General features: G+C 43.6%; 3 protein-coding genes across 19 annotated transcripts in view; 1 reads left to right on the forward strand and 2 right to left on the reverse strand.

The window, feature by feature from the left end:
* The window catches only part of SLC30A6 (solute carrier family 30 member 6), a 50,034-nt gene extending 35,809 nt beyond the window's left edge, over positions 1-14,225 (reverse strand). For 3 of the 8 annotated variants that reach the window (XM_051843027.2, XM_051843028.2, XM_051843026.2), the window contains exons 1-4: positions 14,127-14,225; positions 5,450-5,536; positions 2,452-2,536; positions 703-745 (exon numbers count right to left, since the gene is read on the reverse strand). In XM_051843027.2, the coding sequence (XP_051698987.1) occupies positions 703-745; positions 2,452-2,536; positions 5,450-5,536; positions 14,127-14,204 (293 nt within the window). In that variant the 5' untranslated portion in view covers positions 14,205-14,225. Of the gene's footprint in view, positions 1-702; positions 748-2,451; positions 2,537-5,449; positions 5,537-14,126 lie in introns of those variants that run through there. The other 5 variants (XM_051843032.2, XM_070069275.1, XM_070069274.1 and 2 more) reach the window with 5 other exon arrangements.
* A 3,740-nt stretch (positions 14,226-17,965) lies between these two features.
* SPAST (spastin) lies at positions 17,966-86,575 on the reverse strand. 4 transcript variants are annotated; one of them, XM_070069269.1, is made up of 17 exons: positions 86,148-86,575; positions 70,274-70,357; positions 65,795-65,878; positions 60,343-60,438; positions 55,666-55,853; positions 54,676-54,809; positions 54,329-54,422; positions 44,188-44,262; positions 43,376-43,447; positions 35,475-35,550; positions 35,167-35,258; positions 34,947-35,026; positions 32,474-32,516; positions 30,479-30,558; positions 26,496-26,566; positions 23,220-23,260; positions 17,966-20,872 (listed from the first exon to the last, which is right to left on the reverse strand). In XM_070069269.1, the coding sequence occupies exons 1-17, from the start codon at positions 86,560-86,562 to the stop codon at positions 20,750-20,752; spliced, it is 1,848 nt and encodes a 615-aa protein (XP_069925370.1). In that variant the 5' UTR covers positions 86,563-86,575; the 3' UTR covers positions 17,966-20,749. The 4 variants fall into 4 exon arrangements, with proteins under 4 accessions (XP_069925370.1, XP_069925369.1, XP_069925372.1 ...); XM_070069268.1 differs by having other exon boundaries at positions 70,274-70,360; XM_070069271.1 differs by lacking the exon at positions 60,343-60,438.
* Positions 86,258-120,977, forward strand: DPY30 (dpy-30 histone methyltransferase complex regulatory subunit). Of its 7 annotated transcripts, none has more exons than XM_070069279.1 (6): positions 86,985-87,095; positions 99,166-99,245; positions 107,258-107,328; positions 107,421-107,468; positions 117,248-117,390; positions 120,639-120,977. In XM_070069279.1, the coding sequence occupies exons 3-6, from the start codon at positions 107,293-107,295 to the stop codon at positions 120,709-120,711; spliced, it is 300 nt and encodes a 99-aa protein (XP_069925380.1). In that variant the 5' UTR covers positions 86,985-87,095; positions 99,166-99,245; positions 107,258-107,292; the 3' UTR covers positions 120,712-120,977. The 7 variants fall into 7 exon arrangements, with proteins under 7 accessions (XP_069925381.1, XP_069925379.1, XP_069925380.1 ...); XM_070069281.1 differs by having other exon boundaries at positions 86,988-87,095; positions 99,193-99,245; XM_070069280.1 differs by lacking the exons at positions 86,985-87,095; positions 99,166-99,245 and adding an exon at positions 86,258-86,397.
* The last annotated feature ends 919 nt before the right edge of the window (positions 120,978-121,896 follow it).

The raw sequence follows: 121,896 nt of genomic DNA on the forward strand, positions 1-121,896 counted from the left end.
AACTACTGTGAACTTAGAATAAGCTCATTTAGTTTGCTAAATTAGGGACAATTGACATGTTATGATTTCAAGTGTTTCTAAGAACATGGTTTATCTTTCCATTTTGTCAGGTCTTTTCTAGCCCTTCAGAATTACCTTGAAGTTTTCTTTATACAGAATGTATACATATCTTTTTATGCCTTGTTATTATTCTTTTTTATTTCTGTTTAATTATATATTTTCTTCCATATGTCTCTTGTTTATATGTCCTATATTGACAGTTTGCTTAAGCAAAGAAAACTTGTGGCCAGCGCTCTGGTGTAGCAGGAAAGGCCACTGCCTGCAATGCCAGCATCCTATATGGGCATTGGATCGAGTCCTGGCTGCTCCACTTCCGATCCACCTCTCTGCTATAGCCTGGGAAAGCAGTAGAAGACGGCCCAAGTCCTTAGGCCCCTGAACCCGCATAGGAGACCCGGAAGAAGCTCCTGGCTCCTGGCTTCAGATTGGCCCAGCTCTGACTGTTGTGGCCATCTGGGTAGTGAACCAGCAGATGGAAAACCTCTCTCTCTCATTCTCTGTGTCTCTGCCTCTCTGTAACTCTGCCTTTCAAATAAATAAATAAATCTTTAAAAAAAAAAAAAAAAAAAAACTTCTCCATAAATTCAATGCAATCAATTCCTTATTGGTTCTAAAACATCACAGAGTCTTTCTAAAACTTACCTAAAAAGATCAAAAATGGTCAGGTAGGTATAGGCAGTTAAAGCTGCAAAACAACAAAAAGACGGATTAAAATGGCACTAAGGGGGCACGCAGTTGGCCCAGCAGTTATAACATTGGCTAGGATGCCCACATCCCATGTCAGTGCACCTGGATCTGAATGCCAGCTCTGCTTCTGGAGCAGAACTGTGAGGCAGCAGTGCTGGCTCACATTAACTGGGTTCTTGCCAACCATGTGGGTGGCCTAGGCTTTTGGCCTGATCCAGCCCCAGTTGTTGCAGGCATTTGGTGAGTGAACCAGCAGTTGGGAATGCCTTTGTCTATCTGTTTCTCTCTCTAACTCTAAAGAAAAAAATGTTATGGAAATTTTTCTTAAGAAAATATAACCAGTCTATAAAACTGTTCATAACAAGAGCATCCATTAACCAAAAAAAAAATGTTTTGAGTCATGGCCAATCTCATATAGGCAACTCCTAATAAATTTTGTTTATTAAACAGCCAAGGCTGTTAGCATAAAACCTTCCTTTAGAACTGGATTTCTCTATCTTCAGAAATGAAGCAATAAATACACAAAAGGCCTGTGGCTATTTTTCTATCTGCTTTCAGTACTACTTTAAGTGCATTATTTCAATAGCAAGAAGAAACTAATGAAGCATAAAATCATAGAAGGTCAAGATCACACACACAAAAAATTCCCTTTTTAAGTAAAAGCAAGCAAACCTCAAAATCTTATATAAACTATATAAATTAAAGGTTGTCAAAAGATTTATTTATTTGAAAGGCAGAGTAACAGAGAAGAAAAGTGAGAGAGAAAGAGAGACAGAAAGAAAGAGAGAGAGAGAGAGAGAGAGAGAGAGAGAGAGAACGCTTTCATCTGCAGGCTCACTCCCTAAAAGGCTGCAGTGGCTGGCGTTGGGCCAGGTTGAAGCCAGGAACCCATAACCCCATCCTGGTTTCCCACGTGGGTGGCTGCGGACATGTACTTAGGCCATCATCTGCTGTTTTCTCAAGTATATGAACAGGGAGCTGGGGCTGGATGGGATATGGCTCATCCAGAACTTAAACCAGCTTGAACCAGCACATCATATGGAATGCTAGCATCACAGGCAGCAGCCTAACCCATTGTGCCACAACACTTATTCCTACATTCAAGTTTTAATCCATCTTGTTAAAAAGAAATCTCGGGGCTAGAACTGTAGCAAAGCTTAAGCCTCTGCCTGCAGTGCTGGCATCCCAAATGGGCGCCAGTTCAAGACCCAGCTGCTCCACTTCCGATCCAGCTCTCTGCTAATGCCCCTGGGAAAGCAGAAGAAGATGGGCCAAGTATTTGGGACCCTGCACCCACATGGGAGACCCTGATGAAGCTCCCAACTGTTGTGGCCATTGGGAAGTGAACCAACAGACAGAAGATTTCTCTTTCTCTCCCTCTTTCTCTCTCTTTCCCTCTCTGTATCTCTGCATTTCAAATAAATAAGTAAACCTTAAAAAAAAAAAAAAGGGAAAAGAAAAAGAAAAACAAGTCTATTTCACAATAGATTCAAAAGTTTGCTTTCTTTAATAACATCTTATTTAAAATGATAATGTAGTAACAGATCAACAGACTTTATGGGGCATATTCTCATTTAAATCACTAGAGTTATATATATTATATATTTTAGAATAATAGCCTATGTAAAGAAGATGTATCTTTATTTAAAATCAGAATGAGTGAAATTAATAAACAACTCCATGAAAATGAAAATGGAAACATACCTATACTATTAGTGGAACTGCACCACATAAGCAGGAAGCCAGTACATATCAAGTTTATCGCACCAAAGAGCAGGATCTTCCAGGACTGCAAAAAACAAAGTCACTCTTATTTGTACAGTACATCTCAAGTTAGTGTAATTTATACTCTGATACGCAAAGGACTAAACACAACTTCCTCCAAAAAGTCTCTGTCACATTTTCTATAGCTCTATCCAGCAAGTTACTACTTTAATACACAAATCTAAAACAGTAATTTCAGAAGGACTCAAGAGAAAATCAATTCTTACATAGAACTTCTCAAATAGTAAAGAAAAAAATGCATCTGTACATACATCATTTTCTTTATAAATATGCATACAGAGGGCCGGCGCCGCGGCTCACTAGGCTAATCCTCCGCCTAGCGGCGCCGGCACACCGGGTTCTAGTCCCGGTTGGGGCGCCGGATTCTGTCCCGGTTGCCCCTCTTCCAGGCCAGCTCTCTGCTATGGCCAGGGAGTGCAGTGGAGGATGGCCCAAGTGCTTGGGCCCTGCACCCCATGGGAGACCAGGAAAAGCACCTGGCTCCTGGCTCCTGCCATCGGATCAGCACGGTGCGCCGGCCACAGCGCGCCGGCCGCAGCGGCCATTGGAGGGTGAACCAACGGCAAAGGAAGACCTTTCTCTCTGTCTCTCTCTCTCACTGTCCACTCTGTCTGTCTGTCAAAAAAAAAAAAAAAAAATGCATACAGAGACAAGAATAAAGCAAAGAGGATAAAATATAAGCAACTGGTGAATCTGATAAGACATGATGGTGTTACACTAATCATGCTACTTTCTATTTATCAAATAAGGCATACAAGATAGAACTGCAGAGGAGGGGACAATCCCAGTTTAGAAGTTCTGAGAAATGGAAAGACCTGAGATAAGCCTTGACAGCTAAGATGTAGCCAGAGGGAGGAGGAAGAGCACTCCAAAACCAATGGAAGAAGAAATCAAAAAGTGCTTTTTAATTTTGTTCTGCCCTACTTCCTAAAAGAAAGAAAACCTATGCTTCTTTAGAGGGGAAAGAAATTAGCAAAAAGACAGTTAGTTGGAAGCAAGTTTTTAAAAAATATTTATTAATTTATTTGAAAGGCAGCATGAGAGAGACAGAGGCAGAGAGACAGATCATCATGACAGCCCTTCTGCAGGTTATCCTCTGTTTTGAGTCCCGCTTTACCATATTAAGTTTTGTAAATGGACTTGAGGCTACTTTTCTAGAAAGTTGTAGGCTATTAGCTAAGTGCACTCTTCACTTCTTTCAAGCTAACAATTTCCATGTCCGTTCAATCATCTTATACTTCTTTTCTTTTTCCTTTTTAAACCTCTATCTTCCATCTGAGTTCAAAGACCATTCTGTCTTATACCTAATTACCTATAAAGCTATACCGGTTTAATTTTGCATCACACCAGGTTAAGCTGCTGCTTGGGACACCTACATTCCATTTCAGAGAGCCTGTTTGAGTTTATTCTACTCTGCTTCCAAGTCAGATTCCCACTAATGTACCTGGGAAGACACTGGATGACGTCCCAAGTAGTTGGGTCCCTGTCCCTCTTGTGGGAGACTTGGATAGAGCTCTGGGCTACTGGCTTTAGCCAGGCCCACCCTGGCTGTTGCAGGATTTGGGGAGGGAATCAAGAATGGAAGATTTCTCTTTCTCTCTGCCTCTCCTGTCACTCTATCATTCAAATAAATAAAGCTTTTAAAAAATAAATAAAAAGGAGACCCAGAACGAATTAACTTCTGAAAATGGAACATATAATTATGACACAAGAGTTTTGCACAGTGGCAGTATCGCAACCAGTGAGCTATATCAGAGGTGCGATTAATGCTAATAATTACCTGGCTTCAGCTCCTGAAGCCAGCTTCTTGCTAAGGTAGAACCAGGGAGGCAGCCAGTGATGGCTCAAGTAATCGGGTTCCTGCCACCCATATGGGAGACCTGGACTGAGTTCCTGGTACTCAGCTTCAGACTGGCCCAGTCTCAGCCACTGCAGGAATCTGGGGAGCATTCACGCGTTCTATATCTGTCTGTCTCTCTACATTTCCTTGTTTCTATGTCTATCACATAAAATTTGTATGAAAAAAGACTAATTTATTTATTTTAAAGGTAAAATAACAGAGACAGAAGGACAGAGAGATCCACTGGTTTACTTCCCAAATGGCTAAAATGGCCAGGCCTGGACCAAGCTGAAGTTAGCAGACAAGAGCTTCTTCTGGTCTCCCATGTGGGTGGTAAAGGCCTAAGCACTTGAGCCATCTCTGGAGCCCCAGCATGCACACCAATACGGAGCTGGATTGGAAGTGGAGCAGCTGGGACTCAAACTAGCACTCATGGGAAGCTGGTGTGGCAGGCCACAACTTAATCAGCTGCATCACAGCCCCAAGAACATTATTTTCAAAAAAATTGCAAAACATGGTGCCAGCGTTGTGGCATAGCGGGTAAAAGCCACTATGCCACCAGGTCCCATATGGGCAACAGTTCAAGTCCCAGCTGCTCCACTTCCAATCCAGCTCCCTGCTAATGGCCTGGGAAAGTAGTGGAGGAAGGCTTGGGCCCTTGCCATCCATGTGGGAGACCCAGAGGAAGCTCTTGGCTTCGGCCTGGCCCAGTCTAAGCTGTTGCAGCCACCTGCGGAGTGACCCAGCAATAGAAGATTTCTGTCTCTCCCTCTCTCTCTGTAACTCTTCCAAATAAATAAATCTTTAAAAAAGTTACAAAAAAAGTTTCCTTAAAACACTTCAGAATCTGAAAAAAAACTTTAACTGAAGCCTTGCTTCCTCCCACCAAAGCAAATCAAAAGCACAACAAACAACAGCAATTTTACACTTAAAAAATACTGGTCTAACATGGAAAAAATTCAAACTGTAGTAGGATTGAGAGTGATTTCGATTTGCCTTAAAAATTATTATTTTCTTTTCTTACTATTACTGGATTTTTTTGTGCAATAGTTAAAATTAGAGTTAAGGAATACTTACCCTTCGGTCGGCTGCTACAAGTCTAAATTCGTGTAATAACTTGCCAAAAAAAGATCTTTGTGGTTTTCGAAAGAGATGAATTGTCCCCTTTAAAATAAAATACATACAAGTCAGCATTCAAGTGACTACTGTTCTGCAGAGGTCCTGGGATGTGATACAGTAGTAACAACAACTAGCACAGACTGAGCAGTCAACAAGTGCCAAGCACTTACAGTACACTCTTGCATGTATGTACTGATTTACAACAGCCCTATGAGGAAGAAACAATGCTTTCTAAAGTTGTCCAAAGTCATACTGAAAGTAAACAGCTAAGAAGGAATTCAAGTGAAGGCCCACACTCTATTATAAATGGATAAGGCAAGGTGAAACAAAACGGTATGCCAAGGAGCTCTACTAAGAAAAAGTAATACTACGGTTATGGTTAAAGCCACACACACAAAAGTTCTGGCAACTATTATTACAGTCAAACTCCTGTGGTTCTCTCTGGGGCTTTCAAAGTGTCTGACACCCTCACTAGTGTCTGTGCCCCTGCTGGCGCACAGTATGGGACGAGCATGGAATGGGCTTAGCTGAATTACAGTGAGAAAGGAAATCAAGTGGCAACTACATGGGACTCCCCACCAATGTGTAGCAAAGCAAGTGGGGAGCCTTAGCAAAATCGAGAGCTCAAGCTCAAATGAGAAACTATACTACTTATAATAAAGGCAGTATCCAGGGGCCAACCCTGTGGGGTAGAAGGTTAAGCTGCCTCCTGCAGTGCCAGCATACCATATGGGCACCAGTCCCAGTCCTGGCTGCTCCACTTCGGATCTAGCTCCTCCATTTCCAATCCACCTCCCTGCTAATGTGCCTGGGAAGGCAGTAGAAGACAGTCCAAGTCCCTGGGCCTCTGCCACCCATGTGGGAGACTGGGAACCTCGGCTTGGTCCAGCACTAGCCATAGTGGCCATCTGGGGAGTAGACCAGAGGATGGAAGATGTCTCTCTCTCCTCTCTGTATCTCTGCCTTTCAAATGAATACATAAATCTTGTTAAAACAAACAAAAAATAAAGGCAGTATCTAGTATCAGTGGGAGAAAATATGAGCTAGTCAATAAATAATCCAGTAAGTGTAATGTTGCATCCTTCCTATATTCCTTACTTTATTATTTGAAAAATAAAAAAACTATAAAGTACTTCTAAAAAGTAAATATGTATAATTTAAAAATACTGGAGCTGGAGAGAACTTTCTTAATAAGTATAAAAACAAGAAGCTATAAAGAGAAAAAATTATCTAACTATATACTACATATTTCTGTATGGGATTATAATACCCTAGAGGAAAAAGAAAAAGAAAAACCCTAGGGAAGAAAAATTGTGGAAAAACCTGTAATTCATGATGAACAACGTGCCAATTTCTCTATCCATAGTGCTTCTACAAACTAAAAGACAAATGACTCAATTAAGAGCTGTATATTGAGGGGCCAGCGTTGTGGCACAGCATGTTAAGCCGCTGCCTGCAGTACTGCATCCCATACTGGCACATTTTCAAGTCCCAGCTGCTCAACTTCGGATCCAGCTCCTTGCTGATGGCCTGGGAAAGCAGCAGAGGATGGCGCAAGTACTTGGGCCCCTGCACCCATGTGAGAGACCCATTAGAAGCTCTTGGCTCCTGGCTTCAACTTGCCCCAGCCCTGGCCATTGCAGCCATTTGGGGAATGAACCAGCAGATGGAAGAAATTTTTTTCTCTCGCTGTCTCTTCCTCTCTTTAACTCTTTCAAATAAATAAAAAATAATTTTTTAAAAAGGCATTAGAAGCATAATTTTTATATCCAAATAAAGACCAGTGTATGTGTTAACCCTAAGGTTCTTTTTTTGTTTGTTTGTTTAAAGATTTATTTATTTGAGGTCAGCGCCGTGGCTCAATAGGCTAATCCTCTGCCTTGCGGAGCCGGCACACCAGGTTCTAGTCCTGGTTGGGGTGCCGGATTCTGTTCTAGTTGCCCCTCTTCCAGGCCAGCTCTCTGCTATGGCCCGGGAGTGCAGTGGAGGATGGCCCAAGTGCTTGGGCCCTGCACCCGCATGGGAGACCAGGAGAAGCACCTGGCTCCTGGCTTCGGATCAGCGTGATGCGCTGGCTGCGGTGGCCATTGGGGGGTGAACCAACGGCAAAAGGAAGACCTTTCTCTCTGTCTCTCTCTCTCACTGTCCACTCTGCCTGCCAAAAAAAAAAAAAAAAAAAAAAAAGATTTATTTATTTGAAAGTCAGAGTTACTCAGAGAGAGGAGAAGCAGAGGGAGAAAAGTCTTCCATCCGCTGGTTCACTCCGCAGATGGCTGCAACAGCCAGAGCTGCCCTGATCTGAAGCCAGGAGCCAGAAGCTTCTTCCGGGTCTCCCACACAGGTGCAGAGGCCCAGTGACTTGTACCATCTTCTACTGCTTTCCCAGGCCATAGCAGAGAGCTAGATCAAAAGTGGAGCAGCTGGGTCTGGAACTGGCACCCATATGGGATGCCGGCACTTCAGGGCAGGGCGTCAATCACAGCGCCAGCCCAAACCCTAAGGTTCTGCTAAGTTAGTCCAGTTTAAAAGAAACAATTCTGGGGCTAGTGCTGTGGTGCGGTAGGTAAAGCCGCCGCCTGCAGTGCCAGCATCCCATATGGGCGCCAGTTTGAGTCCCAGCTGCTCTACTTCCAATCCAGCTCTCTGCTATGGCCTGGGAAGGTAGCAGAAGATGGCCCAGGTTCTTGGGCCCCTGCACCTATGTGGGAGACCGGGAGGAAGCTCCTGGCTTCAGATGGGCACAGCTCTAGCCATTGGACCAACTGGGGAGTGAGTCAGCAGATGAAAGACCTCTCTCTCACTCTGCCTCTCCTCTCTCTGTGTAACTCTTTCAAATAAATAAATAAATCTTTAAAAGATAAAAAAAAAATACTATTTTCATTTGAGATGTTGTTAGTGTTAATAGAAATATTCCTTCCTTAAAGAATTGTGGGGGCCGGCGCCGCGGCTCACTAGGCTAATCCTCCGCCTAGCGGCGCCGGCACACCAGGTTCTAGTCCCGGTCGGGGCGCCGGATTCTGTTCCGGTTGCCCCTCTTCCAGGCCAGCCCTCTGCTGTGGCCAGGGAGTGCAGTGGAGGATGGCCCAGGTGCTTGGGCCCTGCACCCCATGGGAGACCAGGAAAAGCACCTGGCTCCTGGCTCCTGCCATTGGATCGGTGCGGTGCGCCGGCCGCAGCGCGCCGGCCGCGGCGGCCATTGGAGGGTGAACCAACGGCAAAGGAAGACCTTTCTCTCTGTCTCTCACTCTCACTGTCCACTCTGCCTGTCAAAAAAAAAAAAAAAAAAAAAAAAAAAAGAACTGTGGGAGGGGGGATTTTTCTTGGTCCCAAAGATAGATTGTGCTTAGTACTGCTGTTGTCCCTGACTACCAGCCAACAAGAGAATTAGCAAGGTTCTTACGCCATTTTGATATTGAAAATAAAACAAAAATCCTAATGGTCATAACAGTTTCCAATATTGTTATTTGCTCTCCCTACCAGGATAAACTCCAAATTTTACAACCTGAAATTTTTATCTTTGAACTACTTAGCCTGTTCCTTCCAATCTTACCTCACTTCAGAGAGAAACCTTGAACTCCAGCCAAACTGGACTACCCCTTGACTCATGATCACACCTCTCTTGAGTGCAAAGGCCAGAACTGTCTCATCCAAGCTCTACTAGCCCTGTAACAGCCTCTTTCCTTATATAAGTGAGAGAAATGAATATTAGGTTAATGTCATTAGAATAGGGCTAAAAAGTTTCATGCTTCACCCCCTACATTAAGCCTTCCAAGATCATTTTCATTTGTGGTACTGATAATGTAGTTGACCATAGGATTGCCTTTATCTTGTTATCTTGACTTGTATGTTTTTTTTTTTTAATTAACTTTTTTTTAAAAGATTTATTTATTTATTTGAAAGTCAGAGTTACACAGAGAGAGGAGAGGTAGAGAGAGAAAGAGAGATGTCTTCCATCCGATGGTTCATTCCCCAATGGCTGCAGCTGCGCCAATCTGAAGCCAGGAGCCAGGAGCTTCCTCTGGGTCTTCCACACAGGCGCAGGGGCCCAAGCACTTGGGCCATCATCTACTGCTTTCCCAGGCCATAGCAGAGAGCTGGATTGGAAGAGGAGCAGTCGGGACTAGAACTGGTGCCCATATGGGATGCTGGCACTTCATGCCAGGGCGTTAACCCAATGCACCACAGCCCTGGCCTCTAAATTAACTTCATAATTGATAAGGACAAATTGCCTACATGTTCTAAGAAAGCATGGTTATACACATAGCATGTCCTTAATACATAACACAAGAATGGCTCAAGAAACCATTTTCCTACTAACCTTTAACAACAACAACAAAAAAGTTAAAGGGCCAGAGCTATGGCCTTGTGGGCTAAGCCTCTGCCTGTGGCACCAGCATCCCATATGGGCACTGGTTCATGTCCTGGCTGCTCCTCTTCCAATCCAGTTCTCTGCTTATGGCCTGGGAAAGCAATGGAAGATAGCCCTGCACCCATGTGGGAGACCCAGAAGAAGCACCTAGCTCTAGCCGCTGCAGACATTTGGGGACTGTACCAGAGGATGGAAGACCTCTCTCTCTCTCTCTCTCTCTCTCTCTGTAACTCTACCTCTCAAAAAAACAAATAAAAATATTTTAAAAAAAGTTAAATGCTATTTTCACTATATTATTTTTTAAAGATTTAAGATTTATTTATTGTATTGAAAAGTCAGTTACACAGAGAAGGAGAGAAAGAAAGAAGTCTTTTTTTCTTAGAGATTTATTTATTTATTTGAAAGTCAGAGTTACACAAAGAGCGAAAGAGAGGCGGGGGCTTTCATCTGCTGGCTCACTCCCCAACTGGCCACAATGGCTGGAGCTGTGCCAATCTGAAGCCAGGCGCTTCTTCCAGGTCTCCCATGAGGTGCAGGGGCCCAAGGACTTGGGACATCTTCTACTGCCTTCCCAGGCCTTAGCAGAGAGCAGGATTGGAAGTGGAGCAGCTGGGACTTGAACCAACACTCATATAGAATGCCAGCACTGCAGGCAGCGGCTTTACCCACTACGCCACAGTGGCTTCTCCCTATATTATTAATACTAATTTTTCAAGCACAAAAATGTAGTGCCATAGCTTATTTAGTGTTTTAGAAAATAGATATTTATTGAAAAATTCCCCTAGACTAGCCGCTACAGAACACTAGGAATACTAGTCAAATATGCAGGTCCTGCTCCCAAGGAGCTTACAGCCTAGGAAGTGAGAACACAACTAAACACACAACTTCAAAGTCCTGTGGCAGGGGCTACATGTTAATCACAGAGACACATGGTATCCAAATGTAACTATCAAATTAAAGCTGTGAGTTAACGAAGTTGTATAAACTGAAAAATCTCTGAATTTTAATAATTTCTTATCCCTCCACCTTCAGATCCCTTCACAAGCATTTTAGGCCAAGGTAGGTTTTCATGATATGTAAGCACTTTGTGATGCTTTATGTGACAAAACTGTGGCTTATCTATTTTATTTTTTTTAAGATTTATTTATTTATTTTACAGGCAGAGTTAGGGGGAAGAGAGGTCTTCCATCCACTGGTATACTCCTCAAATAGCTGCAATGGCCAGGGCTGGGCTGATCCGCAGCCAGGAGCTAGGAACTTTCTCCAGGTCTCCAGGTGGGTACAGGGGCCTAAGCACTTGGACCATCTTCTACTGCTTTCCCAGGCCATTAGGATGGAGCTGGACTGGAAGAGGAGCAGCCAGGACTTGAACCAGTACCCATATGGGATGCCTGTGCTACAGGATGCTTAATCTGCTATATACCACAGCATTGGCCCCAGTTGCTTACCTATTAAAAAAAAAAAAAAAAAAAAGGCCGGCGCCACGGCTCACTAGGCTAATCCTCTGCCTAGCGGCGCCAGCACACCGGGTTCTAGTCCCGGTCAGGGCGCCGGATTCTGTCCCGGTTGCCCCTCTTCCAAGCCAGCCCTCTGCTGTGGCCAGGGAGTGCAGTGGAGGATGGCCCAGGTGCTTGGGCCCTGCACCTCATGGGAGACCAGGAAAAGCACCTGGATCCTGGCTCCTGCCATCGGATCAGCGTGGTGCGCAGGCCGCAGCGCGCCGGCCGCGGCGGCCATTGGAGGGTGAACCAACGGCAAAGGAAGACCTTTCTCTCTGTCTCTCTCTCTCACTGTCCACTCTGCCTGTCAAAAAAAAAAAAAAAAGCATCAAGTGAGGCTGACATTGTAGCACAACAGATTAAGCCAGGGCTTACAATTCCAGTGCCCCACACTGGAGTGTGGGTTTGAGTCTCAGCTGCCCTACTTCTGATCCAGCACCCTGACAATGTGCCTGGGAAAACAGGCAGAAGTAGCCCAAGTACTTGGGCCCCTGCCACTCATATGGGAGTCCCAATTGGAGTTCCTGGCTCCAGGCTTTGGTCTGGCCAACCCCAGGCCATTTCGGGAGTGAACCATCAGATGCGGACACTCTCTCTTTGTGTGTCACTCTGCCTTTCAAAAAAGTTAACTGAAAGAAGAAAAAAGCATCATCAATGTATAAAAGAGAAGCACCTAACAAGGTATTTGGACCTTGGGGTTAGGCCTATGAAAAAGAATTAGGGAGGGGCCAGCACTGTGGCTTAGCAGGTAAAGCAGCCACCTGAATACCAGCATCCCATATGGGCCCCAGTTTGTGTCCTGGCTGCTCCACTTCCGAAATAGCTCTCTGTTATGGCCTGGGAAAGCAGTAGATGATGGCCCAGGTACTTGGGTCCCTGCTCCCACATGGGAGACCCAGAAGAAGCTCCTGGCTCCTGGCTTCAGATCGGCCAGCTCCAGCCTTTGTGGCCAAATGGGAGTGAACCAGCGGATTAGAAGACCTCTCTCTCTCTCTCTGCCTCTTCTTCTTTCAAGTAGATAAATAAATCTGAAAAGAAAAAGGGGCAAGGGGCAAGGGGCAAGGGGCAAGGGGCAAGGGGCAAGGGGCAAGGAAAGGAAAATAATTAAGGACCTGTAAATTATACTGATAAAGATGGGGGTAGGGGATAGACAGCAACTCAAAAGGATGGAAGACCATTTAAAAATTAGGTTCAAAGGCCATACAGTAAGATCAGCAAGCCATTGAGTGTGTGAGTGTGTGTGCGTGTGCATGTGGCAGGGGGGGTAGAGGGGGGAGGGGGTGGTTATGTAAAAAATAGGCTGTAAAGGCCAGAAGCTTCACTATGGATGGTTCAATATTCTATGTTGACTAGCATTTGTCTACAGAAAAAAAAAAAATTAAGCAAGGTAATGACATGGGCAAATTGTAGAAATTAACTCCAGCCATACAACAGTGAGGGTGTTAAATAAGAGCACAGCTGGAGGTTACACAGCCATAGCCAAAAAAAAAAAAAAAAAACCAGAAAAACAAGGTAAACTTTCACCCACTTTATGTGCATGAATTTACAGACTTTCTGTGTGCAAAAGAACTACAGAAAACTGCAAAAAAAAAAAAAAAAATGAGGTACACTGATAAGAAACTTTCTCGACTGTTTCCACTAGACCAAGAAACTGAATGACAACAGCTTAGGCACAGAAATGTAGTCCCTTTCTCATTTGTAGGCTTTTATGAAAAGCACCATGAGAGGCCGGTGCTGTGCCCAAATGGATAAAGCCACTTCCTGCAGTGCCAGCATCCCATATAGGTGCCGGTTCTAGTCCCAGTGATCCACTTCTGATCCAACTCCCTGCTAATGTGCCTGAGAAAGCAGCAAAAGATGGACCAAGTACCTGGGCCCCTGCACCCATGTGGGAGACCCACATGAAGCTCCTGGCTCCTGGTTTTGGATCAGCCAAGCTCCAACCTTTGTGGCCTTTTGGGGAGTGAACCAGCAGGTGGAAGATCTCTCTCTAACTCTCCCTCTCTATATATGCATATGCGCCTTTCAAATAAATAAATCTTCTAAAAATAAGGTGCACCACTGATTTTTCAGACACATTCAAAAAGGCAATCGCCGCTCTGACGGCTGAAATCACAATCAATTGCTTGTCTTGAGATGAAACCCAGAGATCTACGTATTCGATTTCTAAGGCCATAAAATGGGTTAATCCCTCTAAACGAATTCTAGGGGCAATTCCACGTCTCAGTGACCACAGCCTAAGCAGGGATCTTCCCCTCGTTCCTGCAAATAGCGGTAGGACGCTCGACAACACCCGATTTTCTGCAGCCACTGCTTAAGGAACTTGCCACTCAATAAAGCCAAGTTGCAGAGGGAGCCGTCCGCCTTAAAACGATACTCCAGCCTATATTCCGGCGGCGCTGTCACAGCTCTAGCCATCACGGCTGTCCCGCTGTTGTGCTGGTGAACATGTTTTCAGACCGCAGTCGCTGACGCCAGCCGACTTTTATTTCTACATCAAGGAAATTTCGCCCGGGGGAAGCCCTAAACGCGCCCGCAGCTGAAGGCCGGGAGCCCGAGCGGCAAAGGGACAGGGTGAGGGACCGGGGGGAATCGGGCTCTGGGGGGGACCTTTGGGGAGACAGACAGCCGCTCCTCCTGGGGAGCCCCGACCGCCACGACGCCGACCTCCGTGCTGGGCAGCTCAGGGACTGTCAGGCCACTTCAGGATGAGACACGTTACGTAGAACCCCCGAGGATAGAAACCCTAAACCCTCACGCAACTCACCATGATAAGGAGCCGCACAGCTCCCGCCGGAAGACGCTCTGGAGGTTCGTTTTTCCCAGTGCGGAAGGGGTGGGGCATCAGGGACCGATTGGCTGCGGGAGACTCCGGGGCGGAAGTGCGTGTCCCGACTCCAGGCCACGCCCCCTTCCCGGCTACCTCTGCGTTCTATAGAGGCGAGGCGGCGGCTAGAGCGACTAGAAGGTGTTTTGTAGCCAGGAGAGGCCTTTGTGTTAACTGAAGCGCTTTTACCTGTATTGTGTGATTTAGCCTTATGAATTAGATAATAGTCCCGTTTCCCAAGTGAGGAAGCGAAAAGATTAAGAAATTTGCCTGGGTTCATCTTGTTGACCGTAGTTGAATTTGAAGGCTGACCAATTACGGAGTACTGTGACCTACTTCCTAAAATCCTAAATTGCTCATTAAAGTTAATTTTATTATAGAAGTAATGTCGGAACCAGCTATGTGGCCTAGCAGGTTAAGCCCTGCATCCCTTCAGAGCACCAGTTCCAGTCCGGGCAGCTCCACTTCCCAGCCTACTGCGCCTGGGAAAGCAGTGGAAGACGGCCCAAGTGCTGGGACTCCCACACCCACGTGGGAGGCCGAGGTGGAGTTCCAGGTTCCTGGTTGTGCCCTAATCCAGCTCGAGACTTAAAAAACTGCAATGACTGGGCTGGGCCAGGCCAAGGCCACGATCCAGGAGCTTCTTCGGGTCTCCCACATGGGTGCAGGGGCCCAAGCATGTTCCACGTTCCACTGCTTTCCTGGGAACATTAGCAGGGAGCTGCATTGAAAATGGAGCAGCCAGGACTCAAACTGGCGCCCACATGGGATGCTGGCACTACAGGCCGTGGCTTTAACCCACTGCACCACAGTGCCACTCCCTGAAGAAAAAATTGATTTTTAAAAATGAGAGGCCGGCGCCGTGGCTCAATAGGCTAATCCTCTACCTTGCGGCGCCGGCACACCGGGTTCTAGTCCCGGTCAGGGCGCCAGATTCTGTCCTGGTTGCCCCTCTTCCAGGCCAGCTCTCTGCTATGGCCAGGGAGTGCAGTGGAGGATGGCCCAGGTGCTTGGGCCCTGCACCCCATGGGAGACCAGGAAAAGCACCTGGCTCCTGGCTCCTGCCATCGGATCAGCGCGGTGCGCCGGCTGCAGCGGCGGCCATTGGAGGGTGAACCAACGGCAAAGGAAGACCTTTCTCTCTCTGTCTCTCTCTGTCTCTCTCTCACTGTCCACTCTGCCTGTCAAAAAAAAAAAAAAAAGAAAAAAATGAGACGACTAAACACCAAGTAGTCCATAGGAAGCTTTAATTCATTTAATGAGCCTTCAAAATAAAATTCTGATTTAAAGCCAGTCCCTCTCAAAGATTTTGCAAATCTGCATTTTTCTCTTTCTATTCAACTGTTCCTGTTGTAAAAGAGATCTTTTCTTCAGAGTTTTCTTAAGTAAAGCAAAAATCACAGTGTAAACTTACTAGAGGAGGCCCATGCTGTGGTGCAGCGGGCTATAGCCCTGGCCTGCAGCGCCAGCGGGAGTCCTGCCTGCTCCACTTCTGATCCAGCTCTCTGCTATGGCCTGGGAGAGCAGTGGAGGATGGCCCAAGTCCTTGGCCCCTGCACCTATGTGGGAGACCCGGAGGAAGCTCCTGGCTCCTGGCTTCAGATCAGTTCTGGCGATTGCAGTCATCTGGGGAGTGAACCAGCAGATGGAAGACCTCTCTCTCAGGCTCTACTTCACTCTGTAACTATTTCAAATAAAATAAATCTTAAAAAAAAAAAAAAACTCACCAGAGCAGAAGTCAGATTTATAGACATTAAATAAAATCTCAGCTCTAGAGCCCCAGCTTCGGCTCCTAACTCCAGCTTCCCGCTGGTGCAGACCCTGGGAGGCAGCCAGGGATGGCTCAGGTGACTGGGCTCCTGCTACCCACATGGGAGGCCTCGATTCAGTTTCTGGTTCTGGTCTTCAGTCCTGCCCAGTCTGGGCATGGAGAGTGAATGATTGGAATCCTCTTCCTCCTTTCTCTGGCTTCTCATAAAAAAAAAAAAAAAAAAAAAAAAAAAAAAAAAGTTCACAAGATGCATCTGCAGGATGCAACCACCCCAATATAGCTTCCTGCCTGTGTTCTAAATTCAGTTCAAACATGAGTTATCCTGAGTCCAGCGCTGCCTGACGTTGAGGCCTGGGCCGGGTCTGGACTCATCCCGCACCCTGGCTCTTCCATTCTTCTATTCCACCCATGGAAAGAGCACCTTCTTCCCAGTTGTGAGGGAGAGCTGAGCACACAGCAAATGGCACCTTCAGGGAGGGCTGTGAGAAAGAACAGTAAAGGTTTCATGCTAGATATGCTCTGGAAAGCTGTCCCAAGGATGTCAGGAACTTCCAGCACACATGAGGGGTCTGCTGGCTGGGATGCTGCTCGGTCTCAAGCGGTCAGGGGACAGGCTGCCGGGGAAGCAGGTGCTGCACCTGGCCTGGGAGCAGCCCCTGCCCAGGATGCTGTGGGACCCAGAGCACCCCTCCCCGGTGGGGAGACACTTTGAAACCAAACATCTCATTCTGCATCAAACATTTTCCCAGGTTTATTTATTTGAAAGGCAGAATGGGAGCGAAGGCAAGGGTGACATAAAATCTTCCACCTGCTAGTTCATTTGTTGGCTCCCAGGCCCATTAGCAGGAAGCCAGATAGAAAGGAGGTGGGACTTAACCCCAAGCAAGGCTTGACCGACTGTACAAGGACCACCATTCAGCACACTTATAATTTCTGCATGTATGCATTTATATTTCTACAAGTTCATGATTTATTGTCTAACTGTTCCAAATTTGTCCAGAGGTAGCCCCTTCAACCTGGTTTGTGTCACTTCAAATCATCATTCTTTTATTTTTTGACAGGCAGAGTGGACAGTGAGAGAGACAGAGAGAAAGGTCTTCCCTTTTACATTGGTTCACTCCCCAGTGGCCGCTGCGGCTGGCACGCTGCAGCCGCCGCACCACACTGATCTGTAGCCAGGAGCCAGGTGTTTCTCCTGGTCTCTCTTGAGGGTGCAGGGCCCAAGAACTTGGGCCATCCTCCACTGCACTCCCGGGCCACAGCAGAGAGCTGGACTGGAAGAGGAGCAACTGGGACTAGAACCCAGGGTGCCGGCGTGGCAGGCAGAGGATTAGCCTAGTGAGCCACGGCACCCACCAAATCATCATTCTTTTAAACCGTTTTCTTGATGCTGTGAAGGTTTGATTTCAAGCTTTGTTACACTGACTTTTCCATTTTGTCATTAGTTTAAGAATGTCAGTGCTAACACATGGTCCTTTCTGGATTTCAATGAGAAACACAAAGTATTTACTCAACTCCTCTTAGTGGAACTTGAATTTCAAACTCTGTATCCACAAGCAGCTACTTTTTTTTGGCTGGGTTCCCTTAAATATCACATTGTACATGTTGAATTTCTGAATCCACCAAGGCTCTTAATGTAGATTTTGGGCTGTCTGCTCTCTGAAGCCGCCTCAAGATTTCCAGCTGTTCTAGAAGCCCAATGACTGCTCAGCCTAGCAACACTGTCCCATTCTACTGCAATTCCTGAGTGAACTATACAAATTGGAAATTTCCCTAAGGCTGCAGTCAGTTAATATGAATCTCTTAATTCTCACACAGGATTTTGCACAGTTCCGGCCTGGTTTGGGTTGCTCTCCAGTCTTCTAATCATTGCTCTTTACATTTTCTCCAAGAGCTTCTACCTGTTGTTGTCTACAAGTCAGTCAGATACAAGATACTCCCTTCATTATTAAACTGCAACCCCTGAAATATCAAGTTTTAAATTTAAAAAAAAAAACTAAAGGCGAAATAAAGTTGAGCATTTATTCCCAATCCATTAGGAAAAATGTGGCTACACATACCCTTTAATTCATTTCTTCTGAGGAAAAGTACAAAAGACTAGACTAAAATAAGACAGGCATTTAAAGGAAAATCCTTTGACTAGGAGTCCAAAAACAAACTGTAAATGCTTCGTTTTTCAAAAAGAATTAGTTTTGTACAAAATATGAACAATTTTACACTATAAACAAGGACTTCTGTATACACACTTAAATTAGAATTCTGGTATCTGCTTGACCTCCAATTTGTCTCCAGCACAAAGTATCCTTGCAGGCCATGACCTAAGAACCTGAAAAGGCAGACATCTTAGAATAAGTTTTAACCTTAACACAACTGGGAAGATGACATTGATTCTTTCCTGTGGCTCAATGTCTTGCACATCAGTAAGTTTTAATTTAGTTTACAAAACTCTGCCATATTAACATGAAGAACACATTAATGCTTAATGTTTAAGAATTATGTTTTAGGAGATAATACAACAGAGTGCAATACAAAATCTAAAAGGTCACAATCTAAATCTAATATTAATCCAGAAAACCTCAGCAACTCTACCTTTACTGAAAAAGGCAAACTTACCCCTTACCTCCTACTATATTATTACTCTATTTTCATGGCCTTTTTATGGAAAAAAACAAAAACAAAAACAAAAACACCCACAACTTAAAATTAAACTTGGTCATACTAACTCAGAGCAAACAGTCTTCCAGCACTAGTCTTTACTTCATCAGTAAAGAAACTTCTAAACATAGATGGATATTTTTACAATAATATAATTTGACTCAATGTTTGTGACAATATTAACTCTTCACATCTTGCAACATTTAACACCTAATGTTTTCTAAAAACTTTCCAAATAGAACACTCAATTTTCAAGGAGATTGTATTTTAAAAGTTGAGCTGGAAACAGTCTTTTCACATGATTAGCCTGTTTTCTAAACATTAAGAATGTTAATTCCTCTATAAATGAAATTTTTAAACTTTACTAAAAATGTGATTTTATATTTTCCCAATTCTTCTCATCATGTGTACTTCATCAACATCTTTCATTTATCAGTATTTTATAAGTGATGCTTTAATGTTTGTGATATTAAAAAAAAGATACAACAAACCCTAATATATGCATAGCTATGGCTTAGGTTTTTTTTTTTTTTTATCTCAGCTCTTTTTTTTTATTATGCAGGACATTCTATGATTAGAAGAGACATGTTGTAAGTTATGGGTACAAAGAATACATGATCTTAAGAAATCATACATTTATATTTCAATGAATCTTTAACAAGAACAAGATTAACTTAAAAAGAATGTATAATGTCTTCATTTTAGAATTCTTCTATAGTAGGTCCAGTTTCTAATTTTAATATATTTTCTTAAAACCACTGACATCTTTTGCAAAGTCTGCTACTACTATAAAATTATTCTTTTTACCCATGACATTTTACATAGCATCATTTAAGCACCAAAGAAAAGTTCTGTAAACAAGCTTTTAACCAGTAAACTAAGGGCAAATATCCATTTGCCTTTATTATAATATTTAAAAGGCCATGATATGAGTTTCTACTTTCTACAATGACATCTTTATAATAAAAACCAGGCATATTTATACAAACAAGAAACAATATTGTACATTTCTGGGGAACAAAAGGAAGATCAACAGATTAGAATTTTTTAGTAATAAAGTGAGCACAAGAAACTTATAAAATGTATGCAATGTATAAAAATTCAGTATTTTTTTTAAAGTTTCATTGAAGGGACTCATTTTTAAGAATAAAAGATGGTAGTTTCACTGGCTTATAATTATCCTGTAAACAGTAAGAAGGTAATAAGCAATAAATTAGAAATGTCCTAGCTCCCAGAATTTCCCTTTGCTTGCACTAGAACCACTTTTACAGCAGTTAAAATTGGCCCTCTTAAATATCTGAGTAATTCTAGCAGAAAATAAATTCCATTAGAAATAAGTTAACAGTCTACAATAGATTTCTGACAAGTATATTAGAAAAAAAATACTGCAGGTCACATGAGGACTGATCTACATGTTATATGACAGAGTAACTCAAGCTTTTAAACCATCTGCATTTTGCCAGATTTGCTTTGATGCTATTATATTGCTTTCTAACTGGTAGCAAGGGAATAGAAAAATAAAAAGTGAAAAGATCGCAACAATTGTTTAAGGTCTGTAAATTTATGAAGAAAAAAACCTTCAAAATAACTTTTTCCTATTACTACTACTTAGGAAAAAGTTTCATTTGGCACACTGTAATTGTAAAAGAAAACAAACCAATTTAAGAGTGGTTGGCAGTCCAATCACCCATAGTTAAGACAAACAGCAGGAAAGCAAAATAAGAAAAACTACAATTTTAAGGGAAAAAAAAAGATGACAAACAAAGGCTCTTATGTCTTCTACCATTCACGGTCTCTGGAATACTTTCATCTGCAACACATATACAAATTATTATTTACATTATGATTATATTGGAAAAGACGACCAGAATCAGTCTTTGTTGTGCTCTAACTTAGTGTCCACTGGAATAATCAGGACCATCAAGGCAAGAAGGCCTTAAAACAACAAAATACTCCATTTGCATTTTGAATTTTATTTAAACTTGTGTTCTGGCTCATCTTCAAGTTTGGTGTACAAATCATTTTTAAGACTCAAGTCCTGTAAACTTAGGTCAAGCTTCAATAGCTGACAACTGTTCAATGCAGATCCTTTCTTGCTTGCTTGCTGTATGTTCTGCAGGCTTACAAAGGTGTTTCCTTAAACGGTGGTGTCTCCAAAGTCCTTGTTCCAACGAATGTATGCTTCTAAAGTTTGAGGGCTCACGCTGCGTTTGATCTTTTTCAAGGATTCAGTGAAGTCTGATAATCGAATATTTCTCATCTAGATTTTAAAAATGACATACAAATGATGAACAGTTGGTAGCTAAGAATGGATTAAAGTAACAATGTTGCTATTTATTATTGTTACAATAAACATGCATAAACAAATTCTTAGAAAATCAAGTCAATCATCTTAATACATTTTCTATATTCCAGAAGAAATATTAAGCTTGCTAGATTATATGCCTTACAAAAATCTTAATACAAGGCAAGGGGCTGGCATTGTGGCGTAACAGGTTGAGCTGTCATCTGTGATGCCAGCATCTCACTTGGGCACTGGTTCAAGTCCTTGCTGTTTTGCTTCTGATTCAGCTCCCTGCTAATGTGCTTGAGAAAGCAACAGAAGATGGCCCATGTGCTTGGGCCCCTGCACCCATATGGGAAACCTTGATAAAGCTTCTGGCTCCTGGTTTCAGCCTCGCCTAGCCGCAGCTGTTGCAGCCATTTGGACAGTGAACCAGAGGATGGAAGATCAATCTCTGTAATTCTTTCAAATAAATAAACCAATTAAATCTTTTTAAAAAATTATGAATCAGAGAAAATGGACTTGAGGCTTATACTTTAAATGTGGATTTTTAAGGTAACAGTAGCTAATCACCAAAGTGTGTATTTGGAATTCTCTTCCTAAGCTTTACTCATACCAAACACACCCTGAGATAACTAGAGTATTTAACTTGGGAAGAAACATGCAAGAAGTTTATGGGTTTTTCAATAATATAGCTGATTAACCACAATACACAAAATGCCTAATTAGATCATTTCAAGTTTTCTCAGAAACTTTAAGAAAAAAAGACTTCCAAATTGTACTTAAATATATTTATTCTCTGTGTGAAAATTACCAACCCCTGTAGAAAATTGGGCCATTGGGCTAGCAACTGTGGCTCAATAGGTAAAGCTGCCACTCCAACACTGGCATCCCATATGAGCATCAGTTCAAGTCCCTGTTCTTCCATTTGCCATCCAGCTCTCTGCTATGGCCCGGGAAAGCAGCAGAAGACGGCCCAAGTCCTTGGGCCACTGCAGCCATGTGAGAGGATCTAATTGTTCCTTTCAAATATATCTTTTTTTTTTTTTTTTTTTTTTTTTTTTTTTTTTTTTTTTTTTTTTTTTTTTAAGATTTGAGTCAATTAGAGACAGAGAGACGGAGAGACAGGGAAAGATCTTCCATCTGTTGGTTCACTACCCATATGGCCACAATGGCCAGCACTGGGCGAGGTGGTAGCCAGGAGCTCTCCTGGGTCTCCCATATGTGCACCAGGAGCCCAAGCACTTCAGCCATCTTCCACTGCTTTTCTCAGGCCAACAGCAGGGAAGTAGATGGGAAGTGAGCAACCAAGACATGAATCAACACTCATATTACTCGCCACCCCCAGTAAAATAAATCTTTAAAAGAAAAGGGAAGGGGGTCGGTGCTGTGGTGTAGTGGGTAAAGCAGGCACCTGCAGTGCCGGCATCCCATATGGGCACCAGTTCAAGTCCCGGCTGCTCCACTTCCAATCCAGCTCTCCGCTATGGCCTGGGAAAGCAGTAGAAGATGGCCCAAGTCCTTGGGCCCCTGCACCCACGTGGGAGACCCAGAAGAAGCTCCTGGCTCCTGGCTTTGGACTGGTGCAGCTCTGGCCATTGCAGCCATCTGTGGAGTGAGCCAGCAGATGGAAGACCCCACCCCCACCCTGGCCTCTGCATCTCTGTAGCTGCCTTTTTTTTTTTTTTTTTTTTTTTTGACAGGCAGAGCGGACAGTGAGAGAAAGAGAAAGAGAGAAAGGTCTTCCTTTTGCCGTTGGTTCACCCTCCAATGGCCGCCATGGCTGGCGCGCTGCGGCCGGCGCACCGCACTGATCTGAAGGCAGGAGCCAGGTGCTTCTCCTGGTCTCCCATGGGGTGCAGGGCCCAGCACTTGGGCCATCCTCCACTGCCTTCCCGGGCCACAGCAGAGAGCTGGCCTGGAAGAGGGGCAACTGGGAAAGAATCCGGCGCCCCAACTGGTGTGCCGGCGCCGCTAGGTGGAGGATTAGCCTATTGAGCCGCAGCGCCAGCCAACTGCCTTTCAAATAAATAAATAAATCTTATTTTTTTAAAAAAAGTTTATTTTCACAATGTATAAAACCCTCAAATGTTTAATGATTTTTAGTTTTTACGTGATTGGATAAGAAAATTAATGAATATGCATATTTTTCTCCTCTACGGAAGAATATAAGAGAATAATTTCATAGGCCATCCTATTCTGAAATGAAGCCGTCAATCTTTTCTAGGGTCTAATTAAATACATCAAAAGAAATCCAAGTGAAAAATTGCAGGTATTATAATACAGAACATCATGTAATGGACACAACTGATTCGTGGCATACCTCACTTGCAGACATGTTCTTTACCTGTTCCGGTTTCAGTTCTGTAAAATAGAAAAAGGCAGGCACTTAAAAAAAAGAGAAGATTCTGAAGTTTAAATTGCTGCAGGGTAAAATCTAGTAAATGATCAAAAAGAATCCATTCATTGTAAGTCATTACATTAAAAGAGACACATTAACACTGAGGGTACAAAAAATTTATTAGTGCTTACAACAGAATAATATTCCTTCTGAGGAATAACTGAAAGGGATTCAATTTCCTGCACTGTTGCACAAAAGAACAGACTTCACTAATTTTCAAGTGACCTTTGGGGCCAACATTGTGGCATAGCAGGTAAAACCGTCGCTTCCAGGGCCGGAATCCCATGTGGGCGCTGGTTTGAGTCCCAGTTACTCAACTCCCAACAGAACTCTCTGCTGTGTCCCGGGAAGGCAGTGGAGGATGGCCCAAGTCCTTGGTCCCCTGCACCCACATGGGAGACCCGGAAGAAGCTCCTGGTTCCTGGCTCCTGTGGCCCACTGGGGAGTGAACCAGCAGAAGGAAGACCTCTCTCTCTCTGCCTCTCCTTCTCTATGTAACTGACTTTCAAATAAATAAATAAATCTTAAAAAAAAAAAAGTGACCTTAAAAGGATGTAACTTGTTCTTAACTTGTTCTTTACAAAAGGCATTACTTTGACATTTTTATCCCAAAACTTTTGTCTGCTTCAGATAACAGCTACAAAAAAAAGAAAGATTCATACATTAGCTATTCTTTTTTTTAAAGATTCATTTTATTTATTTGAAAGGCAGAGAGAGGTGGAGATAAAGAGGTCTTCTATCTGCTGGTTCATTTCCCAAGTGGCTGCAACAGGACTTGAACCAGCACCCATACGCCACTGGGGCTTTAACCCACTGTGCCTCAGCGCCAGCCCCTAGCTATTCTTTTTGAGTCTGCAAACTAAATAGCATTTCATGCAATTGGCTGCAAGAGTTTGTTTAACCAGAGTTTCAAAATACATTCTCAAGGTTACATGGTTTATTTTCCAAAGCAGCAGTTCTAAATCAGTAGTTTCACTGTGGGAAATATGTACCAGTATTAAAGAAAGCAAAAAGTTTTGGTATGATATAGGCTTTTAACACAAATTATGGCAGAAATGACATCTTTCTCATTTAATTGCATTCCATTGTACTCTGAGTGAGAGAAAAAGGGTAGAGACCTAACTAGTGCTTCTGAAACTACATGTTCTATTTTATCATCACAGTCAATATTGCTGAGTGCATATCTGACCGCATCACCTATCCACTGTCCCTGCTGGCTATGGACAGGTAGATGACAACGTCTACTCTAAACTGATATCAGAGGCTGGTGCTGTGGCGCAGCAGGTTAACGCCCTGGCCTTCAGTGCCGGCATCCCATATGGGCACCAGTTCGATACCCGGCTGTTCCCCTTCCGATCCAGCTCTCTGCTATGGCCTGGGAAAGCAGTAGAAGATGGCCCAAGTGCTTGGTCCCCTGCACCTGTGTGGGAGACCCAGAAGAAGCTCTTGGCTCCTGGCTTTGGACCGGTGCAGCTCCAGCTGTTGCGGCCAACTGGGGAGTGAACCAGTGGATGGAAGACCTCTCTCTTTCTCTCTCTCCTCTGTGTAACTCTGACTTTCAAATAAATAAATCTTAAAAAAAAAAAAAGCAAACTTCAGAAGAGAAGGCATAAGATGCTAATATTTATAAAAAAAAGTGGTATCACAGTGCGTTTAACAGAATCAATCAGTTGTGATATTACACATTCAACAAATTAATTTGAATCAAAACAGAGCAATGAATATTTTGCTGCAAATCGTCAAACATAGTAAGAAAAATAAAAACTTTTTATTTAAGTTCCTTTAGATACATTAATATTTTTAAATATTAGAACATTGAAAGAAAAAGAGCCAGAAAACAGGTAAAGTCCACTTCCCCTTTTAAAAAAGATTTATTTATTCAAAAAAGCAGAGTTATAGAGGGAGAGACTGACAGATTTTCCATATGCTGATTCACTTCTGGAATAGGTGCTATAAAAGCCACATCTGTGCCAGGCCAGAGCTACCAACCAGGAACTCCATCCTGGTCTTCCACATAGGTAGTAAGAATCCAAGTACCTGAGTCATCTTCCATTACCTTCCCAAGGCACTTCAGCAGGAAACTGGTTGAGAAGCCGAGTAGCCAGGACTTCAATGGGCACTCCAATTAGGATGCCAGCATCCCAAGCGGTGGCTTAACCTGCTGCACCACTTTGCCCCCTTTACAAGTATTACTCTTCTCTGCTTGCTAAGACTAAACTGCTGCTTGGATGACAACATCCCATATTGGAGTGCCTGAATTTGAGCATCAGCTTGGCTTTGAATTCCAGCTTCCTGCTAATGTTCATCCCTGGAGGAAGCAGGTGATGGCTCAAGTACCTGGATGCCCGCCACCCACATGAGATGTAGGTTGAGGACCAGGCTCCTGGTTTCAGCCTGGTCAAGAGCAAGCTGTTTTAGACATTTGAGGAATAAATCAGCGGGTAGAAGATATATCTTTGTCTGTCTCTCTGCTTTTCAGAAAAAAAATTTAAAGAAAAAAGTTTTTTCCCCTCAAATTTCTGCTGCTCACCAACTATGAAGAAGTACAACTTGTCATCTAGAACAGGAGTCATCAAGCTTCTCTGGCTCATAGATTATTTGTTAGGTCTGTGAGCTAACAATGGTTTTATATATATTTTTAAAAGATTTTATTTATTTGAACGATAGAGTTAGAGAGAGAGGTAGAAACAGAGAGGTCTTCCATCCACTGGTTCACTCCCCAAACAGCCGCAATGGCTGGAGGTGAGCTGATCCAAAGCCAGGAACCAGGAGCTTCCTCCAGAACTCCCATGTGGGTGCAGGGGCACAAGCACTTAGGCCATCCTCTGCTGCTTTCCTAGGCGCATTAGCAGGAATCTGGATCAGAAGCGGAGTAGCTGGGACTTGAACCGGTCCCCAGATGGGATGCCAGTGTTGCAGGCCGGGGCTTTACCACAGCGCTAGCCCCAGTTTTATATTTTTAAACGGTCGTTTAAAAAAAAGGTGACTATGCAACAAAGATCATATGTGGTCCACAAAGCCCAAGATATTTTCTTATTGATCCTTAATTTAGAAACTACTTGTAGGAAGCTTTCCATTGATAAATCTATATTGCTTTCATACTCAAAATAAAAAAAAAAAGATCCTTTTGTGGAAATTTCTCAAACTTCTGAAGTGGTATAATAAATAGTTCCAAATATTCAAGTTCTGTACACCTACCTCGGATAGGACCTAGTGCTGCATCTTTTGCCAAAGCTGTCAGATCACTTCCTGAGTATCCATCAGTCATTCTGAGAAGAAGAAATACCACATTATTTTAAAAATTGTTTAACAGACTCACAGACACAACAGAGAGCTAATATCTGCTGGTTCATTCCCAAAATGTCCATAATTATCAGAGCTGAGACAGGCTAGGAGCTAGGAATCCAATCTAGGTCTCTCAAGTGGGTAGCAGGACCCAACTACTTGAGCATTACCTGTTGCCTTTTTTGGCGCACTTGAGTAGGAAGCTGGAATTGGAAGCAGAGCTGGGACTCAAACTCAGGTTCTCTGACATGGGAGGTGGTGTCCCAGATGGTTTCCTAACCGCCAGGACAAACATCCAGCCCCGCACATTATTTGCATCTTGGCTAAGTTAAAATCTCATGTAAGTAGGATGGTGAAAACTAGTTTGCCTTTGCCATTAGCAAGCTAACAGGGTTTATGTTTGATTGTCAGGGCACAGAATGGTCCCTTTACTAAAACCAAAACAGTCTACTGCTAGTTCCTTATAATGCCTCCGATTTTCATCATTAGAACCATTGCTTTAGATGAGGCATGCCATCTCCAGGAGGGCCCATTCAATTATGTCCCCTGGAAAGCTAACATCTACAAGCCCCTGGAAGTCAACTGACATTTAACTGCAATTACTCTTCTATAATTAGTCTTCTGCCTGACAAAGAGCACTCTCTTGATGGAATAAGAGGAAATTTATGTAATTTAAGAGGAGGGCACACAGAATCAAAGAAAGGGGTGGGTATAAAATATTGGCCCAAAGATGCACACCTGAATAGTATTCTGCACTGAAAAGTCCTGGGCAGCCAAGAGATTATCAAAGGGAACTGAGATTAGTAAAAGGGGATGAGGAATTTGGCATCATACTTAAGATGCTCCTTGGGATACCATGCATCCCACAGTGAAGTGTCAGATTTTAGTCCTGGTCCTGCTCCCAATTCCAGCTTCCTGCTAACGTGCACTCTGGGAGGCAGCAGGTGATAGCTCAAGTATTTGGGTCCTTACCACCCACAAGAGAGACAGACCCAGATTCACTTCCGAGCTTCCGGCTTTGTGCTGCCTTAGCCCTGGCTATGTGGGCATTTGTGGAGCCAATTGGCAGATGGCAGATCTCTCTTACTGTCTCTGTCTTTCAAAATAAATAAATAAATAAATAAAAAGAATAGGGAAATGAGGAAAGCAAAGAGGAAGAGGGAACTAAGAGGTGAACGGGAAAAGGGGAAAAAGCATTTACTTATTATACAGTATGTTAAACAATAAAGATCAAACATTATTGGCAGAATTCTTCATGGGCAAGACAAGGAACAGCCCCTACTTTGACAGGTGTTTAACTCATTCTTCATAGCAATCTGGGAAATTAGTTTTTTTTTGTTTTGTTTTGACAGGCAGAGTGGACAGTGAGATACAGAGAGAGAAAATCTTCCTTTTTTTCCGCTGGTTCACCCCCAGTGGCCGCTGCGGCCGGCGCACCGCGCTGATCCGAAGCCAGGAGCCAGGTGCTTCTCCTGGTCTCCCATGTGGGTGCAGGGCCCAAGCACTTGGGCCATCCTCCACTGCACTCCCGGGCCACAGCAGAGAGCTGGCCTGGAAGAGGGGCAACTGGGACAGAATCCAGTGCCCGGACTGGGACTAGAACCCAGGGTGCCGGCACCGCAGGCGGAGAATTAGCCTATTGAGCCGCAGCGCCGGCCGAAATTAGGTTTCTTAATAAAATTACTTGGTATTCACATATTTGTTCACTACTATACATTATTCTATGTTGTTTTGGAGTGACTAAAATTCAGGATTGCATCTCCCATACTCTGGTTATACTTATGCAGTCTGTTCATAAAATATTTTTAAGATAGAAAAGAGTAAAGAATTCTGAATAATTAAAAAGAATAAAATTCATGTGAAAATATCTATGTTAGTATGGCAAATATCAGATGCATTAAACTGAAAAATTAGTAATATCACTTTCAGATTTAATGAATTTTAAAAATGATATGATACCATCATCAGATATTTAGGTCATGTTTTCTACAGGACATAGAAATGAAAATTTAGATACCATATGTATATTAAGAGGTAAGAAATAAAGTAAAGAAGGTTGGCGTCGCAGCTCAATAGGCTAATCCTCCGCCTTGTGGCGCCAGCACACTCAATAGGCTAATCCTCCGCCTTGGGGCGCTGGATTCTGTCCCGGTTGCCCCTCTTCCAGGCCAGCTCTCTGCTCTGGCCCAGGAGTGCAGTGGAGGATGGCCCAAGTACTTGGGCCCTGCACCCCATGGGAGACCAGGAGAAGCACCTGGCTCCTGGCTTCAGATCAGCGTGGTGCGTTGGCTGCAGCGCGCCAGCCACAGCGGCCATTGGAGGGTAAACTAATGGTAAAGGAAGACCTTTGTCTCTCTCTCACTGTCCACTCTGTCAAAAAAAATTTAAAAAAGAAATAAAGGAGGCAGAGAATGAGACAGGAAGTTTTCTCTTTTTTTAACGAAATTATTTATGAGGGGTGGCATTGTGGCATAGTGGCTAAAGGTGCCATCTGGGATGGCAGCATCCTACATGGGCACTAGCTTGTGTCTTGGCTGCTCTCCTTTGATCCAACTCCCTGTTAGTGGCTTGGGAAAAGCAGCACAAGATGGCCCCAGTGTTTGGGCCCCTGTATCCACATGGGAGACACAGATGAAGCTCCTGACTCTGGCTTTGGCCTGGCTCAGCCCTGGCCATTGTGTCTACTTTGAGAGTGAACCAATCAATGGTTGGACGTTGTCTCTCTCCTTCTCCCCTTCTATCTAACTTGAACTTTCTAATAAATAAATCTTTGGGGGCGGAGCAGGGGGAAGAAATTATGCTTACTTTTCTTTACTTGAAAGGCATACATACACACACACAAACATATACACAGGGGTGTGAAGAAAGATCTTCCACCCACTGGTTCACTCTCCAGATCCCAATGCAACAGGTGGAGCTAGATCAGGCCAAAGCCAGGAGCCTGGAACTCAATTCAGTCTCCAACATGTTTAGCAGGATTCCAGGGTTGCAAAGTTGGACTCAGAAACAGAGCCAGGACTCGAACCCAGGCACTCTGATACAGGATGTGGGCATCCCAGGCAGCATCTTAACTGCTGTACCAAATGTCTATTCCAACACAAGAAGTTTTTTTTTTTAAGGATTAAATTTTTTATTTGAAAATCAGAGAGAGAGAGAGAGAGGGAAAGATACAACGAGAGAGGTCTTCCATCAGCTGGTTCACTCCCCAAATGGCTGCAATGGCCAGAGCTGGGCCAGGCTGAAGCCAGGAGCCAGGAGTTTTTTCTGGGTCTCCCATTTGCGTGCAGGGGCCCAAGCCTCAGGCCATCTTCACTGCATTCCCAGGCCATCAGCAGATGGATAGAAAGTAAGACAGCTGGGACTTGAATCAGTGCCCATATGGGATGCCAGCGCCACTGGCTGCAGCTTTACTTACTATGCCACAGCACCGGCCCCAAAAGAAGTTTTCTGATAAATGAATTCTTTATTACGTATGTCAGTTTACTCTAACATAGAACAAAGAACTCACTGTAAAAATTAAAATAAATAAAAGCTGAAAGATAGGCTGGCGCTGCAGCTCACTTGGCTAATCCTCCGCCTGTGGCGCCGGCACCCCGGGTTCTCGTCCCGGTTGGGGCGCCAAATTCTGTCCCGGTTGCTCCTCTTCCAGTCCAGCTCCCTGCTGTGGCCCAGGAGTGCAGTGGAGGATGGTCCAGGTCCTTGGGCCCTGCACCCGCATGAGAGACCAGGATAAGCACCTGGCTCCTGGCTACGGATCAGCGTGGTGCGCCGGCCGCAGCTGCCATTTTGGGGGATGAACCAATGGAAAAGGAAGACCTTTCTCTCTGTCTCTCTCTCCTCTAACTCTGTCAAAAAAAAAAAAAAAGCTGAAAGATAATCCAAATCAGATCACTCACCTTGCCAGCTGTGCTAGTTCTTTTTGGCTCAATGGGCTTCCTTGCTTACATAATAGGTTTTTAAGTAAAAGTTGTCTTGTCTGAAAAAAATATTAAATAATCATGAGTCCTACATAATTTATTATCAGAATTAATCTTAATAAGTTAATCATCAGCTTAATAAAATATGCAGATATCAGATTCAAATCCTGATTGTCACCTTGAAGCCTCATTCATGTCTATTGGGAGAGTTACTGAGGGAATTAAGGAAGGTAATCCAAACAAACCACTGAGGCAGTAGCTGCTGAAAGTATCAAGGATACTAAGGATCTAGAGAACCACCTGCAGCCTCTGAGGGTGTGCATGAGCAGCAAGTTGGAATTGAGAACAGAGCTGAGACTTAGCACGCTGACATGGGATGTAGGCTTCCCAAGCAGGTATCTAACACTGCACCAAGGTCCACCCCCATAATGTGGTTTCACAACATTCCTCTCACCCCAAAAGTTCATTCATGTTGGTTCGCAATTGATTCCCATTCTCATCCTGCACACTAGCAGTCTGTTTTAAGTCTTTCCAAATTTGTCTTTTCTGGATATTTCATGTAAGTGGAATCATATGATATGTAATTGTGTCTGGCTTCTTTCACTTAGCATGTTTTTAAGTTTCAAGCATATTGCGCTAAATAGCATCTATAGCTCCTTCCTTTCATTGCTGAACAATATCTGTTAAGTGGTACACAGGCTGAGTTTCCCTTAGTGCTTGGGACCAGAAGAGTTTTGGAGTTTGAAACACATACATACCTGAGATGTCTTGGGAATGGGATTGAACACTAAACACGAAATTCATTTATGCTTCATACATACCCTATACGCACAGCCAAATGTAATTTTATACATATTTAAATAATCTTGTGCATGAAACAAAGTCTCATCATGTGAACCTCTCACTTGTGGCTCAAAGTATTTATTAACACTTGAATTTCATACTAAGAATTCTCTATCAAATTTGTTTATCCATTCACCAACTAATGAACATTTTAGTTTCTTTGCAGTGTTTGGCTATTATTAATATTGCTGCTAAAAATACTAGTACATGTCTGCATGTAGACACTTGTCTTCATTTCTCTTATGTCAATTCATAGGAGTAGAAATGCTGGATCTTACATTAAGTTTCTATTTATCTTTATAGGAAAACACCAAAGTCTTCCAATGTGGCTGTCCTATGGATTGGGAGACTCAATGATGAGAAGATGGTAATTCACATTTTTGCTTAAAAAAATTTAAGTATAGGTGCCAGTACTGTGTGACATAGCAGGTTAAGCTCCCACCTGCAATGATGGCATCCTGTGTGGGCATTGGTTTGTGTCCCAGCTGCTTCATTTCCAATCCAGCTCCCGGCTAATATGCCTGAGAAAGTAGTAGAGGATGGTCCAAGTGCTTGGGCCCCTGCACCCACGTGGTAGACCTAGTGGAAGCTCCTGGCAGCTGCTGGGCGCAGCCTCAGCCTCTGTAGCCATTTGGGGAATGAACCGGCAGATAGAAGATTTTCAAATTCTGCATTTCAAATAACTTAAATAAATAAATTTATTTAAAAGTCAAAGAGTTATAGAGAGAGGACCACACACACACACACAGAGAAAAGGGAGGCAGGGAGAAGAGAGAGAGAGAGAGAGAGAGAGGAGAGAGGAGAGAGGAGAGAGAGAGAGAGAGAGAGAAAGAGTTCTTCCATCTGCTGGTTCACTCCTCAAATGGCCGCAACAATCTAGGCTGAGCCCGGCTGAAGCCAGGACTCAGGAGCGTCTTCTCGTTCTCCCAAAAGGGGACAGGGGCCCAAACACTTAGTCCATCTTCCACTGCTCTCCCAGGTGCGTCAGCAGGGAGCTGGATCTGACATGGAGCAGCCGGGTCTAGAAGCAGTGCCCATACGGGATACCAGTGTCACACACGGCAGCTTTACCAGTTACTCCACATGCAAGACCCAGATAAATAAATCTTCTAAAAAAATTTAGATACATACCTCCTCATTTGGTAAAGACACATATACACGCTTGATGAAACGCCTAAAAAAAGGATTAAAACAATTTTAGAAAAATAAGTTTTAATTTAAAGGTAACTCAGATCAAGCAGCAAATGATAGGAAAAGGGCTTTAAGTATAATATAGGGTACCTGAATGTATTTTACTAGGTATCAATGTAAAAAGATGGTTTTAATTATCCTTTTAAAATTCTCTAGCTTGGGCTGGCGCCGCGGCTTACTAGGCTAATCCTCCGCCTTGCGGCGCCGGCACACCGGGTTCTAGTCCCGGTCGGGGCGCCGGATTCTGCCCCAGTTGCCCCTCTTCCAGGCCAGCTCTCTGCTGTGGCCAGGGAGTGCAGTGGAGGATGGCCCAAGTCCTTGGGCCCTGCACCCCATGGGAGACCAGGAGAAGTACTTGGCTCCTACCATCGGCAGCGCGGTGCGCCGGCCCCAGCACGCTGGCCGGGGCGGCCATTGGAGGGTGAGCCAATGGCAAAGGAAGACTTTTCTCTCTGTCTCTCTCTCACTGTCCACTCTGCCTGTCAAAAATAAAAATTTAAAAAAAAATAAAAATAAAAAAAAATTCTCTAGCTAATGTTTAAAACTCCTTAATTCAATGCTATTGGAATTAAACTAATCATTTATATACATGTATGCTTTTAATAGCAGTAGTGCTTACAAGCAAAAAAATAAAGTGAAATAAAGAGATTTCTACAGAACAACTAAAATTAAAAAGGCTAACAGAAATATGAACTTTACCATCAACAATCTAAGAAGCATTTGTAGAACTAAAATACATGAGGTGCTGCCATAGATGGCAAAACGTATACTAACAAAGGCAGATATACACAGGATCTGCACAGCAGAGATGGACATGGCTCTCAGAATTCGGTTTTCCAAGGGAAACAGATACAGCAGATTACAATGCAAAATTAAACCAACTGCCCACGTTCAAACAGATAATGCCTAGCTAGGACCTTCAGACTATGTGAACCCTACTTGGAAAGGCAAGGCTGGCTGAACAAACAATCTCAAACACACTTTATCTCTGTAAGAAGGCATTTAAGTCTGGCTGGATGACAAGCTGTCTAGTTGTGATGACCACTAATTTTTAGCTAATGAAAAATAAAATCAACCCTATCTCTTATTTACATACACATTTACTTCATTACCAGGTAAGTGCTGCACTATGAGTTAGACTACCTGTTAGCCCAGGACATACAAAGAGATAACTCAACATATTTTCTCAATCTCTTATTTTCTTACCCTTTCCCCTAGGATATCCTTCTAAAACTAGATTTACCAGAAATAAGCTCTTAAAACACACACACACACACACACACACAGAACTGTACTCATTAAAAAGAAAAAGCCAAAATGAGGAAGAACAAAACCCACAAAAAACAGAAGAATATGAACAAGAAGACTTTGCATACAGATTAAAATAATGACCAAGTATATTTCCATGAAATAATTTCCATGAAATAAAATTAAGAAAATATCTTTTTATGAAACAAGATATCAATGAGGCATGAGCTTAAGTAAATGACATACAAAGATTCAGAGAAATAAGAGAAGATGATAAATAATATAGCACAGGTCAGGAAAGCAATGAAAAGAGAACTACAGAAAAAAAGACTACAAAAGTAGAAATATTACAAAAGTGGTAAAACGGAGAGCAGATACTAACCCATTAAGAAAGAAAAGTAACAGACTTGGGAAGACAGGATATAACATAACAAAAAAGTTTAAGAACTTAATAGTAATAGTATTATGGAAGCCAAAAAGATGAAATACAATCATAATTTATGTGCAAAAGGAAAAAAACCAGGCAAATAAACTAAAAAAAAAAAATAGCATTCAAAATAAATTTTCCCAAAGAAATTCTAAACTATCAATTTAAGAAGCATTAAGTCCCAGGGAAAAGAAACAAAAATCAATCAATAGATTTTTCAAATAACTGGATTTCTATGACTAAAAATTATATCTAGCAAAAAGAAAAAAATATGTTAATCTACAGATGTGAAGCAAAATAAGCCTGGATTCAGAATTTTATACTTTTGATGCCCAATCCTAGGAACAATGGAGCAAAGTTACATTCGTTAGGAAAGAAAATCAACAGCGAAAATTTTATGCTGAGTCCAATTGTTTTTCCAGCACCAAGGGAATAAATTTGCTGAAACATATCCAACAGTTCTCATGAACCCTGCTTTGACCAGCTTCTCATGAAGCCAAATAAAAGATGCTAAGAAGCAATTTTGGAAATTAAAGATAATTTAAATTAACCCAGCATCAGAGAGTAATTTATCTAAAACCATAAGGTGAAGACCAAATTTTCCTTATGTCATGGTGGATCTGGTCTAACCAGAGGCCAGAAATAAAATAGGAAAGAAAGTAACATAAATGTGTGGCATGAACATGTGAGTAAATATGTCCTTAACAGATGTGTGAGCTTCCACATCCATCTCCCTACCTGAGAACAGCCTCATCAAGCTCTTGTGGCCTGTTAGTTGCACCCATCACAAGCACTCTGTCATCTCCAGCAGACTGTACCTACAAGCCAAAAAAGTTTTTCTCAGTACTTTTAGATAAAGAAAAATATAATAAGTTTCTTATATTTCTATTTTGGGTCACTCAGTAGGAAAATACACATGCAATAACACTATTACATTGAAAATATCATCGACACTTACACCATCAAATTCTATTAGAAATTCAGTTTTTAGACGTCTACTAGCATCGTGCTCGCCTTCTCTTCTTTCACACAAAAGGCTATCAACTTCATCTACAGCAAAGACAAGGACAGACTTTAATTAAAGGTCAAGCCATGTCATCACCTCAGCTTAATTTAGCTTATTAATATTTAAATATTGGGTCCTACAGAATTCTTAGTTTTTAGTCATACCTTCTTTAAACCTTTTATTTCTGAATAATCATTCCTATCATTTCCATACAGGGAAATTTCACAAATATTCAACAAAGTTGGCAACCAAGGTCTCACCTATAAAAATTATGGAAGGTTGAAGTTCTCGAGCCACAGCAAAAAGAGCTCTCACCAATTTCTCTCCTTCTCCCACCTAAAGGAAGGCATCATATACTGTTATACACATAAAATACACATAATAAAATATACACATAAAATCTAACAAAATCCAAGTCTTTTAAATTTCATAATTGAAAATCTAGAACCTAGGAATTTATCTTCTTTGCAGCAAGGAAAGATTTGTTTTGAGAAATTGGGGAGAGGGGAAGGGTGTTAATAAACTGTCCCTTATTTTAGAAAACACGCTTTTCCCTTAAGCATGGGTTAAGCAGATTTTTTTCAACTTAGTATTTTATTGGTGTTATTATTTTTTAAGATTTTATTTACTTATTTTGAGAGGTAGAGTTACATACAGAGAGGGAGAGACAGAGAAAAAGGTCTTCCATCTGCTGGTTCATTCCCCAAATGGCGCAATGGCCCGAGCTGAGCCGATCTGAAGCCTGGAGGCAGAAGCCTCTTTCAGTTCTCCCATGTGGGTGCAGGGACCATCTTCCACTGCTTTCCCAGGCAATTAAGTAGAGATGGATCAGAGGAGGAGTAGCTGGGACTAGAACCAATGCCACAAGTGGAGGTTTAGTCTACTATGCCACAGCACTGGCCCCATTATTTTATTATGTTTTAAGGACATTGATAAGCAGTTTAAAAATTGAAGTATATTTCTGTTTTCCTTTATCCTGCATTCCTAACATTTAAGAGTGGGATTTCTTAGGTGAAACTAGTGAACAAAGGGAAGGCTAGGGCAAAGAAATGCTACACATACTCCTTAAACTCTAGAATGCAGGGTATGTTTATAGAAGCAGATAAATTGGATTGTTTGCTCCTAAACCAAAACTGCTCTACTAAGAACATCCTAAAAACTCACTTTCACAATACTGCTGTGACAAAATATTTCAAAGTAACAACTTGCAAAATCTCACAGGGGAAACAAAATGTGATGAGGAAAAAGTATTACTTCATAGTTACTTAACTACTTTATAAAATCGAGAAAAGATTCCGCATTGTGGCACAGTGGGTTAAACCACCACCTGTAAAGCTGGCAATTGATCTGAGTGCCTGTTCCAGTCCCAGCTGCTCCACTTCTGATCTACATCCCTGCTATTGCACCTGGGAAAGCAGGGAAGATAGCACAAGTACTTGGGCTCCTGTCACCCATGTGGGAGACCCAGACGGCGTTCTAAGTTTGTGGCTTCGGCCTTCCCCATTCCTTGGCCATTGCAGCCATTTGGAGAGTGAGCTGGCAGATGGAAGATCTCGAGCTCTCTCTCTGTAACTCTTTCAAATAAACCTTTAAAAATAATAAAAGATTCAACCTTTCTCTCTTCCTTTCTCTCACTGTCCACTCTGCCTCTCAAAAATAATAATAATAAGATTCAACTTAGCAGACAGAATACAAAAGAATATTATTTTATCAGTGTCTGTTATTACTAATTTTTCAGTTTAGTACTGACATGTTGAAGACCAAACCTCACAAAAATTTTGTAGACTGTGGAAAACATTTATGTGAATATCAGTTAAAAATTAATCATAAACAAAATAATACTTTAAAAACATATGAACTAGGCCGGCGCCGCGGCTCACTAGGCTAATCCTCCGCCTTGCGGCGCCAGCACACCGGGTTCTAGTCCTGGTCAGGGCGCCAGTTTCTGTCCCGGTTGCCCCTCTTCCAGGCCAGCCCTCTGCTGTGGCCAGGGAGTGCAGTGGAGGATGGCCCAGGTGCTTGGGCCTCTGCACCCGCATGAGACACCTGGAGGAAGCTCTTGGTTTCAGATTGGCTCAGCTCTGATCATTGTGGCCATTCGGGGATTGAATCAACAGGTGGAAGACTTCTCTGTTTCTGCCTCTCTGTAACTCTGTCTTTCAAATAATAAATAGATAAATGTTTTTTAAAAATCAAAAAAATATGAACTAAGTATGCTTGTAAAGATTTAACTACAACTGTGTGTAATCATTTGGATAAAAATCATACATATAATGCTGATGACAGAAGCCAAACACACACAAAACACTCTCTGATTACATTGACATTGCATCTACTCAAAGGCAAATTAGTTTTGCCTCTGATGTTAGTAGTGTAGTGGTTGGCAGAGAGAAGAGTAAATGCAGAGAGAGAGGAGGGGACAGCATTGTGGCGTAGTGGGTAAAGCTGCCGCCTGCAGTGCCAGCATCCTATATGGGCGCAGGTTTGAGACCCGGCTGCTCCACTTCTGATCCATCTTTCTGCTATTGCCTAGGAAAGCAGCGGAAGATGGCCCAAGTCCTTGGGTCCCTGCACCTGTGTGGGAGGAAGCTCCTGGCTTCAGATCAGCGCAGCTCTGGCCGGGTGGCCAATTGGGGAGTGAACCAACGAAAAGAAGACCTCTGTGTCGCTCCCTCCCTCTCACTGTCTGTAACTCTACCTCTCAAATAAAATAAATATCTTAAAAAAAAAAAAAGAGCATCTTATATGATATTAAACAATGCCTTCTTTTATGTCTTCAAAAACAAGATCATATCTGAGGTAAAATATTCATTCTTATCACATTGTAAGCATACTGACAAACTGGAATGAAACCACAGGAAGAGAACTCAGGTAATACCTAATCTAAAAGAAAAAAAAAGTAGATACAACATTAAGTTACTATATATGTGGAAGGATATATAAGATTTCTGCACACTGGTATATAAAAATTTTAAAATATTGCATTTTAAATTTTTTTTTTTTTTTTGACAGGCAGAGTGGACAGTGAGAGAGAGAGAGACAGAGAGAAAGGTCTTCCTTTGCCGTTGGTTCACCCTCCAATGGCCGCCGCGGCCGGCGCGCTGCGGCCGGCGCACCGCACTGATCCGATGGCAGGAGCCAGGAGCCAGGTCCTTTTCCTGGTCTCCCATGGGGTGCAGGGCCCAAGCACCTGGGCCATCCTCCACTGCACTCCCTGGCCACAGCAGAGAGCTGGCCTGGAAGAGGGGCAACCGGGACAGAATCCGGCGCCCCGACCGGGACTAGAACCCGGTGTGCCGGCGCCACTAGGCGGAGGATTAGCCTAGTGAGCCGCGGCGCCGGCCTTGCATTTTAAATTTTAAAAATATTTTTGAAATATAAACTTGCCTCAAGATATGTAAGAGGCATCACAGGACTGGGAGCTAAAATCATGGACTTAACATGGTTTCAAAAACAATAAATATGAGAGAAAATACTTCTGAAAACAAGTATGGATAAAAATGAATGGCTCTCTGATTATGGCCTGAGAAGGCAGTGGAAGATGGCCCAAGTGCTTGGGCCCCTGCACCCGTGTGGAAGACCCAGAGGAAGCTCCTGGCTCCTGGCTTTGGATCGGTGCAGCTCCGGCCATTGTGGCCACTTGGGGAGTGAACCAGTGTATGCAAGACCTCTCTCTCTGCCTCTCTGTTAACTTTGCCTTTCAAATAAGTAAATAATCTTTAAAAAAAAAAAAAACAAAAAACGAATGGCTATAGGGTGACAAGTAGGGTAGTTACGACACGAGTGGGACCTCCGCATCCCATATTGGAGTGCCTGGGTTTGAGACCTGGCTCCACTCCCAATTCCAGCTTTCTGCTAATGTGCAACAAAGCAGATGGCAGGTTATGGCTCAGCTACTTGTGTCCCTGCCACTCATGTAGAGATTCAGTTCCACTTTATCTCCTGCAGGCACTTGGGGAGCAAACCTCAAGATGGAAGATACCTGTCTGTATCTCTGTGCCTTTCAAATAAACAAAATACATTTTTAAAGTTTTTAAAAGAATGGTTGCTATAAAATATTGAATAAGGGCTCAAGTTCTTAAATCAGAATCCACTGGAGCTCAAATCCTAGTTTCCTCCTTCATGATTATGAGGTCCTGAGTCCATTACTGAATTTTTCTTCACTCCCTTCCCTTAATTGAGAAAACAGGTTACACAGCATATGCACCTCACATGATTATTTACTTATCCCACAAATACTTACTTAGTGCCTACTAACTGCCAGGTACTGCTCCAGGTACTCTGGACACAAGCAGTATCAAAGGCATGCAAATAGCTCCTGTCCTCATGGTGACTGCCTTCCAATGGAGGTGACATTGATACGGGATATAACTGAAATAACTTTATCATATCAATAACTATGATAACTACAGTATCACAAATGAGAGAAAAATGATTCTAGGAGAATTTTAAAGGGGTTAAGTTTCAAGGTCAGGGAAGGTTTGATTTGTATATTTAATTTTATTTGATATATAGCACTATGACCTTATTGTAGCTGAAATCCATTTTTTTTTTAATGATTAGTCATTTCCACAAAGACAATGATAGTGCTGTGGAAGACCAAATGGATGGGGGAGAACTGATAAATTTATTTACAATTCCCTATGTTGTAAACATTTAATCTACATACTATTACTAACTTGTAATGAGATTTATGTAGACAAGAACATGATGCCCTGTATTTATATTTGTATTCAGCAATAGCATATTAAAACAGATCAGATGTTCTTTTTGACAGGCAGAGTTAGACAGTGAGAGACAGAGAGAAAGGTCTTCCTTTCTGTTGGTTCACCCCACAAATGGCCGCTGAGGCCGGCACGCTGCGCCGACCTGAAGCCAGGAGCAACCAGGACAGAATCTGGCGCCCCAACCAGGACTAGATCCTGGGGTGCTGGTGCCGCAGGCGGAGGATCAGCCAAGTGAGCCATGGCACCGGCCTCAGGGAAGGTTTTAACATTTCCCCTGACCTCATTCATTCACCTGAAAAACGAATTCAAATAACCAGAAAAAAGTAGTGTTCCTGATAAAGTCCCAAGGAAGCAAAAAGTCTAATCATATTTGAAGAATTGCCCAGAGGTGAGAGGGGTTCTTAGCAAACAGATTTGAGAAACTATAGCTCCAATGGAAGTGTTATTTCTATGATATAGACAGTGGCTATTTTAGCACAATGACACAAAATACTCAAACGATTGCTGAAGTGTCGTTTGCCTCTTAAAAAAAATTAATTTGAAGGCCAGCACTGCGGCTCACTTGGCTAATCCTCCGCCTGTGGCACCAGCAACCCGGGTTCTAGTCCCGGTTGGGGCGCGGGATTATGTCCCGGTTGCTCTTCTTCCAGTCCAGCTCTCTGCTGTGGGCCGGGAAGGCAGTGGAGGATGGCCCAAGTCCTTGTGCCCCTGCACCCGCAAGGCAGACCAGGAGGAAGCACCTGGCTCCTGGCTTCGGATTGGTGCAGCACGCCGGCCGTAGCAGCCATCTGGGGGGTGAACCAATGGAAAGGAAGACCTTTCTCTCTCTCTCTCTCTCTCTCTCACTGCCTAACTCTGCCTGTCAAAAAAAAAAAAAAAAAAAAGTTAATTTGAAAGGCAGAGTTAGAGAGGGAGGGGGAAAAAAAAGGCAAGAGAGAGAAATAGAGATCCATCTTCCATCTCCAAATGACAGCAATGGCCAGGGCTGGCCCAGGCTGAAGCCAAAAGCCTGGAACTCCATCTGGGTGGCAAGACTGAAGTAGGGTGCCATCTTGCTGCTTTCTCAGGCACATTAGCAGGAAGCTGAATCAGAAGTGGAGCAGCAGAGACTCAAACCAGTGCTCATACGGGATGTGGGTATTGCAGGCAGCTGTGTAACCTGCTGTGCCACAATGCCTACCCAAGTCTGCCTTTCTTTAACTCACTGCCTATTAAACAACCTTGTATGTTTCTCCTATACATCAAATCACAGGGATAGTTCTGACCTGTCCCTAAGACGTAGATCTGCTCTTGGTGTGCTGTTAACAATTAAGTTTCTTTCTAAGCAAAGCTGAATACTGTGGCAAATTCACAGCACTAAAGCTACCCTCTGAGCCCCTTATGGAGAGAAACTGTCCCTAAACCATGTGATGACCAACTGTGTATCTCAGTGTACTCAAAGTCAAGTCAAGGAAATACATTCTTCCATCAGAGATTCACATTTCACTTTTTAAACAGATCTTTCAAAACATCTTCAACCATGAAGGTTTTGATAAGGGGCAAAGAAAGACTAAGACCATTGGGCAGCTACAGAAAAGTGAAAGAAAGGGAGAAAAAGACAAATTTGTGCAACACTATCTATTTTGCAGTTTTGCAGTATAGTTAATTCTATTCACACACTGGTTCTACACACCAAACTTCTCTCCTTAAGCCCAAGTGGCTCATAAGGTCAACGGAAAGTGAGCAGAGAAAGAAAATTAAATCGTAGTACAAAATAATTTAGAGAAAATGGGATGGAGAGAAGGTGGAGGGGGTTGATGCTTGGTGCAGCTGATGCTGCTGAGGATGCCCACACACTGCAGAGCCTCGGCTGGAGTCCAAGCTCTACTCCTGATTCCAGTTTCCTACTAATGTGCACCCTGGGAGGCAGCAGAGGACGACTCAAGCAACAGGTCCCTGCTACACTCATGGAAGACCTAGACTGAGTGACCTGCTCTCAGATTCAGCCTGGCTGAGCTCAACTCATCCAAGAATTTGGAGAGTGAACCAGCAGACAGAGGAGTTCCGTTTCCCTGTCTCTCAAACAAAGAAAAGAGGGAAGATCTGTCATATTTTATTTTAGAATCAGAAATCTAGTTCAAGCCCTACTTTTTAATATCTAGTGGTGCCCCTGAGATATCCACTTTACCTAAAGCTGAAATGGAAAGTGCTTGCATTTCTTGTGGGCTAAATGTGTTTCTGGTGTATGTGACCTGATGTAGAAACACATTCTTTGCAGATGATCAATTTACACTGATGTAACTCAGGTGGGTCCTAAGCCAATGTAACAGTGACCTTATAAAACGGGAAAATGTAAAGGCAAAGACAGGTATGCATACAGGAAGAATGCCACGTGGAGATAAAGGATCAGAGTGATATATCTGCATACCTAAGGACTGCCAAAGATTGCCAGAAAACCACCAGAAGCTACAAGAGAGGCCTGAATACATTCTCCTTCACAGACCTCAGAAAGAACTAACCCTGTCAACACTTTGATCCTGGCCAAGACATTTCTATCATTTAGACCAGCCAGTTTATGATACTGTATTGTTAAACAGCCCTATCAAACCAATACAGCATATGACACCACAATTCTAACTTTATCTATTTTTAAATTTATTTAAGTAGCACAGAGACAGACACACAGATGGAGAGACAGAGAGCTCACATTCACGGCTTTACTCCCCAAATGCCTTCAATTGGTGGGGCTGGACTGGGACAAAGCTGGGATCCAAAACAGATCTCCCAAGCAGAAGGCAGGAACATAATTACTTGAGCTACCACAATCTCCTAGGGTCCACATTAGCAGGAAACTGCAATCAAGGGATCAAACTGGAGATCAAATCCAGGCACTCTAATAAAGTACACATCTGGTATGGTAGGCATCTTACCTGCTAGGTCAAATGTCTACTCCAACATCTCTAACTTAAATGAGCCCAACAAATACATATGATTTCTTCCTTTGGAGACTGACTCGTGGGCCGGCACAATGGCGCAGTAGGCTAAGCCACTGCGTGTGGCCCTGGCATCCCATGTGGGTATGGCTGCACATATGTGTACCAGCTGCCCATCTTCTGACCCAGCTCTCTGCTATGGCCTGGGAAAGCAGCAGAAGATGATCTAAGTGCTTGGGTCCCTGCACCCGCCTCGAAGATCCAGAAGAAGCTCCTGGCTCCTGGTTGTGGATCTGCCTGGCTCCAGCTATTTGGAAGACCTTTCTCTGTCTCTCCTTCCCTCTGTAGCTCTACCTCTCAAATAAATAGAAAAATATTTTAAAAAACTGAATTTGCATCATATGTAAATAAAAGATAAGACTCACAGAAAAATATTTTTGTGAAATATTACCATTTATACTTAACATAGTGACAATGAAGTAGTATTTTAAAGCTTGACAATACTAAAAAAAGAATACTCACGTATTTTGAAGTTAAACTTGCAGCACTTATATTAAAGAAGGTTGCATTTGATTCTGCAGCTACCGCTTTAGCCTTTAAAAATTGTAATAGTAAATATGTTAGTTCAGTATCTTAAAAAACATAGCAACATTTCTAAGTGCAAGAAGAGATTCTCTAAAAATCTAAATGATTTAAAATTCCCAGCAAAGTGGCCATCAACACATTTCCTTCTCAGCAATGAGGAAGGGTTTTCGAAGAACTGGACTTCTTTCCACCCTCTTCTGAGAGACGGAAGAGAGGGAGAGAGGAAGAAAGGGGGAGAGGAGGAGGGGAGAGAGAAGGCTACTATCATCTTAGTTTGGAAAGATGGTTAGGAGAAGATAATCAGCTGTTTGTTTTTTCCCATCTAGAAGAGCTATGCAAAGGAAAGAGGCAGCCCTGATCCTGGTTTAAAAAAAAAAAAAAGTGGGGTAAAAGGATACCAAAACAAAAATCTGTGCAACACTGATTATTTAAACACAACCAGTAAAGCCATAAATAATAAAGGGTCAGAAAGCTATTCCAGTATAGTAAGGTAAGACTTCTAAGGTAACAATTTTAATATCTTACTTATGAAACTAATGAACATATACACTTAATTCAATCAACCAAAAAACATATTACTGAGGCTGACATGCATGGTTTCCCATGTATTCTTGCATTAAGAACTTAAGCATATCACAGAAAAAAAGCAAGCCATAAATGGACTCAGGAATAATATAAAATTTATATTATTTATTTCATATTATTCCTAATGTCTCAACAGAATATTCAAATTTGAAAAGAATTCTCACCAGCATTGTCTTCCCATTTCCAGGAGGACCAAACAGTAACAATCCTCTGGCAGGAGCTCTGAGCCCTGTGAACAACTTTAAAATACACACTTCAGTTCACAACCATGATTCTGGAGACCATTTTTCCTAAACATTTGAAGTATTGTCACATATGAAACACTGATTTTCAACAGCATCCTCCCAAACAGAGGTGCTCATGGCCTTAAAGGGAACACAGAAATAATAAGGTGGTATAATAATTAAGAACAGAAGAAAACAGGATGAAATTTCATCAAATCCTCAGTGACCAAAATGAAAGCAGAGAGGTTAAACAATACAGTCAACACTGGCCAGTTTGAAGACAGGTAATTTTCTCTTCATCAGAAATCCCATCAAAATAATACTTAGAAGTATGTAAATCTTGGAAATAAAAACAGGAAAGGAGGTAACATGGGAGATTTCTGAGTGAAAAAAAAAAACTTTGTGTAAAAAGAAACAATAAAATGTGGTAGATTACTTAGCAGAGTGGAGTGAACAGCTGAGTGCCTGCTTGTGAAAGGATTACCCAGACACAATAAGGAAGCTAATGGTAAAGAACACCCTGCAAGGAGCAGGCATCACAAAAACCACACCAACAGATCAACTCCTGTTCCTACTCTCCATCAAGAGCAGTCAGGCAGATACCAACCACAACCAAAGGAGTTTTATCCTCTAGACAAGTGGAACCACAGTCTAAGACTCAGGGACAGCAGGCACGGCAGGAGTCAAAGGTAGCACCAGGCTGAAAACACGCATCAGTGAAGCTCTATGTATACTCAGCTCTCTACCACACTGCCAGAGTGCCAAGCATGTTAGTATTTGGGGGAAAAAATTATGTCTGCATTGATTAAGGACAGGTGTTTTTAATCATTATTACCCAAAAAATACAGTATGGAAACTATTTACAAAACATTTAAATGGTATTATAAATACAATAGAGTTGATTTAAAGTATTGAAGATGTGTATAGGTTATATGAAAATATTATACCATTTTATTGAAGCTATGTAAACATTTGAGGACTTTGGTATCTGCAAGGGTTCTAGAACAATCTATAGACACTAGAGATAATTGTACTTTTAGGATGAAATGGCTAATGTTCAACTTCTTAGTACTTTTTTTTGAGTGGTTTTAGGTTTACAAAAAAATTTACAATGTACACAGTTGCCATATAACAACTCCTACCTCCTCAATTGTCCCTATTACTAACATGTTCTATCAGTGTGGTGCGTTTGTCTCAACTAATAAACCAATATTCACACATTATTATTTAAAGATTTATTTATTTGAAAGGCAGACTGAGAAAGAGAGAGATGGAGATTTCCCATCTGCAGGGTCACTCTCCAAATGGCTGCAACAGTTGGACCTGGGTCAGAATGGGAGTCAGGAGCCAGGAATCAAGCACTGTACCCTGGTCTCGCACATGGCTGGCAGGGGCCCAAGTACTCGGGCCATCATCTATTCCTTTCCCAGATGCATTAGCAGGAAGCTGGAATGGACATGGGGTAGCTGGCACTATGATGTGGGATGCAGACACACCAAGCAGCAGCTTAACCCAAAGTACCGTAACATTTACCTCTTACATTATTAGTAACTAACATCCGTAGTTTACATATTATGATTCACTAACGCATGGGTTTTGACAAATGTACAACATGTATCCACCACTACAGTATTGTACAGAGTAGTTTCACTGTTTTAAAAGGAAACCCATACTGGTGTCCAGCTAATGTGTCTGGGAAAGTAGCAGAAGATGGTTCAAAGTGCTTAGGCTCCTGCCACCAACATGGAAGACCCAGATAATATTCCATGCTTCTGGCTTCAGCCTTTTTCAGACATGGCTGCTGTGGTCATTTGGGGAGTGAAGCAGCAGATGGAAGGTCTGGAGTTCCAGGCTCCTGGCCACCTGGGGAGTGAACAAGCAGATCGAGGATTTCTAACTCTACCTTTCAGATAAATAAAACAATCTTTTTTTTTTTTTTAGGGTCCCTGTGTTCTACCTATTCATTCTTCCCCCATCCCTCCTCATGAATTTCTAGCAGTCACTGATCTGTGAGTGTACACTGCTTTCACAGTTCTGTCTTCTCCAGAAAGTCATCTGTTGGAATCACAACAGTATGTAACCATTTCAGATCAGCTTCTTTCATTGTACAATATACATTTCTTTATTTCTTTTCATGACTTGATAGCTCTTTTTATTGCTAAATAACATTCCACTATATGAATCTATCAGTCTATTTATCCATTCACCGAATATTTGACATTTTGCTTGATTCCAACTTTTGGGAATTCTGAATAAAGCTGCTAGAAACACATGTAGGTTTTCATATGTATCTAAGTTTTAACTTAGGATCACATGTTAACAGTATATTTATAGTTCTGTAAGAAATTCCCAGTTTCCCAAAGTGGTTTTTCCATTTTGCATTTCCATTAGCAATGAATAAGAGTTCATGTTACTCTACATCCTTGCCAGAATTTAGTGTTGTCTTTTGGATTTTAGTTATTTTAATAAGATGCATTGGTATGTTATTTTTAATGTGCAATTTACCTAACAATGTATAATGTTCAAGGGCAGGCACTGTGGCGAAGCTGACTGAGAAACCTCTTGGGACAGCCACAATTCCCTATCAGCGTGCCAGTTTGAGTCCTGGCTACTGTGCTTCCAACCCAACTCCCTGCTAATGCTCCTGGGAAACAACAGATGACGGCTCAAGTGCCTGCACTCCTGCCACCCACATGGGAGACCTGGATGGGAGGTCCTAGCCGCTGGTTTCAGAATGACCCAGCTGTGGTTTTTGCGGCCATTTGGGGAATGAGCCAGCAGATGGAAGATCTCTGTCTCTCCCTCTAACTTTCAAAAATAAATGAATTAAAAAAAACAAAACAAAACAAAAAAACTTACGTGGAAGATATTAAGGGAATGAAGATAAACTGCAGACTTGGAGATAATCTTTGCAAAACACATTATCTGATGAAGATCTGGTAGCCAGGGTATAAAAAGAACTTAACCTACTAAGCTACAATGCCAGCCTCTTATTGAAGATTATAATTTTAACAAAGTTCAAATTATCAATTTTTTTCTTTCAAGGATCATGTTTTGGTGCTGTATCTGAGTCACTGCAAAACTAAAGATCACCTAGCTTTTTGACCATGCTATCTCTAGGTTTCAATTTACATGATATACTTAGCTTTATGATCCATTTTAACCAACTTTTGAGTGAAATATGAAGCCTCTGTTGAGATCTGAATTTTGCAGATGAACATCCAGTTGTTGCAGCATCATTTGCTGAAGTCTATTCTTTCTCCATTGAATTGCCTTGCTCCTTGGTCAAAGATCAATTGCCTTTATTTATCTAAGTCTGTATTCTGCTTTGTTACACTGATTTATTCCCTTATCAATGACATTAGTGTTGATTTTCTTTTTCTTTTAAAGATTTATTTATTTACCTGAAAGTCAGAATTATACAGAGAGAAGGAAAGGCAGAGAGAGTTCTTCTACCCGTTGGTTCACTTGCCAGATGGCCACAATGGGCGGAGCTCTGCCAATCTGAAGCCAGGAACCAGGAGCTTCTTCGGGTCTCTAACACCGGTGCAGCGGCCCAAGGACTTGGGCCATCCTCCACTGCTTTCCCAGACCATAAGCAGACAGTTGGATCAGAAGTGGAGCAGCCGGGACTCAAACCAGCACCCATATGAGATGCCAGCACTGCAGGCGGTGGCATTATCTACTACGCCACAGCTACACTACAGCGGTGGCTTTACCCACTACACCACAGCACAGGCCCCTAGTGTTGCTTTATAAGTCTTAAATCAGGTAGTCGCAGTCCTCTACCCTTGCTCTCCTTCAGTACTGTGTCAGCTATTCTGGGTATTTTCCCTTTCCATATAAAACTCAGAATTACTTTATCCATATACACATATTAACAGTTTTGCTTGAGGCTGAGTGAATCTATCAACTTGGGAAGATACTTGACAATACTTAGTCTCCCTATCCATTTATGTGATATGTCTCTCATTTCATGTAGATCTTCGATTTCCTGTATCAGTGTGGTAGTTTTCTTTACAAAGATCTTACACCACAGATCTTGTTTGATCCACCTAAGTATCTCATTTCATTAATGTAAATGATACTGTGTTTTGATTTCAAATTCCAACTGTTCCTTGCTATCACACAAGAAAGCATTTGTTTAGTTTTGTATCCTACAATGCTACTATAGTCATTTAATAATTTTAGTAGTTTCTTCAATATTTTCTGTATAATCACATTATCCAAAAATAAAGATACTCAACTATTTTTGACTTACAAAACAATTTTATATGGCTAACCCTAGCAGAAAATGAAGTCTCCTTCTATCAGTCTTCCAGAACACCAACAGTCAAGCTTATACTCTAAAAAAGAGGCCAAGTCTTTTTAGACAATCTGAATAACTTTCCCAAGTTGATAGGGTGTAGTGGGGTAGGGTGGGCTATAGCTACAGACACTAGGAGAAACCCAAGTGAATAGCAGGCTTATTGCCTGAAGCCCCTGTAATTAACACCCTCCATCAAAAAGCTCCATTTGCCCATACAATTGAGCAGCCCCCCCCAACTCTTTTTCTGTTCCATTCTAGTATGAATGGAGAACCCAATATTTGAGAGAAGCTTCCGAAATGAAAGTTTCAAGCAAAAAAAGAAAACAAGGAGCCAGCACTGTGGAGCAGTGAGTTAAACCGACACCCGGGATGCCAGAACTCTGTTTAAGAGCACTGGTTCTAGTACCAGCAGCTTCACTTCTGATACAGTTCTCCGTTAACGTGCCTGGGAAAGTAACAGAAGGTGGTCTACATCCTTTAGCTCCTGCACTCTGGTGGGAGACCCAGATGGGGTTCCAGGCTTCTGGTCTTGGCCTGGCCTAGCCTCAGCCATTGCAGCCATTTGGGAAGTAAACCATCTTAAAGAACTCTGCCTGCTACCTGCCACCTCCCTTTCTCTCTCTGCGCTGTCCCATCTGACACTCTTTCAAAGAAAAACAATAAATCTCAAAAAGAAAAAAGAGAAATATAGAATAAACAGAAACAATGTAGTAATCAAAACTAAGCAAAAGCCTCAATTAATATTCTTTACAGACATAAGAGATGATACTGGGTCTCTGAAACAAGAACAGGAAGCTACAGAAAGGATAAACCACAGGACAACAAAGTGCTTCTAGAAGCTAAAATTATCTGAAATTTCAGGGAAACAGTTTGGAAGATAAATTTTACAAAACCTCCTAGCAAGTAAAAGAAAGTACAAAGAAATGAAGATTAAAAAGAATTTAAAACCAGAAAACAAATATAAGAGGGTTCAACAATCATCCAAATGGGGTGGGCATTGGGGCACAGGGACTCCCACATCTCAGACTGGAGTGCCACTTTCAGTCCTGGCTATTCTGCTTCTGATCCAGCTCCCTCCTAATGTGCCTGGGAAGCAACAACAATGGATCAAGTACCTGAGTTCATCATAACCAGTGGGAGACTCAGATAAAGCTATGGGCTCCCACCTTCGGCAAGGCCCAGCCCAGGTTGTTGGGGTCACTCAGGGCAGTTAACCAGTGATGGAAGCATTCTCTGTCACTGTGCCATTCAAACACATTTTTTAAAAAAATAAACAAATTGGGGGCCGGTGCCGTGACTCACTTGGTTAATCCTCCACCTGTGGTGCTGGCATCCCATATGGGTGCCGGGTTCTAGTCTCAGTTGCTCCTCTTCCAGTGCAGCTCTCTGCTGTGGCCTGGGAGGGCAGTGGAGGATGGCCCAAGTGCAAGGGCCCCTGCACCCACATGGGAGACCAGAAGGAAGCACCTGGCTCCTGGCTTCGGATCGGCACAGCGCTGGCCGTGGCAGCCATTTGGGGAGTGAGCCAACGGAGGGAAGACCTTTCTCTCTCTCTCACTGTCTATAACTCTACCTCTCAAATAAATTAAAAAACAGACAAATCTTAAAGCATCAAAATGAATTATGTAAAAAAATTTTTAAGGCAGATTTGTTTGGCTGTAGTAATTAAAATGCCTCTTGTGACCCCTGAATCCCATACTGGAATGCCTGGGTTTGAGTTCCAGCTCTGCTTCTGATTCCGCTTCCTTCTAATGTCACCCTAGGATGCAGCAGGTGGTGGCTCAAGTGTTCAATCCTTACCACTCACATGGGAAACCTGAATTAAATTCCTGGCACTGAATTGCTCTGGTATGGCCCAGCTGTAATTGTTTTAGGCATTTGGGGAGTGAATTGGCAGTAAGTTCACTTTCTCTCTCTCTTTCAAATAAATGAATACACACACACTTGTGTGTTTGAAAAATACAACAAATAAAGGGAAAACAAAGAATTCTCAGAACTAAAGGGTGAATATTTAGAAAGTTACACACTGAAGGAAAAAAAAAACAAAACACATCAAGCAAATCATTGTAAAAATGTCAGAATGGAGAAGATAAATATCCAAGAAGGTTTGAGAAATAAAAAATAAGTTCAATGCTATTCTGATTCTTGATCTTTCATATCCAATACAAAGCAATACTAGAAGCTTGGGCCCCTGCACCCACATGGGGGACCCGGAAGTTCCTGGCTTTGTGTCAGCTCAACTCTCGCTGTTATGGTCATTTGGAGAGTGAACCAGCAGAATGGAAGACCTCTCTCTCTCTCTGGCTCTACCTCTATAACTCTTTTAAATAAATAAAATAATTCTTTTAAAAAAAATCTTAAATGTTAAAGTGATCATATAGGCAGGATTAAGTGTTAAAGGGATCACATATATAAGACCAAGTGTCTGGTAATAATAATAGATAGAAATAAAAAGGAGAGAATGTGGCTGGCGCCGCGGCTCACTAGGCTAATCCTCCACCTTGCGGCGCCGGCACACCAGGTTCTAGTCCCAGTCGGGGCGCTGGATTCTGTCCCAGTTGCCCGTCTTCCAGGCCAGCTCTCTGCTGTGGCCTGGGAAGGCAGTGGAGGATGGCCCAAGTGCTTGGGCCCTGCACCCCATGGGAGACCAGGATAAGTACCTGGCTCCTGGCTCCTGCCATCGGATCAGCGCGGTGTGCCGGCTGCAGCGCACCGCCCGTGGCGGCCATTGGAGGGTGAACTAACGGCAAAAGGAAGACCTTTCTGTCTCTATCTCTCTCACTGTCCACTCTGCCTGTCAAAAAAAATAAAAAATAAAAAATAAGCAGAGAATGGGACTGGGAATGGGAGATGGAAGAGGAGGTGGGGTGGGAGTAGGAGTGGGAAGAATTAATATATTCCTAAAGTTGTACTTATGAAATTTGTACTCTTTAAAGAAAATGTTTCTTTGGGAAAAAATGGTAAAATGCAATGTAATATAAAATAATAAGATAATGGATTTATTATAAAAAAATACACTGAAGTGGTATTTAGTCTGGTATAAGATGTCCACGTCCCACATCAGACTGCCTGGATTCAACTCCTGGCTCCATCCCCAATTCCAGATTCTTGCTGACATAGACTCTGGTAGACAGTAGTAATGGCTCAACTAGGTTCCTGCAACCCAAGTGTGGAAGACCTGGATGGAATCCCCAGCTCCTGGCTTCAGTGTGGCTCACCAGACTTGTTTCCAGCATTTGGAGAGTGAACCAGCACATGGGAGCTCTAGTTCATTTGCCTCTTAAACCAATTACTATACCATCATACAGTTTTCCTATAAATGACAAAAATGGATTGGGAATGAGGAACTTTTTTTCTGAAAGGTATTGTCAGTTTCTGAAGTTGGCCATGTCTAAGAGGTTTTTATTTGTCCATAAATTCTTAAGAAGAGGAGTTAGAGTCAATGCAAAGAAAAAAAGAGAGGCACACTTCTGTCCAACACTGTTATTTCCAACAGGTGCTATCAAAATAGAAAAATATGAAGTCTCTGCAGGCAACAAATTGTCATTCAGAGTTTTTAAGTACAGTCCAGAGGACCATGTGGTGGAAGCACTGTAGAAGAAAGTCAGTCAGTGATGGACAGTTGAACTACAGAATCCATATTTAGTGAGTACTGTTTTGGATCTCTGTGAGTGCTGTAGTTACAGGCCTAAGAGCAATTCTAAGAGCAAGGCATTCCCTTGTTAATCAGGAACCCCTCTTAGATTTCCAAATTTCCCCCTTATCCAAGAGAGTGGGTCTGAGTATTGAATAGGCATGCTTACCAGTTTATTATGAAGGATATTACAGAAGATACAGGTGAACAGATGCATAGGGCAACTCATGTTCTATGCCCTCTCTCTATATAAATTACCTTCTAGAAACCTCAGCTATATAGCAGCCCTAACAACTCTTTTTTTTTTTTGGACAGGCAGAGTGGATAGTGAGAGAGAGAGAGAGAGAGAGAGAAAGGTCTTCCTTTTGCCGTCGGTTCACCCTCCAATGGCCGCCACGGCTGGCGCGCTGCGGCCGGTGCACCGTGCTGATCAGAAGGCAGGAGCCAGGTGCTTCTCCTGGTCTCCCATGGGGTGCAGGGCCCAAGCACTTGGGCCATCCTCCACTGCCTTCCCAGGCCACAGCAGAGAGCTGGCCTGGAAGAGGGGCAACCGGGACAGAATCCGGCGCCCCGACCAGGACTAGAACCCGGTGTCCCGGCACCGCTAGGTGGAGGATTAGCCTATTGAGCTGCGGTGCCAGCTCCTAACAACTCTTGATATTATTTTTCTTTTCTATAATATCTTGTTGGCATCAATCATTAATGTTTTTGTCTCTTTAAAAACATTAAATCTGGGGCTGGTGCTGTAGCATAATGGCCTGCAGCATCAGCATCCCACATGGGCACCAGTTGGAGTCCCGGCTGTTCCACTTATAATCCCTGCTAATGAGGCTGCGAAAGCAGCAGAGGGTAGCCCAAGTGCTTGGGCCCCTACATCCATCCGAGAGACCCGGAAGAAGCTCCTGGTTATCAGCTTTGGATTAGCCTAGCTCTGGCCATGGCAGTCATTTGAAGAGTGAGCCAGCGAATGGAATATCTAACTCTGCCTTTCAAATAAATATTTTTTAAAAAATTAAATCTGTGCTGGTATTTGGCACAACAATTAAGCTACTGCCTCCAACATTGAGATCCCATATGAGTACCAGATAAAGTCTCAGTCCACTTTGTGATCCAGCTCCCTGATAATGCACCTACGAAGTAGAGGATGATGGGATAAGGGCTTGGGCCCCTGAACCCACATGAGAGACACAGAAGGAGTTCCAGGCTCCTTACTTCAGCTCAGCCAAGTCCTGGGCTATTATGGCTATGAGGAGTACACTAGCCAACGGAAGACCTCTCTCTCTCTCTTTCTTTTGCTGTAACTCTGCCTTTAAAATAAATCAATCTTGGGGGCCGGCACTGTGGCATACTGGACTAAGCCACTGCCCACAGTGCTGGCATCCCACATGGGCACTGGTTTGAATCCTGGCTGCTTCTCTTTTGATCCAACTCTCTGCAATGGCCTAGGAAAGCAGAAAAAGATGGCCCAAGTCCTTGAGGCCCTGCACTCCTGTGGAGACCTAGGGGAAGCTCTTGGCTCCTGGCTTCAGATCAGTCCAACTCCAGCTGTTGCAGCCATTTGGGGAGTGAAAAAGCAGATGGAAGGCCTCTCTATCTCTCCTTGTTTGTCTGTAACTCTGCCTCTCAAATAAATGTTTTTAAAATAAATACATAAATCTTTAAAAAAAGATCACTTTGAAAAAAATTTAAATTTTTTAAAAATTAAAACTACTGTTACCATATATAAATTATTCTACTATAGCCCAAACATTTCTTTACTACTACTGTAAATTCAGTAATAGAAGACATATGGGGGGTTGGCGCTGTGGTTCAGTAGGTTAACCCTCCGCCTACGGTGCCAGTTCTAGTCCCAGCTGCTGCACTTCCAATCCTGCTCTCTGCTGTGGCCTGGGAAAGCAGCAGCAGATGGCCCAAGTGCTTGGGCCCCTGCACCCACATGAGAGACCCAGAAGAAGCTCCTGACTCCTAGCTTCTGATCAACTCAGCTCCGGTCATTGCAGCCAACTGAGGAGTGAACCAGCGCGTGGAAGACCTTTCTCTCCCTCTCACTGTATGTAACTCTACCTCTCAAATAAGTAAAATCTTAAAAAAAAAAAAAAAAAAAGACATATAGGAAAGTGCTAATATAAAGTCCTTACCTCAGGCCTCAAGGAAGGAAGAATGACGATTTCCTGCAAGGCTTGTTTTGCCAACTCTTGACCAGCTATATCATCAAATTTAACAGCCGTTCCACTAAAAACAGAACTTTAGTTAGTTCCACAATAGAAATACAGTGATTATAATATGAAATCTAAGTTCTGTGACATGTAGTTATTTTTAGGTATTGTGTAGTTATTGTTAAATCAGTAAAGCAATCCTTTTCTAAATTTATAATGAGAACTCCTAAGAATATAAATCAAGGTATTTATTATCTATGATAATCTTTTTAAAATGAAATTTAAAAATAAGAATTGTAAAATAAAACACTTTATATGGCAACACTTACTTGTCCACAATTTCATTCATTATAAGGTTTGCGAGATTGCTGTCTACATTTCTGAAATTCTTCAAGTCTTTCTTTTTTCGAGCAGCAGTTGTAGGGGTAGAAGGTTTATTTGTTCTATTTGTTTTTGAAGGACCCTTAAAGTATACAAAATTTTAATGTGACAAAAACCTACATATTTTTTAAAAAACTGATATACTTTTAATGCAATAAACATTTACATAGAAGGAAATAATTTTAAAAATGAATTTAAAATAAAATATACACCATTAAATGAAACAGACTGGGAAAGCAAACAACATAATCCCTAATTAAGGTTCTAAAGAAATTAAGTAAGATTTGCTTCATAATAGCAAGTTGCCTTTGTGGATTAAAAAAAAATCTGTATATTTAACTTAGTGGAAATTGTGGGGAGCAACCCGGACTAGACTGAGCTACTGGAATTAAGACTTATTCTATGCATCTGCTCTCCCACAATATGGCGCTGGGAGAGGAGGAAACAGCTTCTACACAGCTGCCTCCAGTTCAGCCAATAAACTGTAGGACTTGCTCCTGATTGGAGGAGAGCAGCGTACTCGGCGTGTGGGTAGCAGAGTTGGGATTGGCAGAGGAGGACTATAAAGGAGGAGAGAGACGGCATGCACCAGGAACATCTAAGGGGAACATCTAAGGGGAACACCTGTGCAGCCCCCGAGAGAGCCGGCCGGCGGTGTGCCGCTCCCCTGCGGAAGTGGGGAGTGTGGCAGGGGGAACCGCCCTTCCACGGAGGTGGAAGGGATAGTAGCCAACCCGGGAAGAACCAGCAGCAAACCCGGGGAGGGCCGAGCAGACAAAAGAACAGCGCAGGGTCCTGTGTCGTTCCTCCACGAAGAGGGGGAGCGACAGGAAATAAATCAATTCTCTAAGTATTTTTAATAAACTTAGGCAAGCATAAAATATGCAGAATTTCATACTGAAAAAAGCACAGAGGTTAAAGTTACTGTCTCAGAATACCTTATGGGTGGCAGCTGCAGGGCCAGACCCTTGTCTCGCTCCAGAAACCATGGATAAACCACTGCAACTAGGTGCTCTGTGGTGACCTGAAAGACCTGTGGATCCAGTTTTCATAACTGTTTTTGAACGAGGCAGTGAATTACTAGTGTGTGTTAAGGGATCTTTTCTTTTTGGAACAGCTCCACTTTCTATCAAAAAAAAAAAAAAAAAAGGTAAAACCATCAGCATTAGAAAATTGGAGTAAACATTATAAAAGTAATAAAAAAAGTTCAAACTTGTAAAACTAGACTAATATCTGAAATTCAGAAATAATTACATGTAAGATTTCATTCACAACGTATACAAGAGTGCTTATGGGGACTGTCACAGAGGGGATACAAGCATGCTCATTTCATTCTTTTCCTGATGTGCATTTTTTCATTTTCTTATAAAGAAATGTAGTAAGAAACAATTTCACTTGTGGAGACAGAAAGGGGATATAAAAAGTTATCAAGGGGCTGGCGCTGTGGCGCAGTGGGTTAATGCCCTGGTCTGAAGTGCCGGCATCACATATGGGCGTTGGTTCAAGTCCCGGCTGCTCCACTTCCAATCCAGATCTTTCATGGCCTGGGAAAGCAGTGAAAGATGGCCCAAGTCCTTGGGCCCCTGCACCTGCTTGGGAGACCTGGAAGAAGTTCCTGGCTCCTGGCTTCAGACTGGCACAGCTCCGGCTGTTCTGTTCATTTGGGGAGTGAACCAGCAGATGGAAGACTTCTCTCTCACTCTCTCTACCTCTAACTCTGCCTTTCAAATAAATACATCTTTAAAAAAAAAAAAAAAAACCCTAAAAGGTAAGTTTCTTTAAAAAAAAAAAAAGTTATCAAGCTGGGGCAAGCATTTAGTCATTTATCTTAATTGGTTAAGATGCCAATTAAGATGCCTGTGTACTATTTTGGGGTACTAAATTCAATACCATGTTCCAGCTCCTGAATCCAGCTTCCTGGCTCATGTAGATCCTGGGAGGGAGTGGTAATGGCTCAAGTAATTTAGTCCCTGCCACTCAAGTGGAAGCTCTGGATTGAGTTCCTGGCTCCTGGCTTTGGCTCAGTCCTGGCTGTTCACAGCATTCAAGGAGTAAACCAATGGATAGAAAAACCCTCTCTCTTCCTCTCAAGCAAACAAACAAGTAACTTAAAACCTTATCAAGTAAATAAAGCTCACAAACACTGAAGAAACAAAATAAAGTTCAAGGTATCTGTGACAGATTAGACAGGAAAAAAAAAGTATTCTACTTTGGTTTCAAGCCTTTTATGATTGTAGAATACTATGAAAGCCTCCAGCTTGGGCCCATCAAAAGAGCTTTCAAAATTATACAATTTTAACTGGAAGATTATGGGACCAGATTTGTGTATCAGGTTCAGCCAGCACTGTGACAGTTGCATTCCCTATCAGAGTACAGGTTCAAATCCCAGCTATTCTATTTCCAATCCAGCTCCCTGCTAATGTGCCTAGGAAGCTAGAAGATGGACCAGGGCTGGCAATGAGGCATAACAGGTAAAGCTGCCACCTGCAATGCCAGCATCCTATATAGGTGCTGGTTTGAGTACCAGCTACTCCACTTCCAATCCATCTCCCTGCTAACGCACCTGAGAAAACAACAGAAGATGGCCAAAGTGTTTGGGGCCCTGCATCCACATGGGAGACCCAGAAGAAGCTCCTGGCTTCGGTCTGGCCCACCTCTGGTGTGGCAGCCATTAGGGTAGCTATTTTGAAGTCTTTGCTAAATTCAACATCTGAATTCACTAAGAGCTTCCACTGACTACTTTTTTTTTTTTAAAGATTTATTTAATTTATTTGAAAGGTACAGTTATAGAGATGGAGGGAGGGATGGAGAAAGAACGGGAGCGGAAGAGGGAGAGAGAACAGCCAAGGCTGAGCCAGGCCAAAGCCAGGAGCTTCATCCAGGTCTCCTTCATGGGTACTGGGGCCCAAGCATTTTGGCCATCTGCTGCTGCTTTCCCTTTACATTAACGGGAAGCTGGACTGGCTGTGGAGTAGCTGTGAATTGAACCAGAGCACTTCAAGGATACCAATGCTGCAGGCAGCAGTTTAACTTGCTGTGCCACAATGTCAGCCCAACCATTTCTCTTAAGGGTCCTTTCCTACTCTGAAATGTCTAATAATAATGAATTCAAAATTAGACACTGTACATAACACATTCTAGTAATAAGTAGACTGTATCATGACTACATCCTAACAAAGGTGAAATAACTTATCCAAGTGAAACGTTCCAGAATGTTCAGAAGCAACATTAATAAACAAGGCTTGAGCCAGCCAGCTCACTCATTAGGGCTGTGTATTAAACACCAACCTGTATAAACTATGAAGTTAATATGTTTCTCAAAAAAGAAAACAATTAGTGGGGACTTGAAACCACACAAAGTTCAATTTCCTCAAATGGATCCCATGCAGAGAAAGCTATCTTCTTTTGGGGGGAGGGGGGGTACGGCAGAAAAATACAATGGTATCTAACATGCGGAATGAAGATGACAATCAACATAATAAGGCAAAGACATACCAGCTTTTCAGGGTTAGAGATTTTTTATTGTGTATCCTAATAGGATGAGAACCACAAATACGCATTTTTGACACAACTATTTCATGTGGTACTTTTTTTCAAAAACTCCTTTATAAGAATGTCAGTACTTCACAGCTATTCTAAGAGAAACAGGTAAAATACTTGTATTTGTGCTTAAAATGAAATTTTAAATCAGATGTAAGGAGGGATGGGGAAGTGGAGGCAGGCATTTGGCCTAGTACTTAAAGAGGCCTGGGTTTGATCCCCAGCTCTGTCTCCTGACTCCAACTTCCTGCTGATGCTCACCTTGGGGACAGGGGTGATGGCTTAAGTGAATGGGTTCCTGCCACCACATGGGAGACCTGAATCCAGCTCCCAGCTTGTTTCATCCTGGCCCTATCCTGGTTTTGCAGGCGTTTGGGGAGTGAACCAACAGATAACACCTCTCTGTATTCCTTTGCCTCTCAAATAAATAGAGGAATAGGAAGGGGGAAAATAGTCAATGAATCTGCACTTCGAAAACTAAGCCAAAGTGAGAACTTATCAAGAGAGGTAATGCCACAAGGTAGTTGATGAGACCAGCTGACCTCTGAACAGAGAAATCCATTAACTCTACCTAGTTTCTAAAAAACCTTAAATGTTGTGTACTGTATGAATAAAAATGGCAATTGTCTTATAGTCTAACCCAGAGTTTTTCTACTAAGGGTAGTATTTATTTAAAAAAAAAATTTTTTTTTTGACAGGCAGAGTGGACAGTGAGAGAGAGAGAGAGACAGAGAAAGGTCTTCCTTTGCCGTTGGTTCACCCTCCAATGGCCGCTGCGGCCAGCGCACTGCAGCCGGCGCACCGCGCTGATCGAAGGCAGGAGCCAGGTGCTTCTCCTGGTCTCCCATGGGGTGCAGGGCCCAAGCACTTGGGCCATCCTCCACTGCCTTCCCGGGCCACAGCAGAGAGCTGGCCTGGAAGAGGGGCAACCAGGACAGAATCCGGCGCCCCGACCGGGACTAGAACCCGGTGTGCCGGCGCCGCTAGGCGGAGGATTAGCCTATTGAGCCGCGGCACCAGCCCCGTATTTATTAAAATTTAAGCCCTGAAAACGAAACTACTACTGCAAAGGTCACCAACAAAACTAGCTGATGGGGCTGGCGCAGTCATACTGTGGGTTAAGCTGCGGCTTACAATGTCAGCGTGCCGTACTGGAGTGCCTGTTTTGAATTCCAAATGCTCCACTTCTGATTCAGCTTCTGATAATGCACCTGGGAAGGCAAAGGAGAATGGCCCAAATACTTGGGCCCCTGCCACCCATGCAAACTAGTATGGAGTTTCTGGCTCCTGGCTTTGGCCGCACCAGGGACCTGGTAATTGTGGTTCTTTGGGGGATTGAACCAGTGGATCAAAGAGCTAGCTCGCTGTCCTTTTTTCTATATTACTGTACCATTCAAATAAACAAATCTTTAAAAAAGAGCTAATACGTAAGGAAAACTTATATGTAATGAAAGTTAAAATTTTTCTTAAAAAATGTTTCATGGGGCTGGCGCTGTGGCACAGCAGGTTAACATCCTGGCCTGAAGCGCTGGCATCCCATATGGACGCCGGTTTGAGACCTGCCTGCTCCATTTCCAATCCGGCTCTCTGCTGTGGCCTGGGAAAGCAGTGGAAGATGGCCCAAGTCCTTGGGCCCCTGCACCCACGTGGGAGACCTGGAGGAGGATCCTGGCTCCTGGCTTCGGAATGGCACAGCTCTAGCTGTTGCAGCCAACTGGGGAGTGAACCATTGGATGGAAGACTGCTCTCTATCTCTCTGCCTCTCCTCTGTGTAACTCTCACTTTCAAATAAATAAATCTAGCTTTAAAAATAAAATAAAGTACAACAGAAAAAAAGAACGTTAACCATTTAAGATCAGGAGGTTGTACAACATGCAAATAAAGCACTTTAGAAAGTGCTTATTTGTTCTGTGTTTGTACATTGAAATGACTGAGATACTGTATTTCCAACACAGTCCTGTAAAAACAAAAAATTAAATCTACCATTACAGAGTCAAATTTAACACTGTCAGGTAAAAATGGCTGTACTTTGCATGCAAGCTTTATTATTTTACATGTTAGTAACCTAAACTCACCTGACTGGAGATGTCCATTGCGGCATGTCAGGTTAGTACTATCATTATAGACATCCGTTTGTGACTTGGAAAACTGCATAACTGGTTGCAGCTTCTCTATGCAACAAAGGGAGTTAAAAAAGAATAAAATAAACAAAAAGAAAAAATATATAATCAAGAAATAAAATGTGCTTGTGAAAATGAAAAATTATGCAAGGTGTTACAGTGTTGTTACATGATGATTATAGTTTACATCTATAAAAATACTCTTTAAAATATAATTAGTAGAAACCAAGGCATGAAAATAACAAAAATTAACAAGGTAACAGGTGTGTTCAAAATATGCCCTACGCAAGTCTTCTAACTTGAGATACCCACATATTACTATTATTACCAGCAAATAGCTACTAAGTATCTACTATGTTAAAACCACTATGCTGGAATGTATCATGGACACAAATAACTTTATCTGGTCTCTACCACAGACACTTACTTATTAAATGTAATTGGTAACTTGGTCTCTGCGCTGTGGTGCAGTGGGTTAAAGCCATGGCCTCCAGTGCTGGCATCCTATATGGGCACCAATTTGATTCCTGGCTGCTCCTCTTCTGACCCAGCTCTCTGTTAATGCACAGAAGAAAGCAGCAGAGGATGGCCCAAACCTCTGGGCCCCTGCACCCATGTGGGAGACCCAGAAGCTCCTGGCTTCAGATCTGCCCAGCTCCAGCCATTGTGGCCATTTCAGTGGTGAACCAGCAGATGGAAAAAAGACCTATCTCTCTGTAACTCTGTCAAATAAATCTTTAAAAAATGTTACTGGTAACCTACAACACAACAATGTATTTTTTCAGATTTATTTGAAAGACAGTTACAGAGAGAGGGAGAGGTCTTCCTTCTGGCTGCTGGTTCATTCCCCAAATAGCCCCAATAGCTGGAGTTGGACCAGGAGGAACCAGGAGTTCCACCTGGGTCTCCCACATGGGTGTCCAGGATCCAAGCACTTAGGCCATCTACCACTCTTTCCCAGGTACATGAGCAGGCAATTGGATCAGAAGTGAAACAGCTATTACTCAAGTGGTGCTCACTCGGGATGCCGGCATTGTAGGTAGCAATGCTACACCACAACTGCTACACCACAATGTAGACCCCAACAATATATTAAAAAAAGAAAAAAGAAAAAAGAAAAAAGAAAATTTTCATAGCACAAAAAAAGAGACAACTGAAAAAGCTCTATGGGTGAAGTAGCTTTTGAAGGATTTGAAAAGAAAAAGAGAAAGGACATCTAAGGAACAAAACAGTACTTTTTAAAATCAGCACTGCAGGAAACTATGAATGTTGAAGAGATACTGTATTTCATTACATGAACTAACATACATCAGGCAAAAAATAAAAGCAATGAAGGCCAGCAGTGTGACACAGCAGGTTAAGACTCAGCTTGCAAAGCCAGCATCCAATACGAATGCAGGTTCAAGTCCGGGCTGCTCCTTCTCTGATCCAGCTCCCTGCTAATGTACCTGGGAAAGCAGCAGAGGATCCCCATGTGGGAGACCTGGATGGAGTTCCAGGCTCCTGGCTTCAGTCTTGTCCAGCTCCAGCCACTGACATTTGGGGAGAGAATCAGCAGACAGATCTCTCTGTCTCTCTCTACTTCTATTAACTGTGCCTTACAAATAAATAAAATGTCTTTAAAAAATAAGTAAAAGCAACAAGGCAGAGTGGAATAAGCAAGCCACAGAACTCTGTCTATGTCTCCTATCATTTGTTTACCAAACACATAGACAGTTGTAAACATAAAAACTACTTCTAAAAAAAACACCCATGGGCCGGCGCCGCGGCTCACTAGGCTAATCCTCCGCCTAGCGGCGCCGGCACACCGGGTTCTAGTCCCGGTCGGGGCACCGGATTCTGTCCTGGTTGCCCCTCTTCCAGGCCAGCTCTCTGCTGTGGCCTGGGAAGGCAGTGGAGGATGGCCCAAGTGCTTGGGCCCTGCACCCCATGGGAGACCAGGAGAAGTACCTGGCTCCTGCCTTCGGATAGGCGTGGTGCGCCAGCCGCAGCACGCCGGCCGTGGCGGCCATTGGAGGGTAAACAAACGGCAAAAGGAAGACCTTTCTGTCTGTCTCTCTCTCTCACCGTCCACTCTGCCTGTCCAAAAAAAAAAAAAAAAAAACACCAAAAACAAAACACCCAAAGACAATGGTAATAGAAGGTGTGTCTGGGCTGGCGCCCCAGCTCACTAGGCTAATCCTCCACCTGCGATGCTGTCACCCTAGGTTCTAGTCCCGGTTGGGGCGCTGGTCCAGTCCCGGTGCTCCTCTTCCAGTCCAGCTCTCTGCTGTGGCCTGGGAAGGCAGTGGAAGATGGCCCAAGTGCTTGGCCCTGTGCCCACATGAGAGAACAGGAGGAAGCACTTGGCTCCTGGCCTCGGATTGGCACAGCACGCCAGCCATAGTCGCCATTTGGAGGGTGAACCAACAGATTGAAGACCTTTCTCTCGGTGTCTAGGGAAGCAAAATGGGTGGCTGGGACACACTATGTTTATACTTGAACCTTTAAAGTTTTGTACCAGAGGCAAGTGTGGCCCAGCAGGTTAAGTTGCAGACTCTGGCATTCCATATCAGAGCGCTGGTCTGAGTGCCAGCTGCTCCACTTCCATTACAGCTTGCTACTGACACATCTGGGAAAGGATCAGAGGATGGCCCAAATAACTGGGTCCCTGCCACCCATATGGAAGATCCAAATGAACTGCCAAGCTCCTGCCTACAGCCCTGGCCATTGCAGCCATTTAGGGAGTGAACTAGCAGATGCAAAGTCTGTCTCTGCCCTTTTTTTTTTTTTTTTTTTTTTTGACAGGCAGAGTGGACAGTGAGAGAAACAGACAGACAGAAAGGTCTTCCTTTGCTGGTGGTTCACCCTCCAATGGCCGCCGCGGCCGGCGCACCGCGCTGATCCGATGGCAGGAGCCAGGTACTTCTCCTGGTCTCCCATGGGGTGCAGGGCCCAAACACTTGGGCCATCCTCCACTGCACTCCCTGGCCACAGCAGAGAGTTGGCCTGGAAGAGGGGCAACCGGGACAGAATCCGGTGCCCCGACCGGGACTAGAACCCAGTGTGCTGGTGCTGCAAGGCGGAGGATTAGCCTAGTGAGCCGCGGCGCCTCTGCCCTCTCTTCCTGTTGTTTCTGCCTTTCGAACAAATATACAAACATTTTGAAAGTTTTATGCCATATGCCTACATCACCTACTTCAAAAGTTAATCAACTAAACATTTAAGAAGATTCTTTGAACTGTACCTCCACTTCAAATAACAAGAAAAATCTCCCAAGACCTGCGTCTAGGGGTGGGTGTTGTGGCACAGTGGGTTAAGCTACCACTTGGGATGTCTATATTCCATACTGGAGTGCCGGTTCACTCCTTGGCGACTCTGTATCCAACTCAGATTCCACTAATGCATCCTGGGAGGCAGTAGGTAATGGCTCAAGTATTTGGGTATCTGCCACTCATGTGGAAGACCTGAATGAAGTTTCAGGCTCTTGGCTTCAGCCTGGCTTAGCCCTGGCAATTGAAGACAACTGGAAAGTATACCAGTAAATCCAACATTGATCAAATGATCAACTTTCTTTCAGTAACTCTGCCTTTCAAATAGATGAAAATAAAACAAACATTAAAAAAAATCTGGGTCTAGCACCTGAAGTCCAAAAGAGGAGCATTGAGACTTTCTTTGCCAGTCTACAGCACTGCTACTGCACTCAGTTTTTCTACTTAAGTCATCAATCTATATGCTAGTTGACCTATACACTGCTCCACCACCTAACAATGATATGACCTTGTTTTAACTTCAATTTCTTGAGATCTTAATGATTAAATAGAACAAAGTATATAAAGTACAGTTGCTACTCTGCACCCATGATAGGGACTCAGTTTTTACATTTTCATTTTAAAGTTCCCACAAGCAAGCACCACACTTGGTTTATGGTACTACCACATAATTTTGGAACAGGTTAAATAGCAGTTACCTTTTTTACACAAAGCATAAAGTACTGCAGTTTTTTATTCCAGAATTGGTTGATAAAATATACTTTTGAGCTTTTTATTTTTTTGGATAGCTAAGAGGTCATCTGATTTTTCTAAATGATAATAATCTTTAAACAACCATACTGAGAAAGAAACCATTTGTTAGAAATATAACTTAGAAAAAACACAGATTTGTAAATGTCTTAACAATTAACACTCTGATTTAACAAAAAGTTCACTGAATTATTAATTATATAGTAAAAATACCAAATTAAATTCTCAACTTTAATAATTAATAGGGAGCCAGCGCCGTGGCTCAACAGGCTAATCCTCCGCCTAGCGGCGCCGGCACACCAGGTTCTAGTCCCGGTCAGGGCGCCGGATTCTGTCCTGGTTGCCCCTCTTCCAGGCCAGCTCTCTGCTGTGGCCCGGGAAGGCAGTGGAGGATGGCCCAAGTGCTTGGGCCCTGCACCCCATGGGAGACCAGGAGAAGCACCTGGCTCCTGCCTTTGGATCAGCGCAGGGTGCTGGCCGCAGCACACTGGCCGCGGCAGCCACAGGAGGGTGAACCAACGGAAAAGGAAGACCTTTCTGTCTGTCTCTCTCTCTCATTGTCCACTCTGCCTGTTAAAAAAAAATAATAATTAATAAGGGGGTTGGCACCTTGGCATAGCAAGTAAAGCCTCCACCTGCGGTGCTGACATCCCATATGGGTGCCAGTTCTAGTCCTGGCTGTTCCACTTCTGATCCATATCTTTGCTATGGCCTGGAAAAGCAGTGGAAACGGCCCAAGTCCTTGGGCCCCTGCACCCACGTGGGAGACTTCGAAGAAGCTCCTGACTCCTGGCGCTGGATTGGCCCAGCTCCAGCCAAGCTCTGGGGAGTGATCCAGTGGATGGAAGACTTCTCTCTCTCTCTCTGCCTCTGCCTCTCTGTAACTCTGCCTTTCAAATAAAATAATAACTTTTAAAAAATAAATAAGCCTAGCCGGCGCTGTGGCTCAACAGGCTAATCCTCTGCCTTGCGGCGCCAGCACACTGGGTTCTAGCCCTGGTCGGGGCGCCAGTTTCTGTCCCGGTTGCCCCTCTTCCAGGCCAGCCCACTGCTATGGCCCAGGAGTGCAGTGGAGGATGGTCCAAGTGCTTGGGCCCTGCACCCGCATGGGAGACCAGGAGAAGCACCTGGCTCCTGCCTTCGATCAGTGCGGTGCGCCGGCTGCAGTGCACTGGCCGCGGCGGCCATTGGAGGGTGAACCAACAGCAAAAGGAAGACCTTTCTCTCTCTCTCTCTCACTGTCCACTCTGCCTGTAAAAAATAAACAAACAAACAAACAAACAAGCCTAGGCCACGTCTTCAAAAATCCATCTATTTCTATGTACAAATAAAGATTGATTAGGCATACATTTCAAGCATGCATATTCAAACAGACTTATTATATCCACTTATACATTAATTGATACCTAGAAGTTGTAAACGGTCCTTGGCCATGACTAAATTTGTCATCATTTTAGCTTGAAGGCGTCTAGCTCTTTCACACTGTTCACCTAAAAGAAAAAGGAAGAAATTTATTAAAATATCCATGTTTCAGGGCTTACATAACAAGTAAAGCTGCCGCCTGTAGTGCTGGTATCCTATGTGGACAACAGATCGAGTCTCAGCTGCTCCACTTCCAATCCAACTCTTGGCTACAGCCTGGGAAAGCAGAAGAATATGGTCCAAGTCCTTGGGCCCCTGCTCCTATGTGGGAGACCCAGAAGAAGCTCCTCGCTCCTGGCTTCGAATCGGCGTAGCTCCAGCCATTGTGGCCATCTGGGGAGTGAACCAGTGGATGGAAGACCTCTCTCTCTCTCTGCCTCTCTCTAAATCTGCCTTTGAAATAAGTAAAATAAATCTCTAAAACAAAACAAAACAAAAAAACGTTTCAGCCTGTGCCTTGGTGCAGCAAGTTAAGCTGCAGCCTGCAGTGCCAGCATCCCATGTAGGTGCTGGTTCAAGTCCCAGCTGCTCTACTTCCAATCCAGCTCCCTGTTGATGTTCCTGGAAAGGTAGCAGAGGATGGTCCAAGTCCTTGGGCCCCTGTACTCATGTGGGAGACCTGGAAGAAGCTCCTGGCTCCAGCCTGGTCCAGCTCTAGCCATTATGGCCATTTGGGGATTCAATCAGCAGATGGATGATCTCTCCCCCTCTCTCTCCCTCTTTAATCTCCATCCTCTCTCTGTAATTTTGACTTTGAAATAAATAAATCCTTTAAAAAATGCATGTTTCCCTAAGTAATTCTTTCAAGAAAAATATCACCCCAATTATTCTCAGGGCGAGTCAAGGTCTTAACAAAGAAATTTTTTAAATATTATTTTCAAATAATATCCACAAAAAAAAGTTAGTTCCTTTTGACAGTTTCAGATCTATTGTAGTATTATATTGAGTTCACAAATATTTCACAGAGCCTAAGATATTTTTCCCTTACATTTCAAAATACTTAATATTGGGATGCATTTTATACTGTCAACTTAATGCTATCAGTCAGGCTGCAGTAGTAATGCTTATCATTTCCTGTGCCTGCATAAATTTGGTCATAGCTACTAATACTGTTGTCATATCTACACCCACAGAAGAGTAACATGGCCAGCTTGCTAACAGTAGGTTAAGCTGCCCCCTGCCTTTTTTAAAAGATTTATTTATTTGAACGTCAGAGACTAACACAGAGAGAGAAGGAGAGGCAGAGCGAGAGAAAGTGGTCTTCCATCCGCTGGTTTACTCCCCAATCTGCTGCAATGGCTGGAGCTGTACCAATCCGAAGCCAGGAGCCAGGAGCCTCCTCCAGGTCTCCCACGCGGGTGCAGGGGCCCAAGCACGTGAGCATCTTCCACTGCTTTCCCAGGCCACAGTAAGAGCTGCATCAGAAGTAGGGCAGCCAGGACTCGAACCAGTGTCCATCTGGGATGCCAGCACTGCAGGCAGTGGCTTGACCTGCTTTGCCACAAGCTGCCCCTTTCAATACCAGCATCCTATATCTGAATGCAGATTCCAGTCCCAGCTGTTCTACTTCTGATCTACCTTCCTGATCATGCACCTGGGAAGGCAGCAGAATTTGACCCAAGTACTTTGGACCCTGCCACCTATGCAGGGGACCAGGATGGAGTTTCTAGCTCCTAGCTTCAGCCTGGCCCAGTCTTAGCTGTTAAAGCCACTTAGGGAGGGAACCAGTTGATTACACATTTCTTTTTGTGTCTCACCCTCTCTCTGCTGCCTCTGCCTTTCAAACAAATCATTACATCTTTAAAGAGCACACTTAAAGATAATATTAGACTCTAATTTCAATTTGATGTGATAGGAATGTATGGATGAGCAATAACTGCTTCACTTTGGAAAAGCCAACTATGAGGTTGCAAATGTTTTGCCTAGCATTTAAGATACTGGTTGATACACCTTTATCTGGTACCAGAGTGCCTGTGTTTGATACACATGTCACTCCAGCTTCCTGCTAATGTAGACGCAGGAAGGAAGCCATGATGGCTCAAGCAATTGAATACCTGCTACCCAGCTCCTGGCATTGGCCTGACCTAGCCCAATCTGTTGTAGGCAGTTGGGAAGTAAACCAGTGCTCACTCACTCCCTCTCAAATAATTTTTTTAAGATTTATTTTAATTATTTGAAAGAAAGAGTTAAAGAGAGAGGTAGATTCAGAGAGACAGACAGACAGACAGACAGATGTCTTCTATCTGCTGGTTCACTCCCCAAATGACCACAATAGTCAGAGCTGAGCCAATCTGAAGCCAAGAGCTTCTTCCGGGTCTCCCACGTGAGTGCAGGGGCCCAAGCACTTGGGCCATCTTCTACTACTTTCCCAGGCCATAACAGAGGGCTGGATCAGAAGTGGAAAAGCGAGGACTCAAACCAGTGCCCGTAAGGGATGCCGGCACTGCAGGCTGGGGCTTTAACCTCCTGCGCTACAGCGCCAGCCCCGTCAAATAGATTTAAAAAAAAATTTTTTTTTTTTTTTACCACCTTTTTTTTTTTTTTTTTTTTTTTTTTTTTTGACAGGCAGAGTGGACAGTGAGAGAGAGAGACAGAGAGAAAGGTCTTCCTTTGCCGCTGGTTCACCCTCCAATGGCCGCCGCTGCAGCCGGCGCACCGCGCTGATCCTGGCAGGAGCCAGGAGCCAGGTGCTTTTCCTGGTCTCCCATGGGGTGCAGGGCCCAAGCACCTGGGCCATCCTCCACTGCACTCCCTGGCCATAGCAGAGAGCTGGCCTGGAAGAGGGGCAACCGGGACAGAATCCGGCGCCCCAACCGGGACTAGAACCCGGTGTGCCGGCGCCGCAAGGTGGGAAAAAATTTTTTTAATGCCAACTGTCAATCAAAACAAAACATTAATAGTAATGTTTTAATATATAACCAAGAACACTATCCACAAGTACAAAAGGAGTTTATGGATCAACTATTCCTTCCCTTCCATACTAAGGAAAGGATTAGTATAAAAAATAAGTTTAAAACATCAGACTGATCACCAATAGTAGGGCAAAGAGGACACAAGTAATGTACTAGTAATAACCAAAACAATCAAGCCTGAGCATATTTGGTTATAATTTCATTTTAGAGCAGGTAAAACACTAAATGTAAGCCTACAAATGTTAAACGTTTAAATATTTTTATTAAGAAAAATAGATCTGAAGGCCGGTGCTGTGGCATAGCAGGAAAAAAGCTGCTGCCTGCAGTGTCAGCATCCCATATGGGTGCTCGTTCAAGTCCCAGCTACTCCACTTAACAACTAAAATGCTGTTAGAGGAATAAATTTTATTTAAGAAAAATTTATTTTATATTGAGTTTTTAAATATATTTGCTGTTAGAAAACAAACACAATTTCGGTAATAATTGTTCTACTTCCGATCCAGCTCTCTGCTATGGCCTGGGAAAGCAGAAGATTGCCCAAGCCCTTGGTCCCCTTAACCCACATGAGAGACCTGCAAGAAGCTGCTGGCACCTGGTTCCAGATCAGCCCAGCTCTGGCCATTCCGGCCATTTGAGGAGTGAACCAGATGATCAAAGACCTCTGTCTCTTTCTGCAACTTTACTTTCAAGTAAAATAAATAAATCTTTAAAAAAAAAAAAGGGGTGGGGGGAGGAGGAATGAAGAAGAAAAGAAAAAAAAAAGAGAAAGAGAGAGAGGAAGGGAGAATGGGAAGAAGGGGCGGGGGGAGAAAAAGAAAGAAAAGATCTGGGGCCAGCATAACATAATAGGTAAGACCACAGCCTATAACACCAACATCCTATGTGGGCACTGGACCTGTACCAGCTGCTCTATTTCCGACCCAGTTTCCTGTTACTAGCCTTGGAAAAGCAGCAGAGGATGGCCCAAGTGCTTGGGCTCCTGCTTCCCATGTGGGAGACCTGAAGAAGCTCCTAGCTTGGCCCAGCCCTGGCCATTGCACCATATGGGGAGTGAACCAGTGGATGCCAGTGGATGGAAGATCTCTGTCTCTTCCCTGTCTTTATTTCTTTCAAATAAATAAATAACTCTAAAAAACAGATCTTATATTAGGGCAATCAGATGAATACAGAAATCCCCCCAAATCCACAACTTTTCTTTCTCAGCTATTTATTACCTGAAGTCAACCATGGCCCAAAAATATTAAACGGAAAATTCCAGAAATAAACAATTCCTATGTTACAAATTGTAGTCTGAGTTGTGTGATAGGTCTCAGGCCATCCTAGTCCATCCCATCTGGGACATCAATGATCCCCTTCTTTGTCCAGCAAATTCACACAGTATATGTGCTACCCATCTGCCAGTCACTTAGTAACTGTCTTGGTGTCGGTCTAGCTAGGTCAGTACTATCTGTGTTTTCACAAACTGGGAGTCTTGGAACATACTATTCTTGAAAAATGGGGGACAACTATACAATTAGGGATGGTTATAAGCAAATGTAAATATCACTTTACCTTGTCCTGTAACTATGACAGCAATTCCTTTTTCTAGTTCTTCAATACCTTTCTTATACCATTCTACAGCTTGTTCCTTCTGCCCTGCTTTAAAACAGAAATAATTATTTGTATATATCATAAGCATAAAAAGTAGACTGCACATTTCCCAAAACATGCTGCTGATACATAAAGAATAAAGTTTGATCAAGTAAGTCTGAGAAACATCACTGTCTACCTTTTAGTACTTTTAGCATCTTAATGTGTACATAAATCTCTAGAAGAAGGAATAATATAATCATAGTGTTTCTCAAAATTTTATAGCTCTGAGTCCCTTTATGCTTATCATCTCAAAATATTTATACTAAAATGCTGTTAGAGGAAGAAATTTTATGTAAGAAAAATTTATTTTAAATGAGTTTTTAAATATATTTACTGTTGGAAAACCAACACGATTTCAGTAATGAGGAAAAAAAAGCACTGTTTATCTAATTATATTCAAATCTGATGTAATACATTCATTGTTCTTTACTTTCTAGAGTAAGTTTTCATCTAACAAATGATTGCATCATGAGAACTGGTACATGTAATTACAAATGTGATACTGAGCAACACATTCCTATTTTTTCTAACCAAATGACTTATTTACGACATAAATTCACATTCTAAGTTTAGCTTAAAAAATCTAAAAATTAAGCATAATCTAAAGGCATATAAGCACAGATACTTCTTGTAAAAGGACACTTACATGACAATCTCATTGTTTTTGAAAATTTTTTTCCTGTCCTTAGACTCTGCAATGCCTCAGAAGTGGCTAATACTAAGATATAGTAGGGAAAAGGTAGAAACCAAGTTCCTCGTTTAACAGCTCATGGACCCAATTAAGTAAACAAAAATTTGTCATTCCTCAGTACTATTTGAATTTCAAGATCAATAAAGCATCATTACTCTCTCAACAACATAAAATAAGTCTTCTTAAAATCAGGACTAGGTTGGCACTATGGTTCAATAGGCTAATCCTCTGCCTGTGGTGCCGGCACACCGGGTTCTAGTCCTGGTCGGGGCGCCGGATTCTGTCCTGGTTGCCCCTCTTCCAGGCCAGCTCTCTGCTATGGCCCGGGAGTGCAGTGGAGGATGGCCCAAGTCCTTGGGCCCTGCACCCACATGGGAGACCAGGAGAAGCACCTGGCTCCTGGCTTTGGATGCAGCTCAGTGTGCCAGCCGCAGCGCACTGGCCGCAGCAGCCATTGCGGGGGTGAAACAACAGTAAAGGACTGACATTGTAGAACGGTGGGTAAAGCTGCAACTTTGACACAGGCATCCCATAGGGGCACAAGTCTGAATTCTGGTTGCTCCACTTCTAATCTAGCTCCTTGCTAATGTGCCTGGGAAAGCAGTGGACAGCCCACGTGCGCGGGCTCTTACACCCACATAAGGAGACCCAGAAGAAGCTCCTGGCTTTAGACTGGCCCAGCTCCAGTTACTGTGGCCATCCAGGAAGTGAACGAATAGATGGAAGATATTCCCCCCCGCCGCTTTTCTCTACCTTTGAAATAAATACATTCAAAAAGAAGAAATGCTATTTTCTGGGCCGGCCCAGACCACTAGCATCCCAGCAGGGCTCTGGTTGGAGTCCTAGCTATACAACATCCAGTCCAGCTCCCTGCTAAATCTCCTGAGAAAGCAGCAGAAGATGGCCCAAGTACTTGAGCCCCTTTAATCTAAGTGGGAGACCCAGATGAAGCTCCTGGCTCCTGTGACCATTTGGGGAGTGAACCAATGTTTGGAAGATTTCTTTCTCTGCTTGCTTCTAACTCTACGTTTCAAATAAATAAATTATAAATAAAATAAATGCTATCTCCCAATGAGTGTCTGTTTTCTACTCTTTCTTCCATTTGCTCATCCTGAAAAAAAAAATCACTAACTAAATACACTGATTACCATCCAGCCCCTTGCATAAGATAATCAGTTATTACAATATCACTAATATATTCCCCTTGCCTAGTAGAGAATAACTGCTCAATAAATACTTGATAATCACATTAAGAAACCAGTATGAGTTTTTTGTGTCACTCAGTTTGGATGTCCACCTTACTGTTTCCAGTAAACAAAATATATTTACGGAGCCAGCACTGTGGTACAGCAGGTTGAGCTGCTGCTTGCAACGACGGCATCCCACATGGGTGCTGGTTTCTATCCCAGCTGCTCCACTTCTGATCCAGATCCCTGCTATGTGCCTGGGGAGACATGAGAAGATGGTTCGAGTACTTGGGCCACTGTACCCAGGCAGGAGAACCTCCAGTAGCTCCTGACTTACACATGGCCAAGCTCTAGTCACTGCAGCCATTTGGATAATGAACCAGTAGACTGAAGATCTCTCTCTCTCTGTAACTGTGCTTTTCAACTAATAATCAAATCTTAAATAATAAAAAAAAAATACTAAAGGGGAAAAATTGTGGGCAAAGAACAAAACTTACAGTTTGCCAAAGAGGAGACATAAAAGGCAAAGAAACACACGAGGGGCCAGCATTGCAGTGCAGTGAGCTAAGCTGTTGCCTATAACACTGGCATCCATATGAGCACCAGTTTGAGTCCTGGCTGCTCCACTTCTGCTCCAACTCCCTGCTAACGGGCCTGGGAAAGCAGCCAAATATGCTGCTGACTTAGGAGACCAGGATGGAATTCCAGGCCTCTGGCTTTGGTCTGGTCCAGGTCTGTTGCAGCCATTAGTGGAGAGAACCAGCGAATCAAAGATCTCTCTCCCTCTCCTTTTCCCTTTCCCTCTCCCTGTATCTGTCTCCCCCAATCTCTAGCTCTTTAACTCTTTCAAATATATACATAATTCTTAAAAAAAAAAAAAAAAGACTGATGTTCTTAAAGAAAAAGCACATGAAAATATGCTTAACATCTTTCACTGTTAGGGAACTACAAACTGTAACTCAAGACACCACTAATTCATATAATTAAGAATGGGCTGGCGCCGCGGCTCACTAGGCTAATCCTCTGCCTTATGGCACCAGCACACCAGGTTCTAGTCCCAGTCGGGGCGCTGGATTCTTTCCCGGTTGCCCCTCTTCCAGGCCAGCTCTCTGCTGTGGCCCGGGAAGGCAGTGAAGGATGGCCCAAGTGCTTGGGCCCTGCACCCCATGGGAGACCAGGAGAAGCACCTGGCTCCTGCCTTTGGATCAGCACGGTGTGCCGGCCGCAGCGGCCACTGGAGGTGGGGTGAACCAACGGAAAAGGAAGACCTTTCTCTCTGTCCACTCTGCCTGTCAAAAAAAAAAAAAAAAAAAAAAAAAAAAAAGAATGGCGGAAAAAGAAAGAAACCTCAAAATGTACCTGGACTAAGTGCGATGGGTAACTTGCTTGCTGATGGAACTGTAAAATGGTGTAGCCAGTTGAAAAAAGAATGTGGTAGTTTATTATGACATTACCCATGTACACATGACCCAAACTCACCCATATATGTACCCAAAGGAAACAAAACACCTAAGACTTGCATGTGAATTCATATAGCAGCTTTATTCACAACAGCTAAAAACTGGAAACCCAAAAGGTCAATTCTTCAGTGAAAGAATTAACAAATGGTACATACACACCTGGAACACCGCAACAGTAAAAAGGAACAACTGATGGGTGAGGAACACGGATGAATCTCAAACATCACGCAAAGTGAAAAATGCTGGACACAAAAGGCTAAATGGGGTACGACCCTATTTATACAATACTCTGAATACAAACCAGAGACAGTGACTGCCAGGAGCTGAGGGCAGGTGAGAAGACAGGTGGTGAAAAGGCAAAAGAACTCCTGGGGTAATGAAACATTCGGTGTAGTTTATCAACGTGGTGGACGCTACCAACTGCTTGTCAAAACTCAAACCTTCCCTAACGCACTCGACTACACCCCTGATGTGTAAACTCTATCATATGTATCTCAATAAATCTGATTTTTAAAAACAGTTATTTCAACATTTATATATAAGAGTTTTCATTGTGGCTTGCATTATTCAATACCAGATCTAAAATTATTCATTACCAGATTTAGATTAGAAGAGGAAAAAACCTTTTGGGTCCAATGCTGTGACACAGCAGATAAATCTGCGTCTGCAGTGCCGGCATCCCGAATATGGGCACTGGTTTGAGTCCTGGCGGCTCACTTCCAGCTCTCTGCTACGGCCTAGGAAAGCAGCGGAAGCTGGCCCAAGTTCTTGGGCCCCTGCACCCATGTAGGAGAATGGGAAGAAGCTCCTGGCTTCGGATCAGCACTGCTCTATCCATTACAGCCATCAAAAGAGTGAACCAGCAGATGGAAATCCTTCTCTTTCTCTCTGTAACTCTGCCTTTCAAATAAATAAATAAATAAATCTTTAAAAAATAAAAAAACCTTTTTAAAGACATCTTTTCTGAAATAATTACTTCCCAAAACAGTGGAAACTACCAGAATAGAAGAAGGGATCACTTCCTGCCCATTAGGATGGCTACTATAAAAAATTATAGGAGTAGGAATATAGGAGTGGGAATTTAGCCTGACAGTGAAGATGCCTATGAAGGGGCCAGTACCGTGTCACAGTGGGTTAAGCTGCTGCCTGCGATGCAGACATCCCATATGGGCACAATTTCGTGTCCCAGCTGTTCCACTTCCGGTACACCTTCCTGCCAATGTGCCTGGGAAAGCAGCACAGGTGGGCCCAACTTCTTGGGCACCTGCACCCATGTGGTAAACCAAGAAGAAGCTCCTGACTTCAGCCCAGACCAACCCTGGCCATTGTGGCCATCTGTTGAGTGAACCAGCAGATGGAAGATTTCTTTCTCTAACTCCACCCTTCAAATAAATAAATAAATAAATGATTAACAACAAAAAAATACAGGGCTAGCACTGTGGTGTAGTAGGTATGCCTCCACCTGAGGCGCTGGCATCCCATATGAGAGCCAGTTCAAGTCCTGGCTGTTCCACTCCTGATGCAACTCTCTGCTAATATACCTGGAAAGCAGCAGAAGATGGCCCAAGTGCTCCAGCCCTTGCACCCCCGTAGGAGACCCGGGAGAGGCTCCAAGCTCCTACCTTTTGATCAGTCCAGTTCTAGCTGTTGCAGCCATTTGGGGAGCAGACCAGCAGGTCAAAGATCTCTGTCTCTCCCTGTCTAACTCTGCCTCTAAATTTAAAAAATAAATCTTAAAAAAAAAAAAAAAAAAAAAAAAAAAAAAAAACCCATATCCCACAACAGAGTGCTTGGGTTCAATTCTGAGCTCCAGCTCCTGACTAGTTTACCAATGCTGCGGATTCTGGGAGGCACACTGATGGCTCAAGTAACTGGTAATTCTTTCAAATAAAGAAAATAAACAAACACAAGACACTGAGTTGAACACACACACACACACAAGACACTGGGTTTAAGTTTGGTTCCTCCACTTACAATCTAGTTTCCTGCTAATGTGCATCTGGGAGCCAGCAGATAATGGCTCAAATACTTAGGTTACTGCCACCCAAGTGGGAAACCTGGATGAAGTTCCAGGCTCCTGGCTTTGGCCTGACCCAGCCCCTAGCTACCGCAGACATTTGGAGAATGAGTCAGATAACAGAAGATCTCTGTACTTCTCTCTGCCTTTCAAATGAAATGAAATAAAAACGTTTTTTTCTATGTTAAAAAAAGATTAGAGAACATTTTCATTTTCCATAATTGTGCATTATTTTATTTAGGTACAAGGGAACTTGAAAAAGTCCATGGAAGATGCAATTAGAAGATAAGTTACTTTGGTGTAAAAAATTTTGAAATCTACGCATGAAAAGTCCTCAATAAAGTAATGGGAAATGCATTTTATGAAAAAAATAATGCATAAGTTTCAAAAACAGTTTTTGCATTAAAAAGCCTCATTTTAAATTCCATTTTCCACAAATTTTTTCAAGTACTTGGGTGTTACACATACTAACAATGGATGCACTAACAATATCCCTATTTAAAAGGAATTAAGATGGGGCTGGCACTGTGGTGCAACAGGTTAAAGCCCTGGCCTCAAGCGCAGGAACCCATATGCACGCCGGTTCTAGTCCTGGCTACTCTTCTTCCAATCCTGCTCTCTGCTATGGCCTGGGAAGGCAGTAGAAGATGGCCCAAGTCCTTGAGCCCCTGAACCAGCGTGGGAGACCTAGAAGAAGCTCCTGGCTCCTGATCAGCACAGCTCTGGCCATTGTGACCATCTAGGGAGTGAACCAGTGGATGGAAGACCCCTCTCTAACTTTTTCAAATAAAATAAATCTTAAAAAAGAGGTAAGTGTGGATGAGGTGTTCTGACACAGCAGGTGTTCTGGAACAGCAGGTTAAACAGCTGCTTGGGACATCAGCACCCCAAACTTGAGTGCTAGTTCAAATCCCAGCTACACCACTTCTCATCCAGCTTCCTAAAGGATTTGAGAAGCAGCAGATAACTGCTCAAGTACTTGGGTTCCTGCTACTCAAATGGGAGACTGAGATTCAGTTTCACTCCTAGCTTCAAGCCTGGACCACCCTTGCTTTGCAGCCATTTAGGTAATGAACCAGGCAGGGATGGAAGACCTCCATCTCTCTGCCTTTCAAATACATACACACGTACATACATATTTAAAAATAAATAAATAAAGAGAGGGGGCTAGCACTGTGGCGTAGCGGGTAAAGCTGCCACCTGAAGTGCCGGCATCCCATATGGGCTCCAGTTCGAGTCCTGGCTGCTCTACTTCCAATCCAGCTCTCTGCTACAGACTGGGAAAGTAGTAGAGGATGGCCCAGTCCTTGGGCCTCTGCTCACACATGGGCGACCCAGAAGAAACTCCTGCCTTCGGAACAGCTCAGCTCCAGCCGTTGCAGCCATGTGGGGAATGAACCAAAGGATAGAAGACCTCTCTCTCTCCCTCCCTCCTTCCCTCCTTTCTTCTCTCTTGGTTTCTGTCTCGCTGTAACTCTGCATTTCAACAAAATAAATAAATCTTTAAAAAAAAAAAAAAAAAAGGGAGAGATGGAGCCAGCATTGCGGCCTATCAGGCAAAGCCACCACCTGGAGCTAGTTCGAGTCTCCACTGTTCCCCTTCCAATCCAGCTCCCTGTTAATGGCCTGGGAAAAGCAGCAGAGGATGGCCTAAGTGCTTGGGCCCCTGCCACCCACATGGGAAATCTGGAAGATCAGCCTCAGCTGCAATGGCTGTCCGAGAAGTGAACCAGCATATAGACGATCTCACTCTGTCTCTCCCTAACTCTTTCAAATAAATAAGTAATTTTTTTTAATAACTAGTTATGGGACTAATTCCTAACAGCTCCTGATTAATCTCTCACAGTTCACTATATTGGGGCAGTGGTTTGAGTTCTAGCTATTCTGCTTCCAATCCAGCTTCCTGCAAATGCGCCAGGGAAGCAAGCAGTACATGGCCAAAGTATCTAGGCCTCTGCCACCCATGTGGGATACCATGATAGAATCCTGGTTCCTGGCTTTGACCTAGCGCTGATCCAATGGCAGGAGCCAGGTACTTCTCCTGGTCTCCCATGGGGTGCAGGGCCCAAGGCACTCCCGGGCCACAGCAGAGAGCTGGCCTGGAAGAGGGGCAACCGGGACAGAATCCGGCGCCCCGACTGGGACTAGAACCCGGTGTGCCGGCGCCGCAAGTCAGAGGATTAGCCTAGTGAGCCGCGGTGCCGGCCTATTCTACATTTCTGATCCAGCTTCCTGCTTTGGTGCCTGCAAAGTAACGGATGATGGTTCAAGTACGTGGGTCCCTGCCACCCATTTGGGAGACCTGGATAGAGTTTCAGTCTCCTGGCTTTGATTGGCCTAGCCCTGGCTATTAAGTTAACCAGCAGATGGAAGGTCTGTTTCTCTGCCTTTCAATAAATTTTTTTAAAACAGTTAAGTGTCAACTTAAAAAAATAACAATATAGTTCCCATTTACTGAGGACCTCCAACGTATAATCATGTGCAGGAACTAAGCATCTTATAAACATTATCTCAGAAAAGAAAGTAACTTCGCAAAATTCTGTATGATCAAGAACCTAATGTCAATCTAGGGACAGGCTTTTGGCCTCATGATGAGGATGCCAGCAACATACTTCAGAGTACGGGAGTTTGATCTTCGGCTCTGGCTTCTGATTTCAGCTTCTTGCTAATGCAGACCACTGCAGTGAGATGGTTCAAGTAGCTGGTTCCTGCTACCCACATGAGAGACCTGGATTCAGTTCTCAGCTCCATATATCAGCTGTTGTGGGCTTCTGTAGAGTGAACCAGTAGATGAAGCACTCTCTCTCAGTGTGTCTCTCAAATAAATACACAAAAAGAAAAACAAAAGAAAAAGCCCTTCAACCTATAAAAATAAAGTGTAAATTTGGATAAAAAGTACTGTAATTCAAAAGGGGTTAAAATTAGACACTCAAAGCTAAAAAAGAAAAATAAAAAACCAGCCCCCAATATCTAGGAGCTGGGCCAGTAGTATTATACAGCGCTTGGTTTAACTAGAAGCTGACCTGGTACTCACTGCCAGAGATCTACTGCACAATTTCAGAGTATCAAAATCAGATAAGGCCAATCTCTATGATGGAACAAGACCACTCCATAATTTTGTCTAAACACATATAAAATATTAACACTATCCAAACCATGAAATACCAAACATCTCCCTCATCCAGCTAATGGCACCTGCTTCTAAACCAATTAGAGCTCTAGCTTTCACTCTTTTCCCTCTTTCTAGATGGGATTTAAGATACTTACAAAAATCACTCAAAGTTCATGACACCATCCAATCCAGAGCAAAATCCTGGTTCCTTAAACCCTCTTACAAATATGAGCCCAAAACCTCTATCTTTTTAGCACACTTTTCCTAAGATGCACCATAATTCCCTATAATGCCTACTCTGCCTACAAACCCCACTTATTCAACTACAAGTACATGCCTGATAATCACTGACTGGAGATCAGTAACAAAGCCTACTAACAATACCAGTTAAAGGCCAGGATAAAGTAAAGCCACTACCTGCAATGCCAGCATCCCATATAGATGCCAGTTCGTGTCCCAGTTCTTGCTAATGGCCTGGGAAAAGCAGAAGATGGCCCAAGTGTTTGGGCCTGCATCCATGTGGGCAACCCAGATGAAGCTCCTGGCTTGGGCCTGGCTCAACCCTGGCAGTTGCAACCATATGGGCAGTGAACCAGCAGTGAAAACTCTCTGTCTCTCCCTCTCTCTAAAACTGACTTTCAAATAAACAAATTTTAAAAGAAAAGCAAAGAATACTAGTTAATTCTCACCCTTTCTATCATAAAATATCAGCAGTGGAACAGTAAAGATGTATGAATAAATATAGCATGTCTATACTATACCTAAGTAGCTGGCAAAGCATTTCATAATCTCTAAATAAATCATAAAGGAGCCAGCACTGTGGCATATCTGGTAAAGCTACCGCCTGCAGTATTGGCATCCCACTTGGGAGCCAGTTGGAGTCCTAGCTGCTCTACTTCTGACCCAGCTCTCTGCTATGGCCTGGGAAAGCAGTAGAGGATGGCCCAAATGCTTGGGCCCCTGAACCAGCATGGGAGACCTGGAAGAAGTTCCTGGCTTCAGATCGGCCCAGGTCTGGCCATCGCAGCCATTTGGAAAGTGAATTACTGGGTAGAAGATCTCTATCTCTGCCTTTCAAATAGATAAATTTTTTTTAAAAAATCACAGATTCTCACATTTTTCTTAATTACCACAATGAATGGTTGCTAATGTGATTCTGTTCATAGATGTTTTATTCTAGAGGATGTCTAGAATAAAAAATTGTTAATAATTCACAAATCAAGAAGAGAAAAGCTATTATCAGCATATGAACATCTTTACTGGCTTTGCAGGAGTAGTAAGCCCAGTGTAAAGAAAATTAGTATTGAAATGTAGACAATTTATTCTTCAGCAAAGAAAAGTCCAATTACTACTGGGTGTAGCAAAAGAAATTAAGAGGACAAGCAGCAGGAAGGGTTAGGAAAGATCTTTCTTCAGTAACTTAACATCTATTTACTAACTACTCCTTAACTGTTATTAGGACAGCTAATTCAGTTAAAAATTCATAGGGTTTAACGGTACTCAACCTTAGGAAAAATATACACTGAAAACTAGAAACAGAACAAGGGATAAAGTCCCTAAAAGTGGTAGCCTTGGGTTGGCGCTGTGGAAAAGCAGTTTAAGCTGCCTGCCACCTGCAGCTCCAGCATCCCGTATAGGTACTGTTTCAATTCTCAGCTGCTCCCCACCCCCCCCCCTTTTTTTTTTTTATTTAAAGATTATGTATTTATTTGAAAGGCAGAGTTTAAGAGAGGCAGAGGCAGAGAGAGAGGGAGAGAGGTCTTCCATCTGCTGGTTCGCTCCCCAGATGGACACAACAGTTGGATCTGTGGTGATCGGGAGCCAAGAGCCAGGAGCTTCTTCTGGGTCTCCCAAGCAGGTGCAGAGGCCCAAGCAGCCAGGACCCCAACCAGTGCCCATATGAGATGCCGGCACTGCAGGCGGCAGCTTTACCCACTCTGCCACAGCACTGGCTCTTGAGCCACTTCTGATCCAGCTCACTGCTAACGTTTCAGGGAAAGCAGTGGAAGATGGACCAAGTGCTTAAGCTCCTGCACCCGCATTCGAGAACAGGAAGAAGCTCCTGGCTCTGGTCTGGCCCACCTCCAGCTGTTGCAGCCATTTGGGAGTGAACCAGTGAATAGAAGATATCTCTTTCTCTCTCCCTCTCCCATTCCCTCTCTAACTTTGCCTTTTAAATAAAACAAATCTTTAAAAAAAGTGGCAGCCTTTCTGTTGCTTTAGTGTAAATGTCACTAAATATTCTTCGTGTAAAAAAGTGTAATTTACTTGATAAGCAGTGAGAGACGCAAACAAAACAAGATTCATAGAGTGACAGCACCCATCCCCGGATTTACTCCCTAAATACCCACAATGGCTTCTTGGCCTGGGAGGAACCCAGAACTCAATCCAGGTCTCCCACCCTGATACAGGAACACAATCACTTCAGTGACTACCACTGCCTCCCAGGGTCTGCATTAGATATCAGGAACCAGCGGTTGAGAACCCAACACGGTCACTCCTATGAGACACATGAATTTAACTACCAGGACAAACACTGACCACTATTCTTAAAGGGAAATGTTTTGTGTTTATTAAAAGTACTTTTTTAAAGGTATGATACCATTTTAATGTCCACTTATCAAATTATTTCCTTATTGTAATCATGCAAACTTTAAAGCAGAACCATTGGATCCAAGGTTTAAGTAGGAAGTTAATCCTCTCAAGGTGGTAGGTGTATAAAAGTTTTCAGGATTAAAAAAGTTATCACATCTGACACTTTTGATTTCTACTCTCCATTCTCATTTTCTGAAAACAGAGGGGGACAGGCATCTTTGGGTAATGCATTTTAAATAAAGCACAAGATTGAGTTATAATGAATTACAAAGTATATGGTAATTAGTTTTTTAAAGCCTGCTGTTTTTATACCTTAAAATGATCAAAAAGAAAATAAAAGCAATTTATTTAGATGATTTCTCTCCTTGATGCCAGGTTCATCAGCCCAACAACATCCTGAGAAACTGGCTCTCCCTCACACACCCTGGGCCCTCACTCTGTAGTCCTACATATGTGAGGAATAATAGCACACCTAGATCACCTCCACCTCTGTATTCTTCCAGGAGACCTCAGGCTTGTCTACCTTCAGGAGTCATGCAAGACATATTAGGTCACGTTCTAGTTAATCCAAAGAAATACTACCACAACCTCCTTTTCTCCCCCATGTATTTCTTTAAAATAAAAAAAAAAAATTATTTATTTGAAAGAGTTACAGATAGAGGGAGAAAGACCTTCCATCCACTGGTTCACTCCCCAAATGGCTGCAATGGCCAGGGTTGGGCCAGACCAAAGTCAGAAGTTTCTCCCAGGTGTCCCACATGGGTGCAGGGGCCCAGGTATTTGGGCCATTTCCCACTGCTCTCCCACGCGCATTAGCAGGGAGCTGGATATGAAGGGGAGCAGCCGGGACTCAAACCAATGCACATATGGGATGATGGCACTGCAGACAGCACCTTTACTTGTTGCACTACACTGCCAGCCCTCCTCTACGTTATTTCAAGAACCCAGTTACCAAATCTGAAAACCTGGCAGTTTAAAATAAAAAGTCTAATACTATTACTCTGTTCACCTAAACTCTGTTCCCAGTTTTGCTGAGCATCTGCTCTTTAAACTTCAGTTTCTGAACATACAAAATGGATATGCTAGATTATCATTCTTCTAGGGAGGTGCAAAATTAAAAAAGATATCTACAGGGCTGGTATTGTGGTGCAGTGGGTTAGGCTGCTGCCTGTGACTCGGGCTGATCCAGCCCCCTGTTAATGGCCTGGGAAAGCAGGGGAAGATGGCCTAAGTGCTTGGGTCCTTATACCCACGTGGGAGACCTGGATGAGGCTCTTGGCTCTTGGTTCTAGCCTTGCAGCCCAGGCCACTACAGCCATTTGAGAAATGAATGAGTGGATGAAAGACCTCTCTCTGTTAACTCTTTCAAATAAAATAAATTTTAAAATAAATTAAGATACCTAGAAAATTATTCAACTGAGAAAAATGTGTAAATGTACATAAAATAGATGCATTACTTAAATACATATTCATCACATAATAAATGTCTTAATACATTTCACTTGAGAGGAAATGTTTTTCTCAAATATTTATAATGCAAAGCTGTGCAAATTAACTGGTATCTAATAAATGTTTGTTCTAATGAACTGAACTCACATATCCTATTATTAAGTAAACAGAACTTGCTGTGCTATCCCTCTCTTTTTATTTACTCATTTGAAAGGCAGAGTTACAAAGAGGCAGAGAGGTCTTCCATCCACTGGTTCACTCCCTAGATGGCCACAATGGCGATAGCTGCACCAATCCAAAGTCAGGAGCCAGAGGCAGCTTCTGGGTCTCCCACGCAGGTGCAGGGGCCCAAGTGCTTGGGCCATCTTCTACTCTTTTCCCAGGCCATAGCAGAGAGCTGCATCAAAAAATGGAGCAGCTGGGACTCAAACCAGTGCCCATATAGGATACTGGCACTGCAGGCGGTGGCTTTACAGCACTGGCCCCTATACTCTCTTAAAATAGTTTGGCTTCAGACAAAATAAGGGCTTTATGGCAATTCAGTTTCAAAGCTGAGTATACCATAAGAATAAAATTCAAAAGAGTCATTAGATAAACAACATTTATACACTATTATCATTCCAAGGTACCAAATATTTCATTAATGAAGGCCACTATATTCTGAAATACCCACATTACCTGGCGAAACAAAGTGAGTGGCTGTTAACACAGAAGCTAAATTACTAAGGGAATGGCAGTACATGACATGATGAGCCCTTTAATAAATTTACCACAGAATTAGAAGCCTTGAAGACTGCCTATTCTACTCATTTCTATTTGTCCACATAAACTTCAACGCAGTGGGAAAGAGGGAGAACAAATTTCTCCTGGACTTAGGATTTGTGTTGTCAAGGATGGCTGAGACACAAAAAGACTTCAATTGCAAGTTGTCTTTCAACCACTGGATTAGGGCGGAAGCACAAAAATTTTCAGTAAGCTAAAGAAAAACTTTTAGAAGATAACCATGATGGGGCCATCGCGGTTGGTTAATCCTCCGCGGCGTTGGCATCCCATATGGGCACCGGTTCTAGTCCCGGCTGCTCCTCTTCCGATCTAACTCTCTACTGTGGCCTGGGAAAGCAGAGATGGCTCAAGTCCTTGGGCCCCTGCACCCACATGGGAGACCAGAAAGAAGCTCCTGGCTCCTGGCTTCGGAATGCCGCAGCTCCGGTTATTGCGACCAACGGAAGGAAGACCTTTCTCTGTCTCTCCCTCTCACCATCTGTAACTCTACCTCTCAAATAGATAAATAAAATCTTAAAAAAAAAAAAAAGGAGGTAACCATGACAATATAAACTCAGTTTTTAGGGGAAAGTGAACACACAACTAATTTGTTTTAGTTTGAGCTAATATAATTTGGCATATGAGGGGACCAACTGTGGAACTCAAAAGAGTTATCATTCTGGTATCCACTTTACCAGATAAAATATAACTAAAGTTAAAAAAAAACAACAACTGTGAATAGAAACATCAAGTAGGAAGAGGGTATACTATATATAAATTTAAAATTAAAATATTTTAAGAAGATGCACACATAGACATATGAATATGACACTGAAAAGTCAGTCATGAGCCTAAACCCAAGGTCTGAATTGTGTTATTTACACCGCACACAGAACTGCTTGCCCTTCAAGCCTAAGAGCTTAGGGTCTTGTTAAGCACCTGGGATTTCCTTTTTCTTTGGTCTTATTCTATCTCTCGACTCCCATTTTCTTTCATCTCTTGTGAAACACACTAGTGAAACAATCTACCAGCAAACGCATTCCCAGCATCATACAAGGTCTCTGAGTAGATGAGAAAGCCTGAGGATCCTCCGGTACCAGCTTACTGCAGTGGAACCCTGCTTCCCTAGGAGGGCGGTGAGGGGTTCTCTCCACCCTCCCCGAGGGACCCTAGTCGTCCCTAAGAGGCGGTCAGGAACGCAGAGCCTCCTTCCACAAACACACAGCCCTCTTCCTAACCAGCCGCCCTTCTGGTGGTCTCTCAGCCTCTGCTCTGTCCTGACTCCCCAACCATGAACACCTGCCTTCCTGTGCCCTACTGCTCACCCAGGCCCACAGATAAACAGTAACCACCACGACTGAGTTCTGGAGGTTGGTAACAGGGAGACGCTACAAATGAGCTGCAGATGGTTTTTGTTTTCACTAATGGGCAACGCAACCCAGTACCTAATTGACACAAGGTGAACAAGTGCTGTTCGGGAGAAGGCAAAGCAAGATGGCAGCATACTAGACGTGAGGATGAAAAGGAGAGATTGAAATGTTATCAGACTCCTAACTTCATTTATCATTATTTTTCACTTAAAAAAAAAAGTTCACTAACGGTGAGCACAGGCTTGGAGTGACCTGCTTTAATCCTCAGAGCTTTAGTTTTCTGCTCTGTATAAGAGCCAACAGCATCTGTACCATCAGTTCACAGGGTCACCGGGAGGCGTAAATACGCCGATACATGCAAACAGCACAGTGCCTGGCACCCAGGAAGACTGAAATAAAGTTAGTTTCAAAGAACCTGCAGGATGTAGCAGCCTTGCCTTCCGCTGGAAACATACATCTCTGTTTTGGGTTTCATTGTAAACGGATACCTGCAAGTTTTCTCAATTCACTCAACATTTCTACTTAGAGACTGAAGAGGCCACCTTGCAATACTTAAATACTTGCCTACTAAAAAATCAAAGCAACCAGAAGCAGAAGTTTTAGCTAAAATACAAGTTTCCTTAAAGAGATTCGGGAATCATTTTATCAATAAAATTAGTCTTGAAGCTTTAAAAAATAATCCGCATTCAGCTGCCCTCATCCTCAGCTACCCGCAGAATCAAGTCACCGTTTGTTCTTTTTACTGACACTTCAGTACTCTGCTTTCATTGCAAGCCTGTAACCCGGCACAGCTTCTTCGGTATCGAAACCTGGCTGGGAGGCAGCCACACACTGTGTCCAGGGCCAGAAAGGATCCCTGTGGTCACGCTAGGACAACTGTCACTGTCACCAGCACGTCCGGGCGCCTCTCAAGGACTCGGATCGTGCAGGAGCGTGGGGGCAGGCTGGTGTCTGAAACAAAGTCGACAGCGAGGGCGCGCTGAAACGGGAGAGGTTTGGCCGAGAGCCGCGGACGAGGGTCTGACCGGCAGGGAGGCAGTCTCCCGGGGCGGATCGATTCCGGGGGCGCGCCGCCGCCCGTAGGAGGGGGACGCAGGTGTCGCCCTCCCCGGGCGCGCCGCCGCCCCCCCTCCCCCAGCCCCCCAGGTACCTTTCTCGTCCTCGTCGATGCGCAGGGCAACGGAGATGTACTCGAAGGCCTGTTTGTGGAAGGCGCGGACGCGCTCGGCCTCGCCGCCCGGCACCGGCTCCGGGGGCGAGGCCGAGGCGGGCGCCGGCGCGGCCCGGGAGCTCCTCTTGGCGGCCATGAGGGCGCGGGAGAGGCGCTGGCAGAGCCACACGAAGAGGAGCCCCAGGTGGAAAGCGACCAAGCGCAGCAGCGCGAAGCCGACGAAGAGCGGGTAGGAGAAATAGTACAGGTTCCGCTTATGCGGCGACTCGGGCGGAGCGGCCGGCCCGGCGGCGGGAGGGGCGGGGGCCAGGCAGGGGGGCGGAGGCCTGGGAGGCGCCGGGCTGCTGGCGCCGCCGGAGCCTTTCTTCTTCCCTCGTCCACCCGGAGAATTCATTCACAGCTCCCACTGCCGCCGCCGCCGCCATAACCCGCCTTCCGCAGACCGACGGCGACCCAGCGACGGCGGCGACTGCTTCGACGGCGAGGGCCACAGACCCCCCGCACGCCGGCGGGTCCCAGGAGCTCGGCACCTGCACGCGCCGCCCGCGGCCCCGCCCCTCGCTCGGCCAAGAGCACAACCCTTTCTCCTCCTCCTCCTCCTCCTTCGGTCGGTGGCTCCAACCCCCCCTTCTCTCCGTCCTCTCAGCGCCAAGGAAGCTCCGAGCGCCGGCCGCGCACGCACACGCGCACGCCCTTCCGTGCCTTTCTCCGCCGCGCGCGCACGCGCGCACGCCGCCGTCTTTGTTGACCTGGTCTCTTGTGCGCGTGTGCGGCGCCTGCCACTCGGCCCTTTCCTCGTGGAACTACACTTCCCAAGGTGCACTTCGACTCCCATGTAGCTCCGCGGACGGCGCTTGCCCTGGGAGCTCCTACCAGCAAGCTGGGGAATTACTCCTTGAATAGGGAGACGGCGGCTTGGGGCTGCTAGTAAGTTTGCAGCGCTTCTATCTCTCGGTGTCATGGTTTCATCATTTTCTGCCAGTTGACTTCAGTCTATTACAAAGGTTGATTGGTCTGAATTCAGGAGCAGTGAGTATACGGACTGGAGTTAGGGGAGCAGGCAGTGAAGAGACAAACATCAAGTCATCCCAAGTGAAAAATGTTACCTCTCTACGGTGAGGTCAACGAATCTAGGATTTTCACTAAATTAGCACGAATTTAGATGTCTCGTCTGAAGAAATAACTTACTCGAATACGGAATTTTTAGATTTCTGCGTAGCACCCTGTAGTTTGCTGAGGAAGCCGTGCTGTGGTTTTCCTGGCATTTTTGTTTTAAGTCTACTTGGCTTCCCTTCCTTTCGGCAACTACCCACTCATCTCTGCTCCCAGGGTTCTCCTGAGTTGCAAACACAGAACTCAGGATCAGTCGGTCAATGAGACTCCCCTGGGAACTGGGATCTTGGCTGGAGAAGGGCTGAGAGCGAAGGTGGCTGCCACCGAGTGCTCCACGGAGCTCCCTGGCTAGAGCATCCCACTGTGGTCCCAGAGCAGAGTTCCTGCACTGGCCGGATGACGTAACCTATCTAATACACTTCGGTCTATTTCTCTTCCCCCGTTTCCCCCGCTTTCTCTTTCTCCCCTCCCTATCCCCCTGTCTCTGTTTTTTTTCTCTTCTGACTTGAGTTAACCATAATTGTTCCTCGTTGCCTAAAACAGAAGCATCCTAAGTGATACAAAGTCCCCATTATTTATAGTGTGAGGTCTACGGAATCTCAGCATCCTGCCACAACTTTAATGATTACGCAGCAAGACTCGCCTTCAGGTATCCTAGGTTACAGCAAACACGACCTGCTCCCCTTGTGCCTTCTGCTTCCCCTCCTGCCTCTGTGCTTCTGCTAGTTCCGCGTTCTGAAATGGCCTCTTGCAGATGATCAATTTTCTTTCCTGCCTGCCCTGCATAGCCCTCTTGTTTGAATCCTAGAGTTATATGTGGTTAATTATACTTATACATATAGTTACATAGTTTTATATGTTATATCCATACATATATAAGCAAAATGTACAGAACTTAAATGTGCAAGTTAATTTTTTTAACATTTATTTTGGGTCAGGTGTTATGGCTCAGTGAGTTAAGCCGCCACCTGCAATGCCAGCATTCTATAAGGGCACCTTCAAGTCCCTGCTGTTCGACTTCCAGTCTAGCTCCCTGCTAATGTGCCTGAGGAATCAGTGCAAGATGGCCCAAGTGTTTGGGTCCCTACCACCAATGTGGGAGACGTGAGTGAAACTCCTGGCTCTTGGCTTTGGCCTGACCTGGCCCAGCTCCAATTGTTGCAGCCATTTGGGGAGTGAACAAGTGGGTGGAAGATACCCACCCCCATCTGCCTTTCAAATAAATAAATCTTTTTTTAAAAAAAATGAGAGCAAGGGTAGACATTTGGCAAAGCAGTTAAGCTACTGCTTGGAATGCTCACATCCCATATCAGAGTGCCTGAGTTGTAGTCCTGGCTCCACTTCTGTTCCAGATTACAACTAATGCACACCGTGGGAGGCAGCAGGTGATGGCTCTTGTTCTTGGGTCTCTGCTACCTACCTGGGAGATGTGCTTTAAGTTCTGGGCACCAGGCTTTGGCCTGGCTTGGCCTTTGCTGTTGCAAGCATTTAAGGAGTAAATCAGTAAATGAAACATTCATGTGTCTGTCTCTCTTTTTCTCTGCCTTTCAAATAACTTTAAAAACAAAGGATGGGCATGGTGGCATAGCAGGTTATGTTACCGCTTGTGCTGGTCGCATCCTATTTCAGAGTGCCTGCTTTGAGCCCCTGCTACTCTGCACTTTGGAACCAGCTTCTTGCTAATGTACCTCAGAGGGCACAGTTGATGGCCAAAGTACTTAGGTTTCTGCAAGCCACCTGGGGAGACCCAGGTGGAGTTCCTAGCTCCTGGCTTCTGCTTAACTTAGCCCTGGCTCCTGTGGACAACTGGGGAATGAACCAGCAGATGTAAGGTACATCTCTCTCTGTATGTCCCCCTTTCAAATAGTAAATAAATAAACCTTTAAAAAACAAACTATGGTGGTGGCACAGTGGGTTAACGCCTTGGCCTAAAGTACCGGCATCCCATATGGGCGCCAGTTCAAGACCTGGCTGCTCCACTTCCTGTCCAGCTCTCCTATGGCCTGGGAAAGCAGTAGAAGATGGCCCAAGTCCTTGGGACCCTGCAGCCACGTGGGAGACCCGGAAGAAGCTCCTGGCTTTGGATCAGCACAGCTCCGGCCATTGAGGCCATCTCGGGAGTGAACCATCGAATGGAAGACCTCTCTCTCTCTCTCTCTCTCTCTCTCCTCTCTCTGTGTGACTCTTTCAAAAATAAATTAATTAATTAAAAAAAAAAAACTAAACCTGTCTGATTAAACAAAGGATGTATCCAGTTCCTGGAAGCACTCTGTAAGCCCCTCTCTAATCTCAATCTCTGTTCCATCCCCTCCAGAAGAAGCCACTATCCTGAATTCTGCATCACCCATTTTTTACCTTTCATATTAGTTTTGCAATATATTTATATGACTCTAAACAATGTGTTGTATAGTTTTAACTGGTTTTGACTTTATATAGATGTAATCATATTGTCCATATTTTCTTTTTTAAAAAAATTTGAGAGGCAAAGTTACAGATAGCAAGAAGGTGAGACGGGGGTGGGGGGAGAGATCAATCTTCTATTTACTGGTTCAGTCCCCAGATGGCCACAATGACTGGAGCTGGACCAATCTTGAGCTGGGAGCTTCATTTGGGTCTCCCACGTTGAGTGCAAGGGGCCAAGCACTGGAGCCATCTTTTGCTGCTTTCCCAGGCCATTAGCAGAGAGCTGGATTGGAAGAGGAGCAGCTGAGACATGAACCAGTACCCAATGGGATGCTAGCACCACAGGTGGAGGCTAAACCTACTATGCCACAGCATGGGCTCCCACCTGTATTCTTAATTTGCTTTTTCTCCTCAATATTTAAGTGTTTGAAATTCCTCCATGGTGATTTTTATAGCTATAGTTTATGTTCATCACTATGTAGTATTCCACTATATGAATTTATAGCAATTTATTTTAATGTTAAGCCATTGACTGATACATAGTTCAGTGCCAGTTTTTTTTTTTATCTTTGCTCAAATAACTTTTTTTTTTTTTTTAAGATTTGTTTCTTTGAAAGGCAAAATTACCCAGAGAGAGGGAAAGACAGAAAGAGATATCTTCCATCCACTGGTTCACTTCCCAGATGGCCTTAACAGCGAGGGATATGGACCAGCCCAAAGTCAGGAGCCGGGATCTCTATTTGGGTCTCCCATGCGGGTAGCAGAGGCCCAAGTACTCTGCCTACCTTCTGCTGCTTTTCCCAGATCATTAGCAGGAAGCTGGATTGGAAGTGGAACAGCTGAGACTTGAACCTGGGCTCATATGGGATGCCAGTGTTGCAGGAATTGGCTGAACCTGCTGTGCCACAACTCTGGGCCTTTAACTGGTTCTTCTACTGGCTTTCCCTGGGGTTGTCCATGTGCATACAATCATCTGATGGCTTGACTCATGGCCTAGCCAGCTTCACTTGCAGGTCCACGGGTTGTTTGTGGCTATTGGCTGGGACATGTGTCCCTAGCAGGATAGCCCAGCCATCTCTATATGGCACGTGGTGATGTGAGAGTATGAGTGGAAGCTGTATGGCCTCTTGAAGCCTAAACTCCAAAGTTGCACAAGGTGACTTTGCTACATTCTGTCATTGAAGCCAGTCACAAGGCTAACTCCAGTGCAACAGCTGTGAACACAAACTCCACATCTTGATGGAGACATGGCAGAGTAGCATTGCAAAGGGACATATAAGATGAGTGGAATTGTAGGCATTTTTGCAAGTAATCTAGCAAAATGATTGTGGGTAGAATTTTTTACCTAATATTCAAATAAGAACTTAAGTGTATCTTCTCATTTTAGAAAGCAGTTCCTAACCATTTTTCTGAACCATAAAAATCTTAGTTTTTAACACAGAATTCAACTAACATATATATAAGGAGGTAACAACAACAATGATGATGAAGACTACTATTTGCTAACATTTACTGAACTCATATCCTAGGCTTAGTTAAGGTAACTTTTACCCTCATATTTAGTCATCAATATTTGAATTAAGCATTATTGCCTCTAAATTTTACAGTAAAAAATTTGAGGCTCTGGGCTGGTGTTGTGGCATAACAGGTAAGTCTGCCTCCTGCAACACTGGCATCCCATATGGGCACCGGTTTGTGTCCTGGCTGCTCCACTTCTGATCCAGCTCCCTGCTATGGCCTGGGAAAGCAGTAGAAGATGGCCCAAGTGCTTGGGCCCCTGCACCTGCATGAGAGACCCAGAAGCTCCTGGTTCCTGGCTTCGGATCAGCTCAGCTCCGGATGTGGCCATCTGGGGAGTGAACCAGCAGATGGAAGATCTCTCTCTCTCTCTCTCTCTCTTTTTTTTTTTTTTTTTTAAGATTTATTTGAAAGGCAGAGTTACAGAAAGAGGGAAACATAGACAGAGAGATCTTCCAACTGTTCAGTCCCCAGATAGCATAACAGGCTCTCAAGCTTCAAATTCTGTTTTTTGTTTTTTAATTGTTTGACCACAGCTGCTGTTGTGATGCAACTTTTTAAAAATTAATATATTTATTTGAAAGTCAGAGTTACACAGAGATAAAGGAGAGGCAGAGAAAGAGAGAGAGGGGTCTTCCATCCTCTGGTTCATTACTCAGATGGCCGCAATGGCCAGAGCTGTGCCGATCCAAAGCCAGGAGCCAGGAGCTTCTTCCAGGTCTCCCACATGGGTGCAGGGGCCCAAGGACTTGGGCCATCTTCTACTGCTTTTCCAGGCCATAGCAGAGAGCTAGATCGGAAGTAGAGCAGCTGGGAGTCAAACCGGCATCCATATAGGATGGCACAGTACATAATGCTTCTGTGATTTAAGATAAAAATACAGGCTTTCAAGAGCATCATTTTTGGGGTGGGCACTGTGATGCAACAGATTAAGTTGCTGCTTGAGATACCCAGATCCCACATGGGAGTGCCGGTTCAAGTTTCAGATACTCTGCTTCAGACCCAGCTGCTTGCTAATACATCCTGGAAGGCCGAAGAAGATGGCTGGAGTGCTTGGGCCTCTACCACCTGCATGGAAGACCCAGACTGAGTTCTGGGCTCCTGGCTTCAGCTTGGCCCAGCCCTAGCTGTTGTGGGCATTTGCAGAGTGAACCAGTAGAATGGAAGATCCATCTCTCTCATTTTTTTCCCCTTTCAAATAAGTGAAAATAGATAAATAAATCAGTAAACATTATTTTTTAAAATAATTACATTTTTACATATGTTTGTGTTTTGTTATTAAGTAAGTACATCTTTGCCCCATGGGGCAGGAGTGATCTTTCATTTTGGCCATCCAGATGCTGGGTTTCTGACCTTCGGCCCCCTGCTTGCTGCGTCTGCTATCCATTTGCACCTAATACTCGCTGTGCTTTTCTGCAGTTTGCCATTGTTCTGTGTGGTAGAAATGTGGAATCAAGGGTCAGCAAGGCTAGGATCAGTATTCTGATTCTAGACTTTATATTTGTGTGATAAGGAGCAAGTTCTTTAGTTACCTGCTTTGCAAAGTGGTGTAATAAGAATTAAATTAGAGTGTGAAAGAGTACATCTGAAACCACTAGCATAACACTTGCAACATGACAGGACTCAGTAAACTTTATGAGTATGTGTTTTTGTCTCATATACCTGCAATGCCATTCCAAATTTCTGGCTCAACTGGCGGGGTGGGGTCTCATTTTTTTTTTCTTTTCTTTTTTGACAGGCAGAGTGGACAGTGAGAGAGAAAGAGACAGAGAGAAAGGTCTTCCTTTTGCTGTTGGTTCACCCTCCAATGGCTGCTGCGGCCGGCGCACCGCGCTGATCCGAAGCCAGGAGCCAGGTGCTTATCCTGGTTTCCCGTGGGGTGCAGGGCCCAAGGACTTGGGCCATCCTCCACTGCACTCCCTGGCCACAGCAGAGAGCTGGCCTGGAAGAGGGGCAACCGGGACAGAATCCGGCGCCCCAACTGGGACTAGAACCCAGTGTGCTGGCACTGCAGGCAGAGGATTAGCCTATTGAGCCGGGGTACCAGCCTATGTCAATTTCAAATCCATTTTGTAAATTAGCATCACCTTAAATTTGTCTCAAGAAAAACAAGGCCTTGATGTTATCCTTGTTTTGTAATGTGCCTGGACTGAACATCCTAACTATCCTAACTTTCTTAGCCATTCAACCTAGAGTGTTACAGCCTCCCAGGTTTCAGATTATAAGAACTTTCAGGACACTTAATCTTGAATGAAATCTGGGCCAGTTTCACCAGGACAAAAAGGAGGAGCTGAGTACTGTGCTAACTAATCCAGGACATTCAGTCACTTTATCTCTCTACTCCTTGAATTTATTTACCAAAGTGCCTCCCACCAGCTGACTGTTGAGATATTTCAGTTCGTTTGCTTTCTAAGGAACACCCCTACCTTTCAGTTCGAGAGATACTGGATTATTTTAAGTAAGGTCCAATCACAGATATATTCAGGATCTCTTTTCAGCTAAAAAAAAAAAAAAAAAAAAAAAAAAAAAAAAAAAAGCACACCTAGACTAGAGAGGAAATGACTGATTTTGGTAAAGGCAGAAAACCTAAAATAGAGAAAAAATGAAAAGATATGGTTGGGGTTGGGGGTAAGAGGAGTCAAATAACAGTTTAGGAATCGATTCTGTTGCTTTATTGGAAAGCAAAAACATAACTGTGAACAATGTAATTATTTTCCTGAATTGTGTCCACACTTGGCACACATTCATTCATTTATTCAACAAATAGTATTAGCCCAATGTCCTGGGCAAGGAGCAACATGCCAAAATTAGTGCAGATAATTATATCATGTTTATCACATAATGCAGTGGCCAAAACTTAAAACAGCAGCAGCAGTCAGGCATACAATATATATGTGTTTTATGTGCGGGTGACATGGCAATCAGAAATGCATATAAGCAGAATAGGTGTTAAGCATAGTGGTTAAAATGCCTGCGTCCCACTTTGCAGTAGCCCGGTTTAATTTCCAATTCAGGCTCCTGATTCCACCTTCCTGCCGATGCAGATTCTGGGAGGCAGTGAGGGAGACCTCGACTGAACTTCAGGATTCAGGTTCTGATCACAACCTAGTCCATTGTGGGCATTGGGGAAGTGAACCAGCAGATGGGAGCACTCTCTCTTGCCCTGTCTCATTTTTCCTCTGCCTCTCAAATGCAAAATTAATGCATATATAATGGGAGAGACCATAAGAAACAAGAGGGTGGCATCCCCTAAAAAAACAGGATAGCTATTTCTCAGCTACAGTACTTTAAAAAATTATTTATTTATTTATTTGAAAGGCAGAAAAACAGAGACAGAGGTAGAGACATACAAGGATCTTTCGTCCTCTGGTTCACTCCACAAATGCCTAAGACAGCCAGGGCTGTGCCAGGCCAAAGACAGGATCCCTGAGTGCAATCAGGATCTCCCACATAGGTAGCAGGAACCCAGGTACTTAAGCCATTACTGTCCAGGGTGTACATTCGCAGAGAGCTGGAATCAGGAGTGGAACTTAGACTCAGAACATCTGATATAGCATGTGGGTGTCCAGAGTGGCATGTTGCCCACTGTACACACAAGATGCCTATCCTTCAAGCTAGTTTCTTTCAAGAGAAACCATGACTCTGAATTTTATGTGAAATATATAGGCTAGGACATATCTGCTCAAAACTTGAAAACAAGCCAAAACGAAAACTCTGGGTTGTCACTTGGAAATTCTCTAGTTTACAGAGGACTTGTTACTTCCATGAAACTGAATGAGCTCATGGTTTTGAAATAGGTGTAGGTGTAAGTATGAATTGTTACCTGACTTGCCCAACTTGATTTTTGAAGCTAGGAGTCTATGGAAGCACAGCAGAGTTGGCTATACAGAATTTTAAGTGAATGCCTGAAGAATGGCAATGTACATGGCCACGGTATATTCAGTGTTCTTTTTATTGAAGATTTTTATTTATTTATTTGGAAGGCAGAATGACAGAAAGAGAGAGAGAGAGAGAAAGTATCTTCTACCTGCAGGTTCATTCTTCAAATGGAATTTCATGCTGGTCTCCCACATGGGTGGCAGGGGCCCAAGTATATGGAAGCTGGATTGGAAGTGGAGCAGCAGGAACTCAAAAATTGAACTGATGGCCATTGGAGGGTGAACCAACGGCAAAAAGGAAGACCTTTCTCTCTGTCTCTCTCTCTCTCTCTATCCACTCTGCCTGTCAAAAAAAAAAAAAAAAAAAAAAAGAAAAAAAAAAATTGAACTGATGCTCCAATATGGGATGCTGGTGTCACAAGCTGCTGTTGATCGCATTGTGCCATAACACTCAGCCCTCAGTTGGTACTTTTAACAAAGTAGTTACATATATAAATGTAGTCTTATATTTGTGTATTTATGGTGGACACAGCATGCTTATTCCAGCATACATGAAGAGCAGAGAAATGGGAACTGTTAGAACCAGGTAAATGTTGGGGCCGGCGCCGCCGCGGCTCACTAGGCTAATCCTCCGCCTTGCGGCGCCGGCACACCGGGTTCTAGTCCCGGTCAGGGTGCCGGATTCTGTCCCGGTTGCCCCTCTTCCAGGCCAGCTCTCTGCTGTGGCCAGGGAGTGCAGTGGAGGATGGCCCAAGTCCTTGGGCCCTGCACCCCATGGGAGACCAGGAGAAGTACCTGGCTCCGGCCATCGGATCAGCGCGGCGGCCATTGGAGGGTGAACCAACGGCAAAGGAAGACCTTTCTCTCTGTCTCTCTCTCACTGTCTACTCTGCCTGTCAAGAAAAAAAAAAAAAAAAAAAAAAAAGGACTAGGTAAATGTTGGGATGTAAAAGGTGTTGCCTCTTTGCAAAACCGGTTGCTACCCAGTGCATTGGTATTAGAAAGTCTTCTATCCTGAGAGCCTCCGTGGCATCTTCTCAGATACCTGAGTTTTTTCTCTTGGTCCCTTCACTGCATTTGTCTGTATTATGTTACCCTCAGTCCTCCCAGAGAGGTTTTTCCTTTAAGGCTTCCCTGTAATACTTAACTCTTTGCTCAACACTGCACCAAAGATACCTACTTGCATTTATCCCAGCTTCATCTGAACTCCTTCAGGGTGTGTGGTCTGCAGCATCCATCTGTGCCTTCATTCAGTTGTCTTGTGCTCTTATGGAAACATGTCATGTGACTATGTATGATCTAGCTGAACTAGAATACAGGTTGACAAGGGCAGGAATGATAATATATAAATATAGTTTAAACTCCTCAAGTGGTTAGGATCCCCCAAATCACTCCATGTTTGGTGATCCCTAGGAGGACTTAAAGGACTCAGTGTATAACCATAGCCATAGCTATGATTTATTATAGCAAAAGGCTACACAGGGCAAAATCATTAAGGGAAAGGTATATGGGATTAATTCTAGAACAAGCCAGGTACAAACTTCTAGGAATTCTGTCCTGGTGGAGTCATGGAGGATGCACGTGATTCTCCCAGGAATGAGTTCTGACAACATATGTGAGCTATTTACCCAGAGATTCTCATCAGAAATTCTGTGCTCAGGGCTTTTGTTGGAACTGATCATGTAGGTACCCTCTGCCTGACACAACAAAATTCCAGATCCCTAGGACAGCAGTTCAACATAAACCATACTGTTTGCACAACAGTTGAGGCAGTGAGCCACCCTTATCATTGAGGAAAAGCTTTAATATCAGTTTAGGGAACTATTGCTCACCCAAGTCCCCAGACAATAGCCAAGGGTGAATCTTGCAAGAAGGCCTTTCTAAGGACAGTAGAATTAGCTCTTTTTCTGCACACTCCCCATGAGGACTAAGTAAGTAATAAATGCTCCCTAAGTGTTTGAGTACAGGGCAAAAGAATGAACTAGAAGAGTCTTCTTTCAGCACCATTTTTTTTTTTTTTTTTTTTTGACAGGCAGAGTGGACAGTGAGAGAGAGAGACAGAGAGAAAGGTCTTCCTTTGCCATTGGTTCACCCTCCAATGGCCGCTGCGGCCGGCGCACTGCGCTGATCCGATGGCCGGAGCCAGGTACTTCTCCTGGTCTCCCATGGGGTGCAGGGCCCAAGGACTTGGGCCATCCTCCACTGCACTCCCTGGCCACAGCAGAGAGCTGGCCTGGAAGAGGGGCAACCGGAACAGAATCCGGTGCCCCGACCGGGACTAGAACCTGGTGTGCCAGTGCCGCAAGGCGTAGGATTAGCCTAGTGATCCTGGGCGCCGGCCCTTTCAGCACCATTATATAATTAATTAGACCCATTCAAATATTCTTCTAAAATTTGCATGTATTACTTGTAATAAAAAACTACATATTTTGCCTTTGCCGCGGCTCACTAGGCTAATCCTCCGCCTAGCGGCGCCGGCACACCGGGTTCTAGTCCCAGTTGGGGCGCCGGATTCTGTCCCGGTTGCCCCTCTTCCAGGCCAGCTCTCTGCTGTGGCCAGGGAGTGCAGTGGAGGATGGCCCAGGTGCTTGGGCCCTGCACCCCATGGGAGACCAGGAAAAGCACCTGGCTCCGGCCATCGGATCAGCGCGGTGGCCATTGGAGGGTGAACCAACGGCAAAGGAAGACCTTTCTCTCTGTCTCTCTCTCTCACTGTCCACTCTGCCTGTCAAAAAAAAAACAAAAAAAAACTACATATTTCTCAGTGAAAAAAAACTCATTAAATATTTTTACCCTTTTAATTTTTAGTTTATTTTTTAACAGATTCAATGTGATTTATAGACACTATACCCTTTTAATTTTATAACAGATTTGTTTTTTGAGTTAAAAAAAGCACAGTTCAAACAACCTGAAAGTTTCTAAAAAGTAGACTTTCCCTCCCATGTTCCCTCTTCATCATGGGTCACCACTATTAAGTTTGGTATGTGTCTCTCCAGCCTTTGTCCTATACATGCATAAATATGAGACATCTTCAAAAACTTCACAGAACATGTATTATGAAAAAACTATGGATTTCGATTTTTTCACCAAAATAAACTTAGCTTTTATAAAAAAATATTATTTGCAAGGCTGAGAGACAGAGAAAGAAAGAGACAGAATACAAGGTGAGACAGCTTTCATCTGCTGGTTCACTCCCCAAGTACCTGCAACAGATGGGGCTGGGTCAACAGTGAAGCCAGGAGCTGAGACTCAATCCAAATCTCCCATGTGGGTGGCAGGAACCAACTGCTGCCTCCCAGGGTGCACATTAGCAGGAAGCTGGAATTAAGAATCAGAGGTCATATCAAACCCAGGCACTAGAATATGGGAAGCAGGCATGTAATACTAGGCCAAACATCACCTCTCCCCAAACTTAAGATTTGATTTCATTTTTTCTACTAACTTTAGGAAATACTCTCATATATTTGTATATGTGAAAAAATAGAATCATGGTATAAGATTTGTCTACAACATGCATTTTTTACACAAAATTATGTTGTAAATGTCTTTTCACCTATAGATCTATCTCATTATTTTCTGTGGCTACATTGTATACATTTGTCACAACTAATGAACCAAGACAGATACATTATTATTTTTCAGACTTATTTATTTACTTGAAAGGTAGAGTGTCAGAGAGGAAGAAGGAGAGGCAGAACCTGCTGGTTCACTCCCCAAATGGCTGCAACAGCTCAGAGTGGGCCAGGCAGAAGCCAAGAACCCAGAACTCCATTTGTGTCTCCATAAGGGTGCACATTAGTTGGAAACTGGATGGGAAGCAGAACCACCAGGATCTGAACCCACACTCCCAATATGGGATGCAGTCCCTGCAAGTGGCAGTTTAACCACTTGCCAAAAACTCCCAGGTAGGATTAATTCTGCCACTAGGCCATGTTCTTGTGATTTGTTCAGGGAGGGCAGTCATTCAGACCTGCGGCAATCCATTTATGGCATTCATTTTATCAAAATCACTGGTACTGTTTGGATACAGCAAAGTTTAGACTTGTTATGAGAAGTTTTGCTTTTTCTCCTCGAATGTGAAAAAGAAAGCACCTAACCCTGAATCCTTCTAGTAATTGTCTGTCAACCATGAGAAAAACAGCCTGAGGATGAAGCTGTTATGAAGGTACGTATGGGGGTGGCCATTTTGCCAAGTGCTAAAGATGCTTGCATCCTCTATCCACATGCCTGGATTTGACTGGATCTGATTTTTTTTTTTTTTTTGAAAGAGTGACAGAGAGAGAGGTCTTTCATCTGCTGGTTCATATGGGATGCCGGCACTTCGGGCCAGGGCATTAACCCACTGCGCCACAGTCCCCTTTCCTATCTTTTCACCTTTATTACTTGTCTATACGTGCGGGGTCCTCACAAAGTCCATAGAAATTATGGATTATGAAAAAACTGTCTAGATTTCAAAAAATTTTGCCTCCATAAAACATCTTTTAATTTTTTTCCACAGGGGCCAATGCTGTGGCACAGCCGGTTTAAGCCTGGCATGCAGCACTGCCATCCCCAGTGGTGCCAGTTCAAGTCCTGGCTTCTCCACTTACTATCCAGCTCCCTGCTAATGCACCTGGGAAAGCGGCAGAGAATGACCCAAGTCCTTGGGACCCTGTACTCACTTGGAGACCTGGAGGAAGCTCCTGGCTACTGGCTCCTGGCTTCAGATTGGCCCAGCTTTGGCCATTGTGGCCATTTGAGGAGTGAACCAGTGGATGAAAGACCTCTTTGTCTCTACCTCTCTCTGTTAACTCAGTCTTTCAAATAAATAAAATAAATCTTAAAAACTAATTTTTTCCACAAACCGTTTTTCAATCTAAGAGGTTCACCTACTGGTTCACTTTCCAAATGTCCACAATGGCTGGGGCTAAAACTCAGTCCAGATCTCACATGTGGCAAAACTCTGTGTTTCAAATAAATAAAATAAATCTTTAAAAAAAAAAAAAAAGGAAAGAAACAATGTAAGATCTGCTGAAAGTCAGAGTTACAGAGAGAGGGAGAGATGGAAAGAGATCTGCCATCCGCTATCTCACTCCCTAAATGGCTGCAATGGCCAGGACTGTGCCATTCTGAAGCCAGGAGCCAGGAGCTTCTTCCAAGTCTCCCACATGGATGCAGGGGCCCAAGCACTTGGTCCATCTTCTGTTGCTTTTCCCAGGCCATTAGTAGGGAGCTGGATTGAAGTGCAGCACCCATGACACAAACCAGTGCCCATATTGGATGCTGGCATCACAGGTAGCGGCTTAACTTGCTATGCCACAATAGTGGCCCAAATCAGTCTTTAAAAATAATAATAAAATAGCACTTGAGAAATTTCAGAAACAAATTTAAAAAACTTCATATGGGAAGCATCAGAAATGATTGACAATTTAGGGATTAGAAATCACAGTAAAATTAGCCTTTTCATTAATTTTTATTATTCTCATTGCTGAGATGATGTCTATATCATAAAAATTAGAACACATGTATTTGTAAATATTTATTTTAAAGGCAGAGAGACAAAGACAGGTTTACAGACATCTCACACCTCATGGTTCATTCCTAAAATGCCTGCAACAACCAAGTCTATACCAGGAGCCCAGGACTCAGACCAGGTCTCCTACGTGGATGGCAGGGACCCAAACACTTGAGTCATCTCCTACTGCCTCCTAGGGTACTCAGTCACAGGATGCTGGAATTGGAAGCAGAGTCAGGACTTTAACCCAGGCATTCTGGTATGGGATGTGGATATCCTAAGCAGCATCTTCACTGCTATGCGAAACATCTGCCTCTATTTGTTAGATTAAAAAGTCTATTTGGTTTATGTTTATCAAAATTTCTGAGATATAGATGGGGATAAGGTTGCTGCTTGGACATGGAGTTTGGTTTTAGAATTTGTTCTATTAGCCACAAAAGGTATTTCGTGGAAAGTTGCTTACCAAATCTGTAATGTACGTTTCTCCGACTGCTTGAGAGGAGGTTGGGTGTTCTTTCCCACAGTGTTTAGACGGCCTTCTATAAATTCTGTGTATTTCATTATAAGCATATATTTGTATGTGTAGTGTGCTAGATCAAGTTCTTCATTTTCCTAAATACTTTCCTTTTGCTGATTAAAACAGCAGCAATATACCAACAAAAAGTAAAACATTGTTATGATAATAAAATGATGATGGCGCCGCAGCTCAATAGGCTAATCCTTCACCTGCAGCGCTGCGACACTGGCACACCGGGTTCTAGTCCCGGTCGGAGCGCTGGATTCTGTCCCGGTTGCTCCTCTTCCAGTCCAGCTCTCTGCTGTGGCCCGGGAGTGCAGTGGAGGATGGCCCAAGTGCTTGGGCCCTGCACCTGCATGGGAGGCCAGGAGAAACACCTGGCTCCTGGTTTCGGATCAGCACGGTGCGCCGGCCGCAGTGCGCTGGCCGCAGCGGCCATTAGGGGGTGAACCAACGGAAAGGAAGACCTTTCTCTCTGTCTCTGTCTCTCTCACTGTCCACTCTGCCTGTCAAAAAAAAAAAAAAAAAAAAAAAAAAGATGAGGTGTAGATAGAACAGATTGAGTTTCACTCACATTTATATAATTTCAGTTTACAATTTAAAGCAATATTGCCTCCTCTGTTCTTCCTTGTAATAATTGTTATTCTAATTTTACATGTGAAAAAACCTGAAGCTCAGAAGAGTTAATCTCTGCTTAATTGTAAATGGCAAACAAGTGAAGAAACTCTTCCAATCACAGATCAAAGTTTCTCTATTACACATGCCTAAATAGCTATAAATTGCCTAGTAGATTTTTTTTTAAATTTATTTATTTGAAAGGCAAAGTCACAGAGAGGCAGAGGCAGAGGCAGACAGAAAGGTCTTCCATTTGCCAGTTCACTCCCACGATGGCTGCAACAGCTGGAGCTGCACCAATCCAAAGCCAGGGGCCAGGAGCTTCTTCTGAGTATCTCACACAGGTGCAGGGGCCCAAGGACTTGGGCTACCTTCTACTGCTTTCCCAGGCCATAGCAGAGAGCTGAATCAGAAGTGGAGCAGCCAGGACTCGAACCGGCAACCAACTGGCACTTCAGGTGGCGGCTTTACTGGCTGCACCACGGCACCGGCCCTGTAGATTTTTATCTGTGGAATGTGTCCTAAGTCTGTAAAAAAGCAGGTATTTTTTTCTTCATTATTCTAAAGTCTAGAATTCTAGTTCTAGAATCTTTACTGTCTTCCTGAACCTCCAAGAAAGTAAGTCTAGAGATTACTTTGGTGCAAGTACCTGTTTTCTCTATAAATTCATTTTTTGAAAAAAATAAAGAAGACCTGTAAAATAATCAAATAGAAAGATGAATATAAGAAGGTCTTTGACTTTGAAGAACTGAAAACCTAATTCTGTTTAATCATGAATTAAATGTAAGGCAGAAAGAGGTAAGTAGCAACATGTAGGAAGCAGGTGAGAGCCCTGAACACTTTGGTACAAGTCCAAGTAAGAGTCAAGTGTCCTTCTCATTCATTAATTCATTCCTCTTTGAATAGTAGATATTGGTACAAATTTCTGACATAATAATGGTTCCCACAGTCATCTTTAGAATCATTAATAGCCTATCAAGTCATTAATAGTATAGGAAAACTGAGTACTCTGCAGTCTCTTCAGTTAACTCTATACTTGTTGTTCTTTTCTTGCTAATTTAGTTCCATCTATCAGGTTTTTTTCCTCCTGCTATGGCTTGTTTTCTCAAACTTTAAACTATTTTTTATTTTTTTAAAAAATTATTTATTTGAGAGGTAGAATTACAGATAGAGAGAGGGAGAGACAAAGGTCTTCCATCTACTGGTTCACTTCCCAAATGGCCACAACTGCCGAAGCTGGGCCAATCCAAAGCAAGGGGCCAAGAGCTTCCTCTGGGTGTCCAACGTGGGTGCAGGGGCCCAAGCACTTGGGCCATCTTCCACTGCTTTCCTAGGCCATAGCAGAGAACTGGATCCAAAGTGGAGCAGCCAGGACATGAACCAGTGCCCATATGAGATGCTGGTGCCATAGGCAGAGGTTTAGCCTACTATGCCACAGCTCCAGCCCCCTCAACTATTTTTTTTAAAGATTTATTCATTTGAAAGACAGAGTTACAGAGAGGAAGAGAATGAATCTGTCTGCTGCTTCACTTCCCCAGTGGCTGCAATAGCTGGGGCTGGTGCAGGCTGAAGACAGAAACCAGGAACTCCATCTGAGTTTCCCTCATGAGTGGCAGGAACCCAAGTATTTGAGCCATCATCTGCTGCCTCCCAGGCCCACTACCTGGAAGCGTGATGGGAAGCATGGAGTAGCCTGGACGTGAATCAGGCACTCTGGTAAGTGTTGGAGGTGTTCCAAGCAGTCATTTAACCTACTGTGCTACAATGCCTGTCCCTTAATGTTTTAAATGTGAAAACTTTTAGTGAAGCTTTTTGTAAATCACACCAATAAATTTTATCTAGATTGAGAGAAACCTAGTTGACAACTATTTTATGCTCCTACCTTTAGTGAAAGTTTATATAGTTTCAGTAGTGTCAGTATACAAACATCAAATTTTGACTATGAAACAATTCAGCTTAACATATATTACAATGTACCAGATACCATGTGAAGTAACACATGGTCCCTGCCTTGAAGGAGTGCAAAATTAGATTCTATCTTTACTAAAATCTTCAGCACTTGGAAAATGTAAATTAGCCGCTTTCACTTGTTTCCTGGAATTTGGAAATATTTTTTCGATGCCCAGTGTGTATGGTGAAATGTATGGACATTTAAGAAATATGACCATGCATATTACTATTGTCTTTTTTCCTTAATTATTCTCTGGTCATACTTGCTTTTATTTCCCATTCTTGAAAAATAGAATTTATATGTCAGTTTATATATCTTGTACATATGCATTACATATTTGCATTAATCTACATGAAAAATCTTCAAAATGCCATATGTACCTGTTATCCATTTATAATACTAATCAAATATACATGAAAAAATAAAACCTTAAAAATGTACCCACAACTTTAGCTCCTAAACAAATTTTACTTTAGATCTTTATCCATGCAGCTTTTAACAAGTACAAGGGGGAGGCATTGTGGCACTGGGGGCTAAGGTGCTGCTCCTGTGTCCACATCCCATACCAAAGTGCCTGGGACTACTAAATCCTGCCCCTGCTTCCTACTAATATGCACCCTAGGAGGCAGCGGATGAAGGCTCAGGAACTTGGATTCCTGCCACCCACATGGAAGACCTGCAAGTTCCAAGTCTTTTACTCTGGCCCAGACCTGGTTGTTTAGGGCACTTGGGAGCAAATCAGCAAATGAGACATTTATTTTTCTGTCACTTTGCCTTCAAAATAAACATTTTAAAAAGCTTAAAAAATAGGGCCGACGCTGTGGGTATAGCCACTACCTGCAGCATTGGCAGCCCACGTGGGCGCAGGTTTGTATCCTGCCTGCTCTACTTGCAATCCTGTTCCCTGCTAATGTGACTGGGAAAGCAGAGAAGATTGTTAAGGCAAACAGCGGCAGAGAACATATTATTACCTCAGTTTTTTGTCTCACATAGAAGAGAGATTTAAAAGCAAGATTTATTAGAGTCAAAGGCTTCCAGCCAGAGTGGCATGGAGGGGAGCTTCCAAGGGAGGAAAAAAACCAAAGTGGTCCAAGGCAGTCAATTTTTGAAACAAACAAACAAACAAACAAACAAAAAACCTTGACAATCAGATCAACATTGTTATGAGGCAGGTGCAAGGTGTCCGGCGCGTAACAAATCTTCCCAGGCAGACGAATCAATTAATTCACAGGCTTTTATTGGGGTTCCGCTCCCGGGCGAGGTTCCCCGGTCCCAACAGAGCAACAGAGCAGGGGCAGGGGAAGTCGCGTGTCAGAGATTGGGAGAGCTCCTTTTATAGATTCAGGGCATGGGGGTTAAAGGTTGAGGCGGGTCTGATCCTCACTGGTTGACCTTTAGGCACCCGCAGGGACCTTGACAAGGACTTTCTTCCCCAGAAGTAGGCCTCTCCATTTCCGGAAGTGTAGGCCTTCCCTCTTGCAGAACTCAAAGCTACCAGCTGGGACAAAACCCTTTTTGCAATCCTTTATCTTGTCTGGCTTGCTTAAAAAGAGCCATCATTAAGGGTTGGATACCTAATTTGTTTTCATTGTAAACTGGGAGCGCAGAAGGTGGAGTCAGCATCCCCTTGCTTTTCTCCTACAATTGGAAGTGGGCAGGCAGGCACTTCTGACCCTACTAAGGATAACTTTTGGGGGAAAGCAAGCACTCTACACCCCAAATTTCCACTGAGACCACCCTGACTGCCTGTTAACCCATCTGAGTCCTCACAAGATGGCCCAAGTGCTTGGGGCCCTGCTCCCACGTGGGAAACGTGGATGAAGCCCCTAGCTTTGGCCTGGCCCAGCCCTGACTGTTGTTGCCATATGGGGAGTGAACCGGCAGATGAGATTCTCTCTGTCTCTGCCACTGACCTTCTTCCTTGCTTTTTTGTTTGTTTGTTTGTTTAAAGATTATTTCATTTATTAGAGAGGCAGGGCGGGGTGGGGAGAGATCTTCCAACAACTGCTTTACTCCCCAAATGGCTGCAACAGCTGGAGCTGGGCCGATCCGAAGCTAGGAGCCAGGAGCTTCTTCCAGGCCTCCCAAGCAGGCAGGGGCCCAAGGACTTGGACTATCTTCCACTGCTTTCCCAGGCCTAGATCAGATGTGGAGCTTCTGGGACCGGTATAGGATGCCGGCACTGCAGGTGGCGGCTTTACTGGCTATGCCACAGTGAGGCCCCCGTAACTGACTTTCAAATAGATAAATAAATCTTTAAAAAAATAAACAGCAAAATAAAGTATTTAAAAAGTACTTAATGTTATATATTTCCACAAATGTGATTTTTAATTTTAATGTCAATCATATTGACATGCCATAATTTGGTCTTCAAATATTTATATGAAGTTATCAAGTTTTCACTTCACAATGGGCCACTACAATGGGACTGAGTCGGTCTATCACTTAAATTTACATGAAAATACATGAATTCACTGGCAAGAAAATACCTGCTTTACCAGATCCCCTTTGCTACTCTTTCAAAATGCATGTAGGGGGCGGTGCAGTGCAGTAGCCAGGGAGGCTGCGGCCTGCAGTGCAGGCATCCCTCGTGGCTGCTCCAATTCCTATCCAGCTCTCTGCTGTGGCCTGGGAGAGCAGTGGGATTGCCCAACCTGCACCCACGTGGGAGACCGGGAAGAAGCTCCTGGTTCCGGATCGGCACAGCTCTGGCCGTTACGGCCATTTGGGGAGTGAATCAGCAGATGTTAGACCTCTCTCTCTCCCTCTCCTCTCTCGCTGTAACTCTTTCAAATAAATAAACAATCTTAAAAAAAAAAAAGTGTATGTAAGAAGGCTAATTATCTTTTGTAGTTCTTACAAATTCAATAGTACCAAGGGAAAAAGAGTACGATACAAACCTAAGGCCCCACTCACAACGCATATTCACAGACGTGAGGCGCGAATAAAAGCTGACTACTAAATCCCCACACACTGGTTCTTCCCTCCGGCGGATTCCGCAGCCTGAGCCTATGATTTTTCTGGTGAGAACCATTCAATAGGCGGTATCTAAGGAGAGCTTCGGCCGATGTTTCCGGGCATCTTCCGGCTGCTGGCCAGGCCGAAACTCTGGGTGTGCAGTCGGGATTGCTCGTCCTGGGAGGACAGGATGAGGAGGGATTCGTCCATCACAGCCGCACTTCAGAAAAGCCACAAAGACTCTCGGGGGCGCGGGGCGCCTTCCCGCCCCAGACCCACTGGGAGGCTCTGCGCAGGCGCGGCAGTTGTGCGACATCCGTCACTTACGGCCGAAGCGGTTTGCGCTGTACAGACCTCTTAGTTGGAGCTGTGCAGACCTCTTAGGAACGAACAGCTTCGGCGCGGTAATCAGCTCCTCTTCCTGCTTTTCTTACTTCTCGTAGGTAGTTGGGGCAGCCCTGGAGCTTCTGTACCTGCTCCGGGCCTCCAGTCACGGGCCGTCCTATCGTGCTCCTCACATGCTGGGGGGGCTGCGCTGGCGCCCTGGTGGGGGTGAGGGGCGGGGTCGAAGCCGGGCAGCGCTCCATCCCGGCGTCTCCGGGTTGAAAGCTCCCGGGTAACTCTCAACTCTTGTTTTCCAAGACTTGGTATCCTGGAACTGACTCGCGGGGCCCGCCATGGAGCCAGAGCAGATGCTGGAGGGACAGACGCAGGTATCCGGAGGCCCTTGGATTTGGGGTGGCGGCGTGCAGGGAGGCAGCGGGGAACGTGGCTCATGTCTGTGGGATCCTGTTTTGTTTTCTAGGTTGCAGAGAACCCTCATTCTGAGTATGGTCTCACAGACAACGTAGAGGTAACTCGCTCAATTCCTGTGCCACCTCTGGTCGTCTCTTGAGAGCTGGAGAAAACTTGGGATCCGTTTTTACTAGGTTGCTTTGCACGAGGGGAAATTTTTGCTACCATGAGCTGAATAGGATCAGATTATAGCTAACTCGTTTGACTAGCGAACCAATTACTTTTGAGCCAAGAATCCTAACTTAAAAGTCATTTTGGGAAACAAGCCCGCATTACTGAAGGACACAGAGACATTTTGCGTGGTGGGTATGAGTGCATCGGTTGGGATGTTAAGGTGTAAAAACGGATGAAAGTTCAGCTCGTTGGTCTTTGTAGTAGTAGAATATTGTGCTGGTGGAGTTAAAGCTTAATGGCAGAGTTCAGTAGTAGATGCCATTGGAAGCTGTAACAGAGTAGACACTTTTTATCTTACATGATTTAGTCTTGATTCAGAGACTACAAGTACAAGCATTCCAAAGAAGGTGTACCTTTTTTTTTTTTTTTTGTAGGCCTTTTAAGAGATTGTGTCTAAAAAAAATGGAAGGTACTTTTGTGAATGAATGAGTAAATACTGACTGGGACAGATGAATTGACCACAGTTAGGCTAATAGAGACTTCTTAGAGCAGATTTATGTGTTATCTTAAAAAAATAAAGACATGGGTGATTACGTTTGAATAAATGAGCGCAGGAGCATTTCTGTGTATAGTAATAGTAATAGCTGCTAATGTTTCTTCAGCCCCTTTTGTGATGTGCCATACACACTGCTAAGCAATTTGCATCTATCTTTACACCTAAGGCTCAGTTGAGTGACTTGTCCACTGTCACCCAGGAAGTAAGTGGAAAGCTGTAATTTTCTTTTTAAGATTTTTAAAAATATTTGCATGTATTCTTTTTTTTTGTATATTTTATTTATTTGAAAGGCAGAGTTACAGAGAGAGAGATATTGGTCTTGTATTTGCTGGGCACTCCCCAAATAGCCAGGGTTGAGCCAGGCTGGAGCCATGAGTTTCTTCCGGGTCTCCCACTGGGGTACAGGGGACCAAGCAATCGGATGATCCTCTGCTGCTTTCCCTGGCACATTAGCAGGGAGCTGGATCGGCAGTGGAGTAGCAGGGATGCAAATCGGTGCGCTGCTGGTTGCAGCTTAACCTGCTATGTTACTGCACTGGCATCAAGAGCTGTGTTTTAAATCTAGGCAGGCTGATAGCTTTACAGTAGGATTAATTTGTATTGCAACTTCTAGAGTTCACTGGCATGGCTACTTTGTACCTATAAAATTGCTATTCCTGTGTACTAATTTGACCAGTGGTAAAAAGAGTCCATCTGTGGTTTTTTTTTTTTTTTTTTTTTTTTTTTTAAGATTTGTTTATTTATTTGAAAGGCAGTGCTAGAGAGCGAGCGAGCTCCTCCATCCACTGGTTCACTCCCAAAATGGCTGCAGTAGGTGGAGCTGCGCCAATCTGAAGCCTGGATCCAGGGGCTTCTTCTGGGTCTCCCACGTAGGTGCAGGGACCCAAGTATTTGGGCCGTCTTCTGCTTTCCCAGGCAGGGAGCTGGATGGGAATTGGAGCAGCTAGGACTTGGAACTGGTGCCCATATGGGATGCTGGCACTGTAGGCGGTGGCTTTCCCTACTGTGCCACAGCGCCGCCCCACCCCCATCTGTTTTCATAGTGCAAATTTTAATTGAATTGCAATGCTGAATAAGGTGACTCTGTAAATACACTGTTTTGTGTTCTAATCATCTAAGAGACTTTAAGGTGTCCTCACAGTCTTTTCTCGATGGTATTTGTATATGAAGGCAAAGCCTTGATATTGTAGAGCAGGGTTGGAGAATGTTTAACTCACTGTGGGCTGTATAAGGTCCTAGAAATCATTAGATCTATCCTGCTGAGGCAACCACAGGTGGAACTGAAAATTCAATAAATGTATAGCAGGCTACTTTTTAAGTTATATGGCTGGGGAATGATGTTAAAAATATCCAAATGGGGCCAGCACTGTGGCATAGTGGGTAAAGCTCATTACTTGCAGTGGCCCTTGGTGAAAAAAAGGTTCTCCACCCCTGCTGTAGAGCAATGATGCCCAAGTGCTGCATCCCAAAACCTTAGACCAATTTCCATGAGAAAAAATAAGGATAGTGGAGAGTGTTCATTATATTATTTCATGACTGATAGACTTGTTTCTATAACTTTTTAAGAAAAGATTTATTTATTTGAAAGGCAAAGCAATAGGGAGAGGGGGAGAGAGAGAGAGAGAGATCGTTCATCAAGTATTTATTCCCAAAATGGCCACAACACCAGGGCTGTGCCAGGCTGAAGGCGGGAGCCAGAAACTCCATCCTGCTTTCCCATGTGGGTGGCAGGGACCCAAGGACCTGGGCCATCTTCTGTTGCCTTCCCAATCACATTGGCAGGAAGCTGGATTAAAAATGGAGCAGCCAGAACTTGAACTGGCACTTCAGTATGGCATGCTTAACCTGCCGTACTAGAGTGCTGGCCTCTGTTTATGTAATTTTAGTGCCATTTTATGAATTAATGGTGATAGTAAAATAGTAATTTAAATTTTTACTTGGCAAAAAATATACCTTATATTAGTTTTCCCAGTCACCATAGTTTGTATGTATGTATTTAGGTTTGCTTTTTATTTATGTGAAAGGCAGAGTGACAGAGAGAGAGGGAGAGACAGAGCGAGAGGTCTTCCATCTGCTGTTTACTCCACAAATGGCTGCAGTGGCCAAGGCTGGGCCAGACAGAAGACAGGAGTCAGGAGCCCCTGTGTGTGGCTGGGGTACAAGCAGTTGGGCCAGCTGCTGCTGCCTTCCCAAGTACATCAGAGGGAGCTGGATGAGAAGCAGAGCAGCCAAAACTCAAACTGGCTATCAGATAGGGAATGCCGGCTGTGTAAGCAGTGGCTTAACCCATTGCCCTGTTGATGCTGGTCCACTTACCTTACTTTTTTTTTTTTTTTTTTAATTTGTACATTTTGGGAGTCTGGAAACTACTATTCTATAGCTGCCTCTCTTTCAATTCCATTTTCTTTCCTTTACCGGCTTAGGAATTTTTCTTAAGCGGTCAAGTCTCATTGTATCTTCTTGTCTGTTGTTTTAAGAACCTTATAACAGAGGCTGGCACTAGGCTTAGAAGGTTAGGCCTCTGCCTGCAGTGCCAGCATCCCATATGGGTGCTGGTTCAAGTCCCGGCTGCTCTTCTTTTGATCCAGCTCCTTGCTAGTGTGCCTAGAAAGCAGAGGAGGATAGCCCAGGTTCTTGGGCCCCTTCACCTGTGTAGGAGACCCAGAGGCGGCTCCTGGCTCCTAGCTTTGGCCTGGCCCAGCTCTGGCCATTTTAGCCATTTGGGGAATGAACCAGCAGATGGAGGATTGAATTCTCTCTCTCTCTCTGTCCTCTCTATTTCTGACTTTCAAACAAACAAACAAAATCTTAAAAATATGGGCCGGCGCCGTGGCTCACTAGGCTAATCCTCCACCTTGCGGCGCCGGCACACCGGGTTCTAGTCCCGGTTGGGGCACCGGATTCTGTCCCGGTTGCCCCTCTTCCAGGCCAGCTCTCTGCTATGGCCAGGGAGTGCAGTGGAGGATGGCCCAGGTGCTTGGGCCCTGCACCCCATGGGAGACCAGGAAAAGCACCTGGATCCTGGCTCCTGCCATCGGATCAGCGCGGTGCGCCGGCTGCAGCGGCGGCCATTGGAGGGTGAACCAACGGCAAAGGAAGACCTTTCTCTCTGTCTCTCTCTCTCACTGTCCACTCTGCCTGTCAAAAATAAAAAAAATAAAAAAAATAAAAAAAAAAAATTTCTGAAAAAAAAAAAAATCTTAAAAATAACAGAATTCCATTGTTTGTCTTCCAAGCCTTTTTACTATTGTTGGCATATATTTTACTTATATGTGTGCTGTGACCTCTAAAATGCATGACAGTTATGTTTTATTTATTTATTTCTTATTCTCTTAAGGAATTTAAGCAATAAGAAAATGAAGAATTTTGCATTTACCCACATATTTACTATTTTGAGGCTCTTTCTTTTCTGTGGATCTCAGCTTCTATCTGGTGTTGTTTTCATTCTACTTAAAGGGCTCTGACTTTTCTTGTACAAGTCCATTTGCAAGAAATTCTAGCTTCTGAATGTTTGGAGTACGCATTTGGTGTAACACTTAAAATGCATTGGGGACACCTGCTTCCTATGTTGAGTTCTCAGGGTTCAAGTCCTGGCCACCCTTATGATTTTAGCTTCCTGCTAATATGCACTGTGGAAGGCAGCAAGTGATATCCTGAATATCTGAAAAAAAAATTCATTGTTTTGCATAGTTTTTAGAAGATATTTTTGCTGGGAGTGGATCTGCTTCTCAATGCATAATGTCTTTTGCTGCTTTCAAGGTTTTCTTTTGTTGGGTGGGGACTGGCATTGTGGTGTAGGGGGGTAAAGCTGCTTCCTGTGATGCTGGCATCCCATATGGGCACCAGTTTGTGTCCTGTGTGCTCCACTTCTCATCGAGTTCCCTGTTAATGGGCTAGGAAAGCAGTACAACATGACCCAAGTGTTTAGGCCCTGCCACTCATGTGGGAGACTCACATGAGGCTCCTAGCTTTGGCCTGGCCCGGCCCGGCTCACTACTAGCTGTTGTGGCTGTCTGGGAGTGTACTAGTGGATGGAAGATTGACATCTCTGTCTCTGTCTCTTCTTCAAATAAATAAACACCTTTTAAAATTTTTTTATCAGTTTAAAAAAATATTTTTAATTTTTGATTTATTTAAAAGCCAGAGACAATGGTCTTCAATTCGCTGGTTTACCTCTTAAGTACCTCTAGCATCCATTGTGGGCTAGATGAAAGCCAGGAGCCCAGAAGTCAGTATGAATCTCCCATTTGGGTGTCCGAAACCCAAGTACTTGAGCTATCATCTTCTGCCTGCCGGGCTACACATTAGCAGGGAGCTGAAATGGAAAGTGGAGCCTACCCTCAAACCTAAGCACTCCAATATGGGGTGCAGGCATCCTAAGCTACAGCTAAGCACTGTACCAGACACCTACCCGTTCCTGGTAATTTCTTACTGGATGCTGGGCATTGTGAATATTACCTTGTATAGTATTTGATACTTTTGTATTTCTTGAGACGTACTTAAATTTTGTTCCAGGACATAGTTAAGTTACTTGGTAATAGTTTGTTCCTTTTGAGGCATGCTTTTAAGTTTTGTTAGGTGGGAGCAATCCAGCTTTTAGTTTAGGCCTGATTGCCTCCTCATCAGTGTCCTACTTAGTGCTCCAAGTATTAGGAGGTTTTCCTACTCTGGGTCATGGAACATGAACTGTTCTCAGCCCTGTATGAACTCCAGGCATTTTTCCTCCTGCTTCTTCTGGGAGGTTCTTTTCCTAGCCTTGAGTGGCTTGCCTCAGACCCATACACAAAATATTCACCAGGAGCCTGGAAGGCAGTCTCTTTATAGTCTCTCTCTGTATAATTCTCCTCTCTGTGCCATTTTTTTCTTTCAAAGTACACTGCCCTGCAAATTCTAATTGTTTTTGGTCTTCAAATTTCCAATGGTGTCTTCTCAACTCAGTTCTTCCTTCTCGAGCTGCATCCTTTAAGTTCTCTAGGCAGGAAGATGTTACTGGGGGCAACCTCAGGGCTCACTATGTTTTTTCCCCCTTTTTTGTAATCACTATTTTGCAGTGTCTATTATCATCTCATTCTTTTTCCTCCCTCCCTCCCTCCCTCCCTCCCTCCCTCCCTTCCTTCCTTTTTTGACAGGCAGAGTGGACAGTGAGAGAGAGAGACAGAGAGAAAGGTCTTCCTTTGCTGTTGGTTCACCCTCCAATGGTTGCTGCGGCCGGCGCACCGCGCTGATCCGATGGCAGGAGCCAGGTGCTTCTCCTGGTCTCCCATGGGGTGCAGGGCCCAAGCACTTGGGCCATCCTCCACTGCACTCCCTGGCCACAGCAGAGAGCTGGCCTGGAAGAGGGGCAACCGGGACAGAATCCGGCGCCCCGACCGGGACTAGAACCCAGTGTGCCGGCGCCGCAAGGCGGAGGATTAGCCTATTGAGCCATGGCGCCGGCCATTTTTCTTTTCTTTTTGATAGTTTGGATATATTAATCTTCAGGTTAATTCAGTATGTTGACTTAACTAAAACATTGGCAGTTGACATATATTAGGTACTCAAATGTGTTCAATATATAAGAGGATTTAGTTAAGTAATTTATTATAAGATATATAAGAGTTGTTTAAGCATTGCTGTTTCTTTTTGGAAAAATTGTAATGTTATGTAACTGGCTAATTTGTATTGTACAGAAACACTTTAACAGGAAGTTGGAACTGTTTTAAGAAAATACGTTTTGAGATTTCAAAGGTTGCCTGAGTTTCTTTTCTTTTAAAAATTTTATTTATGTTACTTATTTGAGAGGCAGAGAAAAATAGAAGGGAGGACAGAGACTGCTTCCATCTGCAGGTTTACTTCTTGTGTGCTCAAGAGCCAGAAACACAGTCCTGGTCTGTCATGTGAGTGGCTGTGACCCAAGTGCTCCAACTATCACCTGTTGCTTCCTAGGATGCCCCTTAGCAGGCAGCTGGAATCTGGAGCCGAGCCAGTGTTAGAACCCAGGCACTCCATTATGGTGCTGGTGTGCCAAATGTTATCTATTTTTTTTAAAGATTTATTTATTTATTTGAAAAGTAGAGTTGCAGAGAGAGAGTCTTCCTTCCACTGGTTTAGTCCCCAAATGGCCACAACAACTGGAGCTGGGCTGATCCGAAGCCAGGAGCCCAGAGGCTCCTCCAGGTCTCCCACGTAGGTGCAGGGGCCGAAGGACTGGGGCCATCTTCTGGTTTCCCATGCCATAGTGGAGAGCTAGATCAAAAGTGGAGCAGCCAGGACTTGAACTGGTGCCCATATGGGATACCTGCACTACAGGTTGCAGCTTTTACCTGCTGCCATAATGCTGACCCCAAGTGTTATCTTAACCATGGCACTGAATGCTCACCCCCAACTCAATTTTGTTTTAATTGTGATCACGGTGAAGTTCTAAACAATAGTGGATTTTTTTTTTTTTTTAAGATTTATTTATTTGAAAGAGTTACAGAGAGAGGTTGAGGCAGAGAAAAAGGTCCTCCATCCACTGGTTCACTCCTCTGATGGCCACAATGGGTGGAACTGAGCCAATCCGAAGCCAGGAGCCAGGAGCTTCTTCTGGGTCTCCCACAAGGGTGCAGGGGCCCAAGGACTTGAGCTATCTTCTACTGCTTTCCCAGGCCATAGCAGAGAGCTGGATTGGAAGAGGAGCAGCCAGGACTAGAACTGGCGCCCATATGGGATGCTGGCGCTTCAGGCCAGGGCGTTAACCTGCTGTGCCACAGCACTGCAGGCCCAACAATAGTGGATTTTGATCTGGGAGAAAAAACTCATTCAAGATGATAATGTCAGGTTTTAGAAATATCAGGTTATATGATCTTTTCTGCAGTGGGAAGGTGAATTTTACAATGGCTAGAATTTCAGGATTGACTATGCTGTGGGTAGTATATTAAGAAAACTTTATGGGCTGGTGCTGTGGTGCAGTGGGTTAGTCCTCCACCTGCAGTGCCAGCATCCCATATGGTCTCCAGTTCTAGTCTCTGCTGCTCCTCTGCCAATCCAGCTTTCTTCTATGGCTTGGGAAAGCAGTGGAGGATGGCCAAAGTGCTTGGGCCCCTGCACTGGTGTGGGAGACCCAGAGGAGGCTTGTGGCTCCTGGGTTCAGATCAGTGCAGCTTCAGCCATTGGGACCATTTCGGGAGTGAACCAGCAGAAGGAGGACCTTTCTCTGTCTCTCCCTCTCACTGTCTGTAACTCTGCCTCTCAAATAAATAAATAAAATCTTCAAAAAAAAAAAACTAAAGAAAACTTTATAGGAAATGATTATCTAAGTTCCAAGTTTAGATTGAGAAATCATAAGAAAACTAGAAAAAATAGTCTGATGTAGTTATGGGAACTATCTTGGGGAACCATGGTGTGTATATGTTGTAGATTAAGTTCTTTTTCACTTTTTACAAAATAAAATTCAATCTAGAAAAATGATTTTTCTTTGTTGACTCATACCCAGTTTGTGATCAAAGAAAAAGGTCATGTAACTGGATTTCTATCAAGATTAATGTTTGTTTTTAGAGCCACTTATTTCTTTTTTAAAAATTTATATTATTTGATTTATTTGAAAGGCAGAGCTAGAGAGAGTGAGTTATCTTCCATCTGCCGGTTCATTCCCCAAATGGCTGCAATGGTAGAGGTTGAGCTGATCCAAAGCCAGGAGTCAGGAGCTTCCTCCAGGTCTCCCACATGGGTCAGGGGCCCAAGTACTTCTTCTTTGCTTCCACTGTTTTCCAGGCCATAAGCAGAGAGCTGGATTGGAAGAGGAATAGCTGGGGCACAAACTGGTGCCCAGATGGGATGCCAGTGCTTCAGGTGGAGGCTTGGCCTGCTACACCACAGCAGGTGTAGCAGAGCCACTTATTTCTAATACAATAGATTATTTACAAGATAAGTGTTTTTATTTATTTTTAAAGATTTAATTAATTTATTTGAAAGGCAGAGATAGAGGAAGGCAGAGAGAGAGAGAAAGAGGTCTTCCATCCACTGGTTCACTCAAATGGCTGTGATGACCTGGGCTAGGCTGAGCTAAAGTCTGGAGGCAGGAGCTTCATCCAGGTCTCTCACATTGGTGCAGGGGTCGAGGCATTTGAGCCATCTTCTGCTGCTTTCCCAGGCACATTAGTGGGGAGCTAGAATGCAAGTAAAGCAGCCTTGACAGGAACTGGTGGCTGTATGGGATGCTGGCTCACAGGCTGTGGCTTAACCTGCTGTGCCACAACACCAACCCCAACAAAAATTTTTAATAAATTAGTTTTCAGTGCTCTGGTTATCAGCTGAATCTATGTGAAAACAAATTTGAAAACAGTGAATAGAAAATAATGGTAATGAATTATAGCTAGATTCTATGGTGTTAGCCTCTGGGCCTGAAGCTTGCTTTCTTTATTAAAGAGAGTTTACCAAGTATTAACATATCAGCATCGGGAGTGGGTATGAGCTTCAGTGGTTAAGATGGCTGCATCTTATTTTAGAGTGCCCATGTTGGCATCCTCACTCTGCTTCTGTTTCTAGCTTTCTGCTAATGTGTACCCTGAGAGGCAGCAGGTGATGGCTGAAGTAGTTGAGTCTCTGTCTGCCACTTCATGGGAAACCTGGATTGAATTCTGGGCACTTGGCTTCAGCCTGGCCCAGCCTCAGCTGTTGTGGGCATTTGGGGAATGAACTAGCAGATGAGAGATCTCTGTCTGTTTCTCTCACTCTCTTTCAAATAAAATAAGTAAATAATTAAAAACATACTAGCACCAACCTTAGATTGTCCTTGATAAAATAGTATCTGTGGTATAAAAACTGAAACAGGACTAGCTTTCTTGCTGTGATTCATTGATACTGAATGTCATTTCCAGAAACTTTGAAACATACTGAAAGAAGGTATTTGAATGAAAAAAAAAGAGGGGGGAGTTGTATTTACTCCTTAAAAAGGCAGGAGGAAAGGGAAGGAGAAGAATCTAGAGATATCCCGCTAAAAGCATGAGATATTACAGTGTTCAGAGATTTGGTAAAAGTTTAAATGAAATTTCATAGATGTGTCTGAATTTATTTTGGTGTAGAGGTTTGCAGATTGCTACTCAGTGATTTGCCTTTTCTGTTAGTATCATATTTCTGTTGATTTTGTTTAGCATTGGAATTAATCTAGTTATTTGGAATATTCATCCATTGTTTTTTGAATTCACCAGAGGATAGTAGAAAATGAGAAGATTAATGCAGAAAAGTCTTCAAAACAGAAGGTGGATCTGCAGTCTTTGCCAACCCGTGCCTACCTGGATCAGACAGTTGTGCCTATCTTATTACAGGGACTTGCTGTGCTTGCAAAGGAAAGGTAAGACAATAGTGTCTGCCAGTGGAGCTAGCAGAGAAAGCAGAACAGACTTCTCTATTGGAAGAACATTAGTTATATATGGCCAGCTTTTACTGTATAATTTATGAATAGTTTGTCTTTAAAGAAGTCAGCCATAATTTCACAGTTCACACATTACATTTTTTCTCTTGGTATTACATCATGTACATGTTTGTAAATTTTGTATCCTCTTTAACTTAATATAACAATTTGTCATTGTTTCTATAGTTTTTATGAATGTAATTTGTTATTATAATACCACAACTAGGGTATTTCCCCATTGTTGAGCATTTAGGTACAATTTCCTTTGTTTTTATGGGTCACTAGGTATTTTGTCTATTTCCATGCCTCTTTTGCTTTTGTTTAATGCTTTCTTATGGAAAATTCCCAAGGTTTTCTAGTTTGAAGGACATGTTTCTTACTATATAATATCATATTTCTGTCCAAAAATTTATCCTTAAGGCCCCAGGGGGTGGGTGTTTGGTACAGTGGTTAAGTTGCCACTTGGGACACCTGTATCCCATATCACAGTTTGAGTCTCAGGTTTTAAGTGTCCGCTCCACTTCCAATTCCAGCTGCTAATGTGCACTCTGGGAGGCAGCAGGTTATGGCTCAATAAATTGGGTCCCTACCACTCATGTAGGAGCCAGATTGAATTGCAGCCGCCTGGCCCAGCCTGGCCCAGCCCCTCCTGTAACATGCATTTGAACAATGAACCAGTGGATGGAAGACCTCTGTCTGGCTCTGTCTTTGTCTCTCTACCTTTCAGATAAAATTGAGAGTAAATAAAACTTGTACCAAAATGCTTTAATTAACATTTCCTTATTAAAGAACTTGAGGGAGATATGCCTTTTAGTAAGACTTAGAATAGATGTCTTATTTAGTTAAAGATTATATGAATAAGCAATAAATAAGTTTTTGATTTATTTGTAAAATAGAATTTATTTTGACAGATTGTTTTGATTCTATTACAACTAAAATGTCGATGTCATATATATACTGAAGGAGAAAATTTCAAGTTTTCAAGTCACAATCTATTTTAAATATATTCTTAAAGTAAAAATGCTGGCAAAGTAATTTATCAGATTCACCCTAAGTATTATGTGAAAAATGTCATCTATGTGTAGACAGCTCAAAAGGATGTTTACAGTGCTAAGAGAAGTTTTGCAATCATCATAGATGATTTTTAGATGTCTTCTCATAGTAGTTTTTTTTTTTTTAAGATTTATTTATTTGAGGGGTAGAATTACAGAGAGAGGGAAAGACAGAGAAAAAGGTCTTCCATCCGCTGTTTACCCGCCAAATGGCCGCAGTGGCCAGAGCTGAGCTGATCTGAAGCCAGGACCTTCTTCTAGATCTCTCATGTGGGTGCAAAGCCATCTTCTGCTTTCCCAGGCTATAAACAGAGAACTGGATTAGAAGAGGAGCAGCCGGGACACACACAGACACCATATGGGGTGCTAGCACCATAGGTGGAGGCTTAGTCTACTATGCCACAGCACTGGCCTGGCCGCCATGGTAGAGGTTGAGGTTTTTTTTTTTTTTTTTTTTACAGGCAGGGTGGACAGTGAGAGAGAGACAGAAAGGTCTTCCTTTACTGTTGGTTCACCCTCCAATGGCCACCGCCGGCACGCTGTGGCCGGTGCGCTGCGGCCGGTGCACCGTGCTGATCCGATGGCAGGAGCCAGGTACTTATCCTGGTCTCCCATGGGGTGCAGGGCCCAAGCACTTGGGCCATCCTCTACTGCACTCCCTGGCCACAGCAGAGAGCTGGCCTGGAAGAGGGGCAACCAGGACAGAATCCGGCACCCCGACCGGGACTAGAACCCGGTGTGGCTGCGCCGCAAGGTGGAGGATTAGCCTATTGAGCCGCGGCACTGGCCTCCCATGGTAGAGTTTTAAATAGCATCTCCACAACTTTTCGTCTTTGGAGTTGTTTTCCTAGTAAGAATAATTTATGTAAAGATGTTAAGAATGAAATAACACCTACTTTTATAAAGATACTTCTCAGGTATGCTCTGTGTTCCAGTATTAAAATTATTTTTTTAAAAATATTTGTTTGTTTGTAAGAGAGAGAAAGAGAGAGAGATCTTCCATCCGGTAGTTCACTCCCCAGAGGGCCACAATGGCTTGGTCCAGCCAAAACCAGGAGCCTGAAACTCCATCCAGGTCTCCCAGGGTAGTGGCAGGGGCTGAAGTACTTAGGCCATCTTTGCTGGTTTCCCAGCCCATTAGCAGGGAGTTGGATCAGGAGTGGAGCAGCTGGGACTTGAACTGGGGTGCTGGCATCTCAGGCAGCAGTTTAACTCACTGCACCAGTATGCCAGCCCCTAAAATTATTGATTTACATTTTGAATAAAAAGAAGCATAACGGCCAGTGCCGCGGCTCACTAGGCTAATCCTCCGCCTTGCGGCGCCGGCACACTGGGTTCTAGTCCCGGTCAGGGCGCTGGATTCTGTCCCGGTTGCCGCTCTTCTAGGCCAGCTCTCTGCTGTGGCCAGGGAGTGCAGTGGAGGATGGCCCAAGTGCTTGGGCCCTGCACCCCATGGGAGACCAGGATAAGTACCTGGCTCCTGGCTTCGGATCAGCGCAGTGGGCCGGCCGCAGCGCGCTGGCTGCGGCGGCCATTGGAGCGTGAACCAACGGCAAAGGAAGACCTTTCTCTCTGTCTCTCTCTCTCACTGTCCACTCTGCCTGTCCAAAAAAAAAAAAAAGCATAACAATTTACTACGCAAATAAATATTGATTCCTTTAAGTGGTAACTTAGGGTTCTCCTCTGTATGCCTTGAAGATGCTATGGCCATTTTCTTTTAATTATTTGCTGAAGGATAATATAATAGAAACTTACTCCATAGTTGTACAGCCTGATAATTGTTAATAAACTAAACATACTTCTGTTGTACTCAAATCAAGAAACTGAATACTGTCTGTCTGTCTTGCGACCCCTTTAAGTCTCTGTTCTTGGTAATCATCATCATAGTGTCAGTGTGTTTTTGAAATAAGTGTTTTAGAATTGAGTTCATAGCTGAATTTAAGCCATATAATAATTTCAGACTTCATTGTTGGCTGATTTGCTTGCCTATCTCATTTACCCTATGATTACAAATACCCTTTGACTGTAAAATGAAAATTTAAACTTCAAAAGGTATGTTTTCATTATGAAACATTATGTTTAAATTCACGCATCTAGTGAATATATGTCTCAACTTTGGATTTCTTTTCCTTTCAGACCACCAAATCCCATTGAATTTCTAGCATCTTATCTTTTAAAAAACAAGGCACAATTTGAAGATCGAAACTGACTTATTGGGAAGAAAAATGTGGTTGATATTGCAGATTTATGTGATTAAGAGGCAACTTAAATTGCCATGATTTTCTCCTGTTTTGGAAGTATCAGAATCTTCAGGACAATAAAATATTTCCAGAGTTGCAGAAGAGAACAGATCTCCCTTATTTTGATTTAATTACCATAATTATTTAATGAGCATATTCTGTGCAATTTATTCTCATATTGTCTATATCTTTGTTTTTAAAATGACCTTCACAATAAACTATCACAAAGCCATTATTTTAAAGTAGTTTTTATTCTGTTTGACAGATATTTTATGCAGTTGAATTATTTTCATAAATTGTTTCTTTCTTGTGTTTTGTAATGCAACAGAGTGAAAATACCGTGGAGTCAAGTATAAATTAAAAACCCAGGGCCGACGTTGTGGCTTACTGGGTAAAGTTGACACCTGCAACACAAGCATCCCACATTGGCGCCAGTTCAAGTCTTGGCTGCCCCACTTCCAGTCCAGCTCTTGTTAATGGTCTGGGAAAGCAACAGCAAATGGACCAAGTTCTTTGGCCCCTGCCACCCACATGGGAAGCTCCTGGCTTCCCCTAACCCAGTCCTGGTCATATCGATCATCTGGGGAGTGAACCAGTGGATGGAAGATACCTTTTTCTCTCTCTGTCTCTCCATCTCTGTAACTCTGACTTTCAAATAAATAAATGAATTAAAAAAAAATAAGAAAAACTCAGCTAATTTTTCTCAACATTGTCCTTGGGCCTCTCTGAGTTGGGATCCGGTAAGTCAGGAACAAACATCACAGGTGATTTTAATGGACAGTAAAATTCACAAACTGAAAAAAGCATTGTAAAGGGAGTGCAATATTCTCCAGTGCTGTCGACCTTTATAGTAATAGTAGCTATCATTTATAGGCCTATTATGTGTCAGGCATAGTACTGTTTTACTTCAATTATCTAATCAGCAACTCTGCAAAGTAGATACTATAATTCCCATTTTGCATATGAGATAACAGACTTGGGAGAGGTTAGGTGAGTTACACAAGACAACACTGCTGGTAAGTTCTTGCATGAAAATTCAAACCCAGTTCTACCATTGTGTCGGTGAGATATACTAACATTAAATGCCATCACCTCCCTTTCCATAAAAATAAGCAGCTAGGTGCCAGCATTGTGGTTTATTAGGTTAATCTGCC

Source organism: Oryctolagus cuniculus, chromosome 2 (assembly GCF_964237555.1).
Source record: "Oryctolagus cuniculus chromosome 2, mOryCun1.1, whole genome shotgun sequence".
NCBI classification, from domain to species: domain Eukaryota; kingdom Metazoa; phylum Chordata; class Mammalia; order Lagomorpha; family Leporidae; genus Oryctolagus; species Oryctolagus cuniculus.

What these genes read in the sequence shown, in the direction of transcription:
- DPY30 (XM_070069280.1), top strand. Translation starts at nt 107,293, where the DNA reads ATGGAGCCAGAGCAGATGCTGGAGGGACAGACGCAG. An exon ending in TGCTGGAGGGACAGACGCAG is followed by an intron (nt 107,329 to 107,420) that starts GTATCCGGAGGC and finishes TTTGTTTTCTAG; the next exon opens with GTTGCAGAGAACCCTCATTC. An exon ending in GCTGTGCTTGCAAAGGAAAG is followed by an intron (nt 117,391 to 120,638) that starts GTAAGACAATAG and finishes TTTTCCTTTCAG; the next exon opens with ACCACCAAATCCCATTGAAT.
- SPAST (XM_070069268.1), bottom strand. Translation starts at nt 86,562, where the DNA reads ATGAATTCTCCGGGTGGACGAGGGAAGAAGAAAGGCTCCGGCGGCGCC. An exon ending in ATGAATGAAATTGTGGACAA is followed by an intron (nt 54,423 to 54,675) that starts GTAAGTGTTGCC and finishes TTCTGTTTTTAG; the next exon opens with TGGAACGGCTGTTAAATTTG. An exon ending in CTTGATGAGGCTGTTCTCAG is followed by an intron (nt 32,517 to 34,946) that starts GTAGGGAGATGG and finishes TCCTTTTTTTAG; the next exon opens with GCGTTTCATCAAGCGTGTAT.